Source organism: Ursus maritimus, unplaced genomic scaffold (genome assembly GCF_017311325.1).
Source record: "Ursus maritimus isolate PB19 unplaced genomic scaffold, ASM1731132v1 scaffold_11, whole genome shotgun sequence".
NCBI classification, from domain to species: domain Eukaryota; kingdom Metazoa; phylum Chordata; class Mammalia; order Carnivora; family Ursidae; genus Ursus; species Ursus maritimus.
Genome location: NW_024423453.1, coordinates 64,687,153 through 64,831,331, shown reverse-complemented (window position 1 = coordinate 64,831,331; position 144,179 = coordinate 64,687,153). Strand labels below are relative to the sequence as shown.

General features: G+C 41.8%; 3 protein-coding genes across 6 annotated transcripts in view; 1 reads left to right on the top strand and 2 right to left on the bottom strand.

Annotated features, from left to right (window-relative positions):
- Positions 1–31,384, bottom strand: part of ZNF395 (zinc finger protein 395) — a 41,540-nt gene extending 10,156 nt beyond the window's left edge. The window contains exons 1-3 of one of the 4 annotated variants that reach the window (XM_040626470.1): positions 31,293–31,384; positions 1,849–2,094; positions 257–489 (exon numbers count right to left, since the gene is read on the bottom strand). In XM_040626470.1, coding sequence (XP_040482404.1) covers positions 257–489; positions 1,849–2,082 — 467 coding nt within the window. In that variant the 5' untranslated portion in view covers positions 2,083–2,094; positions 31,293–31,384. Of the gene's footprint in view, positions 1–256; positions 490–1,848; positions 2,095–30,866; positions 31,009–31,029; positions 31,127–31,272 lie in introns of those variants that run through there. The other 3 variants (XM_040626471.1, XM_040626469.1, XM_040626468.1) reach the window with 3 other exon arrangements.
- A 28,194-nt stretch (positions 31,385–59,578) lies between these two features.
- FBXO16 (F-box protein 16) lies at positions 59,579–111,061 on the bottom strand. The gene is made up of 9 exons (XM_040625706.1): positions 110,963–111,061; positions 103,447–103,482; positions 93,542–93,748; positions 89,856–90,020; positions 84,663–84,895; positions 78,214–78,316; positions 68,575–68,600; positions 65,618–65,859; positions 59,579–59,841 (listed from the first exon to the last, which is right to left on the bottom strand). The coding sequence occupies exons 1-9, from the start codon at positions 111,059–111,061 to the stop codon at positions 59,579–59,581; spliced, it is 1,374 nt and encodes a 457-aa protein (XP_040481640.1).
- Positions 111,062–127,136: 16,075 nt separating this feature from the next.
- The window catches only part of FZD3 (frizzled class receptor 3), a 77,245-nt gene continuing 60,202 nt past the window's right edge, over positions 127,137–144,179 (top strand). The window contains exon 1 of the mRNA XM_008705096.2: positions 127,137–127,808. Within this exon, the coding sequence (XP_008703318.1) occupies positions 127,620–127,808 (189 nt within the window). The 5' untranslated portion in view covers positions 127,137–127,619. The remainder of the gene's footprint in view (positions 127,809–144,179) is intronic.

Genomic DNA, 144,179 nt, shown 5'->3' with positions numbered 1-144,179 from the left:
AATGAAGGAGGGAAATAGTCCTTAGCCACACCAAAGATACACCACCATAACAGAGTTACAGGGAAGAAAAATGCCATTCTGGGGTTTTGGTTTTTTTCAGAGGATGCCCCCTCTCTGTATTCTATTTGTCCAATATCTTGACAACTAGACACCGAGGACTTTCACATTCCTTCTCCATCACAAGCCATCCCACAACCCCACACCTCACCACCCACATGACTTTCAGAGCCCAGAGCCCAGGTGCTCCCATACAAACCTCTTTGGGACATCAATGTTCCTGGAGACAGGCCTATAGCCTGGTGCCTGAGTTCCCTGCTCCGGAGGTGGTGCCTGGGGCACGGGGCCCTGCAGCTCAGCCAGCCACACTTCCTCTGCTTTACAGCAGATTTGTAACTTCTGATCCAAAAGCCAGACAGTCACCTTATCCTCTGCCCAGCTATGCTGCTCCACCAGTCCTGTGCACTCTTGGCCCCCATACCACACAAAAACCTGAGGGGGAGAAAAAGAGCAACGAGTGGTCAGACGTGGTAGCTCTTACACCATATGCCCCCAGTTCTGAAAGCCGGGATCCACCAGCCACAGACAGCGTCCCTAACTCGTTTTTCATTCAAGCAGATGTTCCCAGGTGCCCACTTTCCTCCTGAGCACCCAAATTAGCCACAGTGGATCAGTTCTTCCCCAAACAGATCCTTATAAACTCTCTAGATAGAGCAAAAGTGCCAGTTTCTGGAACTTTTTTCTTATCTTGAAATCCGTGTACAATTTAAGTTGGTAATATCTTGAAATAGACTGTTATAAGCATAAGATGTTTTCTGTAAGCTTCATGGTAACTAGAGAGAGAAAACCTCTAGTAGATACACAAAAGATAAAGAGAAAAGAATCAAAGCATTTGACTAAAAAAAAAAAAATCAACAACTCACAAGGGAAGACAGCAAGAGAGGAAGAGAGGAAGAAAGGAACTATAAAACAGTGAGAAAACAATTAACAAAACAGGAAGTCTTACTTATCAATAATTACTTTAAATGTAAATGGATTAAATTCTCTAACCAAATGAATTTGGAATCTGTATCCATCCTCCCAGTGTCTTGCTCTGTCTTGCCTTTGAAGTCCTATATATCTGCTGCCTGTATATATCTTCAACTATGACCTTGAATTGATCAACCCTGCATTTCTCCCTTCAGAAAATTCTAAGTCTACCTTGGGACAGATGGTAGGCATGGAGAAGTAGGCTGACCACTCTCAAGGGGTGCCTAGCAGTTGGCAGGTCACCTTATATCATGGGAAGAGGCCTGGACAACACAAGCCTCAGCAGGAAACAGAAGGCAGAGTCTCTATTTATGGGCCCTTGAGAAGGCAATACACTTGGACCTAGTGATTGTATCAGGTACAGGGGATGACTGGGCCCTCCCCACCAGGGGAGGGAACACTGGAAAAGGAAATCCAAATGTCATTCTGACTAAACACCTTTGCCTCTTGAAAATGTCTACAGGTAATTCAAAGATGCAATATTTTCTGTCTCTTACAAGCCTAAGATTCTTGTTTGGTCAAGTTGGAAATGGAGGCAGATTGAGAAACTGAGCCCCTGCCACTCTTTGAACTGAGGCTAAGTAGGCCTGCGTCTGAAATAACAGATGCCAGACAGCACTGTCATGGAGGAGCCCTGGGTCTGCTAATGATGGCCCATTCTCTAGGGAAGCCTGCTGCCCAAGGGCCCACACAGCTACAAGTAAAAGGTCTGTGCACAAACTGGTGCCCAGAGAGTTTCTGGTCTGCCACTCAGGGCACTGCTGGCCAGCCAGCCCCAAGCCTGGGGAGATCAGACACCTGTCCACACGGGGATCAACCTACCTTCTGCCCAGGCTGAAAGGCCACTTGCTGGAGGCCAGAGGTGCCAGGAGCCTTGAGGATTTCCTTGGGCTGCTCCTGGCAGGAAGTGTCCTTGGAAGCGAGGAAGGGCTGGGGAGCCACCCCTTCCAGCAGCTCAGTCTGAGGCTCTGAGGGTGGGGCAGCCCCAGGGGGCCCCAACACCCGGGCTCCTAGGAGAGACCGCTTCCCAAGGCGCCGAGACAGTACGCTGGCCATGCTTCTGCTTTCCTGGGGAGGCAAAGGGACAGAGAGTCCTTTATTCATTATCTGGAGGAATCAGGAAGCTTTTAGAACAACGCCCTGCGTGCAGCAGGAGTCTGTAAGTATCCATTAAAGTAGATGAAACCGTTTTAAAGTAACTTCTACAACTCCTTTTCTTTTTACACAAGTAACAGCCACTCCTAGTAGGACATTTAGAAAATACTGATAAGCACTAAGAAAAACAAATCACTCAAGATGCTGCCTCCCAGAGATACCCAATCTTCCTACAGAACATTTCATGCTTTCTTCAGTGTGTGTGTGTGTGTGCACACACACACACACACACATATACCTTCTATAGCTGCAAAAATGGGATTATAGTTAGGTAAACTGAATTCTCGCTTAATAGCTTGCATAGGTTTTACTCTATCACTAAACGTTATTCAATAAAAACAATAAAAACACTTTTAGAAACCACACAGTATTTTCTTAGGCAGATGCATCACTGCTAACTTAACAAATCCTTTATTATTGTACCTGAGAGCTATGTCCCTCGTGGTGCTGTTTAATCTGCTCTGCCTGCAGGGAGCATCCTCTGAGCTCAACCCCTGCACACACATACCAAGGATGCTTCCTGGGGTCAGGTTCCTATACATGACATCACTAAGTCAGAGCATGAGGACATTTGTCAGAGACTTGCAGATTCTCCAGCTGAGCCAGCTTCAAAGGTGCAAAGAGCCACAGAAGTGAGCTAACTCTTCTCTCTTCATTTTACACTCGAAGAAACTAACGCTGAGAGCTTAAGTGACTTGTTCGCAGCAAGAAAAGTGGTCAGTGCCAGAGCCTGAAGGAGATCTGGTTTCTCGACTCCAGATCTGGTTCTCCTCACTGAATCAGAGTGGCCTGCACACTCTCTCCAACAGTACCTGGTGTCAGGCTACTCATGCACTAAGGGGTGACGGAACCACAGGACCACAGCCCTGACAGGACCGACGAAGACTATTCCAGGCCTAGGCGGGTTCATCCCACGATAAATAGGAGCTGTTGTGAGAAATGGTGTGTGTTATTTCAGAATACTCTAAGGCATCCCTGTACCCCCATTTATCATACTGCACAAAGCAGGGAACTGGGTAGCACTGGCCTTCCACACTTTAGAGAGGGAAAAGCAGGAAGGAGATTGAAACTGATGTTTCACAAGTCAAAATCCTGTGTGAGAGGAAGGGTTCTAAACACCCTGGCACTCAGCGAGCCCCAGGGCTGGGTGGGACCCTCAGGAGTTCTTTGGGCCCCTCCTTGACCATTCCAGAAAACAACAACTCTCTCTTCCAGACCCCTCAGCGATCTGAATCAGTCAACAAACTGACGGGAAATCCTTCCCCTGACCTGCAGCCTCCCTGCCAAGTGAGATGCAGGGAAAACACAGCGCTGGCCTCAGGCCACATGGGCAGTACCCACTCAGAGCCTGTTTCCTCATCTACAAATCACACCGCTAATACCCCCTCTCCAGCATCTTGGAGGAGCACAGGAGAACATGTCCATAGAAGCTCTTCACGGCCTGCGAAGCGTGACAGAAGTACAAACGGCACTGTTCGGATGAAGTCCACTCCAGTTCCAGATTCAGGGAAATGAACATTGTGGACACAGACTTCTACATAATTCTGTAACAGACTGAACTTTCTTATTCTTAAAAAGATGACGAGTGCTCCCTTTTTTCCCCATTGGGTAACAAGCCCTAACACCCGGGTGATCTGGACAGCTCAGCTCTGAACACCTCCAGTATATACATAGACGTTATGCTCGTACCTAATGCTTAGGAGCACTTCCTACATGCCGGACCCTATTCCAGAGGCTGTGCCGCCGTTCTCTTTCCTGCAGGTACCGTTTGCGTCATCCTTGTTCTCCTCTCAAAAAACCCCAAAGGCTCAGAGAGATTGAGACTTGACCAAGGTCAAAGCTGGTGAAAGACCACGTCAGGGACCCCGGAATCTGACTTCAAAGTCTGTGTTTCTTAGGCGTACACCATGCTCGCCCACTCCTGTTTCCAAATACGCTTTGCGTAGAACCCATGACCTACAGCTTCTACCTCCCTACTCCTCATCTCCTTTGACTCCACTGACCTCCATCTCCACCACCTACGTCATGAACTGGCTTCATAAGGTACTGCCCAAATCCAAAGGGGCAAGCTTTGTGCTCACAAACCCCAACTACTCCCTCCTTCTTGGTTCCCCCAGCCTACTAGCTGCCCTTCTCACCAACTCCTGAGAACTAACTGCCATTGGCGACCTAACGACATGGCAGACCTCTGCAGTCCCTTCATCTCCACAAATATGAATCCTTTGCTCCTGCGCAGGGCTCGAGGGGCAGGTGCCTACCAGGGGGCCTGGCAACTCTCAGGCCTCTGTCTCTTGGCAGAAGAGGAGGACTCAGACCCAGCACTTCGCAAACTCAGGTGCCCTCCTTGTCTACAGCACTCATGACTCTTCAGCCATCCTGCGGTTCATTTCCTTGGGAGCCCTAGCACGTCCCTAATCTCCCCTGTTCCAGGTCCTCTCTTCCTTCCTACTCATTTATTCAGTTAATGTCTAGTTGAGGGATTGAAATGTGCAAAAGCACATTCCCCACTGCTGTGGTAAGTATAAAATACAAGGATTTTCATGGACCTCTACACCAATGTTATTTCTCTACCTGGAATGCCCCCCCCCACAGGCTAACTCCACCCGTCTACAAAGTTTGGCATTTCAAGAGACTGTTCCAGTTTCATTTCTCCTGCCTCCCACCTCTTTTCCCCAGGCCACCCTCACACCAGAGGAAAACCATCACCACAGCTATGAATTCAGACCTGTTTTGAACAGTTCCACAAACCTTCTCTGCTTTTCACCCTTGTCCCAAAGTGCCTCAGGGCTTTGTTTGAGTCCCATGCTATCTCCACATCTCTCAGTCCTGGCCTCTTTCCAACCATTCCAGCAAATTATGCTAAGCAAACATCTCTACAGTAACAAAATACGAACAGGGAAAATAAGTTTAAAAGATAATAATAAAGCTGCAAATATTGAGGGGCGCCTGGGTGGCTCAATCGGTTGAACATCCGATTCTTAATTTTGGCTCAGTTTGTGATCTCAGGGTCGTGGGATAGAGACCCAGCTCAGCAGAGTCCGCTTCGGATTCTCTCTCCCTCTGCCCCTCCCCGCACTGTGCTCTAAATAAATAAATAAATAAATAAATAAATAAATAAATAAATAAATAAGTAAAATCTTCAAAGTTGCAAATATTGAGAGAGAGTGTTTGGCTAGTATTTATAAATATTTTTTACTCCAAGCTTCAGACAGCACGGTATCAGAATCAGATGGAATCAGATAGCATGGTATCCTCACCACAATTTCCTTAGAAAGCAAAGAGCAGATAAGAAAAGGTGGGAGTCACAGCAGCCTATAGAGTTCCTGTTTAGCTGTCTGGTGACTTTACATTCAGTAACACTATTGGGAAGCTGTAACACTAAAAAGGAAGAAACATGTAAGGAGTAAATTCTTTACCACTAAAAAAAAAAAAAAGTATATTCAAGCTAATTCCCTTTTAGAAACTCAGTCACCCCCACCTTCATCCTTGAAGCCTCTGGGCAGAAACAAGAGCCTGTGACTTTCAGGTTAATTTCAGGGGGCTCCAAAGAGCTAAAGGTAAAGCCGCAATGCCACTTGGAGACATCAGATGGCAGCACCCATCCATAGAAGAAAAAAAGAAAAAAACCAACGCTTTTCCTGACCAAAAAAACACAGTGGCCACCCCCACTTTCCACACCAGGAAGTTTGAGGTTTCTACCACTGAAAATGAAGAAAGGACAGTATTTCCAAAATTCCTGGGCTTCCAGTCTTCAGATGGGGCCTGAAATATTTGGCTAACAGCCTCTGACGATGTTTTCATAAGCCTTTTTTCTTTTTAAATGTAAAGAACACTTTGCCCCTGGTTTGTGAACCCCATGCTTTCCAAAGCCTACTGCACTCGTGCAAAGCTGGTGAACCTGTGCGCTCCCAGCTTGCCCCCGTGTGCATTTGCTTTCATTCTCTGGCCTTTCTCCTTTAACTGGCTCAATTCCACTGAAATGCATTTTAGTATCTGATTTATTTATAGGATGCCCACATCTTAATTTTTAAAAGCAGAAGAGAAAAAAGGAAGGGAAACTGCCTTTATTAAGTACCGAGTAGGCACTAGCTTTCACAGATTGTACTTAATTAAATCCTCAGAAATGACTTGAGAGTGACGACAGTCTTCTATTTCTGATGAGGAAACTGAGCCCCAGGGAGGTTAGCTTGTGGAGGCTACATAAATAGGAACGAGCACTCTAGTAGGTGTGGGGTGTCTCAAAATACAACAATTAAGAGGCTTTTTATCTACATGGTATTTTTTTTCCTATGTAATGAACCTCAAGAGAAAAAACTAGCTCCCAATCCTACAAGTCTCTTCCATTTCCTTGTGCACTTTCCTTCCTTGAAAATATCTTCTCCACTTAGCCTGCTACCTACAAAATAAAGGTCAAGGTTTAGTGTGACCCTGTTAACAGTCCAAGCCACTGTTAATCATTTAGTGGTTCAGGAAGACCTTTACACATATCCTGCCTCTCAGAGGGCACAAAGAGATAATGTGACGATCCCAAAAGTTAAGGAAAATTTTAGCTAAGTTCATACTGGGGATTGATAGCATGGAAGCGAAGAATACCAATCTAGACTAAATACAGACTGGGTAGCATTGCCAGGGGTGAGTCGATGCCTTTCGTGTGTTTGCCAGTATACTCATTATTTTATGGACATGGCTTTATGCACAACAGGACCAACGGAGTCCTTCAGTGACTCAGAAATGAACCTAGCACCTACAGAGGTCTGTCACGCAGGTGGCTGAAGGGCCCAGAGTAACTCCAGACCTAGAGTGACTTGCCAGGATCACCTGTTACTTTACATCTCCGGTGGAGCGTCCACCCTCCCTCCTAGCACGCTTCTATCAGTCTAACAATAGCCTCCTTCAAACCCCTCTTTCCTCATCTCTACTTCTATTCATTCTCCATTTGGTTTCTTTCTTGGGAGCTATCAGTGGTCCCTATAAACAGCTATCCCCTAATTTGCTATAGGGTTCTAGTGTAGCAAAGAGAAATCAAGAAACCTCTCTTTCAAAGTAACAATAACAGTGTTTCAACATGTAGCCCAACCCCCCCTTTATGAAGTTACTTATGGAATTCCTTGACCGAGGCATAAACATATGCTTAAAAAGCCTTCCCAGCTGACAGTTTTAAGGGGATCCTGAACCTTCTTGTGCTTCTCACCCATGCTGTTGTCACTAAAAGGTTAGAGTGGCCACCCTTGTATTTTGGTCAGTGTCCAAAAGGGGTTAACCTCAGCAAACATCTTCTGATGTACTAATAGCCCGTAATGAGGACATCTGCCATCAGTTAGATAACTGGAACAGACAAAATAGGAAAACAACCCCTTTCTGTGGTTCTGAGTTGCAAATTGCTATGGGACATGTGACTGTGGCTGGACAAACACCTGTCTCAGCACACGTGCGTGCGTGTGTGTTCACGTGCTCATGCACAATGGCCGCTCTCCCCTCCCACCCAAGGACACTGCAGCAAGCCAGGGCCTCACCTAGTGGCACCTCCAGGAGGCAGGTCATAAGTCAACATGATTCGACATACACCTAATGGGGTGTCTTGGGGGATGGTGGCGTTGTTGAAAGAGAGTGAAGTTTGGAATAAGACTCCCATTTGTTAAATCTTGGTACTTGCTGCCCCTCTAATGAACAATTTATGGACATGGGGAGGGACACCAACCCTCTGCCACGAGTTTCAGGTTCCCTACTGAACCTCAGCTTTCTATTTTGTGATCTCCACTAGGTAACTACTACACAGAACAACAGCTGGAGTTTTTAGTTCTTTGGCTAATATTTTGCATATGATTCTTAGCCTCTTATCAGAAAGCTAATTTTTTTCCTTTAAAAGCTATAAAGTTTAAACGTAAAAATTTTTTTCAGTGTGATTGTCTAAGCTCATCCAAAGGTCAAAATGTTGTAGCGAACCACAGCTACTATTCTATAACAGATCTCGTCGGGGTACAGGCTTCCCAGACAGTTCATTCTTCCGCAATGCCAGGGTGACCTCTGTGGGGAGATGCCTTGTGCATTTACAGCATACTTATGATCGTGTGCGAATATGTCCGTGGTCCTCTTAGTTTGCAGGTCACCATTTGAACCCTGGCAGAAGCAAGTGGCCATACCCATGTCACCACCCAAACACCACCTGGCGGTTTTCAAGCTTTATTTATTTATTTATTTATTTATTTATTTATTTATTTATTTATTTATTTATCTGGGATGTCTGCCCCAGAAAAAGTAAAGAAATACTCACTTCACTGGGCATACATTGACCTTTCTTCCCAGAAGCCTCTGCCCAGCCTGGCTTTTGACAGAACCCCCTCCAAGAGTGGCCAAGGGCCTAAGCTAAAACTTTTAGACCCCTCAAGTTATTTATCAGGCCCTATGACACCATTCCAAAATGTGGTGTGTGCATTTTAGATTTTCACAATACAAGCTTAAGATATACAGCACCGAGCATGTTAGTGATTGACTCGATATCAACATTTCTAAATCAGCTGTTCGAAAAATGACTATTTGGATTCTCAGGGCATTCTAATTATCATCTTTTTCTGTAGGTTTTTAAAAGCTGGATCACACTGCATCCGTGTATAATGGTTCAGACTATCAGTAAAACTAAAATTACAGACTATCAAGATTGACAGGGACCTTAAAGGTTGCCCACCCCCATCCAGGGCTGGAATCCTCGCCACAGCATCCCCTATAAGTGAGTACCCAGCCTTCCCATTATTGTGAGTAATAGATGTAATAGGATAATGGAAGGAAAAAATAAAGGTCCCAAATAGCAGTGCTATTTTCATATTCCAGCAGATGGGCCATAGAAATAGGTCATCTGATCTGGTTACACTGAATTTTCTCCAGCAAATACTAAATGACCCTGATCAGTCAACACTTTTGTCGGTCTGACTGCACAACCAACAGTCAGTCAAGTAAAAGAGACCATTCTGTCTGCACTGCCAGCAGGGAAGGAAAGCTGTTTTCACAGTTCTACCCAGGAACAAGCGCACTTCCCCTTCCTTCACACCCAGCTCCCCATTCGCTTTCAAAACCACCGCGGTGCCCTCGGTGCATTGCCCTTCCCTGCATACACTGCTCTGCATTAAACAAGACAATTCTTAGGCCAGTGCTTGGCACATGGGTAGGCTCAGTAATCTGTTTCTACTTGTTCCAGTAGGACTGCATCTCCCTTAGGCGGTAAGCACCTTGAGGACACAGACCAAATCTTGCTTATCCCATCAGATTGAAGACTGACTGACTGATTGACTGATTGATTTCAGACTTAGGATTTTAAATGGATGATATACCTATGGGTGAGGAGAGCCCCAGATCCCAAAAAAAAAATTGTGTTTTAAGGAATAATACGTGCTGCTTGCCCTAAAATGAAGACAGGTTATCAAAAGCAAAGGTAGAGTTTTAGTGTTCAAACTCAGTTCTGAGACTGCAGTGGTTTCTTGAAAACAGGCAGAGAATTCTATATAAGGAAGCAGGCAGAGGTAAAACATGCTTACAAATGTGCCGTGTGAGGTAGAGAGTTGCTGTAGCACCGGGTTTGTGCATGCATGGGAGGAAGGGAGAGCACGCACACACACATGTGTACGTGTGTGCATGCACTGTGGTTAAACCTGATCTGAACTGTGCTAAAACTATGTGAGCGTTCCAGAAGGAGGCGGGGAGATGAGCGATTGCTGACTTGGCATTTTACCCAGAGCCCAGCAGGAGGGAGGAAACCAGGAGCTGAGTATCTCCTGGAGAATGAGCCCAGAGAACTAAGAGTTCTCCCCAGCAGTTTTTAAAGGAAGCATACAACAGACCTGCTCATTGACTCAAACCACCAAGGACTGTTTGAATGGCTCTTGGGTTTCCACTCACTTTAACACACACATTTGGCACACTCCCGACAACTCAAGAAAATATGGAGGGACAATCCCCATTTTACACCTCAGAAAACTGAGGTTCCTCAAGGTCGTTTATTTGCCCAAGCTAACAAGCTGTGGTGTCTGCAGCTTTCCCGGATCTTCCCTGATGTAGTTCTGTCTTCTCCACAAGTGGAGACCCAGCAGCAGGACAGGGGCTCAGGGCGGAGGGCTCTGGAGTTCACAGGCCCCCATACCTTCCCACAACCTTGTCTGGTCCTCCTAGGACTGTGAGGAAGAAAGTGTGAGTTTCACTGGGAAGAAGGGATCTATTAGAAGCACTTATGGTAATGAAAAGCATGAGCTGCAAGAAAACCACCACCCCCAAAAATATAAAACATGGAGGTGAGAATTTAAAAAGCCTAACAATCCATTAGCATAAGGCCCTGAGTAGCACACCTGCCAGAAAGGGAAGTTTGTGCACTAATGATGCCCAAGGTGCCAATCCCGAGACAAAAAAAAAAAGGCTTTCTGATGTTCTTGCTTAGGAAGGCAGAGAAATACACTCCCTCTATATTTTTTTTCCATTTAAGTGGTTAAAGTAGAAACTATTTGGAATTCAACAGTCAGTTGAATGAATAATCACATTCCCTAAAGACAATCTACAGAACAAGGAAAAAAAGTATTTGCAAACCATATATCTGATAAGGGGTTAATAACCAAAACATATAAAGAACTCATACAACTCAAGAGCGAGCAAACAGACAAAATCCTCAAACTACCCAATTAAAAATGGGCAATGGACCCAAATAGACATTTCTCCAAAGAAGATACACGGAAGGCCAATGGGCACATGAAAAGATGGTCAGCATCGCTCCTCATCAGGGAAACGCAAAGTAAAACCACGGTGAGATATCACCTCACACCTGTCAGAAGAGCCATCCTCAAAAAGACAAGAGGTAACAAATGCCGGCAAGGATGGGAAGGAAGGGGAGCCCTCGTGCACTGCTGGTGGGAACGCAAACTGGTGCAGCCGCTGCGGAAGACAGGGTGGAGGTTCCTCACCAATTAGAAACAGAACTACCCTATGATCCAGGAATTCCACTTCTAGCAATTCATCCAAAGGTAAAGAAAACATTAACTCAAACAGATATCTGCACCCGCACGGTCACGGCGGCATTATTTTATAATAGCTAAGAAACAACCTAAGTGTCCATCGACGGATGAATAAAAAAGATGTATGTATATACCACGGAATATTATTCGGCTGTGAAAAATGAGGAAATCCCACCATTTACAACAACACAGACAGACCCTGAAGGCATTTTGGTAAGTGAAATAAGTCAGAGAGAGAAAGACAAATACTGTATGATCTCACTTACATGTGGAATCTAAAAAAACCAAAGCAAAACAAACAAACAAGCGAACAAAAACTCATAGAAAAAGAGATCAGACCTGTGGTTACCAGAGGCAGGGGGACGGTGGGGCGGGGAATCTGAGGAAGGTAGTCAAGAGACACAAAGTTCCAGTGATAAGACACAAAGTACACGGGATATGGTGTCCAACACTATGACTGGAGCTACCACTGCTGTGTGATCTATAGCAAAGGTGTCAGGAGAAAAATCCTGAGAGCACTCATCCCAAGAACACTTTTCTCCCTTTCTTCTTTCTTTTCTTTTTATTGAATCGGAATGAGTAGATGTTAGCTGAACCTGTTGTGATAATCATTTCACAAAATACGTAAATCACCCCATCATGCTGTATGCTTTAAACTTACGCAGTGATATATATCCGTTGTTTCTCAATAAAACTGGAAAAATCATAATCACAGTTCTTGGCAATGCTAAATAAACAGACAGTGGGGCTCATAAGGAGGTTGAGAGCCCTGCTGACTTGCCTGGCCGGAATGCGCAGGTTAATAAAGGGCAGGAGCCCTTTCCTGCCATGGATCATCAGAGCACACAGGGCTTCAGGTGCCCAAGAAAGGTGCCACCTGGTCTGGGGGTGGGCCAGCAGTGTGAGACCCCAAATTAAAGATAAGAAACCACGCACATGCAGACAAGATTGGTCAACTTAGAGACACCTAACCCAGAAATCAAACAAGTGAGGACAGGGACCAGGGTGCTACCCAAATACCCCTCAGGAATCCATAGTTCATCTGGGAGGCACCCGTCTAATATGTACGTTAATGGGAAGTAAGCTGTGACCTTGGAAATAATAAATCACAAGAACCATGTGATGCTGGCATGCCAGAATACTGTCGTGGCTGAAAGCATTTAAATCTTTAAATAGGAGCTGGACACCAGAATTTGCTCTAAGACCAGAGTGGCTGACTGGCCAGAAGGGGGGAGCCAGACCTCTACAGGCCAACTTTTAATCCAACTTTTCCCTTTATTCCCCCTCCCCAATTCATGTTTTCTGTTTCCGGATGGGGGGCAGCCCCTCGCCCTGTCCCTCTATCGTCTTCTCCTGGGAGACTCTGCTCCGAGAGGGGAGCATTCCTCCAATACCAGTGGGAGTGCTTCCAATCCCCCGAGAATGCCATGGCTGAGAGGGGGAAAGGCTGGACGATGCCGACGGGGCTGAACCTGGCTCATCAAAATGGACAGCCAGCCTGTGCAGGAGAAGCCAAGCCAAGGCACACACTGCAGGGGCACTTCTCTAGGGAAAGAACGGACCGTAGACAGGGATGTGAGCCGGTCACCTCCACCTGTGTGACTTGGGACACTCAGCCACCATCTTGGAGGCTCAATTTCCTGCCTCACCTGGGAAAAATGAGAAACATACCCAGCATCTGGAAGGCACTCGACAGATGTGTTCCCTTGCCCTAGTCCCTTACTCTAGACGGGTGCTAGGTAGCTACGTAATGTCAACAGGCCACACTGAATGCTCAGCTGCCACTGTCACGCTGGCAGCTGGGAATCGCAGTTAGCAAAGGACAGTCAACAAGAACCAGTAATACAACTACTGACTCCAAAGTAAACCACGGGTGAGCCACTAATTAATGGAAATCACAACAAAACTGATTTCAGCAGGATTGGGGGAACTGAGAAGTCCTCCATATTCCATTTGGAGGCCTATTGGCCACAATGAATCAACCCCATCGATCAGTGCTTTGAGTTCAACACCCAGCCAGACAGCTTCGCCCCTGCAGTTCAAAGTCAGGACCCGGGCCACTGCCCATCTCCCACGTGACCTGGCCCCTGCTCTGCTCCCCCAAGCCAACTCTCTTTTGGTGCCCTGCCCAGGGTGGTTCGAGGCCTGCTGCCAAAGCTCCCTGAGGCGGAACCCGACCAGCCTCTCTGAGCAACCTCCAGTGGCGGCCTCCCAAATCTGTACCCCGCCCACAGACACTTCAGTCTCGGGTTCCAGCTGTCCCAGATCTGGACCAGGCCCACACCATGCAGCCCCGCGCGGGACTCACCGGAGACCCAGGGAGAGGGGCACCCAGAACAAAACCTGCTGATGTTCAACACAGGGGCCCGGCTCCTACCGACGAATGGAGCGGAATAATGAAGAAGCCTAAGCTTCAGCCCCCGCCTTTAAAGACCATTAGGCCGCATGGAGCGCCCACCTGGATCACGCATCCAGCACTTGTTTCTAAAAGCACTTAAGATCCTCCAGGGCTACATTCATATATCTATGCTGTATAATTAGATGAATGAATCAGAATTTGCTTCTTTCAGGAAAAGGCAAAAACCATCCAGCACTCTGACACTGAAGCGTGATGAAAAGACGGTTTTCAGGATGAAGCTCATAAAGTTCAATGAATGTGCATGTTAAAATTTTAAGTGTTTGACATAAGTTAATTAAGCTGAGATAAAGTATGTTATAAATCTAAAAAAAAAAAAATCATCTGCTGGGTGACTGGAGGGTGAGAGAGACAGACGCATTTCCCCAGAAAACAGAAAGTCAGCCTAAGTGAAGGGACGAGAGACACCATAAAGGAAGACTGTTTAAATACACAGTGAAAAATGAACACCATGGGGGAGGGGCTGACCCAAAGCACAACCACTAAGGGGGTACCATTCCCTGGAGAGGGCCGTTTCGGGAATCTTCACGCCCCAACAACTACAGGGCTGAGGCTGAGTTCAAAGACAAAACAGAGGCAGAGAAACTGGCTGAATGAGTGGTCACCCCAGTCTTGGCCCGGGATCTTGGGGTGTCCACTCTTGAATGCGCTCTCTGAAATGGACAGGCTAACGGCATTGGGCAGAGTGTGCTCACTGGTGAGGAGGTTCTAAGCCAAAGTGACAAATAAATGTGGAACAATCACAGAGACCAGATGGCTCACGCTCCTGAGTTTTGAGAGAAGTGAAGGATGAAATCAGAGCTCAGTGGGCCAAGACACACAGGCCGTGGTTACACGAGGCCGGGGAGCTCCTGCCTGCCTCAAGGACAATCAAGGAGGCCACCCCCTATCAGGCTGGCAGGTAGACTATACTTAGTTCGGGGCCAACAGAAGACTAGAACCTTTTGAGGGAAAAGGCACTGCCGTGTGCACCAGAAACAAAACTGCATCTACTTCATTTGAACTGTTACAGAATAAACCAGCAAGAGAAAAAGAGGGGATCTTCTCTGTAATAAACAGCCTTTCAAAGACTGATGTTGCTTCAGGAAGGTTCCAATAGCTGTTATTTGCCAAAGCCTTAGGTGCCAGCCACTTGCTAAGCATTTCATGTACTGTATCACATTTCATCCCTCACAATAATCCAACGGGAGAAGGACCATCATCTCCTCCATTTTACAGATGAAGACACTGAGGCTCACAGAGGAGCAGTCATATGCCCGAGGCCACAGAGCCAGGAAGCGAGGGAACGGAGATATGAGCTCAGCTATGTCTGATTCCAGAAGCTATGCTCTTTCTACTGTATTATGCAGGAAACCTATGCATCGAGGAAGAGGAGGAAGAGGCTAGACTCAGTGACCTCTTACAGAGGCTCCTTGTTAGTAAAAACTCGAGTCACTGAGAGGTTAATGTGGTGGTGGTGGTTTGGGCACGGAAGAGGAAATGAAATGGGCATTGTGAGAGCAAAGTATCAAGTGTGGGGCTCACCCAGGGTTAGGACTAAAATTATCCTTATTTAACACTTTTATAAATACCCCCAAGAGAATGCAGAATGAAAGAGTCAGGGCTGCAAACGAACTCTTAACCTCCCAATGTGTGACCTTGGGCAAATCGCCTCGCCATTCTGTGCCTCAGCTTCCTCACCTACGAGGAAAACTGGCTCCTACTCAAAGGACAAACTGGGGCTTTAAGGAAGCAATGCAGCTTTGTTTTCAATAGTCTCTTGGTTTTAAAGGATCCCCAAGCTCCTCTTCCTGGAGATTCTTATTTGCTGGGTCTGACAGAGAAGCCTAGGGAAAAAATGAAAAAAATGCACCTCAGGTACTAATAAGCACCATCCCTTCCTTGCAGAGTAACTGCTACACGACAGCCAGGAAAAACAGAACAGAAAAAAGGCACTAGGGGCACCTGGGTGGCTCAGTCGGTTAAGCGTCTGCCTTCGGCTCAGGTCCTGATCCCAGATCCTGGGATCAAGCCCCATGTCCAGCTGGGCTCTCTGCTCAGCAGGGAGTCTGCTTCTCCCTCTCCCTCTGCCCCTCCCCCTGCTCATGCTCGCTCTCTCTCAAATAAATAAAACTCCCTAAAAAAAAAAAAAGAAAAAGAAAAGAAAAAAGGCACTAAACTGAGTAGTGATAAGCCAAACTTACGGGACGATTACAAGGGAAACTTTGAACAAATAGGAGGAAAAGCAGCCAGTAAATTCCAACAATGACAAGGGCAATATAACACATTTAAGGAAAAAACAATCAAGACCATGTGAAAGCTCTGGGGCAACAGTCAGAACCCCATAAAAGGACTTCGATGTCACTGTAGATCAGACTGTCATAGTACTGTGGTCACCAAGGGCAAAAGACAGACGGACAAACTGTCTTGTCCAGCACCACTGCGAGAGTACTAAAAACAAACACACTGACCACCTACAACCCCCCTGAATAAAACTAGAGATTCGTCCACACTGAGAGCACTGGCTGCCACCCACCAAGAGAGACAATTTGTAAAACCAGAGGGCAGTTACCTAAATGGGCTGTGCGATGGAGCAGGCATGCTAAGAAGGCCAGAAAGACCAAGGCCAGCAAGGCCCTGAGATAAGGTAGGGTGCCAACTTTGTCACCGAATCCTGAAATGACAGAAGAGGTACCTTCTGTTGACACTCAAGGGAGACCAGAGGAGGAGATGCCTCAACACCCCCAAAAGAAGGCTATGTAAATGCATCACTGAGTTTGGACAAGAGATTTAATGCAACAGGGGGGACCCCCCTGGGCTCAGAACCAGAACCGTTTGCTTAACGTCTGCGTAAGGGATCTGAAGGCAAATACATGTGTAATAATTATGGCTGCAAAGTGCCCTGCCTCTCACCAGTGAGGTGAACAGCAGCACCAGCATGTGCCTTCAAGAAAGACACAGCCAAATCCTCCCTCACCACACTGGCTCCTAAAAGCATGGATCTGGCCTGACACGACGAATTTTCATGATTTCCAGGAGTTCTCGGAAATCCAGAGATGATGGCAAGAAGTGTAAATACAGAGAGACACACATCACCCTTCTCCAAATAAAATGAAACTGTTAATAAAAGTAACATGACAGAGCTCTAGATTTTTTTTTTTTTTAAGAACACTAAAATGCTTCCAAATGTGCCTCACCCTTGGCTTGAGCATTTAAGCCACACTTGGAATTCTAAAGATGTCACAGAGAAGAATTACAGATGCACTGAAGGTCTCCAGTTTGGAAATGAACTGGATTTAAAACTCACCATCCAGAGTCCTCAACGTGCTACTCAACCATCCTGGCATTCCTCTCCACACAACCGTGACCAACATGCAGACCAAAGTCCTTGGGGAGACCAGACAGAATGAACAATGGGGCTCAGAGGGGCTCTTCCCAACACCAACCGTGTAGCCCATGAGCCCTGACTCATGGCGGGGGGGCACACACCTAGCAAAACGTAAACCCTGCCCTAGTCTTAGAAAACAATTACTTCATCCGAGCCACAGCAATCAGACATGAGAGGGGGAAAAGGCACCCATATTGGTAAGGAAGAGATTACACTGTCACTATTTGCAGATGACATAAAACTATACATAGAAAACCCTTAGAACTCCACCAAAAAACTATTAGAAGTTATAAATGAATTCAGTATAGCTGCAGGATACAAAATTAATACCCAGAAATCAGGTGTATTTCTACACACTAATAATGAAGTAGCAGAGAGAAAAATTAAGAAAATGATTCCATTTACATCCACATCAAAAAGAGTAAAAAACCTAAGTATAAACTTAACCAAGGACGTGAAAGACCTGTACACTGAAAACTATTAAACCTCAATGAAAGAAACTGAAGATGACACAAACAAATGGAAAGATATTCCATGCTGATAGACTGGAAGAATTAATATTGTTAAAATGCCCATACTACCCATCCAAAGCAATCTGCAGATTTGATGCAAACCCTATCAAAATACCAGCAGCATTTTTCACAGAACTAAAACAAACAATACTAAAATTTGTATGGAACCATAAAAGGCCGTGAACACCAAAGCAATCCTGAGAAAGAACAAAGTTGGATCTGTTATAATCCCAGATTTCAAGATATGCTACAAAGCTGCAGTAAACAAAACAGTATGATACTGACACAAAAACAGACACATAGATCAATAGAACAGAAGAGAGTCCAGAAATAAACCCACGCTTATATGGTCAATTAACCTACGACAAAAGAGGCAAGAATACACAATAGGGAAAAGACAGTCTCTCAATTAATGGTGCTGGGAAGAAGGGACAGCTACATGTGAAAGAATGACCATTTGCTTACACCAAACACAAAAAGAAATTCAAAATGCATTAAAGACCTAAATGTGAGACCTGAAGCCATAAAAATCCTAGAAGAGAACATGGCTAGTAATTTCTTTGACACTGGCCTTAGCAACATTTTTCTAGATTTGTCTCCTAAGGCAAGGGAAACAAAAGCAAAACTATTGGGACTGCATCAAGATAAATGTTTTTGCACAATAAAGGAAACCAAGGACAAAATAAAAAGGCAACTCTACTGAATGGGAGAAGATATTTGCAAATGACATAGCCAATAAGGTGCCAGTATCCAAAATATATGGAGAATCTATACAACTCAACACCCCCAAAATAAATAATCTGATTAAAACTAGGTAGAGAAACTGCATAGATATTTCTCCAAGAAGACATACAACTGGCCCACAGACACATGAAAGATGCTCAACATCACTCATCATCAGGGAAATGCAAATCAAAACACAATGAGATATCACCTCACACCTGTCAGAATGGCTAAAATCAAAAAGAAATTTTAGAAATTAAAAAAAATTAAAATACGAATCACAAGTGTTGGTGAGGATGTGGAGAAAAAGGAACCCTCATGCACTGTTGGCAGGAATGCGAACTGTGCTGCCACTGTGAAAACAGTGTGGAGTTTCCTCAAGAAATTAAAAATAGAAATACCATCTGATTCCACTACTGGGTATTTACCCAAAGAAAATGAAAACACTACTTTGAAAAGATACATGCATCCCTATGTTTACTGCAGCAATATTTACAGTAGTTAACATATGGAAGCAACCCAAGTGTCCACAGACAGGTAAAGACGACACAGGGTACACATACAATGGAATATTACTCAGCCATAAAAAAAAATGAGATCTTGCCATTTGCGACAACATGGACAGACCTAGAGGGTATTACGCTATGTGAAACAAGTCAGAGAAAGACAAATACCATATTGATTTCACTCCTCTGTGGAATCTAAGAAACAAAGCAAATAAACAAAAAGCAGAATCAGACTCATAAAAACATAGAACTGATGGTTTCCAGAGGGGATGGGGGGGCAGGCAAAATGAGTGAAGGGGAGTGAGAGATACAGGCTTTCAGCTATGGAATGAATAAGTCATGGGGATGAAAGGTACGGCAAAGGGAATATAGTTGATGTTATTGTAATGGCATAGTATGGTGACACGGTAGCCACACTTGTCGTATAGAGTTGTTGAATCACAATGTTGTATACCTCAAACTAATACAGCATTGTGTGTCAACAAGAAGGGAAGAGAAGGAGAGGAGGAGCAAGGGAGGGACAGGGAGGGAGGGACGGAGAGAGGGAGGGAGAGAGGGAGGGAAGGAACAAACGAACAACTGCTTCATGTCTGAGCACACTTCAAGTATGCCCTGGCCAACATCAGGTCTAAACTAGGAACTGACCTTGTAATGTATCTTCCTTAAGATTTCAAATCAGAGAAGCCTATTACCCAGCAATTGCTTCTTCTCAGTATCTACCCTAGAGAAACACAAGCATTGCAAAGAGGCATGTGCAGCCAAGTTCACTGTAACAGCTTTTGTAACAGTAGAGGATTTACAACCAACATAAATGTCCATCAATTAGGGGAAGGTTCTCAGGAAGGCCAAGCAGGAGTTAGACAAAATCAAGAAGTCCTAGATAGCCGGACAGGAAGCAATCACCAAGTCGTCCCGTTGTGGGGGACAGGCGAGCAACAGCACAGTGCTTTCAGCGCAACGCACTGAACTCCTTTTAAGATCTACAGGTATAGGGGCGCCTGGGTGGCACAGCGGTTAAGCGTCTGCCTTCGGCTCAGGGCGTGATCCCGGCGTTATGGGATCGAGCCCCACATCAGGCTCCTCCGCAATGAGCCTGCTTCTTCCTCTCCCACTCCCCCTGCTTGTGTTCCCTCTCTCGCTGGCTGTCTCTCTCTCTGTCGAATAAATAAATAAAATCTTTAAAAAAAAAAAAAAAGATCTACAGGTATAAACACAAGTATGTAAGGCATCTGAATACCCACAAACTCCTAACAGAGGTTAACCTCTGGAGAAGGACTGGGATTAGGAGTGGTTGTCAAGGAAGATTTTGTTTCCTCTGGAAAGTTTGCGTTTGGGTGGGTTTTTGGGTTTTTTTTTTTTCCTACAGAGAATGTATTCATGCACTACTTTAGTAATGAAAATTTCATTTAACGTTTGAAGTTTTTTAAAAAGAAAGAAAGGGTAAAAAAAGAAAAAAGAAACTGACACAGTTTAATACATTTCAATAATGTGTTGGGGGCAATTTCTATCTGCATCTGACACATGCTTTCCAGGAGGCTGAGAGCTCAGCAGCGCAGCGAGCAGGCTTTGCAACACAGATCTTGTTACAATATTACAAGCCCAACAGGGTAACTCTCTGGATCATTAAATTTATATGCTAGTTCAAGGAAGAGGCAGGAAAAGAGAGAAAGTATGTCAGGGGGCTTTCTGGGAAATCCACCGGGACGTGCTAGGAGCAACTGCAGTTCTCCTAGTTGAGCATTCTAGCTCTCCAACACAACCAGCTAACACACACTTGCCAATAATGGCAGTTTTGCCCAACCACACATACTCCATCTTAGGCCTCGTGTCTGTGCCTCAGACTCTTCTTTTCAGAATTCCTAACATTAATCTGGATCCCATGGACTAATGAGAAGGAAGACTCTGTAGGTACGAGCAGACAAGCACCAAAAATGATTTACTTACCAGGGCCACCTAACCATATAGAATACTGACTTTTAAACACACACTCTTCCGGCTCTTCAAAGTACTACTCAGAAACACAGCATTTTCATATTAAGAAACTAGGAGGCAAAACTAACCTGGGGTGGTAGAAATCAGAGCTATAGTACTTCTGGTTGGGGGTGGGGGGAGGATAATCTGGAAATGGTCACAAGGAACATGTCTGGGGTGATACAAATGTTCTGTCTCAAAACACATTTGTCAAACTGATTAAACAGCATACTTAAGATCTAAGCATTCCACTGTATGCAAATTATACCTCAATTAAAAAAAAAAAAGCTTCTCAAACACTGTTTCTCTGCTGGCTGCAGCAGAACTTTGAGCTGTCCTATCAGACATCTGAAATTCTGTTGTGCTATGTAAAGAGCTCAAGTACCATGGCGACAGTCACCATAAAAATAGATAACAAGATTAAAATGGATAGAGGACACATGAATTTAAGAACGGCACACCAAGAGCAATTCATTTCCAGCAGAAGAAAAATAGAAAGAGGAGAGGGAGTTTTTCATTCCGCCAGCACTGAAAAAAACAGCCCCTGAAAGTGGTTGTTTTTACTAAAAGAGTTTTATGGCTTCCCTATACTCAAACGACAAAAAAGGCTGTGAACGGTTATTTCTTATCATACTCTGCTTTATAAAAATTAAGAAAAAAAAAAGCGTATGATAGTCTAAGTGTTTCCCATACCTCTGGTATGGGGCCCAAGGAACCAGTTCAGAGCAATTCAAGAAACCCAGCTAGCTGATGGGCCATACTCTGCAAGGCCCCAGATGATACTGAGCTAAAGGACACTCGGGCCCTTCATCATTGAGGGCACAAACATTTCCAACTTTAGTTCTAAATAACTAAGTTCTGCCTCTGTGTTTTCCATACATCTAAACTGTCCTTCCCTACTTCCTGCACCCCCAAATTGCTTTACTCCACGTAAAGAGAGCACTTTCTTGCCAAAGACTGATTTTTCAAGTGCCAAAATGTGAGACGAGATCACGGGGACACAGAAATCATCTTGTGATATTCTCCAAAGATGAGATAAGCCTCTGCCCTCTCTGCAGAGCTCTCTAAGAAACTTTGGCTATAGGATTTAACCCTAGCATTGCACAACCCCCCCCCCAATCAAACAACAAAAAGTAATCCAAAAATATCAGGAAGAAAATCTAAAAATTTTAAATAATCTCAGTAGATTCTAAATAGGCCCTATATTTAAGTAAAATTTAGGCAAAACTAAACTAAATCAAATTTTATAGAAATAGAAATTTTATTTTCTGGGGCGCCTGGGTGGCACAGCGGTTAAGCGTCTGCCTTCGGCTCAGGGCGTGATCCCGGCGATCTGGGATCGAGCCCCACATCAGGCTCTTCCGCTGTGAGCCTGCTTCTAAAAAAAAGAAATTTTATTTTCTATGTGTAAGCTATTAATAAATTTAAAAAGTAAACATTTTTAACTCAAACCACAAACGTATTGTCTGATATAAACCAAATATGTGCATGCCTGGGAAACCCCACTCCAAAGTTTCTTTAAATTTGTGCCTTGTTCTCTTTGTCCCTGGACCTAGAGAGCCATCATGAGGCTCAGTCTTATCCCTGGTGTCAAGATAGTTTTTAATGTGCTATAGCTGGGGATATAAATCTATGGTGTGGGAGATGAAGGAGGAAGGAGATGAGCAAGGGTACTCCCAGGTCCTCCACAGCCCAGAGGACGATCCATCATTCAAGTAAAGGACCCCACCTTCATTCACTCATTATACTGAATAAAACTGGCCAATAAACACACTTCGACGTGTTCATTAATTTTATTATTGCCACTTCCACCCCGCCCCCACTTTCTTGCTTTTCTGAAAGACCAAATTCAGTTTTCAGCAGCCCTGGGGCCACAGCCCTACCAACCATGAAATAGCCTCTAAAATGACCCCAGAAGGGTCTCTCAAAATGTGGGGACTCACATATTAAACATTTTTTAAAAGAGCTTCCGTGATGACGCTGACTCAAATACCACGCAACTAGAGCTATGTCCCCTATTGCACATTATCTTTCAGCGTTGACAAGTCACATAATAACCCTAGGACCTGGAAAGGACTCTGGAGGTCAGCCTAATTCCTGTCCTCTTCTACAGCAGCCCTAATCAATAGCTTTCGGCCCAAACAGAGTACCTCTGACAGTGGGAAGCTCACTACTCCATGGGCAGACATCTCTGTTGCTGGACAGCTCTGCCAGATACAAACCCCGTTTTCATAGTGAACCGAAGTCTGTTCTCCACGTATTTAGGGGAGACTTAAGGAAACTTAAGGAAATTTAAAGTTATCAACTTCAGTGCAATCATTGTACAGGGAAGGAATCCTGTAATGTATAATCATTCTACAGATGAGAGATGGGAAACTAGAGAGGATAGAGCAATTGTTCTATCCACTGATCATATTCCAAACACCAGGAGTAAAAATGAGTAAATGTACTCTTTCCTATGCCTGATAACCATGAAAGTACATGAAAGCACTATCGTGCACCCACCCCATGAGTGTACTCACTCCAGTCATTCCTGATCCTACATCATCCTAGTGTCCCTCCCAAGGATAAAGTCTTGCTTGCTTGTGTTTCCCTTAAATCCTGCCTCCCCGACCCCCTCATAGCCCAAAGGTCAAATGACCAGAAGAAGTCATTAAAAATAGATCCCGTGATTGGATCGATGAATTTCTGATTCTGTTATGAACTAGATTCAATTTTCTAAAAGCTTCACCCCACTCAGGGCTCACATTAAACCATGAACCACAGAACAATCTCAAAACTTTTTTCCCCACATGATTTGCCCCTCCTCCACATGCCTGGAGTACAAGAAGGCTATAGTGTGCTTGTCTATTCACCTGTCGAGCTCCCTCTTTCAATTAGATCACCAATTCCAGGTCCGGGGTTGAGTCTTATTTTGTGACTCCAGTGCCTAAACCAGGGCTTGACATATAGTAGGGAGGAACTCAAGATCAGTCCGAATAAACCATCTACCTTTACCCTATCCTGTCCTTGAACCATAAAATGTTTTTTTTTTTAATAGCAGTGATCAAGAGAATGAAAAGACAAACCACAGACTAGGAAAAAAAAAATATTTGCAAAAGACACATCTGATAAAGGACTGTTATCCATAATATACAAAGAACTCGTAAAACTCAACAATAAGAAAACCAATAATTCGATTAAGAAATGGGCCAAAGATCTTAACAGATACCTTACAAAAGAAGATACACAGATGGCAAAAAAAGCACATGAAAAGATGTCGTCACATATCACTAGGTAAATGCAAATTAAAACAAGATACCACTGCACACCTATGAGAATGGCCAAAATCCAGAGCCATGACACCACCAAATGCTGGTGAGGATGTGGAGCAACAGGAACTCTCCTTCATTGCTGGTGGGATTGCAAAATGGTACTGACACTTTGGAAGACAGTTTGGAAGTGCCTTACAAAACTAAACATTCCCTTATCATTATGATCTGGCAATCACACTCCTTGGTATTTATCCAAAGGAGTTCAAAACTTATGTCCACACGAAAACCTACAGCAGCTGTCGATGTTTACAACAGCTTTATTCATAAAAAGTCCTGAAACTTGGAAGCAACCAAGATGCCCTTCAGGAGGTGAATGGATACATAAACCGCGGCACATCCAGACAATGGAGTATTCTTCAGTGCTATAAAGAAATGAGCTCTCAAACCATTAAAAGACATGGAGGAAGTTTAATTGCATATTACTAAGCAAAAGTAGCCAATCTGAAAAGACTATATGCTGTATGATTTCAACTATATGACAACCTGGAAAAAGTGAAACTGTCCACAGTAAGAAGTAAATGTGGTTGCTGAGGGTTGGGGGAGATACATATATATAGGCAAAGCACAGAGGACTTTAGGGCATAAAAGTACTCTGTATGATACTTAATGATGGATACGTGTCATTATACATTTGTCCAAACTCATAGAATGTACAACACCAACAGTAAACCCTAATGTGAACTATGGTCTTTGGGTGATTAGACATGTCAATATGGGTTCACCAATTGCAACAAACGTACTACTCCGGTGGGATGTCGATAGTGCGGGAGGCTGTGCATGGGGCGGGGGGCAGGGAGTAAACAGGAAATCTCTATACCTTTTCAATTTTGCTTTAAACTCAAAACTGCTCTAAAAAAATACATTAAAAAATATATAGCAGTGCTTTTCCCATTATGTTATAAAATACACATTATAGAAAATACAAATAAATTTAAAATGTAAAAAAAAGTCACTCAACTCCATCCACCCTTCCAGTATCTGTAACTTAGTATTAGAATTACTAGTATATTTACTTCCAGCCACTTTCTATGCACTTTGTTTCTTTAAGATTTGAAATCATATTGTAGAGGCACCTTAAGTTTTAGCAGAAACATTTGTCCGTGTTATTTTAAAGCTACTCCTAAACATGATTTTTTTAAAGATTTATTTATCTTGGGCAGACAGTGACAGAGACAGTGTGTCAGTGGGAGGGGCAGAAGGAGAGGGAATCTCAAGAAGACTTTGCACTGAACGTGGGGCTCGATCTCACAACCCTGAGATCCCGACCTGAAGCCAAAACCAAGAATTGGGCACTTAACCAACTGAGCCACCCATCACCCAGCTGCCCCCTAAACGTTGTTTTAATGGCTTCATTATATTCTATCTTAAAGACATATCCATCAGAATCACTTGTAGGTGACTTTCAGTCCAGTCACACTATGGGATATTTAGGCTGTTTCTAATTTTTCACTAGAGTTTAAAAAAAAAAAAAAAACCTTCAAATAATCTCTGTGCATAAACACCATCTACATTTTGGATATGGTCTTTGCTGTACTTCTAGAAGTGGAATTAACTTACCAGAACGTGTGAACAATTCAAGTTTTACAAACTAAATCAGACTTTATATTTATCCCTTACCGAATTTTTTTTAATTTGGGCCTTCATCCTGGATGAGTGTGAGCCTTCATCTATCTACTCAATCAGCAATCCCTCCCACCTCAGAGCCATCACCAACTCTGACAAACCCACCTCTGTGCGGCCATCCACCACACTGGGAAAATGCTGAACACTCAAGGCCAAGAATAGAACCCTGTGCCACTCATCTTCAGACCCCCTTCCAGGCTGACTCAGTGCCACTAATTAACAGTTTTTGCATATGACTGTCAAATTAATAACACCATCCAGCCCACATTCTACCGCTTATTTAATATGGACCATCATATCTGAAGAAACTGTTAAATACTTTACGAAAGCCAGAGCGCGTCACAGCTGGTCCCTCATTCCTCTGTTCTAGTAACTGAACCACCCTGTAAAACAGGAAATGGGTTCAATTTGATACCAGTAGGATGTCAGGATAACCAGAAGTCAGCCTGAAGCAGAGAGCGCTTCACCTTCGACTTCTGTTAATGTCACAACAGCAATAGTTTAAGTCATCAGATTGTCAAGCTGCATAAAGCAGGGCGACGACTGCTCCGTCCCTCTCACCTGTAGCTCACCTGGGGAAATGCTCGGACTCACTGGTGGTTATGGACCTGCAGGATAAACCAAACTGTCTCTAGACCACAGAGACCTGAATTTACTCACTTTGGCTGGTCCCAAAATAAGCCTAGTTTTCAGGGGTCATTGGCACTAACACCAAGGTTTGAACCAATAATTCTGTGGTCATTTTGAATCCTGGATTACGAATCTCTGGACCCTAGAGGCCTACCCCCTAGGAGTATCCTAGGAATAGGGAAATAAGAAATGACACAGCCCCTCTCTTCGCTGTTCCTTTATTACTGACTCACATAACCAAAGATCCTGAGAATCTAATGTCATATGGCATTTGACAGTGGTGACTCACATCTCACCAAATTATTACCCCAACATCATTCTCAGAAGATACGTGCCAGGAGCCACCATCTACCCATGCCAGCCAGAAGTAGCAAAAGCGAAGGCTTAAGAGATCTTGGGGTCACTAGAAATTGGCCTCACAATACAGAATACAGCCCAAAGCCCTCTCTAACTAGTACCACTCCAATTGCCAGAAAAATATTCCAAAGTTCTAGCCAGCAGCAACTCAGAAAGTGCTGCTGACTTGCCTAAAACAAATCACTTGTACACAAATATCTCCGATTCCATCATGTCACACTCCCACCCAAATCCCCCAGTGGTCACCCAAAGCCAGGACAACCATCTCAAGTTCCCTAGGTTGGCATTTAGGTCTCTCGAAAGATCAGATCACAAACCCAAAGGCCTGCAGGACTAAAGAGGGAATGTAAAGCGACCACACTCACGCAAAAGGAGTACTGGGACTATGATAACTGGGAACCACCGGGCCTGGCTCCCGTCCACAGGGGGCCACCACTATTCACTGCCTAATCTGATTCTTTGAGTCCCCAGTCCAGCAGTGTACTGGATTTTTCCCAATTTCTTAAAACCTTTGTGTATTCCAAATCGTAACACTTCTGTAGGCAGAATACATTCTTTGGGTCACTAGTTTACAACCCCTACACTTTGATCCTAACCCACCTTTCCAGGCTGGCTTCTCCCCATTCTCTAATAAGAACCCTCTTTTATCCACTCTTACACACACTGTGCACATCCTAACTCCAAGCCTTGTTCATGTCACACACACCCCCACCTGTGCGGCACCATGTGACACCCCAATGAGTTCATCCCAGACTTCCTTCCCTATCCCCAAAAGTGTTCCCAAGCCACTCCAGCACAAGCTGCTTGCCTCCCCCACCCTACCCGCCAAGAACCCTACAGGGACTTATTTTTCGCTTTGGCATTTAATCATCGGTATACCTTCTCTCTTCAACTAGCCTGTAAATGTTCAGTCTTTTCCTCATGCTTCCTTCCACTTACAGCACTAGTAAGGGGAGCCCTGCACACGAGCAGTTAATAAACACTTTCTAGATGTGAAAACTCTCTATAACTGTGTTTTCCAAACCGGGGGTTACGTCCATGACAGAGTGGCTAAGTCAACTTAGCAGGAGGCAGTAAGCATTTTTAAATGAAAAAGAAAAGAATGGAAAATAAAAGTACCAAAGGAGATTGCACCAAGCAAAGGAAAGGAGTACTTCAGGAACTTAAATTAGATTTTTACATACATGATTTAGTGTACATTGGTCGTGATGTAAATTTTACTTCTTAATGTATGTCACAGACAAAAACAGTGCAAAAAAACACTACTTTTTAAAGAGTAAATTAGCTCAACCACTGCTCCATGCAACTTTTTTGACAGTCATCTATCACCCATAAAGGAAAAATAGCTGATGGACGCCTCCGCCCACGCAAGCAGCTTTCCCTGCTAGTTCACTGATCCTGCATCTCAGAGAAACAAGGAGGCTCCAGAACTGTAAGTACATTCTCCCCGGCGTTCTGCAACTTTTTGCAATCATCCTCCAAATTCGCCAGCCCTCAGATGTTGCAAGTTGAGGCTTGGGGAATTTGCTCAGCAAATCATCCTAAGTCACCCTTGCAACAAGAAAGCGGAATTCAGAGCTCAGAAAAAACCGGCACCAGCTCCCCGCTGCAGGTCGCTTCGTGGTTCCTGGGAACTGGCAATGGCACAGGTTAGGACAGACCTGGCCCTGGGACAAGCAGTCTCCCTAGGCCCCAAATTCCCTCCTTGCTCCTTGCTGGTCACCTTGCTCCTCCCCCATCTTGTGGCTTCCCCCACACACACCTACGAAGGGACACCAGGACTAGCCTGAAGGTCTCAGTGGACAGCAGTATTCAACTTGCTTCAAAGCCCAACAATTTCTGTGTTTAGCAAATTCCATTCTTCCCTTCCATCTCCAATCTCAAGTTGCTTTGCCAACTTCAGGTTCAGGACCTGGCAATGTCATCTGAATGGCAATACAGAACAGAGTCTTCCAATTCAGACCCTCAGTCCCACACACTAGCATCTTCTACTGCTAGGACCTACAACCTATGACCAAGACAACATCCCACTCAGAGTGCCTTCCCTCTCCCAGCTTTGGCAGTCCGGTTTCCCACCAATCTCAGAGCCTCAGTTGCTTGCAAGACACCTATGTTTGGACGTCTTGGCAAATACGACAAACCTCTGCAGCCTGTCAATTGCTTCTCTCCAAAACACACATTTCTGATTTCTCGAGTTACCAGCTACAGCAGTTCCAAGGCCCTGGCGTGTAATCAATTTCCACAAAGAATTAATTTCCATTCATCTCCTTCCTTCACCCTGCCCCTGTCAACAGATTATTTCAACAGTAATGCTTCTAAAACCCACCCTCTTTTCCATTTCCAGTTATCCCAGTCCAAACTCTGAGCACTCCACAACTATAACAGTCTACTGATTTGTCTCCGAACATTACTTCTACAAACCTTTCCAAACACCCTTTCGTTACGTCACTCTCTGGCTCAAAAACCTTTCATGTCTCCCCAGTACACACAGGGTAAAGTGCAATTCCCCAGTCTGGCTTTCTAGGACTTTCACAATCTTAACCATTGTTGCTCTCCATCTTTATCTCCTGCTCAGGAAACGTTCCCTCGTCTGGCCAAGCCCATCTCCTGTCTCTCAGGAAAGCCATGTTCAATGGCACCTCATGACCCATCTCAAGGGTCCCATCCTCCTGGAATACAGTGCGGTTGTATACAGAATTTTAATACAGTTCCTGCCCATAGCCCTCTTCTTGAGCTCCAATAGCACCTCTTCTACTCCTCGCATTTTGACAGTTAATTGTGCCTTATCTTGCGGTCTTATTTCACATGCTCAAGCCTTTCTGTCTCCTCCAAGAGATTATAAACCCTGGAAGGAATCATCTCACGTATCTTTTGCATCCTCCCTCACCAAGATAAACTGTTTGAACCTATTCTCCTCTGGCACCTGTTACTTCTCCCTCTCTTGCCTTTGGGTCTTGGCCAGTGAGTTACTCTCCAAGTGCCTAACTTATTTCATAACTTAGTACCCTAAATCCATTCCCCAACTCTAACCTTTCCTTTGATATTAGTCCTCCCACCCACCACCCACCCCTAGCATTTACAGTAATTTCAGCAGCCACAGCACATTAATTTGAACTTGAGCTCTCAAATCACTCCCACCTGGTCAGTAGGATTTCTGAGGCCTTAGATTTCTTGTGTGCCTCTTATCATCTCTCCCTGAGAGCCTGGCAGGGTGCTGAGAACACAGCAGCCCCTCAAAAGTACCTGTGGAGTTGAACTTAATTGCTGTTTCCCTATGTTTCAAGTTCCTTGAGACCCGGAACCTCTGTTTACACAACACCTCAGGAGGGTGTCAAAAAAGCCTTCAATACCTGTTGATCACTCACTTTCAAGCAAACTGCACCAGAGCCACTTTTCTAGAAAGAGGAGTGTAAAGAAGATAGCGGTGGCCTGTAGGCAACCCTGCGCCTGGAGGCCTGACATCAGGAGAACGCCTGCCTGGTGGAAATGTTCCAAAGCCACCGAGAACTGCCCAGGACTGCCTGAAATCAAGGAGGCAGTGCCACCCCCACCGCCTGGCAGGTGGGATTCTTTACATTTCGGAGTCAATCCTCAAGTGAAGGCGCTGAGCCCTTAACTCCCAGGCAAGGAAGAAAATTCTGCCTTTGAAATTGTTTGCACATGACAAACTCCCTGTCCAGGCCCCCACCCGAGCACCCTACATGCCCACAGTGCCATTTCCAAGGAGGGCCAGGAGCCACCGGTGAGGAGAGGCAGGGTTTAACCGCCTGGAAGGAAGTGCGGGTGGACAAAAGGGGACAGAAAGGGTGGGGGGCAGCCCCCGAGGTGGAGGGTGTGTCGCGCCGCGCGTCCCGGAGCCCGGCACTCGCTCGCTCGCTCGCTCGTTCGGTGGAGTGGGCAGGAACGCGCGGGGCGCCGGGAGGGCTGGGCTGGCGGCCCAGCCGGAAAGGGTCAGGGAGGGGGCAGGTCAGTCTCCGTCGGACAGGCGACTCCGGACAAGCGCTCAAAGTTGGGGAGGGGGTTCCTCTGCGAGCGCCCGCGGCGGGCAAAATAAACAAGGCGGCGCACGGGAGAGCGGGCGGCCACCCCCCACCCAGCCAGCGCGGGCACTGGCACTGCCGCAGCGCCCCCGCGCCCCGACCGGCCGCTAACCCGGCGGCGCCCGCCTCCCGGGCCCTCAGGCCAACGGCCCGGCCCCCGCGGGCGTGCGGAGCGTGGGAAGTTCCCGGGCCGCCCCCGTCCCCGGGCTGCAGCGCCGCGAGGTCCCCGCGCAGCTCACCTCGCCCAGCCACGAGCAGCAGCGCGGGCCGGGCAGCTCCCGCTCGGACAGCTCGGCTTGGCTCGGGGCTGCAGCTGCCGCGGCCCCTGCCCGCCCACCCGGCGCGGCCCACCGCCCCGCTCCGCTCCGGCCGCCCGCCCGCCGAGGCTCCGTTCGCGCCCACCTGGCCGGCCTGCCCTCCCTCTCCGGGACAGTGCGCTCACGTACGCGGCCGCGGCCACAACCCGGCCCGGATTCCCCGCCCGGGAAGGGAGCGGAGGAGCGCGCCAGCCAGCGAGCGAACGAGCGAGCCTCGGGGACACACCCCCCCCCGCCCGCCCCCTTCCCCAGCCACAGGCGCCGCGCGCGCACGCGGCCTGCGCGCCCCCGCCCGCCACGCGCGCCCGCGCCATCCCCACACACCCACCGCGCGCCGGGGATACACACCCCCGGCCGCCCGTAGACAGTGGGCGCTCAATAAGTGCCCGAGCGACTCCTCGCGCACATGCGCACTTGAACCTGACCGAGTTGTGACACCCCCGCCCCCACCCCCAAATCGGAACCGGCGCCTGCAGCCCCAAACCAAACTTGAGTGTTTGCCTTTTTTCACTGAACCGCAAACCGAGCCAAAGTTTCTTGCTGTTGTTTTTCCAGGCCTGGCTCTGGGATGGGCTTCTCCGAAAGAGGCCGAGCTCGCCCCAGGGCGGGAAAGGAAGCCAGAGAGCTCTGGGCGCCAAGGACGGGATTTGGCGGGGGCGATAGAGACCCAGGCCGCGCAGCCGGCACCCGCTCCGAGCGCAAGCGAAAGCGCGAGACGGAGGGAGCGTTGGAATCAACCTTTCCCATTTTCTTTCTGGGTTAAGGGTTTTTTTCTCCATTTTATGACATTTTACGCGATTTTTACCCGTTCGTAGTTGTAAAGTGAGGTGTTATTTACTCTTTCTGGAATTAAATGAAAGAAAGTTAACTATTAGCTTTCAGCCCTTATGTAAACGATACCAGTTGCTTTTGGCACCGTTAGGCTCTGGCTTTTGTATAATTTGTAACAAGGAGAATTGAAGCTGTTCCATTGTGTTGCTCTATGTTTTTCAGAGATAAGACCAGAGTCACAACGGTAGTGAGGGGCCACAGTGTCTATAGGTATGGGTAATATATGTTTATATCCAAGTAAATGGGAAGAATAGAAGAAATAATTCCCCTCCCCCCAAAAGTTTTAAATAGTTTTGGACATACTTGTTGCACTTCTCCAACTTGAGGTATGCTGTTTTTCTTGCAGAGAGGCAGTGGGGTGTGTGCTGGGAAGGACTAAACTTTGCAGTCAGACAAGCCTGGTTTGCAATCCTGATTTTACTGCCTTATCTTTATGATCTTTAGCAGATTTTTATCTCTCTGAACCTCAACTTCTTTATCTGTAAGATGAAATGGAAAGCACAGGTATAGTGCCTAGCTCATACCAAATAAGCAATAAATGTTTCTTTTTCCCCCTTCTTCCACCATTAGTTACTCTAAATAGAACCAAATTCTTATAGGACATATGTTTGCAACTGGGGGCGATTTTGCCCCTAGAAGACATTAGCAATGTCTGGACACCACTGGGGGGTGGGGGGCACAGAGGAGGGGAGGAGTGCTACTAACATCTAATAGGTACTGGCCAACTACGTGGCACCGCACAGGACAGCCCCACACTCAAAGTATTACCTGGTCTAAAATGTCGTAGTGCCACTATTGAGAAATCCTGCTCTACGATAGTTCTGCTCTCAAATAGTTCTCCAAAGACTGAATCTATCTTTCAACTCTCATCCTCAAAGAAACATTGTTGTTTTGCATTTAAAAGAAGGAGAATGAAGCCACGGTGGGGATCACAGCAATTCTATTCATGCACAAAACCTTTCCTTAACATGAAAATGCAGATTCAAATTTTACATTTTATTATTGAAAGAGTATTTTAGTTAATTAACAATAATGTATGCTCCCTTATTCTTAAGGTATTTTATATATTATGTATTACTATGGTTTATAAATAGTTTAATGTTCTTTTTTTTTTTTTTTTTTACTTTTTCCTCAAACAGTGGGTGTTTACTCACTGTATATCACCTCTCTGCTAAGTTCCTCGCCTAACCTAATGTTTGTAATACAGTCCCTGCCCCCAAGGAACATACAGCCCAGTTGAAATTGGATTCGTGCACATGCAACAATTAAGGAACAATACAAGATATCATATAATTAAGCTTTAATTGCAGCACCCAGACTAAGGTGGCTCAGAGGAAAGGGAAGTGAGTTCCACAGCAACAGCCCAGCACTGCCGATGTGGCTGAGGTGTTCGGTAAATGTTTATTGAATAATATGAGATAGTGAAAGCTTTTTACACGAGGTAGGACTCCAACTATAAACTAACTCCATTACAGTGCTTAAACTGCTAGATTTTGTGAAGGGATGTTGGTGCTGGGCTGAGTTTATTTTTCTTAAAACATCTAGTTCAAACTTCTAACCAAACCTCTGTATTTCCCCCAAATGATTGAACTTTAATAAAACGGAAACAATCATTCATTTGACAAATATGTGAGTTCCTGCTGTGTGCAAAGTGCACCAAAAGAATCTCCAAGTTTGAACAGAACCCGTTGCTTATGCTGTTTGAGACCATCTTGTGAACCCAGGCCAGGAGAAGGCATGCGCCCTCTCGCAGTGTGTACTGCACGCATACCCCTTTCCTCTGCAGGTGCGTACTTGCACAGTATGCATTCCAGAGTTTTGCACATTAACGCAGACTTGGAGAGAACTTCCCATCACGAACAGCCATTACCAAACACACACCCAGCACTTCGCGCCCTCACAAAGAATCCAGGCCCTGTCCTAAAGACACACTGAATAGCACACACATTACACAAAGCAAATAGTAGAAAGACTAACTTGTTGGTTTGCAGTCTTGGCTCCCCCATGACCAGAGTTTGCCCTTCCTGGAGGCTGTCCCATCCTACAACTGCCCTTCTTCACCTTGCTTCCTCCCATACCCTAGCCCCCTATTACAATGCAGGCATCTTGTACCTCTTTCCCATCAAAGTCATTAGCTTCTTGGGAAGCATCTCCCATTAGCTGAGGTTAAGCAAAGCAGACCCAGGCTTTGCCTCTCACTATATGGACATATTTATAGGTGATTTTTAGGGCAGTATGAGTCTGAGATTGCCACTATCCCCAATCCCCTGATGTAACCACTTCCAGCCTCGCCCCCCTCCAGTTCATTCTTTACTATGGCCTCTTTCCTCTGCTTGAAACTCTTCAAAGGCTTCCCATAGCTTTTATAATAAAGTCCCAGCAATAAAATGCTCATTCAGATGCTTCATAATGTGGCTTCTAATTAATTCTCCAGCCACTACCTGCCTCTCTGCTTCTACCCCCTTCACTCTGTACTCCAAACATGCTACACAGAACTTTGTTCTCTGCCTGAACAGACTTCTTCTTTACTTGATACATGCTCTTTTCTCGGCCTAGAACACTCTCCACCCTTCTCTGTCACCTCTTTACCTATCGCTACCCATTCTTCAGGAATCCGCTTAGATAGCACTTTCTTGAGCTGCCAAGACTGAATCAGGTGCCTCTCCTTTGTGTCCAACAGTACCCTACACTTTCCCCCATTGCACTCTACTGAGATCTCCTTTCTCTTGTCCTAATCCCCTATAAGACTCAACATTCTATGAGGCCAAGGAGCAGGTCTTGTTCTCCATCGAATACTCAACATTTGGCACAGAGCCTAGCACGTAGTAGGCACTTGCTAAACATTGATTAATAATGAATTGCTAGTTGGACTGGGGGACTGACGGGAGCTACTCCACCCATGGTCTGGGCAACCCCTGGTTCAAAGCATGCCTCAGATGCTCAGTAGATTCCAGGGCTGGTGAAGACTTTCTAACCATTTGTTTAGAACAGGATGAGGTCTATGGAATGAACTGAGTCCTCAGGTTCCACTCCCACCAGAGCCTAATTTTATACCTAACCTGGCCTCCTGAGCTCCAGACTCTTGTCACCAATTACCTACTTGACATCTACACTTGGGTGTCTAATCAGATCTCAAATGTACCATGTCCAAAACCAGCCTTCTGATTTCCCTCCAAAATCTCCTTCTCCCCAGCTCAGTAAATGCCAATTCCATTTTTGTCCGTCGCTCAGGAAACAAACAGACAAAAACTTAGAGTCATCCTTAACTCCCTACATTTTCTCATGCTCCACGTCCAATCCACCAGAAAATCCTGTTGGTTCCGTCTGTGATATATACCCAGAATCTGGTTCTGTCCCCCCATTTCCAGCACTACTCCCCCAGCCTGATCACCACCTCCCTGACCTGGACTTCCACAAGAGGCTCCTAACTGGTTTCCCTGCTTTTTCTCTTGCCTCCCTCTTCAACACCATGGCAGCCAGAGTGATCCTTTTAAAACCTAAGTCAGATTATATCACTATTCTGCTCAAAACCTTCAGTGGTTCCCCACCTCCCTCACTACAAGATCCTGCCTAGTCTTGCCCCCAGTCAAGTCTCTGGCCCCACTGCCCACCATGCTTCGCTGGCTCACTCGGTGCCAGCCACATGGGCTCCCTTGCTGTTTTCAGACCCGCTTCCAAATCAACCTTTCCAAGGCTGTTCATTTAGGTTGGATTCATCTTCCTCCAGATACCCATATGACCTGCTCCATCACTTGATTCAGGTCCCTGCTCAAATGCACCCATGTGAGAAAGACAGTCTCTGGCTAACCTATCTACCTATCTAAAATAGCACCACCCACCCATCCCTTGGCTCTGTTTTAGTTTTCTTCCCAGCACTTGTCATCACCTGACAGCCTGTCTCCATCCACTCGACTAGAGGTTTAAGGATAGTAGAGACTATTTTTTGCGTACTGCTATATCCCCAGCTTCTAGAATAGTGTCTAGCATATAATCGACATTCAAGAAATAATCATGGGGGTGCCTGGGTGGCTCAGTCGGTTAAGTGGCTGCCTTTGGGTCAAGTCATGATCCCAGGACTCTGGGATCAAGCATCGAGCATGGGGCTCCCTGCTCAGCGGGGGGCCTGCTTCTCCCTCTCCCTCTGCCCGCTGTTCCCCCTACTTGTGTTCTCTCTGTCAAATAAATAAATAAAATCTTTTAAAAAAAGAGAAAAGAAATAATCATGAAAAAATTTTTAATTTAAAAAATTTTTTTAAAAAAGAAAGAAAGAATCATGAATTCGGGGTCTGGTTAGACTACCAAAAAGTTACCTCTGAACCAGGCCCCCATCCACTGCTTTGGTCCCAATGAATCCCTACAGAACTTAGCTGTCCTACAGTAGGGCATCAAGATCCCAACTGCCCAATTGTTTGCCACCGCTTCTCATCCACTTACACTAGAGACTTCTATTACCTCTACGATACACAGCTCTAACCGCAGCTTCCATATCACAACCTCAAACCAGGCTATGGGTTCAAATGAATGGAATAATACTGCTAATTCTGCATTTGTAACATACTTTATGCTTTTCTTTTGATTGAGAAAAAGGCACAATATATCCCAGTGGACAAAAACAGGTCCAGCACCTATTTTAAACACTTTCATTCAAAAATGCCCAAGACTCGGAAACTCCAGAAAGTAGTGTTTGGGTATGCCTGAGGCAAATGGTGTCTTCTCTCTGATCTACTCAATCTGTAAGGCTTTCCCGGAAAAGGTGGGCTTTGCATTTCATTAAAGAGAAGGGATTGATAGGTTGCAAGTAGGTTGTTCAAAGCTTAAGAGTATCCCTGGAACAGCTTGCTTAGATCTGCTTAGCCACACTTGCAAGCAAGCAAGTCCTCACACGTGTGAACCCACAGATACACCCCACTGCATAAACACCCAGATCCGTGCCTACTTCCTCCCAGCTCTGAAACTCTGAATATGAGCAAGAGTACATAATCAAAAGGGGGAAAAAATGAGCTGGCTTTGGGAACATGGACCATAAAGCCCTATGACTCTGGGTTTGAAAGAATGTGTAAGTCCAGGCCGGCTCTCTGTGCACATCTGGTTTTTCCTTTTATGCTTCTGTGATTTCTATGACACAGGAAATCCATTCTGGAACAACCCTGTCTGCTTTCTAGTGAGTGCATTAAAAATGAGGATTAAAAGTATGTTTATCTCACTGTTCAGAGCAGGAAGATAAAATCCAGAACAGTACCATTTTGAGGGTGGACCGACTCCAGCTTTATCCTACACTGCGCCCCGGGGGAGGTGCTAGTAACTGAGACCAGAGGCGTGCAAGTCCGAGGAAAAAAAATTTCTGTACAGGCTTAAGACTATCTAGACGTGGGTCTCGCTCTGAAGCATACCAGGTACAGGAAAATACCACGTGGTGAAAATATCAATTCAGCTCAACTCAACGAATGCTATTAAATACTAAATTCTCAGACTCCTTCTCCGTTAGGCTTCCACACTATAAACCCTCTGTAATAATAGTCTTCTCGGAGAAAGCCCTTAAAATGGGCTGAAGCAGCCAGCTTTTCCCACCCATAGGAGAGATAACAGAGCTATTTAAGAGATAAACAACATTAGATAAGGTGGGAAAGGACAAGACACGTTAGACTGCCAAAGTCAAGAGGACTGGGTTATGCTTGGGGTTGCGGGGAGCCCGAAGTCACCTCGACCCCTAGATTACACATGTTACTAGAAAAACAGATTGGGGACTGTCCAAAGAGAGAGAGGAGAGATCAAGCAAAGGCAAGACAACCAGTCAGAAGCAAAGAAGTGCCAGAAAATTATACACTGTGAATGCCCACCCATGCCGGCCTTTATTTCATTTTCTTGGGTTCCAATCAACAATAATAATTACTTTCCTGCCCCATGTTTTTGTCATGTAACTTTGCCCTTATGGCTTCCATTCTTACTTTCCCTGTCATGGCAGTAGGACCCCCCAGGGCCCTAGAGAAGGGGCTGCTGGCCTTTACTCTAGTGAACTTACCAGAGTTTCGTTTTTGTCGAGCTGTTAACTTCATCCCCTCAAATATTTTCCATTTTGTTCACTAGCCTCACATAAGGATTCTGCCATTCTTCCTTATTCCTCTATAGGACCAAACTCCTGCCCAAGGCAGATGTGCCTGCCGAAATCCAGACCACCCAGACCATCAAGAATGGCTCAGACCCTGTCTAATTCCCATATGGAGGAATGATCATGCAGGAATACCATAGTTCTTGACAAGTGAAACACGGTGGGTACGGGATGATTTGCACCCACTCTGTATACCATGAAATGGCAGCACCATAAACACTGGGAAATACTAACAATTTCCATAGGGCCACACCAGTGATGAGCTAACTAACCACCGCCAAGGATTTGGAGTCGATCAACTGAATGGCTTTTTTTTTTTTTTTAAGATTTTATGTATTTATGTGACAGACAGAGAGCACAAGTAGGGAAGCAGCAGGCAGAGGAAGAGGGAGAAGCAAGCTCCCTGCTCAGCCCTATGACTCTGGGTTTGAAAGAATGTGTAAGCCCAGGCTCGATCTCGGGGCTCAATCCCAGGACCCCGGGATCATGACCTCAGCCTAAGGTGGATGCTTAACCGACTGAGCCACCCAGGAGCCCCCTGAATGACTTTTTGATAAAATGAAAAGATTTTTTAAAACTGCATAAACCCATAAGCCAATCAGACAAAAGCTCAAAAGCATGTTTCTAAAGGCATTTTAAATGCTGCCAATTACTTTATGACAATTTCTGGCTCTTGTGATTTGAACATCAGGCACTGTTCCCTATTTGTACCAAACATCTTACTGTATTTGCAGTCAGCACAATTTCTTACATCTATTATAGGTTGGCCTCCGTCAACATCCAGTGGAATATTCAACTTCACGAGACCAGTTTGTAAGACACCAGAAGCAAAAAGGGATTGATAAGCATCAGTTAATTCCCTCTTGTGTTTCAGTAGAGATAGCAGGTTCTGAAACTTAGATTCTCCTTCAACTTGAATTTTTCCAAGTTCAAAGCATTTACTGACAAAACTTGCTCTTTTCATAGACCAGCCTAAATTAATTTAGATGGAAAGAATGGGGCTTCCTGATCTTTGGTTTTCTGGAGAAAGTCAATCAAACACTTGCTCATGATGTTACTTTGATAATGTACCCAGTTCCACACAGATTTTCTTAGCCTACAATTCAGCTAGCTTTAGGCCACATCCTGCGTTAATAATCTTTATAATACGTTGGAGTAGAAATCATGTGAATTAATAAAATGCTGTTCAACTAGCTTTTTGCATTATCCACCTGGTAACACTCTGATTTTCTCATACTTGTTCTATTCTTTTTAAAAACATCTATTTATTTATTTATTTATTTATTTATTTATTTATTTAAGAAGGAGAGCAGGGGGAGGGGCAAAGGGAGAGGGATTCTCAAACAGACTCTGCACTGAGCGTGGAGGCTGACGCAGGGTTCAATACCACCACCTGAGCCAAAACCATAAGTGGGACACTCGACCAACTGAGCCACCCAGGTGCCCCTCTCATACTTTAGACATGACCAGTCCCATAATCTTCTCAAACTGTTAAATCACCAAATCTCAAACTTCTCCTTCTGGCAGTATAATTGGTCGCGTCTCAATGATTCCTAAGGGCAAGAGGGTTTCCAGTCATTTAGCAACTGGGTTTTCAGTCATTTAGCACCGAAACAGGGGAGTGAAATCTGCCATGTACAAAAACCAGATTTCTATCTATGCCCAGGCCACTCTGGGTTGTTATTTCGTGACATTTCTACTCTTCCTTCATGGCTTACCTCCGGATCTAAACTAGTCAAGAGAATCTCTGAAATACACTAGCCAATAATCTGCCAGGCTTCTTTGACATGACTACTAAGAGCCAAAATGGCTGGAGATCATTACCATCATGTCCTTTAGCAACCACTGGCACCACTGCCGGTATGCTAACCCGCCAGGTGATAAATGGAGGTTATTATTGTCACTCTGATTTCTTCTATGTTTTGGGAAAAGGTGCAGGAGGGGTGATGCTATGACACCTTCAGTTAGCTGGAGGAGTTACGAAATGCTGATGGCAGACCTGTGAAATTGGGTGACAGACCCAGGAAAAAAACAAATTCAATTCAAAAATGCCTTGAAGATAATGTAAGTCTTCATTGAGATTCTCTTGAGGCAGAATCCAAGGAAGAATTTCATCTCGCCACACACAACAAAGCTTCCAGAAATCTTCTTTTCGAATTTCTGTCCCCTACCTCCCACCAACAGCTGTTTCTCTCCCCTTCTCTTCCTCTCTTCCACTGTCCTCAACTTTGTTCTCTTTGCTTCCTTATTACCACTTCCCCTGTCTCTCCTCCCTCCTCATGTGGAGAAATAAGCCTGCTCCTGACTTCTGTCTCTTAACTTTGTCAAAGACCTAGCAGCTGACTGAGGCAGCCAAGAATCCTTCCCCTGAAAGTCAAGGACTAGCAAGGGATTGATGTTGTATACATTTAAATTTTAATTTTTTTTCTTTTTCTTTTTCTTCTCATGACAGCAGTATCAGACCAGATCCAGTCTCCCTGCTGAGTTCCCAAGGAATGCACACAGGGCCTCTACAGTTTTATCCCAGGCCCTTAGAATAGCTGACAAAGGATGGGAAGGACCATTCTTTCCTGTTCTCCTTGGACGACTGACCACCTTTTGCTTGGTGACCTAGCTAGCTGTCCATCACAAGAATTGTTCCGGAGGAAGAAGAACGATCTGTCAGGAACTCCTTCTGTCTCTAAGATTCTGTGATTCTTAATGCCCCTGTTCCTTGCAGTTCAATGTCCTGTCCCCATAACCTCTTTAAAACTGACTGCTCACCTTCCTATCCTTTAACTTTAACCAATAGAGGACAGTTGGCCCTTAAACAATATGGGTTTGAACTGCATGGGTCCATTTATGAGCAGATTTTTTCCATAAATATATGTACAGTATCATAAATGCATTTTCTCTTCCTTATGATTTTCTTAATAATATTTTCCTTTCTCTAGCTTACTTTATTGTAAGAATACACTATATAATACATATAACATACAAAATATGTGTTAGCTGTTATCGGTAAAGCTCCTAGGCCATTAGTTTTCAGGAAGTCAAAAGTTATACAAGGATTTTTTTACTTTGAGGGGCACCAGGTGGGGGTGAGAGGGTGGGCGGGGGGTTGGCACCCTTAACCTTCATGTTTTTCCGAGTCAACTGTAGTTGTTATTGGTCCCTCTTTATTTACCATTTCACTAAAAGCCTTCTAATAATCTCATCTCAAAAATCTGTCTTATCCTCTTCATGATTCAGACCTTCACAATAACCCAAAGTTAAATGTTATCTGTCCAAGTTCTAATTTGGCTTTGTTGAATTGTGTCCTGTTTATCATACAATAATATTGAGGAAGAATTCTATTTTCTTCTGTCTACCCACACTCACATTTGGTATGACTCATGGGAACTAGAACACTTAAGAAGTGATAGTTGTGGCAAGCACCCAACTTCCATTATTTTCTAAGGGATAAATAAATAATACTGTGCCAAACTTATTAGACAGGCCTCTCTTTGGAGACAAGTGACAGGAACTCAATTCATGCTAGCTTAAGCAAAAAAATGAATTTGTTGGCTCACTTAACTGGGAAATCCCTGAGTTTGTACTGACCACAGACACAGCTAGGCCCCAGGTTGAAACGAAGTTTGGGCTCTGAGCCTCTCATTTCTGGTTGCCCCTTCTTATTAGTCCCAGTCTTTCCTATTTCAAAAGAGCTCCCCACCGCACACACACACACACACACACACCCCTCACAAAAGATCTTCTTTCATAGGCTTGGGAAGACTGTTGCTGGCAGCTACCAACTATGACTTCCCAATTTAGCAACACCAGCAGAACACAACATTTCTGCCTTGGTATTCACATACTAGTTCCAGGGAAAGACTAATTGATTCTTAGTTAAAATGCCCACCCTTTGGACCACTGTTGCCAGAGGAATAGGATACTATGGTTTTGAGCCTAAACAAAACCATAGGAAATAGATGACTTATGTCCCAAAGGAATGAATGCTGGACAGAGAAAATGACATCTGTCCACTACGGGAATGGAGGGAGGGAAGGACACCATTCGGAAGTGAAAGGATTTGTGTTACTATGTTCTTTCACTAGTTGTGATCGCTGACAAGCCACTTCGTCTTTTTGAGCCTCAGTTCCTCACGTATAAAATGGTTACATGGTAGTTACCAGTACAAAATTAAATTACATGTTTACAGTAGCTCTATGCTGGTTCCAACTGAATTTTCAGATAATGAAAAATTGAGTTAGTTGAAGAAGGCATTGCACCAGCGCCGGCCCCCTCTCCTCTATTTTTATGCGAGTACATTTATGGAGCACTTTACATTTTACGAAAAGCTCTTTCATCTACCACACAAATTGGTAGAAGTCCAAGAAGCTGGAATGCTTAGAATACAGACTAAAATTAACTTATTTGTGTAACTGTAGCCACACGCAGACACGCAAAATACATGACGATACTGCAACTGAATCATTTCCTGGATTAAGAAAAGTATCAGAGACTCACTCAGGGACAACACGCACGCAGGCATGCACCTCATGAGGCAGGGCTCCCTACGAGCACGTAGGCACAGCCCTCTCCTCTGGGGAGTCCACTCTAGGGTTAAGGAATTTCAGGGCCAAAGGATTGCAGGCGAGCACCCTTTCCCAACATGTGTGTGCGAGAGACAGAGACAGAGAGAGTGAGAGAGAAGGGTGGAGGCAGGAGGTGGGAGGAGGAGGGAGCACTGAGCAGGCTAGGAAATTTTAAAAACACACCAAACAACAAGCAAAAACTGTCCAGAGCGTCTGTAGCTGCACCGTTCCAAGAACGCACCGGCCTTGGCACCTTCGCGGCGGATTCCTCCTTCCGCCCACTCCTGCGCCAGCCGCTTGAAGATCCGGCTCCGGGTTTTCCCTCTCTCCCTCCCGCCCTTCGGGTTAAAGCTCCCCCGCCAGGAGTAAACAAGCAGCCCAAACTGGCAGCCAGTAGGACCGGCCCCTTCTCCTCGTTTCCTGCGCCAGCCCCAGCAACAGGCCCCGCCCTTCACGACAGGCCCCGCCCCCCGCCCTCGAGCCTCCCGCCTTCCCCCTCGCGGCGGCCGCTCGCCCCGGCAGTGTCCCGGCTCTGTGCCGAGGCTTCGGCCGGGTGCCCAGTACCCTGGCCCGCCCCCGGAGCTTCCTCCCTTGGGACCTCGCGGGCAGGCCGCGCGCCCCCGGCCAGCGCCGAGGGAGGGTGCGTGGCGCACACGTGATATGTGTTGTGGGCGGAGCCTGCGCGGGCCTAGACGGCGGTGGCGGCCCGGGGAAGGGCGGGCGCGGGCCTCGGCTAGCTCCCTCCCCGGAGCCCGCGAAGGCCTCGGCCCGCCTGCCCCGCCCCTCCTCCGGGCCGGCTGGGGCCCAACTCTGGCCCCTCACCCGCCGAGGGCTGCGCTAGGCCTCCCGTTGACTGAGCCGCTGTTGCGGCTCCTCTTCACGCAACCTCCACGCGCAGCCCGGCCTCAGGGCTTGCCCTCAACTCCTCTCCCCCCAAGTCCCCAGCCGGCGGAGCCTCTTTCCTTAAGTTTCATGCCTGGGTCCACAGACCCTGCGTATTCACACCCCCCTCCCCGCTGCATAAACACGCCTCCTTCCTGCCTCCACCCACAGAGACGTCCTTCTGCACACACAGACCTATATTGTACGGTCTTCCCACACCTCTCCATTACCACTCCATAACTGGAATGTCGCAGGGACCCGGGAGCTCACCTGGCGCCACTCCCTTCCCTTTCTCTCGCTTTTAAGGTTGGGAAACTTCAGGTTCAGAAAGGTCGAAATATCTTCTAGATTAGAACTAAGACCAGAACTCAGACCTCCTTTTACTAGGGCCTTCTCTGTAGCCTGATCCTTTCCTGCAATTCGGGGGCAGACCAACCACCCTGAAACCGGTAACTCCAGTCTTGGTTATCTAGTTTACACCTTCCAGATCTCCCCACCACACACCAGGGAAAATGGATCTGCCTGTTACATTCCGTCTGTCTCAGGGTAGCTCCAGGAAATAACCAGAGCTGACAGAAAAGAAAACCTTTACCGAGGGCTGCAGAAGAGGCGGGTTTTTCTAGAGGTTGAGAGAGTGGACTGTGGTGCCAGACAGCCTGAATTCCAGCCGTAGCTTCTCCACTGCTATCTGAGCAGTTATTTGACCTTTCTCTGCCTTGGGTTCCTCATCTGTAAATTGAAGATAAAGATAGTAACTACCTCACAGAGCTGTTGCGAGGACTGAATGAGTTAATCTAGGTGAAGTGTTGAGGACAGCACTTGGCATATAACAAAGCCATCAAAGAAATCACTCCAGGCTGCCCAGTGTGCTGGGTTTCTTAATGTTCTTCCTGATGCCCGATGTTCTTCCTCTTCCCTGGAGCCTCCCACTCTATATTGCAGCCAGATTAATCTATCAGGTCAGGCCCAGCTTTAGAGGACTGCCTTCAGGTTCCAGCAGATAGTTATGTAAGAGCAGAGGGCAGGATAGCCGTGTTGACTGGGGCATCCCCAAGTGGAGAGCAGCACAGCTGACTTTAGAGCCAAGGGGAACTGGATGTGTGGCACAGTGAGGACAGAAGCAGGGAGCTTCTGAGCTCTGCTTCTGTAAGGTGAGCATGGTGGGGTGCTGGAACAGGAAGAAACATGGCATTCAGAGAATGAGGCCAGCCAGGGAGGCAGACAGTGGAGATGGGGGACAAAGGCAACTACCAGGCATAATGTCAGATGATCAACCAGTTCCTGATCTTTTAGCTGCAGACCCTCATTCAGCCAGTTCCACAAGTGAGTATGTGTATCTAGTTCTCCCTTATAAGTTCCTTGAGAGCAAGCCCTTTATTGTTCACCTTTTATTCACCCTTTAGCCCGTGCTTTGGGAATATGTTTGAGTGTTTTTCAAATGAAATTATATATACATGTCACTGAGCTGGGCGCTGTGGAGAGGGTCCTAATTTTAGAAAAGAAATCTTAGAGTTTCCCTATTCAACCCCCTCACTTCTGAGTTAAAGGAAGCTGTTTGCCTGGGGTTATACAGCAAGTTAAGAACAGAAGCCAAGTCTCTGTTTCGGTCTCATGTTATTTCCATGACACTGCATTGAACTTACAATGCAGTTGGAAGGAAAAACAAACTCCCTAAAAGCGGTAGAACAAAATCAGGCGGTGTGCAGTTAAGATCTGAATGCAGGGGGGCACCTGGGTGGCACAGCGGTTAAGCGTCTGCCTTCGGCTCAGGGCGTGATCCCGGTGTTATGGGATCGAGCCCCACATCAGGCTCCTCAGCTAGGAGCCTGCTTCTTCCTCTCCCACTCCCCCTGCTTGTGTTCCCTCTCTCGCTGGCTGTCTCTATCTCTGTCGAATAAATAAATAAAATCTTTTAAAAAAAAAAAAAGATCTGAATGCAGGGCACAAATGGGAGGAGCAGTAAGAGCTGACGGGACTGGAATCCCCAAGGGCTGGGATCAGTCAGAATCACCGCCAGAGATGGAACTGGTCTCAAAGGATGGGTAGAATTCAGGACTGTGGAAAAGAGAGAGAATTCCTGATAGGGGAAGTGGCTTTCTGCTGAGGCCATGGTGGGTATTGAAAGGTCATTGAGGAAGCCAGTTGGGTTAGAAGAGGGGTTTGGGTTGGATCATAGTGGGAGAGATTTTGGAATCTGAGTCCAGATTTTGGAAATTTTCAGATACCAGAATAAGGAGATTTGACCTTAGTGTGTGGTTAACGGGGAACCCCTGAAAGTAGACACTGAGCTAGGCACTGAACCAAGACAAGGCAAGTATCTGCCAACTTGGTCTAATTTGCATCTTTTGTAGACAGTTGCTTGCCATATACGTGCATTTACTTAATTTACCCACACACGAAGGAAACTCTACCAGCTAGCTTGTGTATATTTATTTTGTCTCCAAATACATATGATATCTGTGTGGGAGCAGAGGAAGGAGTGGGAGATGAACAGAGTTTGTGTGCCTGCCGTAGACCAGGCACTGTCGTCTGTGATAGCTCATTTAATCCTCACAATCTGGTGGGGTGTGGGTACTGCTGCTCCAGGAACACCCAGAGATGGTAAGTAACTTTCCCAGATCACAGAGCTTGCAAGCCACGGGGCCAGAGTTCAAACCCAGCTTTGACACCAAAGCCCTTTCCAGTCTGTCTCAACTTTCCAATAAGAGGATACAGGAACTGTGTTCCCACTCAGCTTCCTTCTTGGGGAGGAGGGGGTGTCACGTGTGGAGATAACCCAGCTAGGCTTTCATTTCTAGGAGTATTTTCACATCCCTGGCTTTCTATTCTTATCTTTAGGNNNAAAGAAAATTCCTATTTTGTGTCTTTAGAGGCAGATAAAGCAGGGTTTGAATTCCATTTCCACCACTTCCCAGCTGGCGGCCAAGTGGACTTGCTGTGAAGCCAATGAACCTTAAGCTTTAGGACCTTTCACTTCCATCGGCCCCTGACAAGCCCTCTACCCAGATTTGAAACTAATTGTGCATTATTGTTCTTAAAGAGGACAAGTGAAAAGCTCCAACAATTGTATAAGCTTCAGGCCCATAAAGCCTGGATCTGGGGGTGCCTGGCTGGTTCAGTTGGTTAGGGGACGGATTCTTGATTTCGGCTTTGGTGGCTTGGGTCATGGCGTCAGGGTCCTGAGATCAAGCCCCAGTGCAGCGCAGCAAGCTGCTCACCCTCCGCGCCCTGCAAGAGATTCTTTCCCTCTCCCTTGCCCTCTGCCCCTCCCCTTGCTTGTGCGCTGGCACTCTCTCTCTCTCTCTCTCTAATAAACAAATAAATCTTTAAAAAAAAAATTGAATCTACCCTACCTGGATGATCTCCATCAATATGCTTTCTGGGACTTAGTTTCGTTATCTGAGTAAAATCATCCTAGGCTCTGGGTCTACCAGCTGACCATCGACTTGGCCCACGGTACTAAAGTACTTAAAGAAGCTGATCTCGCCCAGCCTTATGCCTAAGGCAAAGGTCCACTGAGACCCTCAGCCAAAGGAAATACCTACTGAATGGGTCCATTTATCAGGTAGTTAGTTCCAAACAATTTAGTGGTTGTTTGCAAAAATAAATGGAAAGAAGTAGATATTTTTTATTCTTAAATAACTACAATTACTTTCTAATGAAATTTGTGCACCTGTGGAGCACTGTACAGCTTCTCAAACCCTGGAATCGGATTTCACACAACCATCCTCATTTCCTTTTCCCCCACAATTTTCCTTTTAACACAGCATCCACCAAAACCCAATTCCCTAAAGGTAGAATGTTGTCAAAGAAATGTGTGCAATCTAATGTTGAAACTGTGGATTTCCTTTAAGTAATAGTTTATGCAGTTTGTGACAGATGTCACATATCACCCTGTTTCCTTCAAAAATGTAAACTATCCAGAGGCACCCCTTGAATTTTCTGCATCCCTGGGGGTGCCTCTGCTCACAATTTGAATAGCGTGGGACTCAGGACCCTGTTAGAGACTATTCCAGGCAGCAACCAGGGGGCAGCAGAGTTCTCTCTGGCAAAGTGGAAGCGGGGGAACCACCTGTATACCCTCCACTGTGGCTGGCCACAGTGTTATGACTCAGTTTTCCACAGGAAATCTTCCCAAAGTCTCTCTTCCTGGTACCTCTCTACTCTCAGTGGTGGCTATTTACACAATATTAACAAGGCAAGGAAAGTCGTAGAGAGGCCTGGGCTCCAGTTTCTGATTTGCCCCTTGAGAGGTCCACCACCTTGACTCCCAACTCCCTCTTTCCAAAGTCTCTCGAAGCTTTAACTGTGTATGAATCTATGAATCCACCCTCAAGTGTTCTCCTACGATGCCAGAGTTTTTAATGAACTTGACTTTAAATTGGCCTCAGAAGAGTGGGAAGGAAAGAAATACTTCTTCAACTGTAGACATTCTGCAGGCTAGGAAGCTGGGAAACGTGCCATCTTTAAATCAAATAAAAATCCATTTGCACATCAGGCAAATTTCTGAAAGGAGAGAAGAAAGAACAATAACAAAAAGTTCTGCACAGGGGGGCTTCGGGGATAGCAGGAATGTTGTTTCTTGATCTGAATGCAAGTAACTGCTCAGTTTGGGGAAATTCATCACTTCTGATATCTGCATCTCTCTGTATCCATCCAAAGAGGGAGGAAAGCCAATTGCAGAAGTGAAACAATATATCAATTACATAAAAATATAACACAAACAATACTATTTTAAAAACCTGACAATGAATTATAAAGGTGTGAGTATACAGTATGTTTATGGTATATGGTAATGTTTTAAAATAAACTTTAAATCGTTTGGGAAAAAAAATAAAGCTCTTTCTAGCTTGTAGGAAGCTGTAAGAGTTGGGCCAGAAGGAGGGAGGATTGTTCCTGCTGTGGGATATAGCAGGAGTTTTTAACGGTTTTCCTTTATACTCACTCTTCTGCCTGTTACACTACTGAGGGTCAGATGCTTAGCTGAGGCAGAGCCATAAAGGACAGTTTATCAGGATGTTTTGCAGTGTTAACATAAGCAAAATCCACATTGCTCAATAACTCAGGATTGGCTAAGCAACCATGCTAAGTAGCCAAGAGACAGAGACCGCTGCTCTAAGGGCACTGGCGGGTTACCTGCTCTTATCTGTGATGCTGGAAACAGCCAGCGACCAGAGACTGCAGGAAAGAGCGCTGGACCCCTGTGATCTGAGCACCTCCTCTGTAAAATGATAACTAGACAATGGAGAAAGTCCCTTCTAGATTGAATATTTGATCATTTTGTGATTTAGTGATACTAAGGGAATGGTTAGTAGTCTTCAGGAAACCGGAAAGTAGATGTAAACAAGCCCACCCTGGAAAGAAGAGTTACAGTCATCTTCAAGAACATCACAAGGCCAGCGGCCCAGATGGGAGATGCCAGGCAAACACATGAACAGTACTGACTTCAAAGATAAGGGTAAAACAGGAGGCTCCGGGTGCAGCCCCGGGAGCAAGCTGAATTTATGGGGCTGGGGAAGCAGGCCAGCTTAATGGATAGAACATGGTAAAACCACGTGATGACACATTTGCAGCCAAATAGAAGTAAACATGAAAAGTGGTTGCTGCTACTATGTTTTGATCCCATCAGGGCTGTGCTATAATTGCGTGGACATAGTACTCAAGGGTTTAAAATATAAGTGTAGGTCTTATTCAGGTCACGCTCTCTCTCTGCAGGTGCAAAGGCGGTGGTGGGGAGTGCGGGGGGAGCAACATGTGTTAGAACATGTGTTACTAGTTACAGGGTATCAAGGAATCAGACAAACCGCTCTGAGCTGCAGTTTCCTCATCTATAGAATGAGCCACCCTCCCTCACAGGGTGGCCCTGACCTGTTACAACACTGAGAGCAAGCTAGGGCTCAATAGAGTGGCTATTAGTACCCATTCTTATAATGCAATGCCACAGCTCCAGAGAGCTTCACAGTCCCTTCGCCCACTGACTGGGGAATAAGTCTTCCAGGATCGTGACTTGCCACAGCGTCCCGAGCGGGTCGGCAGTCAGGTTTCCAGTGGATTCTTCCCCTCCCCCCTGGCATTTTGCGTTTACCTTCATTACAGCACTTGTCCATTTAAATTTTAATTTTGTGGGATAAGGCTGAGTGAGGTCATTTGTATGCAGAATGTTGCTTCTTTACTCTCCAGTTTATTTTATTCTCTAAGGCCCAAGCTATATGGGACTTTTTTTGTATTGACATATATTTGACATATAATGTTGTATAAATTTAAACTGTACGTGTTGGGGCGCCTGGGTGGCACAGCGGTTAAGCGTCTGCCTTCGGCTCAGGGCGTGATCCCGGCGTTATGGGATCGAGCCCCACATCAGGCTCTTCCGCTATGAGCCTGCTTCTTCCTCTCCCACTCCCCCTGCTTGTGTTCCCTCTCTCACTGGCTGTCTCTCTGTCGAATAAATAAATAAAATATTAAAAAAAAAATAAAGTGTACGTGTTGATTTGATACGTCTGTATATTACAATATGGTTACTATTGTAGCATTAGCTAACACCTCTAACATGTCACCAAATGATCATTTCTTTTTGTGGTAGGAATAATTAAGATCTAGTAGCTTAGCAAGTTTGATGTCTATAATACAGTATTATTGTCTATAATTACTACGTTGAGCATTAGCTCTCCAGGACTTATGTATCTACCAGTTTGTACTCTTTTTTAAAAAGATTTATTTTATTTATTTGAGAGAGAGAGTGCAAGTGTGTGTGGGGGGGGGTAGAGGGAGAAAGAGAGAGAGTCCCAAGCAGACTCTGCACCGAGCCTGGAGCCTGCCGCAGGGCTCAGTCCCACGACCCTGAGATCATGACCTGAGCAGAAATCAGGAGTCGGACTCTCAACCACTGCACCACCCAGGCGCCTTCTACTAGTTTGTGCTCTTAAACAACATCTCTCCTGCTCCCTTGACCCCATCCCAGCCCTTTGTAAATGCCATTTCACTCCCCCCACCCCTTTTTTATGAGTTTGACTTTTTTTTTAGATTCCACAGTAAGTGATACCATACAATATTTGTCGTCTCTGACTTATCTCACTTAGTTTAATGTCCTCAAGTTTCATCCATTATTGCAAACAGCAGGATTTCCTTCTTTCTCATGGCCAAATAATATTCCATGCCGTGTTTGTGTGTGTGTGTGTGTGTGTGTGTGTGTGTGTACACATATACCAATCTTCTTTCTCCATTTATCCTTGATGGACATTTAGTTTGTTTCTCCAGGGAATTATTTTCTTTTTTCTTTTTTTTCAGAGAGAGAGAGAGAGAGAGAGGCAGAGGGAGAGAAACGTAAGCAAGCTCCATGCCCCGCACAGAGCCCGATGCAAGGACTCGATCTCATGACCCTAAGATCATGACTTGAGCTGAAATCAAGAGTCAGAAGCTTTTTTTTTTTTCCCCGAAAGATTTTATTTATTTACTTGACAGAGAGACAGCCAGGGAGAGGGGGAACACAAGGAGGGGGAGTGGGAGAGGAAGAAGCAGGCTCTCAGCAGGGAGCCCGATGCGGGTGCTATCTCAGGACCCCAGGATCACGCCCTGAGCCGAAGGCAGATGCTTAACAACTGAGCCACCCAGGCGTCCCTCAAGTGGATTCTTAATAGTAATAATTATTTAGCACCTGAGCTTTGACTTACTGATCCGACCCCATGGGAGCCACAGCACCTATTAGCAGGCTAAAGCTCCTGAGGAAACATACAGAAGGAGCCTCACTTGGAGTCAGGGGAGGCCAGGGTTCTAGAGGAGAGATTTCTGACTGATTCCTCCTCCATCTCTAAGACACTGACTGACTGGGTGCTATTGTTCTTAAGCTTTAGGGGAATAGAAAATGATGGGGAAACTGAAAAACAAGAACTGGCCAAAGTCTCCAATAGTTTGAATGTCTGAATCCCAAATGCTCTGAATTTTTCTTTTACATTTTTAATGAAAGGAAGAAGGTAGTGCAGAGGTTTCATGCCCAGAAGGAGAGATGAGGATACCTTTTCAAGGCCTGGTGTCTTTCTCTGATTGATATTCATAGGTGTTGTAAGACAGGCCATTCATTCAGTGAGACTGGAAACAGAAATTAGTTGAGAAAATTTAATATGAAGAATAAGAATTTTAAAAAATATTTGTATCCTTTGTACCTTTAAAGACTGAAAATGGTTACATTTTGGTACAGTTATACAATTTAGTATAGAAGCATTAAAAAAAAACAACGTGCTCAACGAAATAAGAAATGTTTATATTAAGCATAAAAAAGAAGATACTAAATAACTTACACAGAATTGGCAATTCTGTAAAAAATATATATATACATAGCAAATGTGAAGAACTATCCCAATATGTAAAGTGTTTCCTTATGGGTAGTGGAATTGTGGGTACTTTTTTTTTTTTTTTTTGGTCTAATTATTTACTTCTCTGTATTTGCCACAATTTAGACAGTAAGCACAGACTACTTTGATTCTATGGTGGTAGATGGAGATTGAAATCGACCTCAAATCTCCTCAGTTTCCTTCCCAATTCTTTGAATCAGGTTAATTTCCTCCAAGCCCCCTCCTAAAAGTTTTGAAAGCTACGCAGGGCCCTCGGGGGCCGCGGAGAAGCGGGAGGCCGCTGGCAGGAAGATTCCAGAGGCCGAGGCCGAAGCGGCTGGGGAGGGTTGCGTCTGGCTCGGGCGGGTTTCCGCGAGCTCCTTCCCCCACCGCGAGCGCAGACGGAGCTGCTGCGACTCCTCCGTCCGCGGAGGTGCCGAGCCCGGGACGCCGCCTGCAGCACAGGGCGATTAGCCGAGCGGCGGCGTGTGGGCTCGCGCGCCCTCCACCCCTGCCCCGGAGCGGAGGCCACGCGCGTCCCCAGCTCCGTCCTCGCCCCGGGCCCAGCGCCTCACCCTGGCCGCGGCCGGCGGAAGCGCCCGAGCCGGGGAGGGAGAGCGAGGCCCCTCCCCGCCAGCTCAGCCTCCGGGCGCGCGAGGCTGGGAGGGCGGCGGCGCGGACGTGCCCGGGCCCACGGAGGCCTCCGGGCGCCACCCCCGGGAGCGCGGCCTGCGGGCTGGGAGGGCGGCGGGCCCACTCGCGCCGGCCCCAGCCCTGCGGAGGGCACGAAGGGAGGGAGGAAGGAGGAGGAGGAGGGCGGGACCCGGGCCGCTGCTCCGACGCGCGGCCTCCGCGGCTCGTTCGGCCCCTTTGTGCCAGAGTGGTGCTGGGCCCGCGGGTCGGAATCGCGTCCCGAGCCGAACGCGCGTTACCCCCGGGCCGAGTAGCCCTGGAGGCTGCCCAGCCAGTGCCCGCGCGCGCCCTCCGTGCGGTGGTGCAGGCTCGCCACCCACACAGGACGAGGTTTCCCGTTGGCGCTTGGCTTGCCCTCAGCCTGCTGGCGCACCTTCTTCGCGTGGGCTGTCTTTCTTACCACTTAGTTTCCTCCAGTTCCGCTGCCTTTCCAGGCCCAAGTCTGACGCACCAAGGGCCTTGCACCTATCTCTCTCCTCTTCTGTAAATCCACCCTCCCTCACCGGCTTGGGTAATCCCCTCACTACCATCCACTCCCCGCTCCATCCGCTACCCCCCGCCAACACAGGCGCCCAAGGCTTAATGAAATTTTACCTCTGCTTTGCCATTGAGACACAAGATAGTGCCCTCTCACTGTCATCAACAAGTATTTCCAAAGGAAAAAGTAATTTACACTGGCTCCCTCACCCAGGACCGGCTCTGAAATTTGCAGAGGCTAGGGCAAAATGAAAACGCAGGGCTTCCTGCTCAAATATTAACTTCAAGAGCGTTAACCAAGCCAGGAACTATTCTTATAATCACGGGACTCTGTGCGTGATGGTACACCCAGGAAGCTCGCCTTGCCAGCGCCATTTCCATCCTCAAGCCTATGCCCTAACCTACAGCCGCCAATGTCCGTTGTTAAAAGCGCAAATGAATAATCTCTTCATCGTGGCTATTAGAACCGGGGATCTTTTTCTCTTGGTCAGCCACCTCCTTTAACTTCTTCACAGCACTGACATGGCTGACTACCCTTTTCCTTGTAAAACCCCCTTTCCTTTGGTTTCTGTACCAGGGCACTAGTGCATTTCCCTCTCTCTGATGCATTCCAAAGGAAGTCCTTTGCTGACTTCCCTTCCTCCGAGTCTGCATCTGTGTGTGTTCCCAAAGGTTAGGTCCTCGGTTCCTCATTTTCTTCCTAATGCCCTTGGAGAGACTGTCGTCCCCATGTAGCCACCACCTTTGGGCTGGTAAAGCTCCAGGCATTATCTCTAGCCCAGATTTCCCTCCCAAGCCCTAGTCTCACTTTTCTAACTCCTAGGTGTCCTGGCCACTCCAATGTAACAAGTCAAAAATTGCATGTATGCTTCTTTGCCCTTTCCTTCCTTTCTTCTTTGGGTACTGAGCAAAAAGAACCTAAGCCTGGGACCCTACTAAGTGCAGGACCCCATACGACTATACAGGTGGTTCTGCCATGAAGCCAGCCTTGCCACCACCTCACAACGTATTTTAGCAATCGGATAGGGAGGTGGCAAGTAACTTTACCATGGAAAAAACTGTCTGGTACCATCTTAATCCAGTCATGAAAGTTAACACCACAAGTCATGAGATAAATCAGACCTGTGTGATGATGCAATGAGCATTCGGTCACTTCTGCGGTTTTCTGCCAGAAGATGCATAACCTGGTGTAATCAGGAGGAAACACTGGACAAACCCAAATTGAGGGACAGCCTACAAAATGGGCTGTAATATTCAAAACAGCCAAGGCCGGGAAAGGAAAGGAAAGTCGAGGAACTTCTCTGGAATGAAGGAGATTTGTAAGGCGGGACAATAGGGTGCAATGTATGATCCTGTGTTGGACCCTTTTGCTCTAAAGGAGGCTGCTGAGATGACAGGCAAAAGTTGAATGAGTCTCTGAGCAAAGGGAATACAAAACTTATTTTGTACTATTCCTTTAGTATAACTTTTCTCAAAGTTTGAAATTATTTCAGGCACCTGGCTGGCTCAGTCGGAGGAGTATGCGACTCTTGATCTCGGAGTCATGAGTTCAAACCCCATGTTGGGTATAGAGGTTACTTAAATACATTTTTTTTTAAGTTTGAAATTATTTCAAAACAAAAAGAAAAAAGAAAATTTACCCCCCTCCTCCAAATTAGCTTTTCGTCTAGGCTTCTGTTAATAACATTCTCCTCACTTGTCCAAGTTCAAAAACTTTGGGATCAGCTTTGATTTCTCTCTCCCCCGCCCCCAACTCCTTTCCCACCACTCCACCACTCAGTAAGTCCTGCCAGTTATTTTTTTAATATCTCCTACATAGACACCTTTTAAATGAAACGTCCAGCTTTTTTTTTTTAATACTTCCTACCTCACATAATCGCTTTAAGGCGTGTTTGTGAAAAGAATTTGTATAACAAAGTACTGGGTAAGTATAAAAGTCCTATCATTCCATCTCAAGCCTGGATTACTGCTGCTTGCTGCTATAATTTTCTAGCTGGTCTTCCTGTCTTTGGTTGTTCCCTTCAACAACGCATCCTGTATACAGTTACCGGAGTAATCTGCCTAAAAGCACACATTCCTCCTTTTGGGGCCTTGCTTCCCACGGTGCACAGTGGGGCTTAATCCATACTCCCTGGGAAGATTGATGTTCTGTGAGCTGCACCAAGGTGGTCTGCCCTCATATCAAATAACCATGACCTTTGCCTGATTCATAGAGAAAAGAAAATTTAATGGATAGAATTTCCTCAACTTGTAAGGTTTTTTTTACCCCTATACTTTTTTTCCGTAATAGTAAGGGTCCCAACTTTTATCTGCTAGCATCAGCAAATGACAAGCTGAATGAAAAGGCAGCAAATAAATAATTAACACAGATTTGGCAACAACAGATCACGTTTACTTCAACAGCTTGGTTTTCCCACAGCCACATGTGTGGTAGCTGTGATTTTTATAATGCAGGTCAATTGTATAGTCATTTCTTTTCTTAAAAATTGTGTTCCTTTTTATGACAAAATGAAAACTATTTAAAATTTCATCATAAATAAGTTAGAGAAAACACTGCACTCCCAAATAAATACCTTGACCTATCATTATTACTCTCCTTCATGAATTCTTGACTTCAGACAGTTGTCTAATCTCTGTTCGCTTTTGCTTTTTTTTTTTTTTTTTTTTTTTTGCTATGCACAAACCATTCCATCTCCCTGGAACTCTGTCCTGGCTCACACCTGTCCGAACAAACCCTATAAAGCTTTAGAAGATCAAATCAACTCTCTACTTGGTGAAAACTTCTAAAATCATGATTATCTCTCCTTCTAACTCACTATGTTATATGGAAAATGCACGGGAAAGAACAGAATGGTACGCAGCCATGTTCTTCAAACATCGAAGGGCATAAACCTGGCAATGTCTTTACAATGCAGAGGTTTGGTTTGTTCCTGTGTGAACATTTGAAGTTCTATTCTCTTAGCAAATTTCAACTATCAACTATAATCACAATGTCTTATATAAGATTCCCAGACCTATTTCATCTTACAGCTGAAAGTTTGCATCTTTTTACCAACCTCTCCCTATTTCCTCTACCCCCCCAGCCCCTGGCAACCGCTTTTCTACTCTCTGTTTCTATGAGTCTGACCCTGGTTGTTTTTGTTGGTTGGTTGGTTGATTGGTCGTTTTTAAGACCCCACATTCTTATTCTTTGTTTTCCTTATTTCACTTAGCATAATGCTTTCAAGCGCCATGCATGTGCTCACAAATGTCAGGATCTCCTTCTCTCTTACGGCTCAATAACATCTTCTTTACCCATCCATCTGTTGGATGGACACTCAGCTTGTACCCATATCTCTGCTATTGTCAATAATATTCCAGCTAATATGTGAGTGCAGATGTCTCTTCCATACCTGTTTCACTTTCTTTCAATGTGGGATTCTTGGATCATAAGGTAGTTTTATTTTAAATTTTCTGAGGAACCTCCATGCTGTTTACCTTAGTGGCTGCACCAGCTTGCCTTCCCACCAACGGTGCGCGAGGGTGCCCTTTTCTCCACATACTGCTTTTCGCTTGTCTTTTTGAGGATAGCCAGGTGTAAGGTGGTATCTCATTGTGGCTTTGATTTGCATTTCCCTGACGATCATGAGTTAAGTACCTTTCATGGACCTATTGGCCATTTGTATGTCTTCTTTGGAAGAATGTCTCTTCAGTTCTGCCCAATTTAAGTTCAGATTTTTTTAGTTTCCTCCTTTTGAATTGTAGGAGTTCTTTATGTATTTTGGATATTAACCCCTTATCAGACAGATGATTTGTAAATATTTTCTCCATTCTGTAGGTTACTTTTTCATTTTGTTGATGCTTTCCTTTGCTGAGCAGAAGCTGTTTAGTTTGATGTAGTCCCAGTTGTTTATTTTTGCTTTTGTTACCTTTGTTTTTGGTGTCAGATCTAACCCATCATTCCCAAGACCAATGTCAAGGGACCCCTATGTTTTCTTCTAGGGGTTTTATGGTTTTACGTCTTACATTCAAGCTTTTAATCCATTTTGAGGTGATTTGTGTGCACGGTGTAACGTAAAGGTCCAGTCTCATCTGTTTGCATCTGGCTGTCCAGTTTTCCCAACACCATTTATTGAAGAGACGATCCTTTTTCCATTGTACGTTTTTAGCTCCTCTGTCATAAATTAATTTACCACATACACATGAGTTTATTTTTGGATTTTATTCTATTTCAGTGAAACCTGTGTTTATTTTGTGCCGATACCATACTGTTTTAGCTACTGTAGCTTTGCAATATACTTTGAAATCAGAAAGCATAATGTCCCCGTCTTTGTTCTTTCTCAGGATTGCTTCAGCTATTGGGGGTCTTGTGTGGTTCTACAGAAATGTTAGGATTGGGGTGCCTGGGTGGCTCAGTCAGTTAAGCATCTGCCTTGGCTCAGGTCATAATCCCAGGGTCCTGGGACTGAGCCCTGCTTTGGGCTCCCTGCTCAGTGGGGAGTCTGCTTCTTCCTCTGCCCCTCCCCCACAGCTCGTGCTCTCTCTCTCTCTAGCTCTCACTCTGTCTGAAATAAATAAATAAATAAAATATTCAAAAAATAAATAAAACCTTCTTTAAAAAAAAGAAAATTTAGATTGTTCTTTTTCTGTGAAAAGTGCTATTGGAATTTTGATAGGGATTGCATTGAATCTGTAGACTGCTTTGGGTTTTATGGACATTTCAGCAATTCTTCCTACCCATGAGCACAGAGTACCTTCCCATTTATTTGTGTCTCCTTTAATTTCTTTCATCAGTGTCTTGTAGTTTTCAGTGTACAGATCGTTCACCTCCTTATTTCTAGGTATTTTATTCTTTTTGGTGTAATTGTTCATGGGATTTTCTTAATTTCTCTTTCCGATGGTTTATGAGTGTATAGAAACACAACAGATTTTTGTATATTGGTTTTGTATCCTGCACCCTTACTGATTTCATTTATTATTTCTAATAGTTTTTTGGTGAGGTTTTTAGTTTTTCATTTATTATTTCTAATAGCTTTTTGGTGAGGTTTTCAGGGGTTTCTACATATAATATAATATCATCTGCAAATCGAGATGGTTTTACTTCTTCCTTTCTGATTTGGATGCCTTTTATTTATTTTTCTCGCCTAGTTGCTCTGGCTAGGGCCTCCAATACTGTGTTGAATGAAAGTGGCAAGAGTGGGGCATCCTCGTCTTCCTTCTGATCTTAGCAAAAAGTTTTCAGCTTTTCATCACTGAATGTGATGGCATCTGAGGGCTCGTCATATATGGCCTTTATTATGACAAGGTGCATCCCCTCTCCATCCAGTACACTGAGTTTTTATCACGAATGGATTGAATTTTGTTAAATGCTTTTTCTTCATCTACCGATACGATCATATGATTTTTCTCCTTCATTTTGCTAATGTGGTGAATCATGTTGCTTGAATCGTGGATATTGAGAAGGGGCTATCATTTTAATCCATCCATTTCTTTTAATCATTAGGGCCACTCTCCCTAATCCGGTCCTTCATCTTACACCTGAATTCTTGCCGCAGTGGTCAATTCACCCACCTATCATCTTTTACCTCTCAAATCCATCCTGTTTCTCACCAATCTTCTGGAAATGGTTTCATCATATTATTTCTCTGTGCAGCAACCCACAAAGCTCTTTACTACATCCTGTTCAGGTGTTGTCTGCCCTTAGCCTTGCCCCCTCCACCTGCCCTTCCAGCTCTGCCCTCACAGGACACAGGTCAAGCCTGGACTTCTCTCCTAGCAGCAAACCGTTTCCTACATGTCTTCTTGCTCCTACTGTTACCTCTTTGTCTCGGTCTCTCCAAGCCTCACCCTTCCTCTAGGGCTTAGGTCACCTGCACAACTGCTTTTCAATCACCCTCGCCACTGCTGACTTTGTTCTTTGAACTACAACTATGCCTAACATCTTTAGAACGCAATTGTTTCTTGTTTACGAGACTTACCTTCCTGCTGCACTGTAGTTTTCTTCATTACAGGGGTCCTATCTTGGCTTTAGAATCTTTTAAGGGGTCTGGAAAAGAAACACCTTTTTTATTGAGTACAAAGGATGGTATCTTTGTTAAATATACTGATTACCAAGTGGGAGGCGGCTCAGTTATTCAGTTTTAACAATATTAACAAGGGAATATTTATTGATACAAGAAGTATTTATTAATTCAGCCTTTTCTGTAAGATTGTCTTGTAACAGAGCTGTGATTCTAGGGGCACCTGGGTGGCTCAGTCATTGAGCGTCTGCCTTCGGCTCGGGGCGTGATCCCAGAGACCTGGGATCCCGGGATCGAGCCCCACATCAGGCTCCTCTGCTGGGAGCCTGCTTCTTCCTCTCCCACACCCCCTGTTTGTGTTCCCTCTCTCTCTGGCTGTCTCTCTCTGTCAAATAAATAAATAAATAAATAAAATCTTAAAAAAAAAAAACAGAGCTGTGATTCTCAACTCAGTTCTCTTGAGTTTGGTATCTCATTACCCACCCTGGTATCTATGTAATCCCCCAGAATCATCACCGCAGAGAGCTACTAATTCTAATTACTAATAAAAGAGTCAGTTCCCTCAGGTGTATTGAGGTTGAGATCCCACCATGAGAAAAAATGGAAACTCTTGGTGGTATTTATTAAAATAAGATTTTTTCTGGGCACCTGGCTGGCTCAGTCAGTAAAGCACGTGACTCTTGATCTCAGGGTCATGAATTGGAACCCCACATTGGGTGTGGAGCCTACTTAAAATAAATTGAAAATTTCTTTCACCTTTCTATCACACTGGGTTAGAATAGGACCTTTCTCGGAGTATATATGAGTTCTTAGTTCTCCGAGCGTTAATGAGTAAGAGCGTCTGCTTGGCAGAGTGGGGTACGATATGCCACGTGCAGGAATCACATGCACTTCGGCTCCGGCAGGTGGGGGCAGACCAGCTGACAATCACCGGCTCTGGCACCAACGTCTCTAGATTACCTTTGATTCCGTTGGTGGGGGATGGTGCTCTCCCGAGGAGGCAGCTGTCCCCGACATGGGGACAGACTTCAAAAAAGAAAAGAATACTCATCTAGATCAAATGCTACAGAGATCCAGTAGGATGAAGATGGAGAAACGGCTACTTGATTTGGCAGTTAGGAGGGTCCTGTTTGTGTCACCCCAAAATTCACATATTGAAATCCTAACCCCCAAGGTGATGGTATTGGGAGGCAGGGCCTTTGAAAGGTGATTAGGTCATGAGGGTAGAACCCCCCATTAATGGGATTAGTGCCCCTATCAAAGAGACCCCAGAGAAGCTCCCTTACTCCTTCTACTATGTGAGGACACAGGGAGAATGCGTGACCCATAAACCAGAGAGGAGGCCCTTGCCAGACGCCAAATATATCAGCAATTTGATCTTGGACTTCCCAGTCTCCAGAACCATGAGAAGTAAATTTCGGTTGTTTATAAGCCACCCAGTCTATGATATTTTGTTGCAGCAATCCAAACAGACCAAGACACCATGAGAATGCAATTGCCGTGAGGTTAAGGCTGAGACCAGATTTCCTGTTTTAAGGAGAGTAGATACTGAACTGAGGAAGATACACATGTAACTTGCAGAAGAGTGTTTAACGAAATGAAGGAGAGGAACAAAGCTGGGTCAAATCATGACTTTTTTTTTTTAAGGATTTTATTTATTTACTAGAGAGAGCATAAGCAGGGATTGGGGGGTGGAGGGGCAGAGGGAGAGGGAGAAACCAGCTCCCCACTGAGCAGGGAGCCCAATGTGGGGCTCGATCCCACGACCTTGACATCATGACCCGAAGGCAGACACTTAACCCACTGAACTACCCAGGCGCCCCCAGGTGATTTATTTCTAAAATAAGTAAAACCTAGGAAGAATTGGGGATATTTATCAGCTGAAATCCTAAGAGTGGTGAGGGTGTGAGATGTAAGGAGGAAGGACAGAAATGCAAATTGAGAGGACAGAAGGAAGCCTGCTGACAGAAAAGCCACAGGAAGAAAGCCCAAGGTCAGAGTGCGGCTGCTGACAGTAGCTGACCCCGGGGTGGATGCAGAGGCTAGGGAGGCCACAGGGTACTTAGAACCAGTGCCTGGGAAAGGAGGTACAGATCTAGCTCCTGCGCTGGTCTGTATTAACCGTCCAGGTCCACTAATATTTGTGAATCTTGGAGCCTTCATCTGTAGTTTGGTGATAGTAGTGTCTTCCATGTTTGTCTCGTGAGATTGTTAAAGGTTTAAATGTGTTAATAGTGGAGGAGAAAGGGCACTGTAATCTATCAAGTACTATAAAAAAAATCTGGATTCTGATAAAACCAGGACAGGGGCAAGGGAACCTAAGTTATGGGAAGTAAACAAAATAAAGAAAAAAAGAAGCAGCTTGGGGAGAATCTAGGGTGTAGGAGAGACCACTGTAGCGTAAAAGCTATAATCTAGGGCATCAAGAAGAGCCTAAGAACTTATCTTGCTTTATCCACTATACATCCTCTAAGACCCAGATCACTGTTATCCCTGATTATAATTTTTCCCAGCCTCTCCCCCACGTAGCATAAGCTGCTCCATTTTCAGTATTTGCCTCTATTTTCGTACTGTTAACTATACATTTTGGGTGTTTTCCCCTTTATTCTTCTTGGTGTGGTAAAATATACATAACATAAAATTTACTATTCTAACCATTTTTTTTCAATTTTAACCATTTTTTAAAAAGATTTTTATTTTATTTGCCAGAGAGGGAGCGCACAAGCAGGGGGAGTAGCAGGCAGAGGGAGAAGCAGACTCCATGCTGAGCAAGGAGCCTGACAACTCGATCCCAGGACCCTGAGATCATGGCCTGAGCTGAAGGCAGATGCTTAAATGACTGAGACACCCAGGCACCCGCAGTTTTAACCATTTGTAAGTGTACAATTCAGGGGCATTAAGTACATTCGCGCTGTTGTGCAACCAGCACCATCACCCATCTTCCTAAATGGAAACTCAGTACCCACTAAATACTGTAACTCCCCATTTTTCCTCTTCCACAGCCCCTGGAAACCTTTATTCTATTTCTAGCTCTTTGAATTTGACTACTCTAGGTACCTCATATAAGTGGGATCATCTAGTATTTATCTTTTGAGACTGGCCTTTTTTTTTTTTTTTAAGTAATCTCCACACCCAACATGGGGCTCAAACTCACAATCCCAAGATCAAAAGAGGCATGCTCTACCAACTGAGTCAGCCAGGCTGGCTTCTTTCATTTAGCATCATGTCCTCAAGGTTCACCCATGTTGTAGCCTGTGTCAGAATTTCCTTCCTTTCTAAGACTGAAGAACATTCCAGACTTTGTTTATCCATTCATCTGTCAATGGAGACTCGTGTTGCTTCTACCTTCCGGCTATTATAAATAATACTGCTGTGAACATGGATAGACTAATATCTCTTCGAGTCCTTGTTCTCAGTTCTTTGGGGTTTACACATGAATTGCTGGATCATAGGTAATTCGAGGCTTAATTTTTTCATAGCATCTGTCATTTGAGAACCCCACCAACAAATGCACAAAGCTTCCAATTTCTCCACACCCTTGCCAGCACTTGTTATTGATGTTTTCAACAATAGCCATCCCAGTGGGTGTAAAGTGGTAGGTTACTTTTTAAAACATATGTTTCTTCCTTAGACGTTAAGTTCTTCAAAAACTGAATTTGTGGTCATTTGTTTGATTCGAATGAAATCAAAGACCTGAGCTGAATACATAGTTCCCTAACGGTGTCTGTATAAATATTCAAAATTGCCCCAAACCTCTCCCCAATAGTAGTACAAATATGTTTGCACCGATGTCAGTCCTGTCTGAACCGGGCAGAAAAGGAGCGGCTCCCTGGACTGAGATAGAGGGGAAGGAGCGCCCTCTTGTGTCCACTCTCTGTCACTGTCAGTGGTTAAAGACCCAGGAGAGAAATGAACATTTCAGACCTTCTGATGACATTACAGTGACAATGGTCAAACTCCAGTTATGCCTCTCCTGCATAAAAAAAAAAAAAAAAATGTGGAAATACAGAGTGAGTGAAACTGGGATCCTCTGAAGAATTTCCAATCCAGAAGGGGGGTGGGGGGGCGGGTGGGGAGAGTAAAATATACAGAAATAACAATAGAAGACTAGAAGCAAAATGGATAGATTACTACATGAACACAGAAAGATTAAGACCTCGAAGGAGATAAGCCAAGATTCATATCAAATGTAAACCTCGCTGGTTAAGAAGGAGCTGGGGTTGGCCCTGGAGTTTCTCTTAACAGCTCCAGGATCAGGGTGTCCCGGACCTGGGAGGGCAGCCTCCATGTAGGGGCCACAGAGGTCCAGCTGCTAGGTTTCCAGAGGCCCTTGTAAGGTTTAGACACACTCACCTATCTTTTGGAGGGAGGCCCTGGAAACTCATCACGCGTTCCTTTCTTAACTTTGTCCTCCCCCGGATCCCTAGCTCTTAACTTTCATCTCCCGACACTTCCTCCTTCCTTGAATTGACTGTGGACTGGGATGCTGTCTCCAGCTTCCCCTGCCCTGCTGCTCACAAAGATAATGACGTCGGTCCCTTGGCTTTAGGGTTTTTGCGTGGATAACAAGTGTGGGGCCAGTTACAAAGGATTAAGAAGCTCTCTCGCCGTCCTTGCTCCTGGAAGCAATCTTCCGCTGGCCTCTTAGAGTGGACAGAGTCCTTCCCTTGGTCTTCACCCTTCAGTGCTGAATGAAGATGGAGGCAGGGGGCACGGCAGTAGAGGTGCAGAATATCCAGTCAGGTAGAAACGAGGGCTCATTAGGGAAACAGCGTGGTGTAAAAAAAAACCCAAAAACCAAAAAACCACAACAAAAAAAATGCTGTTCTATATGGTTAAAAACGTCTGGATTTAAAGCCCAGCTCTGCCTGCTTGTGGCTGTGGCCACCGGCAGCACATTACTTTGTCCCCAATTCTGCAGCTATGAAATGAGGATAAAAACCTGCCTACCTCTAAGGATTCTTGCAAAACTTAAATAAGATAGAGGACAGAAATCGTTTCGGAAGTACCGAGTGTAATAAATGCCCATCTTCTTCCCTCTCTTGCCCCCAGCCTCCTTCTGTTCCTGTAAGTCTAGTGGCTGTGGCTGAGACTTCTGGGTCAGTGGTGCAAGACCTAAGAATTTCTAGGTCAACAAGAGCTGTCTGGGAGGTAGAAGAATAGCTGCTTTGTTGATGTTCTCGTGTAGGGTGCTGTGGGGAAGGTCTTTCCAGACCATCCGAATTACTTCCCAAGACTTTTTGCAGTTGCCCAAGCTAGAAACCGGGGGGGGGGTCATTCTTGAATTCTCCTGGTCTCTTACCCCCCTTATCTATATTTCCTAGTTCTGTGACTTCTACTTAAGCTCTTCTAAATCCTAGGGTTCTCTCCATCCCCCTGCCTTATTTTAAGTCACCATTGTCTTGTCCCCGGAAGTCTGCCATGGCTTTCCGACTGGCCTGCAGAACTGTCCCTCTTCTTAATTATCCAGCAGATAGAACTCTTCCTACATCCAAGTCTAAGCCAGTCACTCCCCTGGGTAAGTTAGATCACTTATTGATCGCTCAACTTCTTTCAAGATAAAGTCTTAACTCTTTAAGCGTGGCTTGGTTCCTGTTCGGACTCCTGCCCACGTTCTCAGCTTTCTCACGCACCCTGCTGCCCCCCACCCCACCTCCTGTGTGTGCGGCTGTGCTAAACTATGGGTAAGGCACCGTGACTGAGGTGTTCCTGGATGCAGGACTTCAGTGCTAAGAGCAGGCCAGCCCTGGGCAAACCAGGGTGGCGGTCACCCTAGTTTTGCCTTGGGTCTTGGCAGGGGCTACTCCTTTCTGCCAGACACTTCCGCTCATCTGTGCTGCCTCCTGTTTCCTACTCAATACACTCACCCTCCCTTTCTGCTTGGATGCCGCCCGCTTGGACAGCTCCGAGCGCAGAGTGGTTTAGTTGTCCCCTCCCGAAGCTGTCACAGCCTGTGCTCCTGTGGCTCCCGCTCTATTTTAACGGTTGCTTTGTCTCCCCCATGGTTAAAAACCCATGAAAGGCAGGAAGTTTTTTCCCTCCTACCTATATTCCCCGAGCCTAGCAGAGAGTCTGGCACCAGGATGGAATTCGATCAAGTTTTCTTGAATTCATGAATATCAATATAAATTTATCTTTCTCAATTGTCATCTAATTTGTATCAGTACGGGGGACATTATGGGTTGAATGCTTGCGTCCCCACGCAAATTCATATGTTGAACCCCTAGAGTGACTATTTGGAGATGAGGCCACTAAGGAAGGAAGGAAGGTTAAATTGGGCCATAAGGGTGGTGTCCTGATCTGATAGGATTGCTGTCCTTGTAAGAAGAGACACCAGGGAAATCCCCCCCCCCCCACAGGACCAAGGAGAGGCCATGTGAGCACACAAAGAAAAGGCAACCCCAAAAAAGAGGTCTCACCAGATGCCAACCCTCCCAACACCTTGATCTCGGACTTCTAGCCTCCAGAGCGGGGACACGTGAACGTCTGTCATGTAAGCCCCAGCCCGCGTGTTTGTCACAGCAGCCCAAGCTGACTAATACAGGGGATGTGCCTACTTCATGTAACTAGGCTGGGACCAATGATGAGGAAGGGCCACACAGGGGACCGTCCTGAGACTGTCTATTTCAAAGTGGTCACCAGCATATTGCCCATCCCACATGTTCTTCCAGAACCTTGCAACGCTCCCGAGTCAGTGCCTGCTCTGCCTGAAACTGGATAAGCCTCTGTGGTCATCAGGGGACAATGGAGTGACACTATGAGACTTGCAAGGCTAGGACAAGAGAGGCGATTCAGAGTCTACCTGCCTCTCTCTTGGGCTGCTCATCCTTAGAACCCAGGCCTGTGCTACGAGAACCCCAGCCCACATGGAGAGGAACAGGGGCCCCTGCCCTCAGCCCTGGCTGAATGCCCAGTGTAAGGCTCGCATGCGCTTCCCTAGCCATGTCCCTGCACCATCTTGGAATTGGATCTGCCAGCCCTCTATTGGGAGGGCCAGCGGCTGTTGTGTGGATCAGAGACAAGCTTCCCCAGACCCCTCCCAAACTGCAGATTTATGAGGAAAATAACAGACTGTTGTTGTAAGCAACCAAGTCTGGGGCTGGTTTGTTTTATAGGAATAGATAACCCAAAGGTAGCTTAAGACCAAATGTAGCCGCTTGTACTAGACGAGCCCTTCTTTCTCTTGGTAGGTCCTTGCCCCAGAAGATGCTGGTTTATTTCAGAAGTGATGGGGACATATTCCAGACTGGCCCATTCAAATATAGGCCCACGATGTGACTGGATCCTGAGGTAATCCAGGGGGGCAAAGCAGGGCAGAATCCTGGAGCCATAGGCCATACCAGCTGCTCAACTGCCCCTGGCTCCTGAGGGCTGACCATGAGGGCTCCCCCTGCAGGAAGAGGAAATCTTAACTGATAGCCATCTGCTCTGTCCATGGAAAGAACTGTAGGTCTTATCCTGGGTGTGTTGTTTTGTCTTCTTCTCTGCCTCAGAGTCATGTGTTAGTATCACCTTGGGTGGTGCAAAGTAATCAGTTGTAAGCTGGTCGTGTTTGTCCCACATCAAACATTTGGGCGTGCAAACCACCGTATCCTGCGCCAGCCTTCCAGGCCACCATTTTGAACCATTCAAAAACAAGTATGTATATCTTTGCTACAGTATGGAATACAAGAACGTGAGCACTCAACATGACATGATTGACAAACATGTGGTTTTCTATCATTCTGCTTTACTTAGGTAAGTAAGTATCCTAGAATGGTAACTTCTGGGACCTTGAAATGGTTCCATGAGTAGATGGTTTAGTTTAGAATGTATGACTAATATTTTTGCAGCCAAGTAACATTTTCTGCTTTCCAGTGACTCTTTGAAGCCCATTTACATTGCTTGAATAACAATTATAATTCCTTCTTTGGAAATTTTTACATTGTCCCCCTTGTGCTGGTTATTCGTCACTGTCCCACTCATATAATACCTCTCCCACCCACTCCTGGCCACATTTCTCCCCAATCTTCTTTGTTCTCTGACTTCTGGATGGGTTTGACTATAGGCAAGTGCTGTTGGAGTATGGAGGGGTGGGGAGAGAGAGGGCTTGGGTCTTCTCCCTCTTCCTTCCCCGCTGGTCTTGTTATCTACAGTGACTGTGTTCCTCTCCCATAGTGCATACATCCTGTTGGGCGGCCCCTCTCCTGTGGCTACAGCTCTCACTGGGTTCTAGAAAAACAGGCCCTTTCCCTTCTGCCTCTTCAGGCCACAGGCTGACAAAGCCTTCCACCATCGCTAGTTCCTACATGCTTCGCATCTCATCTTGGTTCTCTTAACCCTCCCTACAGTGTTATTGTGGGCTGAGTTATGTCCCACCCTCTAAAATCCCCCACCCAAATTCCTATATTGAAGTCTTAACCCCCAGGACCTCAGAATGTGACTGTCTTTGGAGAAAGGGTCTTCGAAGAGGTAATTAAGTTTAAATGAGGTCAGATGGATGGGCCCTAATCTAATCTGACTTGTATCCCTATAATAAGAGGAGATTAGGACACAGACCTGCCCAGAAAGGAGACCACATGAAGACATAAGGAGAGAGAGCCCTCAGAAGTAACCAACCCTGCCAACATCTTAGAGTTCCCAGCCTCCAGAGCGTGAGAAAATAGATGTCCATTGTTTATAAGCCACCCGTCTATGGTATTTTTGTTATAGCAACTGGAAGAGACGAAGACAGTGGTCCTTTGTCATGGTAGCTCTAGCCAACAAGACGCTGTGGTAAACAGCCCCATCCCTGAACTACTCAAGTAGCCTTGGGAGTGTGCCGTCTGCATCTTTCTGGGGGCCTGCCCTATCCACCCAATATTACCACTGTTGCTATCCCATGTCCCTTCATTGACCCCATGGTATCTATCCTCACATTTGTATCTAGGTTTGTAACTCCAGCAGCACTTATACCACGAATACCTTTTACTGAAATACTGTAGAGCTCCCTTTCCCAAGTAGGCCCCTAAGCTGAAAGTTCCTAACAGAGGACCCAAGTAACACCCAGCTCTCCAATGTGTAGAGCACCTCGTCATTTCTATCACAATCCTTTCACATGTTTAAATTAACTTCGGGTCTGGAGCCTGGATGGGTAATGCCTGAAGCCCAGAGTGCCTCTGAAGATGCTGCATGAGGATTTTTGTGGCTGCTTCGGTGGCTGGAAGCCCTGCCCACGGATGAGGAGACCAGGCGAGATGAGCGGGAACTTGGAGAGGGGCGCTGGGTTCCACACTTAGGGACATCTAGGGAGGAAAAAGACACCATTACAGTGACAGCCACTAAAATAGCAGAGAGGAAGCTATATAATTAAGCTTATTTTAATAATGCAAAACAGCTTTCTCAAATTGTAGGGCTGGATGGGGATTTATTGAGACTTCCCAACGTCACCACCCCTAACCCCCATGCAATCTTCACCTTGAGCTAAGAATCAGTCTGTTAGTCTCCAAAGTGCTCTCACAACCATACTTTCATTTGAACCTCAAGAAAAATCCACAAGGTAGGTAGGGAAGTATTAGCATCTCTGTTTTACAAATCAACGAATCTGAAGAACAGGCCATTTATAGGCCAGCCTGGGTTCACAGAGCAAAAAGGTGTCAGAGCCAGGTCGGAAGACTTGAGGCTCTCAGGCCAGGTGAACACTGGTAGAGTCCCCGTGTTTTACACTCACTACTAATCTGTGCATGCACATTCGCTCTAAAAAGGCAAATGTCACAGGTTGACATTCCAACCAAAACTCACAGTGAGAAGGGATTTCTCCTGGACATCTGGCCGTGAGCAGGAAAGGGAGAGGGAAAGATGGAGAGAACAAGAGAAAGAAAGAACAGGAGCTGAGCTTGCAAGGAGCACAAGCGACGGACTCTGTTAAGTTCCCTCTTATGCTGGCCCCTACGGTGCAGAGAGATAGAAGGGGACAGGGCAGATACGCAGACCCTGACACCTTCCCTGAACACAGTCCCAGTCCCACAACTCCACATTCAGCCGGCACGTCCCAGGCGTCAGATCGGTACATCCCTCTCATGCTCTGCCGGATATGTTTACCACATGCAGCTTTCTATTAATCTGGGAAAATCCTACTTGAGACTTCCATTGAATCAGAAACTGCTTCGGCCAATGGCTGCTGTCTCCTGTCCTCTCGTCCAGGGAACCGGGTCCCTCATTATTCCACAAAGATGCCCCACACCAGCTGGTCTTGCCTCACACCCTACACCAGCCTCACGTACTCTATTTCTTCTCTTAAATCTAACCTGTCCTTCAAGGTCCATCTTCTCCAAGAAGCTTGGGCGTCTTGACCCTCGAGGATTTTTTTTTTTTAATTTTTAAAAAGGATTTTATTTATTTATTTGAGAGACCACACAAGCCGGGGGAGGGGTGGAGAGAGAGGGAGGAGCAGCTCCCCACTGAGCAGGGAGTCACATGTGGAACTCCATCCCAGGACCCTGGGATCATGACCTGAGCTGAAGGCAGATGCTTAACCCACTGAGCCACCCAGGCACCCCAACCCTCAGGGATTTCTGCTTCAGCTGGATTCTTTTTTTTTTTTTTTTAAGATTTTATTTATTTATTTGACAGAGAGACAGCCAGCGAGAGAGGGAACACAAGCAGGGGGAGTGGGAGAGGAAGAAGCAGGCTCCCAGCAGAGCAGGGAGCCCGATGCGGGGCTAGATCCCACGACCCCAGGATCAGGCCCGAGCTGAAGGCCGACGCTTAACGACTGAGCCAACCAGTCGCCACCAGCTGGATTCTTGAAGCCATTACTGTCGAGCCCTCTGACTTCACATTGAACATATGTTCTAGGACGTTAGTATTAGCGCCTGACCGTAATTATTTGTCCCCTGACAAGACCGCAAACTCCCTGAGAGCAAAGTTGGAATCTTACAGTTCAATGAATCTATGGTGTACCCACCTACACATGTTTGTTGATGATTTTTCTGGGAAAAAGGAGGCAAAGCTGGGATTAAATGTAGCAAGATGTGAGAATTGGAGAGGAAAAGGAGGAAGAAATGGGAGCAAATAATCTTCCCTCCTTTGAAGCTTCCAGTGTAGTTTTAAGATCAGCGTAGAGAGGCATTTTTGCTGTTGTTCTAAGATCAACATAAGGTAAGAGAACAAATAGAAGTGTTCCTTTGTGCTATTTTAGTAACAGTGAAAATAGAATAATACCTGTTGAGCGAAGGGAAGGCCTAGCTCTCTGGGATACAAGAACAGGCTAGTCACACCTCACCTGTAACAGTTTCGAATTTAATCCTATTACTCTGCAAAGCTGATTTATCACTGCATTTGAGGAACCCCGTTCTCCTGAGTCCCCCTGGGTGGTTGGGGGGGAAGTTCACAGGCCGAGGCAGGGTCCTCTCAAGCTCTCCTTTTTTAGCCAAGGCAGGTTGCAGGGATTCGCCCCCCACCCCCACCCCCTGGTAATTGTCATCCCCTGTCCGGACTGTTGGGTTTCTCTTCCCTCCAATATCGGCTCTGGGAAGATGGTCTCCTTACATCACCCTTTCTTTCTGTCTCTGAAAACAACTGCGCAGACCCTCTTCATTTGAAGGCTTTAATGTCCATCATTACAAGAGAAAAGATAAGATTTAAGGGGGAAACATGGGGAAGTTATATAAAGGGCATAAATCTGACAGTCTTGGGTCTTGATCTAAAGCATTTGATGATCTGGTTGAAATAACCGGGAATTTCTTTTATACGGACACCGGGTATGAGATCATAGAAAAGCACCTATTGGTCTCGGTCACATGTTCCTGGCACACAGCTCAAACCCTCGTAATTTCCTAAGTGATGAGAGCACCTAGGAGCATCTTTTCTTCTATGGAGGTGACTGGATGGGCTCCTGGATGGGGGCTGGTTACCGGAAAGAGTATTGGAAGAGTTCCCATATTCCCATATTGCCAAGTCCCTGATTAGAAGCTTAGAATTTTTGGCCCCACTCACCGTCCTCCGGAGAGGGGGGAGGGGCTAGAAATCGACTTAATAATTTTCATGCCTCCATAACGGAGCCTCCATAAGAATCCCAATAGGATGGGGTCGCTCTCACAAACACTGTTGTTATAAATGATCTTTACTTATGTGCCGGTCCATCTGCGTAGCCTGTCCTCAGTCTGTTCCCATGGAGAGGCATGGGATCAGCTACCGATATTCCTCAACTCACGATGGGGGTATGTCCCGGTAAACACATCACAAATGGAAAATACTGGAAGTCAAAAACTGCATTTAATACACCTAACCCACCTCCGCCTAGCCTCCCTTAAACATGCTCAGAACACTTACATCGGCCTACAGCTGGGCAAAGTCATCAAACACAAAGCCTATTTTATGACAAACTGTGGAATAGCTCAGGTAACGTAGTGAATGCTGTACTGAAAGCGAGAAACAGTTGGTTGTTAAGTGTATCGGCTGTTTATCCTCGTGACTGCGTGGCTGACTGGCTGCCCCCGACCTGGTCACGACAGAGTGTCACACTGCATATCGTTAGCCTGGGTAAAGATAAAATCCAAAACTCAAAGTATGGTTTTGACTGAATGTGTATGGCTTTTGCACCACCATAAAGTTGAAAAAAATCGTAAGTTAAGCCACTGGAAGTCAGGGACCTTCTATAATTTAAATATATTTTTCTTGGGACGCCTGGGTGGCTCAGTCGGTTAAGCATCCAACTTTTGATTTCAGCTAAGGTCCTATCTCAGGGTTGTGGGATCGAGCTCCGTATCAGGCTCCATGCTCAGCACAGAGTCTGTGCAGGGAGCCCGATGTGGGGTCCAGCTGTGAGCTGTGGAGGAAGGCTAAGCAACCCTAGGCAGGGTTTTGAAATTTAAATCTAAGACCATGGGGTGCCTGGGTGGCTCAGTCTGTTAAGCTTAAACGACTGCCTTCAGCTCAGGTCATGATCCTGAGTCTGGGGATGAGTCCCACATCGGGCTCCCTGCTCAGCAGGGAGTCTACTTTTCCCTCTGCCCCTCACTCCACTCTCGTGCTCTCTCTCACTCTCTCTCGCAAAGAAATAAATGAAATCTTTAAAAAAATAAAATAAAACAAAAATAAATCCAGGACTATGTGATGGCACCATTCAGGCTGCCAAGTGAAGTGAGGTAGGGATATGTCGCAAAATGTGCATAGGCCATATAATTCGAATGGTTATTTGTTAGCAATGATAGTGAATTTGAATCGCAAAACAGCCATGCCTTAGAAAATTGGCTTCTACTGTAGTTTGTGGTGAAATACTATATTACTAAATGTTGTATACACTCCCGTATATATATATACACACACACACTATATAAATACCATATATAGAGTACATACCACATATATATATATATATTTTAAGCAAGCCGTAGGCCCAAAGCAGGACTTGAACTCACAACCCTGAGATCAAGAATCACATGTTCTACTGACTGAGCCAGCCAGGCAGCCCACAAACATGTATTTTTAAAACCCCAGTAGTAGCAGTGATTAAGTATCTGTCATAACTAATATGTATATAACTAATAATATTACATAACTCACAAACACAGTTCTTCTCTTCTGGAAGATCCCAAAGAGAAGCCAATTTGTGTCAAATATTTTGTATGTAACTCTTAAGAACAGGTAGCCATTATATGCTGCTGTCTAAATATTCAGCAGAAGAGAAGCAGGTAGAGTCACTCCTGTTGGAAACGCCAGGGTAATTTATTATGCATAGCATCGTAAAACCAGAGATAACAAGACGGAACAAGAAAACTATGCTCTCTTAAAGGCAAAGGATAAATGCAAAGACTCTAAGTAGTGGTCCTGCCTGGGAGTTCATTTTGCCCCCAGGATTCTCAGCAAGTAGGCCCTTTCTTCTCTTACGTATCAAAAAGTAACAGCAACCAATACCGTAATTAGCAAGCAGTGGAGTGCGTGCCGCACGGAATTCACAGCACTGAGTTCAATACACATGCCCCGCTCAGCCCGAGTGTGGAATTAAAAAAACCTAACTTTGATGAGGAATGAATGCATGAACGTATGTGCAGGCACAAGACTGTGCAGAGACCACACAGGAAAAAAAAAAATGTGGCTCACATTTCAATATACAGGTACGAATGTGACCATTTTTCATATAGTAGACACCATGAGAGAAAGAAAAGACAAAGAAAGATAAAGAAAACTGAGGGGAAGCAAAAGTAAAAGCAAGAAAGAGAAGCTTACTCCATAGGTTGGGGCCTCCTGCCAAGGCCCCCAGGCTGTCTGGTTGACCCCTCCTTCTGCAGCTTCTTATAGGCTCGGGATCTCTCCTGCAGCCTCAGGTGCTGATCTGCTGGGATTTTGATCTTGCTTATTGGTATTACCCATACTTGCTACTATTTACCGAAGGCTTCTTTGAGCCAGGCACTAACCTAAATGCTTTACATCCCCCCTCCCAGCCCTGTGAGGTTTGTGGCATTCCTAACTCCATTTTACAGACGAGGAGACAGAACCTCCCAGGGGTTAATAAATGGCCCAAATCACAATCCTGCAAGGCAGTTATCATGATTCCCATTTTACAGATGGAGAAATGGAGGCTCGGGAAGGTTTAGTAACTTATCCAAAGTCACTCCATTTAGTTAAAAGAGCTCAAGTCTGTCTGGCTGCAAAGCCCATGTTCTTTCTTACTCTGCATTCCAAATGGAATTCTCAGGATTTCACTGCTTGAGCTAAATGATTAAAAATCTCTCCTGTAGAGATTTCTCGTTCTGCACATCCCAACCAAATAGATGTTAGAAAACAAATACCTGGGGAAGTGATCAGGATTTGAAAGAAATCTATTGCAGACTGCCCATAGGAAACCATGGCATACATTTGTTTCATAAACACTTCTGTTAGAATCAACTGTAGTTTCTAAAGCCCCAAGAAGAAGACAGGAGACAGAAACCAGCTTTGATTGGTTGATCTTCGGAGCTCAGGAGGGTGATGGATTCCTTCTGGAATTCTATGTAAAGTCACTTTGGCCACAGCTGTGTCCCTCAGGTAGAAGAGAGCGGGGAGAGGACCTGTAGGGGACTGTGGGGTCCCACAGCTCCAGTCTGTAGCCTGGAATGGACTTTAAAGATGTTGGAATCTAAACTCTGATTTTCTAAATGGGAAAATGAAAACTCACAGGCTGAGTGACTGCTGGTTAACTGTAGAGCAGGGGACAGAACTCTGGGTTTCCTGATTCTTAAACCATTGTTCTTTCCATGACAAGAATCAGGGATTGCTTTAGAGCATATCCTTTTTTCCTCTGCTTCTGACTCAGAGAGGGAAAAAAGAAAAAGGTGAGAAGGCTTGCAGAAGCATTTTAAAACACAGAACACTAAGAATCAAGTTATCTTGGAAAATGTTGAAGAAGTTAAGCGCAGAGGCTGGAATCAGAGCACAGAAAAAGAAAGTCATATGTGAAGCAATTATGGTAAGCAGGCAATTCGAGGCTTTTTTTACTTGTATTTAGGTGAATGCTCTGAAACCGTAAGCTTTTTGAAATCCGTGGCCAAATCAGAACCTAGAAAGTGATATGACTTCTAGTTTCTAAGTAAAAGTTAAATGTGAGATTAAGGGTATTTCCAATTTTTATACTTAATTTGGTAGGAAAAAGAAGAAAGGAAAAATGACAGGACACAAGACGTCAGCTGGGGTCCTCTGAGTCTACCTCTATGTCCCCGGGAAGTCCAAAGACCACCCTTGGGTTTTTGTGAAGGGGGGGGCTTTTGTTTTTCTGGTCTTCTAGACTTCTGAGATCTTGCTTTCATGTGTAAATTGAGAATTTATTGCAGAGATGGAAGGCGTGGTTGACATCCCGGTAAGAGCAAATAAATTCAATTGGACTGGATCCTGGCCCTGCTCCCCTGCCTGTCTGAGCTTCTCTCCACCTGGCTGGCTCTCTCTCCGCAACTTCTGTCTCCCTCCCCTCTCCCTGCACACCCCCCTTCCCACGGAGGAGCAGAAACAACAAACTTCCTCTAATCTCCTGCAAAGCAGGTTTTCCGCCCTCTGAAGTCCAGGTGCTTGTAGCATCCAAGCCCTCAAGATGGCAGCCCTCCTCACAAGCTCCTCAAGGCTTTCCCCCAAGGAGACAGCTCCCTCCTTCCCTTTCCCCAACAGGCACTGCGTGTCTGGTTGTTAAGATTAAAAAAAAAAAAAGATTTTTTTTCCATGTCTTTATACATGATGGGAAAATTTCTGAAGTTTAAGATAGTAGTACTTGCTATACTGTGGTAGTGTTTCTATTTTTTGTTTGTTCTGTATGGAATTTTATTATCATAACTAAGTGTAATGGACATTTCTTGATATGTATCTAATTTTAATAAACGGTCTTCAAAATCGGAAAGCGTTAGTGATCAGATCTAGGCTTTATTCGCATCTTCTCTCAGTGACTCCCCACCACAGGTGGTTGAAGGAAGGAGCTGTAAAGAGGCAGCTTTAGAACTGAAAGCCTTGAGAGGAAATCAGGTACCCTTTTAAGGGGTGGGTCTTGAAAACTCAAGCCTATTAAAGAACAGAAAACATCACAAGCTCACTGTTTGGCTTCGAAACTATTTCCCTCAAGCAGGTTTCTGTTTGGGAGGCATCTTTCATATTTGGAAGCGGTAAGTCATGGTAAGCACAAAGTGAAGAAGGTGGGTCTCAGTGGCCTCATAGCCACCGTCCTGGAGAGACAGCTTAAGGGATATTCTCTGTACTCTTTCACGCTCCCGTGCTTTTTCCTGTTCCAACCTTTCCACTTCACGAAGCTCTACCTTCTCTGACTATCCAGGTATTTTCTGCTTACAGGGAGAAGGAATATTTAGTGTTCAGGTCTCAGGTACCTTCTGGGCGGCTTTGTCCATCTGTCCCTCTCATCCTCACCTCTGTAATGTGTTCCCCTGAGTTCTGCCTGCTCACCTGTTTCCCTAGTTCCTCCTGAAATCTCCCTGCATACACCTATCTAAATGAGGTCGGAACTTTCCATCGAACAGCACAGGGTTCTCTCCATGGCAACTGCACTGGGCTGTGTCCACCACCCTTTCTCTACAGCAGCAGTTCTCAGAGTTTTACTCCCTTCTCTCCTTCGGTCCCCTCATTGCATTTCCTCAAAACCCATTTCTTCTCTCTCGGGTCCCACATCCAGCATTTCCTAATTTTCACCAGCGCCTTACAACACTGAGGAGGCTGCTTCTTTCCTCTGAGCTCCGTGGCCCACGGGGAGGGCCAACTGCCACCGCGTGGAGATTGGGCCTGAGCCACTCGCAGCCTCGCGGCCCACCACAGCCCGGCTTGTCACAGGCGTCATTACCAACAGAAAGATCCTAGCACGCTTCTGGAGGGTTCAAAGATGCCTTATGCTCCTTATCAAAACCGCTAAGCCTAAATCGTGGCGATAATTAGTATATTTACACCAACAGTACAAGGAGATCAATCCGGGCGCACACTTCATTTTATTCATGGCTTCGTTGTTCTCCATCGTTGTTTAATTTGTCCTGGTTTCCCCTCCAGCCTTCATGAGCACAACTTTTAAAGTTTAGAAATATAATGAATTTTTTAACTTAAGCAAGCCCTCCTAAGTGTGTGACAGATGGCTAATGGCAAAAGCCGCTGGGGAAGGTTTCTGTGTAGCCTTTGATTTTGTTGTTTTGACTGTGCTGATAATTTGTAAGCAAACATCAACCATAAACTTTTATCATCCTTTGAATTCCCGGCTCTCCCCCCGGATTTCTCTGCTACTCCTGGCCTAGAAGAGGCCGGGGAAGCCAGGCAGAAGCGTGCCTAAATGGCCTGTGTGATAAGCCTCATAAAGTTATTCTTCTCCATTAATGGTTTTCACTGACAATTTTACTGCTCGGCTTTAAGCCTCCCCATTTCCTTGGGCATCTGTACGTATGTCTGTGATAAGCCTCACCCAGTCCAACAAAACTGGCCCCGCAGAATACATACAGTCTTATTTTTTAAAAAAGCTCATTTTAAAAAAGCTCTCTCTTTTTTTGAAACATAACACTTGAACATACATTGAAGCAGAAAGGAATAGAGCTTTAAAGCAGAGCTATAAACGTGATTTATTCATGAGTACATACTTACTCCACTCCCAACTGACATCCATTTTATATTAATTTTCCTTGAGTGTGTAACCTCAGCTACTTTCTAGATCTTTCCTACGAAAACGAACTTTTTATCCCACCCTTATTCCCTTCTACTTTGCTCCAAAGACTCTCATATGGGCTAAGAGGGATCCACTGGGGGTACAGAACCACAATTTGGGCAACTCCGCTATGAAATAATAATGCTCCCTAGTCACAATCACTGACTCTATTAGGTAGTCAATTAGCTATTTTTTAATTAGGGAAAGAAAAGGTCCTCATTCATTTTCTCTGAAGTTACTTGAAATGCACTTTTATAATCATACTCCACTGGCAGCAGGAAAGCTATGGAAAGTACACCTTTTTCTTAGGTGAGTGCAACCTTCACTCTACAGGTAAGTAATTTTTTTTTTTTTTTAAGATGTTATTTAGGGACCCCTGGGTGGCTCAGTCGGTTAAGTGGTTAAGCGGCTGCCTTCAGCTCAGGTCAGGATCCCAGGGTCCTGGGATCAGCAGGGAGCCTGCTTCTTCTACTACCTGCCACTCCCACTGCTTGTGTGCTCTCTCTCTCTCTCTCTGACAAATAAATAAATAAATAAAATCTTAAAAAAAAAGATTTTTTAAATTTATTTATTTGAGAGCGAGAGTGAGTGAGAGAGAGCAGGGGGAGGAAGAGGGAGAAGCAGACTCCCCCGTGAGCAGGGAGCCAGGACCCCAGGGATCATGACCTGAGCAAAAGACAGACACTCAAACAACTGAGCCACCCAGGCGCCCCTCTAGGTAAGTAATTCCTATAGAGAAATTTCTATAGCCCATCCTCTCCCCACCGCAAAGGACTCACAGCAGAAGAAAGAACCAATGATAGCAATGTTCCCTTTATATTGTATACTTTTCAACCTCAGATTCATACACTTTAGTTCATCCAGTTTTGGGTTTTTTTTTTTAACAGATGAGAAAATAGAGACTTAGAGTCTCATGGGAATAAAAGGTAGAACATAGGGAACACAGTCACTGATACTATGATAGTGCTGTGTGGTGACAGATGGCAGCCACACTTGCGGTGAGCACAGCATAACGTCTAGAGACGCGGAATCACAATGTTGTACACCTGAAACTAATGCAACACTGTATGTCAACTACACTCAAATAACAATTTTTTTAAAATAGAGGCTTAGAGAAATTAAATAAAGGATGCCTTCAAGGTCACATAGCTTGTCAGTCAGAGACCAGAATTTAAAGCCCCACTTGAGGATTCTGATTTAAAAAAACCCAAAATTCATTTCACAAATAGGATTAGAGACCCAGCAATTTTCATAAATGTTACGGTGCAGAAGCTTTTATAAGCAATACTTACCAGTGACTGTGCTTTTCTTAGCTTAGATCTGTCCTGCAATTTATTTTTCTTATCATGTGATTGTCGGCTGAAATCTGGGTTCATTTCGTGTCTTTTCCTCCTTCTGTAAATTAGAAATCATTGGAACATTACAAACAATCATTTTAAATTTGCATAGCTATTTGTCTGCTGGACTTTGTTGTTCCTGTGATTTAAGCGATTGTTTTCACTCAACTGGAAACGAGCCAAATGTAGATCACTAGAGGACTGGCTGAATCAGCTCCAGCACTCCCGCACACCCGCACAGTGGAGCGCTACGAGCTGTAAAAAGGAAAGCAGGGTATTTCTACATCCAACTGTGCGGTGATCTCCAGGGTATATTGTTATATGAAAAAGGAAAGGTGAATAAAATGGTATGTGTTGTGGGCTACCATTTATTTCAGAAACGGATGTGTGTTATTTTGCTTTTAACTTCCACTTAACAAAATTTTAATTTTGTTAAGTGGAAGGACTATCCCACAACATCTTGGAAAATGGTGACCTATCAGTAGGCTTGCCCTTGTGATCCAATCAAGAACAAAGAACAGTAGGGAGGGGTAGGAACAGAAGCTAGACTTCTCCAAATATACTTTGTTTTATATATTTGACTTTGGAACCTTCTCTATTTTCTCAAAATTATAATACAAAGGAAGAAAGCCCCTAAAATCTAAGCACAAAATGGAAGAAACAATCTTGTCTCTGGAGTTGGTGGCATTACTGCACACGGAGGGATTACTTGATGGGACATTAGCATAGTAATTTGTCTGAATATTCTTAGTAGAATATATCCTAAGGACAAAAACACAGGCAAAGAAACCTTAAACCATTTTTAGTAATCCTATTGTTTGAATTAATATTAGTATTGGTTTTCTAAAACTATCACATATATTTGGATAAAGTAGGGATCAGCAAACTATAGCCCAGAGGCCAACTTGGCCGAGTGCCTATTTTTGTAGATAAAGCTAAACTGGGACATCTTCATGCTTATTGTTTGTTTCTTGTCTTGGGCTATTTTCAGGCTACAATGGCAGAGTTGAGCAGTTGTGACAGAGACATGTCCTGTAAAAGCCTAACATATTTTTGTCTGGCGCTCTCCAAAAGAGTTTGCCTATAGTAATGTATCCAGGCGGTGGTCCTCAATAGCCGCTAACATCACAAAGAAGGGAGACAAGCAGAAATTATGTACATGCTCTTATATACTCAAGCCTCTAGATTTGACTACCAGTATGGCCAAGGACAGGAGACAGAGGAACCTCCAGGGTAAATGACCCGATTTCTATAACAAACAAATTGCAAGGAGGGGAAAAAAAGGACAGAGGGTAAGCCTATAGATCCAAAAAGGATTTTTTAAAAAAGATTTTATTTATTTATTTGATAGAGAGAAAGCACAAGCAGGAGGGAGAGGGAGAAGCAGGCTCCCCGCTGAGCAGGGAGCTGAATGTGGGACTCGATCCAGGACCCTAGGATCATGACTTGAGCTAAAGGCAGACACTCAACCGACTGAGCCACCCAGGCGCCCTAGATCCAAAAAAGATTTAAGGTGATGTATGGACTAAATACAACCTGCAGACTTTGTTGGAACTTGATTAAACAAACCAACTGTTTAAAAATACCATTTATGAGATGTTCAAAGATACCTCAAAACTGACTTGATATTTGATTGATTGTATTGTGAAATCATCCTTTGATTTAGATGTGATATGTATAATATCATATTTTTAGAAAAAGTTTATCTTTTAAGGATAGGCATTGATTGAAATATATGTGAATGAAATAATACGACACTTAGATTTGTCTCCAAAGTGAACTGGGGGAAGGGCAGAGTGGGTGAGGGATAAGTTCATGAGTTCAAAACCATTAATGCTAGCTGATGGTTACAAGAAGTTGTATTTTCTCTACTCTTATATATTTGAATTTCCAGTATAAAAATTTTTATTTGTTTAAAGATTTTATTTTTATTTACTTATATTATTTATTTATTATTTATTTATTTATTTTGAGAGAGAAAGAAAGCAAGAGAGTGAGCGAGAGCAGGGGGAGAGAGAGATCCTCAAGCAGACTCAGTGCTGAGCTCAGAGCCTGATGCGGGGCTCAATCCCACAGTCCTGAGATCACGACCCAAGCCGAAATCAAGAGTTGGATTGCTTAACCGACTCACCCAGGCACCCCATAAAAAATTTTATTTAAAAAGATCAGCTTTCCCAAATATTTCTTATTGCTTAATTTGCAAAAATTTCCCCCAACTTTTAATTAAGAAGTTTCAAACATACAGAATAGTTGAAAGAATAACACAGTGATTACCCAGGAACTCTCCAACTAGATTCAACAATTAGTAACATTTTGCTACGTCTGCTTTCTCTCTATATATACATAGATACATATATATACACGTACATGCCACATATATATGTATGTATGTATTTTTGCCGTACCATAGGAAAATAAATTGCAGACACTTCACCCCTAAATACTTCAACACTCATCTCCTAATATAAAGACATTTGCCTCCCTAACCACAGTAGTATCATCATACTTTGGAAAATGAATGGTAGTTCTTTAATATCACTTAATATTCAGTTCGTATTCAAATTTCTGCAATTGTCCCAAGAATGCCTTCTATAGTCTTTTTTTAAAAAATCAGAATCCTATCTAAATTCAAATTGCAGGGCGCCTGGGTGTCTCTGTCATTAAGCATCTGCTTTCGACTCAGGTCATGATCCCAGGTACTGGGATCGAGCACCACATTGGGCTCCCCACTTGGCGGGGAGCCTGCTTCTCCTTCTCCCTCTGCCTGCTGCTCTCCCTACTTGAGCTCACTCTCTCTCTGTCAAATAAATAAATAAAATCCTTAAAAAAAATAAATTCAAACTGCATTTGGTTGTTATGTCTCTTATGTCTACAATATTTTCCCCACTTCTTTTTTCCCCCATGGCACTGACTCTTTGAAGAGTCCAAGTATCTGGTCTATCTTGGTGAATGTAGCACATGCATTTAAAAGAAATGTATTTGTGGAATTGTCTACTTATCTCTTTAAAGCTGTCAATTTTTGTCTTATGTACTCTGAGGCTTTGTAATTAAGTACATATGTATTTGTAGCAGTTATATCTTTCGGCTTAATCCCTGTATCATTATGAAGTATCCCTCTTTATCTTTAGTAGAACTCTTTGTCTTGATGTCTATTTTACTTGAAATTAATTAAAAGTCATTCTAGCCTTCTTATGCTTACTTTTTGCATGGTACATCTTTTTCCATCACTTCATTTTTAAACCTATTTTTGTCTTTAAATTTAAGGTGTGTCTCATATAAAGTATACAGTTGGTTCTTGCCTTCTTACCCATTCTGATAATCTCTACCTTTTAATTGGGTGTTCAGTACATTAACATTTAAAGTAATTATTGCCTTTCACAAACAGTACTTGAGTTTCACAGAAAACCCATGACATTATCACTTTATCTCACGTTAATGTACCATTCATATGCCTGGGTAGCTAAGTTCGCCTCTCTCTTATTTGCCACCATAGTTCAGACTAAGGGCCACATACGAATTCTTAAATACTATCTTCAGGGATACATAGTCAATACATTCACAATGATTCAATTCGAGAGTTTAAAAGGATGTACAATTAAATTCGTCCTATCTATCCTTGTCTCCAAATTACCATTCTCCTCCTTGAAGGGAAATGATACATATCAGTTTCTTGTGTATATTCCAGAGATATTTTATGTATAGATATCTTATAAATATATATATATTCTTTCTTTCCCACCTATTTTAATATAAATGGTAGTATTTCTTTTAAGCTCTGTTTTGTACATTGTTTGTTTTTCTGCCCAGTATTTTCTAAATTATCAGCAAACTAATTGACTTTTTCTGATACAACTAGATGAATTTTCAGTTCATGATTTGAAAGGCTACACTTCTCTCCAAATCAGCTAATGAGTATTGCAAAGGTGGACAGTTGTGATATAAAAATGAGTAAGGCACGGTCTGCATCCTCCAAGAGCTCGAGTCTTGTCTAATGAGGGATACCACTCTCTTCTCACCTCCAAAGGGACTCCAATAGTCCCAAAGATACACATGTAATCTGAATGTCCCCAAGTCATCAAACTCTCTGGGGTTACTCTTTCATTTATTAGCCAAATAATATAATTTTAGAAACCATCCTACAAAAGAAATGCTTATTTACTATGTGTCAGGTCCTATCATAAACATGTCACCTGCATGAGGATTACCTCACAGGGATCCTGTGAGTTAGGTATTACCATTTTTTTTTACAGGCACAGAAACCAAGGCACAGAGAAGTTAAGGAACTCCACAGCATCACAAAGCTACAAGCGTGGGAGTCTGGATTTGAACCCACGCAGTATGGCTCCAGTTCTTAGGCTGCCTTGATGTTCCTCTGTTGAAATACATTCTGAAAACATGGCAGATACATTAAAACATTCTAAAACCCTTCAAAATTTGTTTCCTTTATTACTTGTTTACCCTGTGTACGTGCACATACATGTACATACAGGTACATACGTGTATACAGATGGAGATCTATATTTTGTTACTTTCTCTTCTTTCTGTACTATGGGTGGCATACTGTAGATGCTCCCTTGACATTTGCTTTTCTCACTTAACCAACATAGCTTTTCACTCCTTATCAGCTCATAGAGCTCCTCATTTTTACAGTTGCCTAATACTCCATTGTGTGAATAGACCATACATAGTTTACTGAACAGACATTCTCCATGTAGGAAAATTTAAGTTATTCCCAATAGTTTAAAGTCCTAAATGAGGGGTGCCTGGGTGGCTCCGTCAGTTAAGCATCTGCCTTCAGCTCAGATCATGATCCCAAAGTCCTGGGATCAAGCCCCGTGTTGGGCTCCCTCTCCCTCTTCCTCTGCCTGCCACTCCCCTTTCTTGTGTGCTCTTGTTCTGTCAAATAAATAAATAAAATCTTAAAAAAAAATAATAAAGTCGTAAATAATCCTACAATAAATACCCTTGCACAGATATACTTTTTATATTTTTAAGGTTGATTCCTAAAAGTGGTAATTTTGGGGTCAAAATGTAAACACATATTTTTTTTGCTAGATAACTGTCAAATCTCCGTCTATAAGGTTTGTGCCAATTTACATTCCCACCAGCAATGTATGAGCATACCTCTTTGCCCACAGCCTCACCAATAGAATGTACTGTCAAAGTTTAAAGTTTTTGCCAATCATATAGTTGAAAAATGGTAAAATAATGAGGTTTGTTAGTGGGAATAGGGTGGAAGAGTTGGGGGGGTCGTATTTCTCTGAGTATACTTTCATGCACTTTTTGTATACTTTTGTATAGTTTTAACTTTAGACCCATGTAACATACCCAAACCGAAGGAGATATTAAAAAAAAAGAACCCACATAACTTTGAACACCGTATTATGAATGTATGCTCTCACACTAAAGTCAAAAAGAACCATGAACAAATATTGAATTCTAGTTAGCAGATTTGGTTCTTTTTTTTTTTTTTTTAAGACTTTATTTAGGAGCGCCTGAGTGGCTCAGTCAGTTAAATATCTGCCTTTTGCTCAGGTCATGATCCCAGGGTCCTGGAATGGAGCCACATCAGGCTCCTTGCTCAGTGGGGAGTCTGCTTCTCCCTCTCCCTCTGCCCCCTCCTCTCTGCTGTGTTCTCTCTCTCTCAAATAAATAATAAATTAAATAAATAATCTTTTAAAAAAAAGATTTCATTTTTTGAGAGAGAGAGAGCACACGAGCACACAAGTAAGGGGAGGGGTAGAGGCAGGGGCAGAGGGAGAAGCAGACTCCCCGCTGAACGGGGAGCCCAACGCGGGGTTCAGTCCCAGGACTCTGAGATCAGGACCTGAGCCAAAGGCAGCCACTGAACCTACTGAGCCACCTGGGTGCCCCAGCAGATTTGTTTTAATAATGAAATGGGTTAGCAATTTTGAAATTACATTCAGAATTTGTAAGTAAATATATACTGTTTATGTATATGTGTATATATATATTATATAGTATACAATTTTTATGCAAGTTATATATGTACATATATAATTTTGATTATATATTATATGTACATATATAAATGTATAAATAAATATGAGAGCCAGGTTTCTCCTTGTCAGAGAAAGGAGGTGCAAATATGAAAAAGGAAAAGACCAGAATGAACTCTATGGTGCTAGATTGCAATCTGAAGTATTAAATATTAAAAGAAGCTGTAATGTTAAATCATTATAGCTACAAAATGCAAACAAATCCTGATGAACAGGGTAAATTTACCAATAATGATTCATTTACCTTTCAATGACTTTTTGCTTCTATGTATTGAAAAGCATTTGTATTTCACAGGAAATTCTATTTTCCTCTTTTCATATACTTAAGTGCCAGCAAATTGTTTCTAACAGCGAATAAGTAGAGAAGAGCGTGGAGCTTCTCACCCTTGCCAGATTTGCTCAGTGGGGTCACAGTTGTCCAGGTAATTGAAGCGAATGATATCAGTTGGATGCTTGTCAGAGGATCGCCAGGGTGGGAGTTCTTTCTCGCCTGGCTGAGTTTTCTTTCTCAAAGAGGAAGAGGACCGGAAAGCTGATGCAGGGGACTGCTTTTCCTCTGCAGAACAGCTTGTAAGTGGTTGAACATTGCCAACGGCAAACCCATCTTTTGGAGGTGTCTAGAGGAAGAAAATTAATTATTTCTGTGCTTAAAATATCGTAATAAGTACAACAATAAGGGGCGCCTGGGTGGCGCAGTCGTTAAGTGTCTGCCTCCAGCTCAGGGCGTGATCCCGGCGTTATGGAATCAAGCCTCACATCAGGCTCCTCCACTATGAGCCTGCTTCTTCCTCTTCCACTCCCCCTGCTTGTGTTCCCTCTCTCGCTGGCTGTCTCTATCTCTGTTAAATAAATAAATAAAATCTTTAAAAAAAACCCAATAAAACAAAACATCATCATCATCATCGCCAAGACTGCAACGATAATGGTGACAATAATAGCAGTCACCAACCCAGGAGTCCTCGTATGTCCCAGGTACTGTCTCAGGAAGTTTTCATGCATTCTTTTATTTAACCTTTATAATAACTCTAAAAGGTAATAGTTACTACTCCCATTTTACAGAAGAGGAAACTGAAGATGGGATAAGCCAATGAACTTGCCCACTATTATGTAAGTGGTAAGACAGAGGGTCAGAATGTGAATCTAGGACGGTCTTGCTTCAAGTCCTTGCACTAAACCTCCCTATCCTGGGCTGCCACCTCTGCTACCACATCATTGTGTAAGTTTTCCACAACTGCAGTTAATTGACTCATAAAAACGTACACATTCCAAAAAATAGTACTCCAGGCTTAATTATCTGAAACACGTAGGGACAACTTTGAGTTATACAGAGGTAGACTGTAGATTTTATCAGTTATCAAAACCTTAACTGCTCACAAAGAATACTTCTGCTTTAATTTCCCAAATGGAAAGTCTATTTTTGTGTGTGAAATTCATAAGGTTTTTATGTGGTTGTAACCTAAGGGAAGTGGTAATGGTATGTTGAGAAGCCATTAAAGGCTTAATTTTTGTTCTTTAAGAGATTAGGGAAACTTTGCGTGGTAAATTGGTTTGCTTGAATTGTTTGTGACAATTAAAAAATTCCCCAACCCCTTCAAGCAGAATCAGTTTCTTACCCTTGTTTCAACTGTTCTTTGTATATATTTCTGTTACAGGATAGCACTTAGTACTCAGTATTGTAATTATGTATTTGTCTATGTCCTAGGCCACTGGACTAGACTCCTCGAAAGCAGGGTTAGGATCATTATACTCAGCACCTAGCACCTAACAGTATTTAATAAATATTTACTAATTTAATGAATGATTGTAGTTTAGTAAATTAAGAAGACATTTTATATTTATATAATTGATAGCTCATTACTGGTTTGGTATTCAATATTTTGTTCAGGTCTCATTTAGAATGGACATTCATTTCATTTCTCTGAGCTTATATTAAACAAAAACTGTTTTTGCGAAGAAGGTCTAGCTTAATACTACTGGGAATAAATAATACACGATAATAAAAATTTTCAGAGGGAAAAATTTAGGCATAAGTGCTAGTAATTATGTACAAATAAACATTATTCATTCTGAAAAGTAACAAGACGTTTGACACTTTAACAAAATAGGATATAATGAAAGCTGATGACTTTTCTGTACTAAGTAAGCAGGTTTTTTATTCACTTCACCTAAAGTCTTTGAGAATTTTTAGAATCATGAATGATGTTGAACTTTTGTTAAATGCTTTTGTCTGTATATACTGAAATGACCATACATCTTTTCTCTTTTATTCTGTGAATTACATTGGTTACTTTTTAAATATTATGCCAGCCTTACTCCCCATGGTTATCTCCCACTTGGTCATCATGTATTATTTTTTCTTTGTATAGAACTTGATTTAATATGCTAATATTTTAAATAATTTTTATGTCCATGTTCATGAGGGATATTAGTCTGTGATTTTGTTTTATTCCCTTGCAAAGAGTCTATCTGGTTTTGGTATAAAGGTAATGAATTGGGAAGTGTTCCCTCATCTTCCATTTTATGAAAGAATTTATGTAAAATTGATATTTCTTCCTCAAGTGTGTGATAGAATTCACCAATGAAGCTATCTGGGTCTGGAGTTTTGTGGAAAATTATTAATTTGATTTTTAAATTAATAAAGATTTATTCATGTTTTCTATTTCCCAGTGAAACTGTTTTCCTAATCTTTCCTAATTCTCGAAAATTGTCGAGAATTGTCCATTTTTTTTAAAGATTTTATTTATTTATTTGACAGGGAGAGAGACAGCGAGAGAGAGGACACAAGCAGGGGGAGTGGGAGAGGGAGAAGCAGGCTTCCCGCTGAGCAGGGGCTCGATCCCAGGACCCTGGGATCATGACCTGAGCCAAAGGCAGATGCTAACAACTGAGGCCCCCAGGCCCCCTGAGAATTGTCCATTTCATCCAGGTGGTTGAATTTAGTGACGTGGACTTGTTCATAATATTCTCTCATTATCCTTCTCATGTTTACAGGATCTGTAGTGATGGCCCCTTTTTCATTCCTGTTACTAGTCTTTTATGTTTTCTCTCTTTTTTCCTTCATCAGCCTACCTAGAAACTTAGGAATTTTATTTATGTTTTCAAAGAAGCAGCTTTGGTTTCACTGATTTTCTCTATTGCTTGTTCTAATTTCATTGATCTTAGCTCTTTATTATTTCTTCCTTCTATCTACTTTGGGTTCAACTTACTCTTCTTTTTCTAGATGAAGTCTTTTTGAAATTATGCTGTTTGCAGTACATAGCATAGCCTGACAGACAGTTATAAAGATCATTCTAGTCCAGTCCTCTCGTTTTAAGCTTGGGGAAACCAATATTAACCACAACCATTTGCTCATAAAATGCTTTCAAAAGCTCTGCTGGAGCACATGCCAGGTATAGGGTATTGAGGGAAAGGGAGATAGGGCAGGTGCTTGAGTGAAGGTAAATTATGGTTTAATCCAGTGGCTGCCTATGTTCCCATCACTGGAGCAACCTCACACGGCATTAACCAAATTACTCAAGTATGTACAGTGCTGACAGCTGAGTTTTTAACTTTAGTCACATGACTTTTATTAACCTTAGTCACATGACTCTTTAGTCTTTCTGACTTAGGTCTATATTTATTTATTTATTTTTAAAGATTTTATTTATTTATATGAGAGAGAGAGAGCACAAGCAGAGGGAAGAGGCAGAGGGAGAAGCAGGCTCCCCGCTGAGCCGGGAGACCAATGTGGGGTTCAATTCCAGGACCCTGGGATCATGACCTAAACCAAAGGCAGATACTTTTTTTTTTTTTTAATATTTTATTTATTTATTTGACAGAGAGAGACAGTGAGAGAGGGAACACAAGCAAGGGGAGTGTGAGAGGGAGAAGCAGGCTTCCCGCCGAGCAGGAAGCCTGATGCGGGGCTCGATCCCAGGACCCTGGAATCATGACCTGAGCCAAAGGCAGACACTTAACAGCTGAGCCACCCAGAAGCCCCTTAGGTCTATATTTAAAACAGAAAAACTAAAGTTTAGTATAACAAAGTGTTCCTAAAGAAATTTAATACTAAGCAAAGAGGTGGCAATTTTCTTGCAACAGAACGATTCATCGTTTTTAAATATAGTTATACATATTTTATAGAAAAGAATTACAGCTGAAGACAAAGTTTTCAAGTCAGTTATATATATATAATACTCAAAACTTCTTTTCCTTCTACAAGTTGGTCCCTGTCCCAGAATGGCCCAAGCTTCAGCTAGTGAATGCCATTCCCTGTCCCTAACTGAAAATGAGAGTCAAGAAAAGCCTTATCAAATCTCAAAAAAAGAAATCATAGCTATGGTAATTTTTAAAATAACGTTTTCCATCACCGCAGTTTAAACATTTCTTTTTAAAAGAATTCCTCATGGAGTACACCAATTACTGAAATCTGAAAGGCTAGTTTTATCATTGCAATGGTAACAATATTAATTATGTATAGTTTATTACTATACTAAATGTAGATGGATTCTACTTTAAAACAATAAAACTAAACCTAAATGAACAAGTTAGGGATTGACTATTCATCTCTCAAAAGGATTCTTCAATTTTAAAAGGATTCACTGCAATTTTTTCATAGAATATGATACCCCTGTGGTTTTAAAAATCATTAAAAATTTTTAATTTACACATAATTTTTCAGGAACTCATCTATCGTACAAAACGACACACAGCTCTGCATGTGTATAGATCACACCATAAAGAAAAGGCTCATAAAATTTTCCCATGAGTTATCTCATTAACTGTGACTATAGGAATGAACATAAACATTGGTTATAATGCAGAGAAAACAACTAGAAAAATTATTCTTGCATTATTTACTTTTTATCATTATATGTAAATGCTTTACATTGCTAGTTTCTAGATGAAAAAGAACATTAGTGTACTCATTATTCCCTTCCAAAATTAAGGATTTATTGGAAGACTTTTCTTTATAAATGATATAGAAATAAACTTTAGCTCAGCAGGTAGAACCAGACAATTTGAATTAGTAAAGTAGAATTTGATGACCCACTGATAGCAACTACTGCACAGCATACACGGGGTCCCAGTGTCGGAATTGCCTGGCATGTGCGTCGGAGATATGGAAATCCAGGGCTCTGAACAGAAGGAGGAGCTCCAGTCCTCACCTGCTGGGGAACTGCTGGTTTAGGAGTGTCTGATGAGGGTTCTCGGCTAACATGGATGTCTTGAGAAAGGCTATCGTGTTCTCCGAAAAGGAGAATTTTGAAATAATCGTGTATTTCCTTTGCTTACACTGCCTAGTTTCTAGATTAAAAAGAACTTTAGTATACTCCTATTCCCCTTCCCAACTTCAAGTTTGATGGTTTAGTCTTAGTTCTAGAATTCCTATTTTTTAAAAAATTTTATTTAAATTCCAGTTAGCATACAGCATGATACTAGTTTCAGGTGTACAATTTAGTGATCCAACACTTCCTTACATCACCCGGTGCTCACCACAAGTGCCCTCCTTAGTCCCCATCACCTCTTTCCCCCATTCCCCTCCCCCCCATATTCCTAAATAGCTGATATCTGTATGTGCGTTGCTTTTTGATTTACCTTAGGCTTGGTAACATGAAGTTCTTTTACCATTTGAATGTAGTGCTTCTTCCATATTCCCTGCTCAAAGGGAGTTGGAGAGAAATTGATGTACCAGTTAAATCGTAAACATTTGAGCATCCAGAGCTGATCCAGCTCGGTTAAGCTCTTCCAGTGCCAGCTCACCTGCAAAAACAATTGGAAAGAAAAAAAAAAAAAAAAACAAAACAACCCTACTCAGTCTGCATGCCTATTTTCTCTAGGTCTTCAGCTGTCACCCTGGACGTGAGATAACTTTTTTGTTCTTTTCCTTCAAATCGAAGCTTAAAAAGTTACCTACCTGAAGTGTTCCCTACGCAGGCAGAAGGATTTTCTTTAAATGTCAAACCACACTTAGATTCCGAGTCAACTAATACGTATTAACCATCCCACCCTAGGGAGACACGTGTCATTATTACTCTCCTGTTGTAAATGGGGGGACTGAGGCTCAGATATACTTTGGAACTTCCTAGGCATTGATATGAAAGTTATATGAGGGTTATGGAAACTCAGATCTGCATACCGTTTACTCATTTTTTGGTATGCTTCCATTTTCCCTCCATTCTTATGATTTAACTACATAGAAATTTTATAAACAGAAAGCAATTACTGATATCACACGGTGTGTCCTAGATAGCCTTGAAGATTCCGAGAGCGTACACTATTTGCTCTGTACATCCCATTCCCACGGCATCATGGTCAATCTCACACATCCAGCAAATGATGGAGGTGACCCTACTATGTGCAGCAGTGTTTACAATAACTTACTCCAGATTATGAACAAGTCTTGCTGAAAACTAGGGTCAAGTTCCTATACAAAGCTCAGACTAGGGGTTCTGTGTCTTCGCTATAAGAGCTGCAAAGATGGCATCTAAACTTCCAACGCAAATTTCATCCTTGGAAAACTGGTTTCTTTTTCAACACTAATTAAATCATTAATAATATCTGAGCACACACACAAAAAAAAAAAGGAAAGAAGAAAGGGCAGAACACTGTAATATACATCCATTTATCTGGTCCTACCAAGTGCTGAGTTCCATTATGTTTTCTGTGCTGAAGAGGAGACGTACAGGAGAGGGAAGGGTACAATTACAAGAAAAAACAGGTTCAGGAGCTGGAAGGACGAAAAGGGGTAGAGAATCTGACAGAGCCCGGCAGGCAGGAACAGAAATCACATCTACTTTGTTCAACACAGAAATGAAACAACATCACCTTTAATCCCCATATGGTTAATTAACTCAGATTCAGTGGAGAGGTGAGGTTTCACACGGAGGGGATGAGGAGAAAAGTTTCTCAATTCTCCCTCTTTTCCTCATTTTCCTTACATCTTGTTTTGACCTGGGTATTAAGTTGTTTTGATTCCCCCAGGGTAGATAAGGTTTTTGTATGTTTTGTTTTTTGCTTTTTGGTGTTTTTTGTTTTAAGGTGGAGAGGAATGAGGACAGTTGAAGGGGAGGTAGGAGCTTTCAAAATTATCAGCACCCCCATCTTTTTAAACAGTTCAAAGCTCATTTTAGTGCAATGACATTATTGTTTAAATCTAGCTGAAGAACAAATGCCTGTGTCTTCCTCACAAGCAGGACTGGGAACAAATGTAAGGCTGAGATCTTGCAAGACTGACATATGATACACATATATGATAGGATTAGTGATTTCAAACAACATTTCCCTCCAATGATAACATTCTCGTTGTGCAAAACTTGGAAAATTCCAAGAAGTTTTAAGAAAAACAATACCCATAACCCCATCAATCAGAGATGACCTTTATTAACAACCTGACAGAGTTCTTTTCTATCTTTTTTGTAAGCATGTATGAAACAAAATTGGGAAATTATATACAATTTTAAATTGTGCTTTCTTCATTTCACACATTATAAGCTTCTTTGAAAACATGTTTTCTAATGGCCACACAATAATTTATCATATGGCTAAATGACAGTCTCTTATTATTGGACATTTAGAATGCTATGCTCTTTTAAGGAATGTTTCATTTTTGGAATAAGTAATATATGTACATTAGTACTAAACTTAAAGATCCAAAGGGACATGTGGTAAAAGAAAGTCTCTCTCTCATTCCCATCCCCTGGTCACTCCTTTCCCTCACTGGATATAACCACTGTTACAGCTCCTGTGTGTCATTCGAGGAACATTCTAGGCCTACATTAATAAATATGCATATATTATTTTTTCTTTCGAAAGTGGTAGGACAGTTCTGCACCTTTGCTTTTTTTCACTGATGATAGATCTTAAAGATTGTTGCAATTTATTTAACCAGTCCCCTAATGGGGGACATTTCCATTGCTTCCAAACTTTGGCTATTACAAACAATGTTGCAATATTCTTATACAGACTGTTTTTGCATATTGAAGCACTCCAAGAAGTGGGACTGCTGGATCAAAGGGAACCTTTCTTTCTTTCTTTCTTTCTTTCTTTCTTTCTTTCTTTCTTTCCTTCTTTCCTTCTTTCCTTCTTTCTTTCTTTTTTTTAAGATTTTATTTATTTATTTGAGAGAGAGAGAACTATCGGGGGAGGAGCAGAGGCAGAAGGAGAGGGAGAAGCAGACTCCCTGCTGAACAGGGAGCCCAATGTGGGGCTCGATCCCAGGGCCCTGAGATCATGACCTGAGCCAAAGGCAGATGCTTAAGCGACTGAGCCACCTAGGTGCCCCTAAATTGTATATTTTCTTTTAAGGCTTCTGGGTATTAAAGAATACTCAAAAAGGCTTCCTTTCCTGTTTTCTTTGAGTACTTTAATGGTTTCCTTTGATTTCATACCAATCTTTTATCTTACTAGAATTTTTTTTCAGACAGCTGCCCAATTGTCCCAACACCATTTATTAACTCTTCTTTCTTACTGCCTTCATTTTCTTAATTTTAAAGACTAAAATTCTGTTACACCACTGTGAACATGTGGTAACAAGTAATTTCCGGTGTTAACCAGACTCTACGAAAATTCTCAACAAAATGGCTACCAGCTTTATCTTGTAAGTAATGGAAGTATACTTTAATAGACCGTGGACTGACTTGTAGGAAAACAACAGTCAGCCCCTTTTCCAAGGCCACTGGAAGTGAGTCTACTCACTCTGAACTTTTAGTCTTTTTTTTTTTTTTTTAAGATTTTATTTATTTATTTGAGAGACACAGTAAGCGAAAGAGAGAGTATATGAACAGGGGCAGAGGGAGAGGGAGGCTCCCCTGTGGGGCTCCATCCCAGGACCTTGGGATCAGGACCTGAGCCGAAGGCAGACACTTAACCAACTGAGCCACCCAGGCACCCCCAGAACTCTTTTAGTCTTGTACTCTTTGTACATACCCCACTAGTACCTTATTTTGAGCTTTTCTGTTTATGAATAGCCTACACTATACAATTTAGAATTGTTTTCTAGTTGTATGCTATGCAGTATGAGACTGTTCTGCCGATGAACCATTTCATATATATGTTTGTCTCCCAACGAGCAAATACTATTCTGTGGACACTAATGATGTCCTACATCATTTTACATCTACTTTTGAGTAGTAAATACAGAGGCACAAAGAAGGCGGGGGTTAATTTAAACGATTTAAACATCTCATCTATTTCTTGGTTTTGCACATGTGCTTTTTTTTTCTCAGTTTAGCATTTTCTAGGCTATCACTACAAAATGTTGTGTACTGATTCTTTGCCTTTACCTGTGCACAACGACAAAGACTTCGGGGGTCCAGGAAAGAAAAGATGTATAAAGATAACACCCTTGGAAGCTTGGTAGTAAAATCCAGAGCTTCTGCTGGAATTTTTTCTTGAAGCTTTCGACAGCAGAACTTTTGCTGTGACAGGGAGCAACGTTCTAACAGGCCTGTCAAGATTCTTCTCCGTTGAGAGTCTGTCCATTTGTCAAACTGGAAAAAAAGAAAGGTGAAAAAAAAAAAAAACCCTGCAGGTTTAGCCTGTTACCAGAGATTTATTAGAGGAAGGGATAAGAATAGCATAGAATTGAGTTTAATATTTTATTTCTAATGAATAGCGTGTATATCTTCCCCTAATTAAAAAATTTTATGTTTTGCCACTTACCTGTCCTTTCTCACATTTATACATATGAGCATGTGCAAGACCTGAGTGTGTACATAACAGTGCATTTGACCTCAGAACTTGTAGTTACATAAGGACATTAAGTTGGGAACTGGCCATATTCATAAACTGAGACATTATATACTTAAGAATATAATTTCAGGGGTGCCTGGGTGGCTCAGTCGGTTAGGTGTCTGCCTTTGGCTCAGGTCATGATCCCAGGGTCCTGGGATTGAGTTCCGCGGTGGGCTCCCTGCTTGGCAGGGAGCCTGCTTCTCCCTCTCCTGCTGCTCCTCCTGCTTGTGCTCTCTCACTCTCTCTCTGTCAAACAAATCAATAAAATCTTTACAAATGTATATATATATACTTTGAAGAGAAGGCACCTGGGCAGCCCCTCTCTGGCCAGAGTTTCTGTATTAGCTCGTAAATGCCAAACTCCAGGACCAGAAACAAAGCTTTGCATTCACAACTGAAGATAAGGCATACTATGCAAATATCCCTGAGAAGGGCTAAAGTCCCACTAATGTGTAAATGATTGATTGGAGAGAAAATGTCAATAGGAAGACCTGAGGGAAAAAAAGAGCGCCAGAGACAGGAAGTAGATACCAGAGTAATCTGGGGCATGCCAAACAAAAGCTTTGGTTACTTCACTATTTTTCCCAGAGACAACCCTGAATCAGTCCCAAGATCAATGACTGATCAAAGATAAGAATTCGAGGGCTGGCCAAAACCAAAAGAAAGGCTCTTACAGGAACACCTGCCAATTGAATGAGCCACTCACCGGAGGTCTAAACCTCTCTTTTTTTCCTTAGCCCATTTTAGAGAAGAGAAATAGGAAAGTTTGGGGCGACATGTATTTTGTATACTATTGAATTTAACATATATAAATTTTCTATGGTTGTCATAAGCTGGTGAGAATTTTATAAGGAACTTTAGTTGTAATCATAAAATACACTGACTACCTAAAAAGGCATATAAAGCATGACGAGTCAACTTCGTTATAGTCATATGATGTATTTTTTTTTAATCGGCAAGAATACTTCTTGATCAGAACTATTATAGATCTATTTCATGACTCAGGAATCTCAGTTTGGAAACTATAATTCAAGAGGAAACATAGAGAGCAAGATGGAGTCACTCATGTCAAGTAGTGAGGTAAGCAGCCAAGGATGTTGCATCTAAGACCAGATACCACCCAAACCAGCACAGACTGGCAGTACTAAGGGCTGATAATCACTAAGGCCACGGGAACCTGGAAAGACCAAGTGCTGATAATCACTAGATACAGGAGAGGCCTGCAAAGGCACGAGACTGATACAACTCCTTTAAACAGAGGATTTCTGCAGCAAATTGTCAGACCGCAGATACTGACCCTTCCACTTCTGACCGTACCGACCAAAGGCCTTGCCTGGTTGACCTTAAACATCACACAGATTCCCCACTGCTTGAACATAATAAGTAGTATGAGCTGAGAGCTGACCTAGACTGGACCGAGGCCTCACCTCAACTGTGCACTCAGGGACTGACCTCACATTTGATTCTTTAACTTCTTGCCCCTTGTTATAGCTTCTCTGTTTTGTGTGACGTGTAATGCCCAGTGACGTGTCATTGAGTTTGGAATCCTGACATTGTGGAAAGACATAACAGGTAGGGGCCTTGATAGTGGGCTTGCAGCAGGGAAGAAAAAACCCCAAACTTTAACAAATAATTGAATAAAATCTATTCATGTGCAAGTATTCCCTGATTTCTCCTCTCTTATTTCTGCACAATTCATATTTCCAGCTTTCACAATGGGGGGTTTCTTTCCTTTTGGGATGGATTATTAGAATAAAGAGAGAAGCCAGACCAGAATGACTGGGACCAAGGAAAGAACCATGCCAGAGAAACCACACTGATTTATAAAATGAAGAGCCAAGCGGGAAGTGTCAAGAGAGAGAAAAGCAGTTAGGTTTTGGCTTGTTGGGAGCTTGGGGGTTCAGAATGTCATTGCCTCGACAGCAATTAGAGACTGTGAGAGAACTGAGGAATGAAGGAAGGTATTAAAAAGAAAACCACAGTACAAAATGGAGTCACTTATGTTAAGGGACCCATGTCAGCAAACCAAGATTTAATACTAACCTAATTGTAATATTATCTATCCCCCAGGAATATAACCTTTAGCCAGTCAACATGAAATTTCCTGGTCAGCACTAGGAAATTTACCAACAGACCACTTCCATTCCCCTTAGGAAAGCAATCTTACCTAAAACAATGCGTTCTTTGCTAATAATTTCCATTGTTAGGCTCCCTCTCTACCTTTCAAAACCTTTCCTTTTCTGTAGCTCAATGGAGCTCCTATTTGCTAGACAGGATGCTACCTGATTCACAAATTGCTCAATAGAGTCAATGTGATCTTTTAAATTACTCAGTTGAATTTCTGTGGTTTAACAAAGGGAGACCTGAGAAGTATTGTCAAGAGTTTTATTTATTTGTTTTTTAAGATTTTATTTATTTATTTGACAGAGAGAGACAGCAAGAGAGGTAACACAAGCAAGGGGAGTGGAAGAGGGAGAAGCAGGCTTCCCGTCAAGCAGGGAGCCCATGTAGGGCTCGATCCCAGGACCCCGGGATCATGACCTGAGCTGAAGGCAGACGCCCAACGGCTGAGTCACCCAGGCACCCCTTGTCAAGCGTTTTAAACTGGTTCTGCTGTGATTTTTCTTTGAAACGTGAAGTGAAAATTGGAATTCATTTTAAAATTACTTTTAGGCAGTGCTCTGTGGTTCTGTAGAAGCTGAGTTACATGAGACTCAGGACAATTATGGTTACAAAAAAAATTTTCATGTGATATTATTATCACTGCAAGAAATCAGAAATAACCAAAAATGCCTAACCACAGGGGATCAGCTATGCAAACTGTAATATCTCAACATGACAAGAGAAAGTATGGCATTACAGATTGATGGTGGGTTTGGGAATGATGCCATTGGAAGTCTCACTTACAGTATCCTATTATTTCTAATACTCCTTAGAAATAAATCACTACATTCCAGCTCCACTATTAACAACCTCTCAATTTCCTCATTTATACATTAAGAATAATTATATCTAAATTGTAGGGTTGCTGTGAGGATTAAATAAAATAATTTATGCATAAAATTCTTAACAAGGTGCACACCTCATTGTAGACATGGTAGCTATCATAAAATATCAAAGCGATGTTAAGAATAATAAGTATGTGGGTTAAATCAGTGTGAAAAGAATATATATGCAAACAATTAAATTAAAGAGCATAAGATTATCATGTCTGTGCGTTGGCAAGGATGGGAAGTACATTTAGAATGACTGAGGTTAGCTCATCTACTTTCATTGCTGCCCACAAAAAGAGAATGAGCTCAGGTTGAAGAACAGTGATTTAGAATGAATATAAAAGAACCCTAGGATTATAAAATGCTGAAGAAATCTATAAAAGAAAACATTAAAACATTTTCCTCTAGAGATTAAAAAGATAATTACATTGGTTTCTCATTTATTTCCCTGATTACCATGGTCAAAAGGTAATTTATATCTGGCTTTGATAGGTGTTCTTTGCCTCAAGGGATTTTTCCTTTCTAATTGTGTTTGTTTAGGCTAATAGAAAATGAATTTGCATTCCTTGAACTCCTATCAATTGAAGGTGGGTTGATGACTCAGAAGAATGCTTCACAGTTGGGGAAAATCCCTTTGGAATTTAAAAGGTGCTAGGAGTAATCCAAAAAGTCAATAATCCATGGAACAGTTAACTGTCCAGGAATTTGATAATCTACGTCTCTCCCATCACCTCTCAAATAAAAATACCCGTAACATAATAGCCAAGGGTCCAGTATGTGAGATTTAGGGAGTAGCTAGGACCATTCTCCCATCCTGGTATCTCCTACGGTACTTCCCTTTACAGTTAGTTCCTTTTTAAAAAAGTATTATGTTATATCAATTGTATTATGCTATGTTATATCACAATTATGATATGATTATATTTTATAATTATTTTAATGCCTTTTTACTGGGCTTTCTGGACCCAATAGAATTGTGAAAATCCTATGTTTGGAGTAGTTGTTCCAAGGATTCTTATTGCAGATGCGGGAAGTGAGGACAGTTGCTAGAGCCTTCGGGTTCCAGTCATTTCACACTGACTGGCAAGGAAAAGTTCACAGCGAGTGAGGGACAAGATGAAGAGGAAGGCTTGTTATTGTTTGCTTATTGGTTATTTATCTCAATCTGGTTGAGTTTCTTTTTTTTTTTAAAGATTTTATTTATTTATTTGAGAGAGAGAGAGAGAAAGAGAGAGAGAGATTGAGAGAATGAGTGGGGGGAGGGGCAGAACAGAGAGCCTGACATGGGGGATGGTGACCTGAGCCAAATGCAGACACTTAACCGACTGAGCCACCGGGTCCTCTCTGGTTGAATTTCTGAGTCCTATTATCAAAAACTGACTTTCACATTAAAGTGTGAACACATTATTATTTAAAAGTTTCAAAATGGTACATATACAATTAAACATGAAAATCCTTTGTAACTGTTCCTTCCCATCCAATCTCATTCCATTCTCCAGAAATAACCACACGCACAATTTAATGTTATGCATTTCCATGCGTTTGCATACACATAGAGCCATCAATAAGGAAACAGTTAAATAAATATACGCATCCTATACGATACAGTGCAGCAGTTTAAAAAACAAAATACAGCCATAAATGACCTAATATGTAATGAACCCAGAGCATATTGTTTTCTCATTCATTCACTGCATATTCATTTTCTCATTCATTCCTTCATTGTGGCTATACCGCAATATATTTACTCAATTTACTACTGACAGCATTTATAATACAAAAAAAAAAAGAACAGAAAAGAAAAAAAAAAAATCCCAACTGCAATATTCTGAAACATGCCTTTTCATGTCCTGTGTGAATATTTCTCTAGTACAGATAAATAGAAGTGGAGTTACAGGTTCAAAATCCTTACTTACATTGGATAGTGTTTAGCCCCTCAATTTTTGTCACATAGGCAAAAGGAGAAGTTGGGAATCTCATTGCTGTAATTTGTATTTCTCTAATTTTAGTGAAACAGATCATATTTTATATGTTTATTGGCCATTTATGTACTCTTGTATATTTCTCATTCTTCTATTAGCTCATTATTCCATGGGGGGTGTTTGTATTTTTCTGCTTGATTTGTAGGAACTCTTTATAATCCTAGATATTAATCTTTACCTATCATGCAACTTGCAAAATATTTTCTCTTCCTTCTCTTTTGAATTTTAGCTCTGATTATGGTTGTTGCCAGCAAATTAAAAGTAATGCCCCCTACTTTTTTCAAACTCTTTGTAACACTATTATTCTTATTTTTTTTTCCTTTTTATTTTTAAGTAATCTCTGTACCCAGTGTGGGGCTTGAACCCACAACCCTGAGGTCAAGAGTTGCATGCTCTACCAAGGGAGCCAGCCAGGTGCCCCCACTATTATTTCTGTTAACAACATAAAAGGTGAGAAAAAGTTTGAGATGCTTTCTTTTCAACTAAAATATTTCTTTTTTTTTTTTTTTAAAGATTTTATTTATTTATTTGACAGAGATAGAGACAGCCAGCGAGAGAGGGAACACAAGTAGGGGGAGTGGGAGAGGAAGAAGCAGGCTCATAGCGGAGGAGACTGATGTGGGGCTCGATCCCATAATGCCGGGATCACACCCTGAGTCGAAGGCAGACGCTTAACCACTGTGCCACCCAGGAGCCCCCAACTAAAATATTTTTGCCGTTACTTTCTGGGAGCTGTTTTTCTTAGGAGGTAATTGTCTTTTCTAACAAGTATTGAAGGGCAAAGAAGATTTAAGAGATAAGGGATTAACCAGTAGCGTGGAACAGGAAAGGAGAGGAGTTTTTCAGTTTCTCTTAATTATTTTGTTTGTTACTGTACAGACCATTATTAGATAAGACCACGTGCTAATGTATAAACAAAAATGACATTCTATGGCCAAATATCTTTTGGATTGTCTATCATTGGATAGGTTTCATCTTACATCTTATTCACAATGTCCAGATTATTTTAAAAATTGACTGTACTTCTAATACTAGATTGAGCTTTAAACTGATAATTGATCTCTACATTGAATAGTCCAAGCAATGCTAAGTAAAAAAAAAAAAAAATGTATATTTATTTTTCCTTTCTTTTCGTGGAAATGTATTTCTTATGTTATCAACCTCTTATGGTGTTCCTGAAACATAAACAAAAAAACCTAAAAACCAAAATGCCGGGACGCCTGGGTGGCTCAGTCAGTTGAGCGTCTGCCTTCAGTTTGGGTCATGATCCCAGAGGTCCTGGGATCCCAACCCCTGGTCCGGCTGTCTGCTCAGCTGGGAACCTGCTTCTTCCTCTCCCTCTGCCTGCCACTCCCCCTGCTTGTGCTCATGCGCTCTCTGTCAAATGAATAAATAAAATCTTTTAAAAAAACAAATAAAAAATAATAAAAACTAAAATGGAGAGAGGAAATTAAATAAGGCAAATTGGAAATATGCCCCTCAAACAATTCATGTGGCTAGTGTGCAGGTATATAGATAACCACACGATATAGTGAATTTGAGGATTAAGTTTATTGTGGGACAAAAGAGAAAAACCAGTATCATTTATTCATTTAGAAAGCATTTATTAAATGCCTGATAGTGTCGAGGACTGTGTAAGGAGCAAGATATAGAACCATGTCTTCCCCCTGTAAATTAATCTTTTGGAGAAGAGAGATAATTAGTGATCTTCGCAAATATATTTCTATTAGCTATGGTAAAAGAAAAGAATAAACAAGATCTTTTAAAAAGTGCGAAGACCTTGAATTTTGACAGGGTGATATCAAAAATACTTAACAACTGGTAATGCCACCAACGAATGAAAAGTTGGTCACACCAAATACTGGCTGAACACTAGCCTTGGCTACATTAATTAAGGGATTTCCACTGATAGTATGTGGAATAATTGTGTAAAAATAGTCGTTCTAAAAAAGTCTCATTTTAAGTTGTTGGTAACAGGTATAAAGTTAGTTTTAAAAATGTAAATAGGATATGAGAAAAACTCAGCTAGATTTTAAATTTTTAGTATTTTTCATTTCTTAATTTTTATCATACTTACTTTATAAAATTTTATTATTATTTTGAATAGGTAATATAGTCACATGATTAAAAAAGTCAAAAGGTACAAAAGGCTATTCAGCTAAAGGAGTCCCTTCCACCCTGTCCTAGAGTCACAGTTCTCCCTGGGGGAAACCCTTTTCTTGTGCATCCTTCCAGATATACTATGTATATAATTTTTAAAAAATTTACTTAGGTTAACAAATATCCTAGACTGGAGCTTGTAGACCAATACAAAAAAGAATCGGTGACCAACTAAGACAACCAAGAACATTAAGAAATAGTATTTTACGTTAATCTTAGTGCAATGGCCTGAACGTTTGTATCCCCCCAAAATTCATACGTTGAAACCTAACCCACAAGGTGATGGTACTGGGGGTTTTGGGAGAGGATTAGGTCACCAGGGCACCAGGGTAAAGCTTTCATGAATGAGATTAGTGTCCTTATAAAAGAGACCCCAGAGAGCTCCCTCTCCCCTCCTGCCACGTGAGGTAAAAAGTAAAAAGATGCCCATCTATAAGCCAGAAAGTGGGATCTTGCCAGACACCAAATCTGCCCTTGCCTTGATCTCGGACTTCCCAGCCTCTGGAACTATGAGAAATAATTTCTGTTGTTTATAAGCCACCCGGTCTGTGTATTTTGTTTACAGCAGCCCAAACTTCTCTAAGACACTCAGGAAATGAGTTTCAGTAACTCATAGGAAAGGGCGTCCCACCCACTGTTATCTTCCAGGTCAGAGATGTTCCCTTTAGGAAAAAGCGTTGACTGTATGCTTTAAAAATGGGATATTTCAAGTTGATTACACCTAACAAGAGTTAAGAAATCTAAGTATAGTTTTTTTTAAAGTAATCCTGATTTATTTTTTAAACTAAGATATAGTTCACATGCCATAAAATTTGGCATTTTAAGTGTACAATTCGGTGGTTTTTAAAATAATCACAAGGTTGTGTAGCCATCACTGCTATCTAATTCCAGAACATTTTTGTTATCCCCCAGAAGAAACCCTATACCCATTACCATCAATCCCCCAGCCCCTGGAAAGCACTAATCTATTTTGTGTCTCTATGGATTTGCCTATTCTGGACATTTCATATAAATGGGATCATATGATATGCAGCCTCAGTGTTTGGTTTCTTTCATTTAGCATATATATTTTTTAAGATTCTCTTTATTTTTTTGAGAGAGATGGAGAGAGAAAGCATACAAGCAGGGGGAGGGGCAGAGGCACAGGGAGAGGGAAAAGCAGACTCCCCGCAGAGCAGGGAGCCCAACGTGGGGCTCCATCCCAGGACCCTGAGACATTGACCTGAGCCACCTAGGCGCCCCTCACTTAGCATATTATTTTTAAGGTTCATCCATGTTATAGCATGTATCAGTACTTTATTTCTTTCTCTTTCCTTTTAAAATTTTCTTACCTTTAAAAAAATTTTAAAATATATATATAACATAAAATTTACCATTTTAACCATTTTTAAGCGTACAGTTCAAAGGCATTAAGTACATTCACACTGTTGTACAGCCATCACCCCCATCCACCTCCAGAACTTTCTCATCCTCCCAAACTGAAACTCTGTACATGTTAAATAATAATTCCACACCCCTTGGTAATTTCTATTCTACTTTCTGTCTCTATGAATTTGACTACTCTAGGTACCTCATATAAATGGAATCATACAATAGTTGTCCTTTTCTGTCTGGCTTATTTCACTTAGCATACTGCCTTCAGAGTTCATCCATACTGTATCTTGTATCAGAGCTTCCTTCTTTTTTGAGGCTGAATAATATTCCATTGTATGGATAGACCACATTGTGTTTATCCTTTTATCAGTTGATGGATATTTGGGTGTTTACACTTTTTGACTATTACGAATAATGCTGCTATTAACATTCATGTACATATTTTTGCAAGACTGTATGTCTTCAATTCTCTTGGGTGGTAGAGACAGGTGGGCCCATAGAGGAATTTGATGAGTAGCCAACATTGCTCAGAGACTGATCATGACCCAGGGAAGGACAACGATCACTGGGACTCTATGTCTCCTTTGAGAAAAGGGTGCGGATGTTTTCAGTTGTGTAGAGGATAGTTGTGTCTTGTTAAATAAAAGCATAAAGTTGTTACAGTTTTCCTTCGGAAATTTGAGCATAAGTAGAAGGGTGTAGATGGATGCTAAGTACCCAATGGATGAACTGTGCTGGCTACCAAGCTGTCGTCTCAGATCCAACTCGCCTTTATAAACCCTACTTTGTGAGTATACCACCCTAATGGGTACGTACAGAGAGTACCAGTCAAATTTCTCAGGCAATGAGTGATCACTTATTACTTTATGTTCAAACTGAATTCTTTGGGGTCTATGATAATGTGACATAACATAATAGAGAAGTAACTTTATTTTAAATGGTTACCCATTTTCCAAGCAGAGCTCTTCTTTCTTCAAATACCTACAATAAATAAAAAGAATGGAATGATTTTATATTTCATGGCTCAAAATACCCATTATAAGATATCATTAAAGTATCAATAAATAAAAATTGACAGTCTTTTCATATACCAACTGAGTAGAAAAAGACAGATTTCATTCCTGAGAGGGTACTTTACTTATTTTTAACTTGGAGACAGTTATCGTTTTTCTCAGTTTCTCCATGTGGAATAATTCATCTCAAAGAAAAAGTAATTTTTTTTAAAGGCAAGAAATAAGAAAAGAATGGAATTGTAGAGTGACGTCAATTTTAGAATTGGAAAGGAGATGAAAAAACGGACAAAGGAAAAACAGGAAAATGGAGATCCTCCCCCAAATATCAATAGTATGAGAACCTGTGAAATTCATGAATGAGTAGCTCTGTTTTTATATTTCGGCGTGGACATGCACTGATATGTTTGTAGGATTAGAAATTTGTGTACGTCTACCTCTGGGCTTACAACTCAGTGTTTAGCTGGATGGGTTTGTTATTATACACGAGTTACTCAGACACCATGTCTTATTCGTGTTTACATCTCTACTGCAGAGTACGCAGCATAGTACGCGTACTTGTGTTTGCTGGACTGAATGAATTGGTTGTGATAAGGAATAGCTTTATGGATGTATTGGTACGATGTGAGTGGATTTATATATCAGTGTAGAGGTGTTTTTGTGAGCACCAGTCATATGTGTATTTGAATGAATGAGGAAAGGAGACTGATGTGAGAATGTTTGGCGGAGGAGGGAGTTATGGAGAGAGGAAGCAAGGGAGAGTCATGAACAGATGTGAATGTCTCTCTCACTCCCACACTCAGCCCCGCTGTCAGCTTTCAAAATTGGGATTGATGTTTTTCCCTTCCTCTTAGCACTGCCTAAATTCTCCGGTGCTGTAAGAATGTTTCCACTTGGAGAGTAGCTAAGGCCCATTTCTTCCCTTTTAGTGGAGGCGGAGAAGGAGCTGGTTTTATGCTTCTAACAGATAATGCTTTCCTTCTTTTTTTAGACTCTCAAACTCTAGTTTGAAAGGGCGTACAAAATGGGGATTGAAATAATTGGTTCAACAACAGGTTCAAGGCCAGTGAAATGTCAGTTTTGTTCCTGGCCAGAGAATCTCTGACATTACAGGTAGACGTTTTTCTCACATTAGAGAAGAAGAAAAAGGATGCCCTTCTCCCCTGCCCCCTATTAACCCTCACCTGGGCTACTGGGACCCTCAAATAATGGCAACAGATAAACTTGGGATTTCTGGATGAAAATAGAAGAGAACCTATAGAAGATTTAAAAATGTGGATTCAGGGGCGCCTGGGTAGCATAGCAGTTAAGCGTCTGCCTTTGGCTCAGGGCGTGATCCCGGCGTTATGGGATCGAGCCCCACATCAGGCTCCTCCACTAGGAGCCTGCTTCTTCCTCTCCCACTCCCCCTAGTTGTGTTCCCTCTCTCGCTGGCTGTCTCTATCTCTGTCGAATAAATAAAATCTTTTTAAAAAAATGTGGATTCAGATATTTCTCAAACTCTTGCCCTCTATCTAACCAAAGCCTATCAATCATCTGTTGGTCCATTCAAGTCACCAGCACCAGCACTTCTCAGATGCCCAGGGGATCTAGCTCCTCCCAACTCATATTCCACTTATAACCCACACACCACATGGGCTTTATAGGGTTTGCTATGGCTCTCTCGTTGTCTCTGGTCATTACATCTTCCCATGTGGATTATAACCACTTTCTCTATAATCTGTCTAGGTTGCAAGGCAGGCCCTCAACAAACACCTACTGATTGAACAACAACAAAAAAGCTTCCAAAGTCATAGAATTTTAGAGCTAAAAGGAATTGCTGAGGTCTTTTCAATTTCCTTATTGGAAAGGACAAGCAGAGGCTCAAAGTCTTACATTTATAAATTTTTAAAAATCACTGGTTCTAGGCTGTCTGTTCAGCTCAACTCTGTACTGGGTTCCTCACTGGAACCGTGGTCTTCCCTATCCTGACTTGCAGCCCTACATTTGCAGTAACTGCTGGGGGGAGAAGAAAATGTTAGGTCCCAAGACCACAAGCTCTTTTCAAAAGGAGGATGAGATGACCATCATGGTTCCCAGTGACAATCTGGGGCACTGGAAACAAAGGGGCATTGACTTGAAGAGGGGAGGATGGTCAGCGAGAAGGAAGTGGGAAAGGAATAGGGTGGGAGGTGGGGAGTGTTACTCAGGAAACAGTAGTCTTTTTTTTTAGAGGGTGGGGAGGGGCAGAGGCAGAGGGAGAGAGAGAATCTTAAGCAGGCTTCGTGCCCAGTGCAGAGCCCAATGTGGGGCTCAATCTCACAGCTCTGAGACAATGACCTGAGCCAAAATCAAGAGTCAAACGCTTAACTGACTAAGCCACCAGGCATCCCTAAAATAATGGTCTTTCAAGGGCCAATGACCAAGTCTAAGCAGGTCCAAGCAAATCCAGTTCTTCCAAAGGCATCTAGACCCAAGTAGAAACTGGTGGGAGTGAGGGGGGAAGAGGAAAACCACTAGACAGCTCAGATCTGGTTCTGCCGCTACCCTGGCAAGAAAGAGAATTGGGGATGCATTATTTGTGAGGGCCTCAATCAATCTTATATTCTCTGGTTTGGAGCAAGTCTCCATTCCAAAGATTTGCAATTAGGTTTGTCATCTTAAAGAGCTGGAAAACAAAGTATTGATTCAAAATAGAAATATTAAAATGGATCTTCTTTCCTCACGGAGCACTGCAGTTTGTTTATATCACAGTTTACTTGGAGCCTGCTGTTGAGTCAGAATCCTACGGTTGTTATTTTAGTCTGTTGACAGCACAGTTACATTTCACCATGTGACATCATTACAGTGTAGGAGTGAGACATTTAGGGGCTCCTAAATTATGACTGATTAATGGCAACGAGGTGTTTTTTCTCAGAACACCTTTTAACATGTACTGTACTACATCTTTTTTTTTTTTAATAATGATTTTTTATTATATTATGTTAGTCACCATACAGTACATCCCCGGTTTTCGATGTAAGGCTCGATGATTCATTAGTTGTGTATAACACCCAGTGCACCATGCAATATGTGCCCTCCTTACTACCCATCACCGGTCTATCCCATTCCCCCACCCCCCTCCCCTCTGTAGCCCTCAGTTTGTTTCTCATAGTCCATAGTCTCTCATGTTTCATTCCCCCTTCTGATTACCCCCCCTTTCTTTATCCCTTTCTTCCCCTACTGATCATTCTAGTTCTTATGTTCCATAGATGAGAGAAATCATATGATAGTTGTCTTTCTCTGCTTGACTTATTTCACTAAGCATTATCTCCTCCAGTGCCGTCCATGTTGTAGCAAATGTTGAGAACTCATTCTTTCTGATTGCTGAGTAATATTCCATTGTATATATGGACCACAACTTCTTAATCCATGTACTACATCTTGAAAAAGAAATGCTGGTTACTTTCAATTAACACACTAGATGATGGGGGGCCTGGGTGGCTCAGTCGTTAAGTGTCTGGCTTCGGCTCAGGTCATGATCCCAGGGATCTGGGATCGAGCCCCGCATGGAGCCCCGCATCGGGCTCCCTGCTCAGTGGGAGGTCTGCTTCTCCCTCCCCCACTCCTCCTGCTTGTGTTCCCTCTCTCGCTGCCTCTCTCCGTCAAATAAATAAATTTTTTAAAAAATCTTAAAAAAAAACAAAAACAAAACAGGACCTCAAAATTACACCAATCTTTGGTGACACATGCCCTATTTAGAAGTAGAGAAAAACCCTTGAAATTATTGTGTGGACACCTTCTGACCAGCTGTATCTTTGGAGTCTATTTTTAATACCTTTTACAGTCAGAATGTTAGATCTGGAAGCAACCTCTGAGGTAATCTGATCCAACATACTCATTTTATAAAGGAGGATGGTAAGGCCCAGAGAAAGTAAGTGACTTCTTCAAGTCATACAGGTAGTCATCAGTGATCTGGAACCAGAATTTTCAATTCCCAGAGTTACTGTTCTCTCTTTACTTTTATTTATATTGTTTTTAGATTGTTTTAAAATTTGGAATTGTAGAAATTTTATGGCAGTATGTAAAGCAAAAAAATGAAAGCTTTCTTTTTACAGGACCACCTCCCCCAGTGCCATCCAACTCTTGGGGGGAAACCACTATTAATAGTTTCGTATTGGGGCGCCTGGCTGGCTCAGTCATCAGAGCATGTAAGTCTTGATCTCGGGGTTGTGAGTTTCAGCCTCACATTGGGTGAAGAGATTACTTAAAAAAAATAGTTTGATATACCCATATATAAATTTAATGTGTATCTATGTACATTATACATAGATACACATGCATATACACATGCACAGATTTAAAAAAATAATTTTACTCCAAACTGGAACCTAACTAAACCACAAAATAACTTTTGATAAAAAATGAGAGGTCTAGGAGCACCTGGGTGGCTCAGTCGGTTAAAAACATCTGACTCTGAATTTTTGGCTCCTGTCATGATCTTGGGGTTGTGGGATCACGCCCTGGGTGGGGCTTCCTTGCTCAGCAGGGAGCCTGCTTAAGATTCCCTCTCTCCCTCTCTCTCTGTCCCCACCCCCCCAAACAAATCAATCTTTTTAAAAAATGAGAGGTCTAAAGAACAAAATAAATATTATCTCTAGAACTTATCATTTCGAGACAAAAGCTATTAAAAAACCAAGAGAAGACAATGTAATTCTGGCTGTGATGCCCTGCCCAGGATTTATTCGCTTACCTGCTGGGTGCGCTGCTGGCCGTCAGCCATGAACTTCAGAGCACTGCTTTGCTCAAGGGCAGGCCCTTTATAGGGCAGCTAGGATCTACTGAATGGTCAATGTTGAAGTGTATTTTTAATGTATGTATGTATGCAATCTCTACACCCAATGTGGGGCTCAAACTCACGAGATCAAGAGTCAGATGCTTCACCAGCTAAGCCAGCCAAGCGCCCCGGTGTGGAAGAACAAAGGCTGATGGCTCCAGGGCCAGGCCTCCCTTCCCCTCCTCTTCTCCCCTCACCCGCCTCCCCTCCTTTCTCTTCCTTTCCCTGGTGCTGATCCAGAGGGCCCTCCACAATCAATACCCTACATGCTAATCTCAGAGTCTGCTTCTCTAGTAAACCAACCTGCAACGGGCAATCAGGCAATTAAGATACTTTTCTTCTCCATAGCTGCTAAATCGATCAAGACTTCTAATTTTTCAAAGAAGATCTCTGAAATCAAGGCATCCAACAAATATGCATTTCAATTCAAGTCACTTTTTCGCATATGTATAAAGCCTTCACAATTCTAGGAGAAAACAGATTTCAAAACTAAACCCCGAAGTTTTTTTAGGGGGTGGGGGGAAAGCAGAGAAGCTGTTATATAAACTGTTGGAGTGCCAAGAATATTTACAAACAGGTGCTCAATAAACAGTTGTTGAGCTGAATATAAAGGGCTTTCAATAGTCTGGCCTGTGTTCCGGGCCAGATGAAGGCCAGATTCCTGTCTCTCATTCTCTGCCTTGCCTTTTGTTTCTCCTGGTCCCTCCTCTTATTCTGTCTCATTCTTCTTTCCTCACTTCTTTTATCTTTTTCCTTTCAGTCTCTCTCCCTTTTATTTCTCACTATTGGATTGCTACACTGGCTGCTCTCTCTCTCTCCCCAGATCGCTCCTGTTTCACATCAGAGGAATAGAACAGGAAAGAACTGAACAGGAGGGGTCAGGACTGATGCTCTCTCTCTCTCTCTCTTTTTTTTTTGCCAGGGTGATTAGCATATCTGTTTGGTGTAGAGGCAAAGGGTCAAATCCAGACTAAGGTAGGAGGGATGTAGGGACTAGAAGAGGAGCATCAGTGAAGGAGGTCCCAGGGAGGATGGCTGAACTCTGACTCCAGCTTTTGTGCCTCAAGAACTCTATCAGGCACTGGAAATACAGAGAGCAAAGACAGAATCTCAACTTTTAACACATTACAGTCGAGTGGGAAAGTGGGTACACAGGAATGAGAGCAAAGAGAAGCAAGCAGGAAGAGGCTTTCCAGAGAAAACGACCTTTGAGTTAGCTCTTAGGGGAGGCAACAAGGGGAGCAAAGGAGCAGAGGCATGAGAGAGCATGGGTTGTCTGGAGGCCACTTAGGTGGGAGGAAGCAGTGACAGGCCTTGGAACTAAAAGGTTGGCTGAGGTCGACTTACAAAACGTCCCCAGTGCTAGGTGTAGGGGTTTGGAATTTACTCTTTGGAGCAGAGTCTGTTATCAGTTTCACATGAAAGGATTAGCTTGGTATTTTACTTTATTTTTTAATTCTATTTATTTTTCTTTTTTTAGTTTGGTATTTTAGAAAAATCACTCTGGGACCAGGATAGAAGATGGACTGGTAGGGATAGAGGCAGTGAAACCAGTTAGGGGTTATAGCAGTGCATCAGGCAAAGGGTGATGAGGGTGTGAATCAACAAAGTGAAGCTGGAGGCATATAGATGAATGAAGGAAAGGGGCCCAGATGAAGAGGAAGACTTCTAGAACTTGAAAATGAATTGGGTGTGGAAGTGACAGGGTGCTGGTAGACACATCTCCCAGGGCCTTCCTCTCCCACTCCTAAATGTCTTGGAATACTTAATGCCAGGTCTTCATTGCTCTTTCCTTGGGCCATTTCTCCAAGGTACGTTTGGAGCAAGACAACCTTGAGTAATGAGGTACTATCTCCCTTTGGGACCAAGAGCAGGCTCTTACTGCTTACTATAAAAGCTAAGGATTCCCTGGGCTCACTGTTCCTCAGTTGTGATGCAAACCTGTGGTGTGTGTAGTATTTTTCTAGGCCTTCTGGAGCACTCTTGTGGGACAAGGTGGGCAAAGAGAACCAGTGCAAACATGACGCTCCTGCTGCTTGCTGCACTGTGAGTAACGAAGATTTTTGTCTCTGACCCAAGAATCTTGTGTTTTCCTATGAAACGGTAGTGTCTTCTATGCCATAAGTAACAGGCTACATTATTAGCCTGTAAATTGGGGAAAACCAACCCAGAGCTGGCAGGAAGAAGGATGATTTCTGGCTTGAGTGACTTGGTGTAAAGTGATGCCTTTTACCAGGAGAAGGAACTGGTATGTAGGAGCAAGATAATGAAGTCAGTCTTACTGATGTTGATTGTTTTTCACTGGCAACTAGTGCGGTCCCTATAATAGGTATTGATAATCGGAGCTCACTGACCTGCTGGTATATTCTGCCCCCAGCTGAAGCAGGAATAGAAATCCCCCAAGGCTGGCCAATCACACCTGGCATGATACCCAGCTTGCCACCTCTACAGTCCCTTGGTGTGTTCTGTTAGTGCTTTCCCAGAATGCAGGTGGGAAATAAACTTCTCAGGAGAAGCTGAGTAACGCGAGCAATCAATGGAGATTTATTCATTTTATTTGGTTAAATATGCAGCATTATTCAGTAACTGCAACTCTAGCAAGAAAATCTTTTTCTGGGAACTCCTCACAGACTATACAATAGCTCTGGTCACTTACCCGGTCATTCAAAAGCTGATGGTTTAGAGGTGTCCAGGTACTCATCTTTGTCTGCATTTTGGGACCATCTATGCTTTTTGGAGGTGCAAATGCCATCATGAAATAACGGAATATCCTTCCAAAAGAAAAACCATACCTATCAGAAGAAATAAATCACATGATCTTCAGAATACTAAAAATACTAATACCATACTATCTTTTAGTACATTGAGAGAGAGAATTGGGGGGGGAAGAACATTTACTGGGAGCATTTTATAGGTCAGGCACTTTATAAACATGCTCAATTAAAGCTTACAACAATGTGGTGAGGTGGTAGGTTTTAGCTCATTTTATAGATGAAGAAAACGAGGCCCATTGATGTTGCACACCCTGCCTAAGTTTACACAGACAGTAGGTTGTGGAACTAGAAATCAGATCAGGTCTGTTTAAATCACTCCTAGCTAAGAACATACCCTACTGGCCAGAAAGAAGTATTTTAATTTATAAAATCATAGTGCAATATAAAGCACTCCATTCTGGTCTCTTGGGTCTTTCTTCCTCCCCTCTTTGTGATATCTAAGTAACAAGGGTTCTAGCTTGATACCATATTTAAGAAGTAGAATGGTGTAATGGACAAAGCCGAGCCTTTAGAGATGGGCAGATTTGGGTTTACTGGGGGAAATGTCCTGTTTTTAGGTGCCCAGTATAGGTCTACGTTCATTTGATTAAAACACTTTAATTTCCATGAAGAATTACTTTCCCTTCATTGTTTAGAATCTGCTGGGTTGGTTAATCAAGGTGGCCTGCCCTTCTCCAGCCAAGAACTGATCATGAGACCAAGCTAGGCCAGTTGGACCGACACTGGCTCATCCTAACTTGACAGCTGAGGTGGTTGTTCACAATAGCATTGATGATCTGTTAGGTTGCTCCTGCTGCCTTACCCCTCAGAAGACCCTTGTCCTTTCTTACCCATTTTTTGTGAGCCACCTCATAGCCTTGGGATAGATTTCTTCTTTCTGCTTATTTACTTATATTGCAAGTATTACATTTGCTTACATTTAAAAAATTACATAACTGTTCACATTACACAGGTTTGATCCTGGCTCTAAAACTTACTAACTGTATAACATTTTGCAAATTATTCGGTCTATCTGAGCATTTAATCTATCTGCATCTACCTTCAATCACTGTTTCAAAGATTGGAGAAAATGGGTCCAGCAGAGTGCCTGACAAATGGACAGTCTCAGTAACTAGTAACTTTCCTGCAACCTTTCTTAGAACTTTACAGAGTGCCTCAAAACCTATCAGAGGTGGGCGCCTGGGTGGCTCAGTTGGTTGAGCATCTGCCTTCGGCTCAGGTCATGATTTCAGGGTTCTGGGATCAAGCCCAGTGTCGGGCTCCCTGCTCAGTAGGGAGTCTGCTTCTCCCTCTCCCTCTACCCCTCTCTCCGCTCATGCTCTCTCTCTCTCAAATAATTAAATAAACTCTTAAAAAAAACCTATTAGAGGGCCATAGCAAAATATTTTAAGGTGGAAAATATTTAAAGCAGATTGACGATAGTTTCAATATTGCATCCTCAGAGTTTCTGCTTGCTTCTGCCTTCCTTCCTCTCTGAAAGTGGGTTTCATATCAGAAGGTGGTAGTGGTGACTGAGAGAGCCAGGCCTTGCTTGCCTGATCTATGAACTCCAAAAATTACTCTATAGCAGCAAAGATTGGACAATTAAAAAAAATTACTTTTGGCTGATATGGGATTCCCCAAAAAGCTAGATCTGAAATCTTTGAGGCTCTCCCTTGACAGGTAATATTCTCTCTCAGGTTTGAGTTATAGCTGAAGATAAAGCCAATGTTTGAAAACCACAGGGGCATCATTACACAATTCCTTCTTGGCAGTTGCCTACTGCCACCAAACCACTGGTATAAAGAGGACTCCCATCAGCACTCACTTTCTTCCCAACCTCTAACACCTAATTATCTGAGTCACACATGTTTAGCCAAATTGCAAAAAGGTATAAGAAATTATTTCATTACAGTATTATTAATTGGCAGCTATAAAAGTATGTATGAGTGGGCAAATTATAGATACAAAGCATGGTCTCTGAGCCTAGATCTGCTCAGTTAAAAATCACATATCTTTTTGTTTTGTATTGTTCTTATTTATGTTCGACCTTTCTTCTCTTTAAGCCAGTTGTTGTTTTTAATCTTTTTTTTTTTGAGGTCCATAAAACTCTTTGAGAACATGATGAAAGCTATGAATCCTTTCCCTAGAAAAATGCACATGAACATAAAATTTTGCTTACCCCAGGTGAGAAACTCCTGCTGTAAGCTGAGAACTTTCCAGTTTATAGAGAAAACAAGCTAGGCACAATTTCTGAATTCAGACAAAGTAGCCTCTCTTGGGCTTCCCTAAGGCCCTGCACTGGCTGTTTTCTTTTTCCTGACTCCTAACAGTTAGAAATTATTTGAATTAGCCTTTCTTCAATCAACTTGGTTTTCAGAAGATGGGGCTGGCCAGGAGAAACAGCCCTCTTGGTAATACAGTCCTGATGAAGCATTCAAATGGGGTTGTCCTGCCCTTGCTTTTGCCATTATCCTTTTGTGGTTTTTTTCCTCCTCCTTCCACTCCAGAAGATGGGCAGTGTACAGATAGATCTGCATGCACACACACGTTCACAGCATAAACACTCAGGACGATTACAAAGATAGACATTTTTATATAACATACACAAGAAATAACTGTCCCCACTCTGTCAACAAGACAAAGCAAGTTGTCTTCCTCTCCTTCCACATATAAGCTTGCTGTTTTTTGTGTGACCTCTTTCCACCTTAATGGCTGTCTTTGTATGTTGATTGTTAATTTTTCTTTGAATGAAAAGGAAGAAAGAGGGTCTTTGGTCCTAATGCTCAATGTATGGTTCTAGTTCCATGTTCAACAGCAAGGATGGGTCCTCTGGTAAAGTTTCAGTGGTCACAAATCTCCAATCCCATTTTCTGAGCCATTCTTCACACTGCAACCATTATTTGACTTTACTAAGGACCTATTAGTCCTGTGTTAGGGGTACAAAGATAAGAGTCTCTGCTTTAATAGAGCATGCAGTCTACTGTGAGAGAGGGTTTTTGATTTTACAAAAAAATGTATATATTTAAGGTGTACAACTTGATGTTTTGATGTATGTATACACCATGAAATGATTACAATCAAAGTATTTAACCCATCCATCACCTCCCATAGTTACCATTTGTGTGTGTGTGTTGAGAACACTTGAGAACTACTCTCTTAGTAGTTTTCAAGTATAAAACATATTATTATTAATTAAAGTCACCATGCTGGACATTAGATCTCCAGAACTTTTTCAACTTATAATTGAAAGTTTATACCCTTGGATCAATGTCTCCCCGTTTCCCCCACCCCCGAGCCTCTGGTAACCACCATTCTACTAAGGGAAATATTTTTTAAAAGACCGGTTGAGGGACACCTGGGTGGCTCAGTGGGTTAAGCCTCTGCCTTCGGCTGATTCCAGGGTCCTGGAATGGAGCCCCATGTTGGGCTCTCTGTGCAGCAAGGAGTCTGCTTCTCCCTTTCCCTCATCCTGCTGCTCTCCCTGCTTGTGCTCGCTTGCTTTCTCTCTCTCTTTAATAAATAAATAAAATCTTAAAAAAAAAAAAGACCAGTTGATTGTGTCACTTTTCAGCTCAAAAATCTTCAGAGGCTCTCTGATGGCTACAGCATAACCAGACTCCTTAGTATGGAAGTCTAGGTCCACTATGAATTTACCTCACTCTACCTTTTCAGCCTCCTCCTCCTCTCTCTCCCTTCATGCACTGTCTGCCCAGACACACTGAACTTTGGTACAAAACAACCAGTACAGAACTCCGATGCTTCCTTCCTCATGTGGTTTTCTTACATTGCTCACGTGAATCCTAATCCCAGTTCTACGTAATTGGTGCTCAAATATTTGTTAAATCAACTGAATTAATGAATACAATAGAGGAGAAGAAGCAGTTTAAAGATTAAAACTAACAGAAATGTAGGATAAAACTCAGAACATCATGAATTGAGCACTGCAGTTAAACTCAGGATTATCAGGTTTTTATTTGGAATTTACAGAGCAAAATAGGATTGAGTTTCTCTGCCAACACACATTGTGCATTGCAGTATTATCAGAGAAGGAAATGATATCAGGAAATTATCAGGAAACAAGGTATGGTTAGATTTAAATACGAATTCATCTTATACTCAACTAGTTAGAAACAAAGCAAAAACTAAACCAAAGACAAAGAGCTAGTTTTTCATAGGCTTAGAAATAACAAACTGTTGTTAATTTCCTAAGTATGAAGCATCTAGCACTTGAACTGCAGTTGATACGGAGCAAAATGTAATCCCCAGGAGGACTAACAAGGTTTTGAGAGGCCCACGAGGATCTCAGAGTGGAGCTCTGAAAAGACTCCCCATCCTTTTCATGCACTGCCCACTGCTCTCACCTCTTTCAGCTCACCTCCCTCTTCAAGCCTCAAGCGCTGGTGTTGCCATGGCAGCCTTTTCTTTGACCAGCCCCTACCCTTTCTTCCAGAATCCAATCACCACCTATAAATCCTTTCGCTGGCATCCGGGGTCTCTTAGGCAACAATGTGTGGTCTCTTGATTGGTCAAGAGATTCGCGAAGGCTGGCTCCAAAATTGGGCACACGGATAAAATTAAAAAGCCCGAGCACCAAGAGAGTAGGAGGGCTGCAATCTCCCAAAATAAGGCTGGGAGAAAGATGTGTCCAATCCTGACACAAGCAGCATTGATAGGCACTCAAGACATATTTGTGTTCCAACTGAGGGCAACCTACTGAGCATGCCCAATTATAGTTCTCTGGTCATTCCGGGGCTCCGAAATGTAAACTCCACTTTTCCGGGTTTTAGGAGTGGCCAACAGGTAAAAGAGGGTAGGAGGAAAAAGAACTCGCCGCTGGTTCAATGAAAGAATAGCACCTGCAGCAGGAAGTGGAAGGACGTGGGAAAATTGCCCAACACACAAACTCACAAATGCTTCGACATGAATTTCAACAGGATTTCAGGCTGACTGACAGATACACCAGGGAACCAGCAGATGGCATGGCTTAATAAGAATAACTCCAAATTTGGAAAATTTTACAGTCCAGTCTAATTTAATTAAATTTCTTAAGCACCCACCATGGAATAAGGGGCAGACCGAGAATACAAGGATAAAAAAGATCTAATGAGAAAGACTGGAAAATGCAATGTGTAAATAACTAATATAAAGCCCGCAGTGATAACTGTTGTGATAGAACTGTAAACACGTGGAGAACAACCAAAAATTCAAAATCCCAGACGGAGCTACTTTGGTAAATATAAAGCAGTTCCTATGGGCAGCAGGTAACAACAACAAAAAGACAAAACAACCCCCCCAAAACCTTCACTATTTTATGCTTCCTAAAATAGATAAGAATATGCTCTCCTCCAACTTAAATAAATGTAAACCTATGTTTGTATTGTTTCCTAGTTTGGAAATAGGCAGCATTTGTATACCTTCAACTTGAACAAGAAGAGTGAAGCTCATAGAGATTGTTGCTTTCCTTGAGTTAACACAGGATCTGTAAGTGGCCAAACTGAAATTAGAACCTAGGTTGTCTGAATTCCAGCCTAGTGGTTTTTCCACATGATCAAGTTGTGTGTAAATGAATAAACAAAGCTTTTCGTGGGGGGTAGGGGTCTGGGGGAGGTAGTCGATGCAATACTAAATTACCATGTACAATATTACCAGTTAACATTTATGGTTTCAAAACGGGTTCATCCAGAAAGAGACCAGTTTTAACAACATGCTGAGTCTCTCTGTGAAGTTCCCACTCATTAAAGACTTTCTATTGGTGGTTACAACATGGAATGAAAGAGAGATGGGATAAAAGAAACCATCTCACTTTATCCCTGTTGAATTTGCATAATTTTATGCCTGAAAATAAGATCCCTGTCGACTGTCCTCTCAACCAGCACCCTCTGGGCATCCACTTGCCCAGTACCACATCCGTCTAACTGCAGACGCTCCCTTCCCCTCTGATCTGAATGACACAAGTCAGGCTATGTTCATAGTGAGCACACCAGCTCACTGAAGTCTGAAATATTTCAACATTACTTCAAACATAAAGAAAAATTTAGAGACTACGTAAGAAACACCCCTGTATCCCCACCAAATTAAAAAAAAATATTAACATTTTTGTTTCATGTGTGTGATTGTCAAAGCCCCTTTTGTATACTTTCCAGATCTCATTCCCCTCCCTGTCCAGAGGTAACCACTATCTATGAAATTGGTATGTAGCCTACTTGTCCATTTTCATGTTTTTTGTAGATAAGCATAAACAATATAGCTAGGTGTTTTTAAAGAGATACCATGATTTACATATCTTGTAGTTTGCTTTTTTCAATGTTATATTTCTGAGATTTAATCATGTCGATACATGCAGTGATAATTTCTAAATCGCTCCCACCTTCCCATGTGAGCTATATGTCCTATGCCTGACAGTTTTCATGGGATGCTGTGTAAATTGCATAAAAATACATTAGCTACACATCTTCAGAGATTCTGCAGATACAAGGGATCTAGAAATACATAAAGCAAGCACACACAGATTTTCACATACACTATTTGCCTCCTCACTCACCCTCTGAAAAGGCAGTGTCGGCACAAGAGGACACACTGACTTGCTTAGAATCAGCAGAAGGATCGGTATTACTTTAAAAAAAAAAAGCTGTTACTGCTCAAGTATTTATTAAGAAAATTGAAATGTCACTTCAGATCTCATTTATTATGCTTTTTCCCCATGCTCACCATCTGATGTTAAACTATATTTATTACTAAGCTCGATACTCATTATTTATTTAACACTTATTGAGTACCTTTTAAAAATTGTGGTAAAATACACATAACATAAACCTTACCATCTTAACCATTGTTAGAGTGTACAGTTGAGTAGTGGCAAGTATATTCACATTGTTGTGCCGCAGGATCCGTATTACTTTGAGACCCATGTGCTATCAACAGAACAAAATGATGCCTGTGACGTCTAGCTTGCAAAGTGAGAAAAAGGAAGAGAAAGAAAGGTAGGTAAAACAGTGTAGTAGAAAAAAACAGCCTTGGCTTTGAATGACTACAGACTCCCATTAAAAAGCTGTGTGACTCTGGGTAAGTCATTTAACCTTTCTGAGCGTTCTTTTCCTCGTCTGAAAAATGAGAGATTGGGTTTAGATGATCTTTAAGAACTCTTTCAGCTCAGAACTGGTTTATGTGGAAGAAAAGAGGGGATACATTTTCTACGGAGAAAAAGATGTGGGAATCCACCTGTGCACTAAGGTGTTGGCCACACGGATATAAACTGTTCCCAGGCAGGTATCCAGTCTGCTCTGTTGTTTAAGCGTGAAGCTCTCAACAGGCCAGATGCCTACTCCTATCTGCACCCAGTGCCACCCTCAACATCTGTAACCCTACTCTTGACACCTCCAATCCCCGGGTCCCTAGGTCAGGACACTCGTTCTCAGAACAGGTTTTGGCGGTCTTCCAATAATAGCATCCCGGGCTTGGGTGATAAGAGTCGCCGCGCTTGCTCAGCAGGGCAGGGACGGCTTTGCAAAGAGGGCTGAGTGCATTTAAGAAAAACGTTTCCAGAGTTTGAAAGACCTCCGCCGGTGCAGGTCAACAAAAGGCGTCACCCAAGCCTGAGGTAGGGAGCCGGACGTCGCAGCTGGGCTCAAAATGGGAGCGTTCGGCCGAGTGTGCGCAGCGCGCCTGCGTCGTGCGTGCGCGCGCGGCCGCGCTCGCTCCCCGAGCCGCGCGCCCCGGCGCTCCCGAAAGCTCGCGTTCGTTCCGAGGCGGCGCGCGCTGTTGGTCCTCAGTGGCTCCGTTTACCTGAGGGACCCGCGGCCGCTCCGGGCCGGCGCTGCAGCCCCCTTGGAGCCCGGCCCCGAGGTGTGAGGTGAGCGACGAGGCGTGCGGCTCCCGGTCCGGCTTTGCTGGAAAAGGGCGCGGGCAGTGTGGGGAATGAGGAGGTGCCGCCGCGGCTGCCCGCTCCTTTGCCTAACCCTGTGCTGAGGAGCCACCAGCAGCTCCGGCACCTCCTCCTCAAGGATCGTTATTCTAGTCGCGGCCAAAACAAAAGCCTTCGGCGCCTGGCTGTGGCGGTGTGTCGGAGGGGGTTCCTTGGGCTCCACGGCGGGCCGAAGGGGTGCGGAGGAGCCGAGTTTGGGGTGCGGGCTGAGGTGAGCAGATGCCCGGGAGATTATTAACCCTCTGCATCCTAAGCCCGCGTTGGGCAACCTGTGCGAGTGTGGACCGCGGCTCCCTCTTCGCCACCCCCGGCCCAAACCCTAGGCGGTGGAGGGTGTCTGGGGTGGGCGCCCACTCCCTGGGTTGGCGCCGCGGGGACGCGTGGCGCTCCCCGCTTGCCGGAGCGTGGGTGGAGGACGCGGCGGCGGCGGCCGGGAGGGGGGAAGGGGGAGGACAATGCATCTAGAGCTCCGGCGCCCCGGGCCCTTGGGGCCGGCCCCGAGACCCACGTTAGAACTGCCCCTTGCCTAGATGTTGTTTTAGCATTTGGCCAACCTCTTATTTCCAGTGCCTAAAAGTTGTCCCCTCCATCCCATCAGTTTCCAAAGTCTGCACTCTCTCCCAAATGCTTGCCCCAGCTGCCCTCTTTTATGCTAATGTGTATTTGCCGTGAGGGTACTGCTGGGTAATTAATAGATGGCCTCTCAAATAAGGGTGCTGTAAAAACATTTCAAGACATTTTAATATCTTCCCAGAAAGCTCGTTAAATCTCAGGAGTCTTGGAGTTAGGTGCCGCCTCTGTAGGAGAAAGAGGGCTTTTTTTTTTTCTTCTTCTTCTTTTTAAGAACAAAAGCGCATGCCATTAATTTAGGTATGGGGTAAATTTGAAGTTGAAAAATATCTACCCAATAAAAGAGGTCCAATTTTTTGCCCAAAATTAAAATAAAGTTTTAAATTTTGATTCCCTTCTGAATTTGGGCAGATGTAGCAGCAGAGCAGACCAACAGCTATAAAAATGAGTGCCGTATAAAAGTATCCAAACAAAATCTTATCTTATAAAAGTAGTTTTGATAGACTGTAATGTTTATTTACGGGAATTGGGTTACTTTGCAAAGCCAGTACCGCAAGAGCAGGGAAACAAAGACCTGACTGACATGAGGGATGTTACCTCCCTCTTCAGCCTTCTTTGAGTCTTCATTGGTGTGCTGACAGTCTAAGGAATAGATAAATCCTTAGTTCTGTTATTAAGCAAGATAATGCTTCCCGTCCATACTTTTAAGCAAATCAATACTATCTTTTTCCTCCAGGAAAAAAAAATGGGGGGGGGGGCATTTACAGGAATTACCAAGCCACAGCATACGGATAAAAAGATTCAGAGTTAGGGAAAGTAGGAAAGAGGCGTGAAAGCTTAACGGGTGGGCTTGAAGGGATGGAGCTGAAAATAAAATATAAATTAAGACGCACCCCTTCTCTTACCCTCTTGCCTTTTATTTAGTGAAATAACATATTCCTCCTCTACCCCCCAAATGTTTTGAAACTATCAGGAGAATAAGTAAATAATAAAACCTACCATCCTACCTTCTCTTTCTTACAATTTTTAAAAAAATCTCATCCACTTACTACTCTCTGCCTCTCCTAAATCTTTAAGTGTCTCATTAATGTAGAAGAAATGACTGTTGGTCCCTTTCATTCTTTTCCCCATCTTAGCTACTATATTCTTTTGAGCTTTGTTTTGTGCTTTCAACATTGAGGTAGATTTTTCTTGGGAGTTCCATGATTGAGATATTTGTAGTAGGAAAGGTTGAGAGGAATTTAATAAAGTGCACATTCTTCCTTTGTATAGTACAGTGTGGAAGGCTTTGTCACTGGGGAAGAAGAAAGGAGTTTTTAACTCATAATAAGTCCTCTGTTTTCCACTTCAGGAAAAACTCTTCTATACCCATCTTAAATTTCATATTAGTTAGTGAAACTATAAGATTGTATACTCAAAAGTAATTCTGAGCATTTTAGTTTGTTGATGTTAGGCTTCTGTTGTCTTTATTTTCTTTAAGAAATGTGGTAGGAAACAGTTCTTACATCTTTACCTTTCACAGAGGAGAGTGATGTTGGCCTCATGTTTTTTTTTTTGTTTTTTTTTTTTTTAACTCCTAAAACTCTAGAACTATGGCTGTTTAAAGCTGTAGCTGCCCACAAAAGAGCAATAATGCAAATAAAAAGTGATTTGGAAAATGTCTGTTGAAGAAATTATTCAATATAGATTTGAGAAAAGAGTAACAACTTTTTACTGGCTAGGAAGGAGTTTTAACTGATGATTGCATCAAAATGCTTTTCACTTCATTATGCTGAGAACCATTGACACTTTTGGTGGATCTGAAGTATATAACTAGGCTAGTGAGCTTTAAAAAAAAAAAAAAAACCCAAAAACCAAAATCCTGGTTTCTAAATTTTATGTCACTGAAATAATTTTATAGTCAAATCATACAAACCATACAAACATGCTAAGGGAAAAAGTCGGGCTTGATATTAGGGGATTTTCTGATGAGTAGATCTGAATTGGAAGGGGAAGCTGGACTGGGATTTCAATCCAATTTCTTTCTTTCTTTCTTTCTTTCTTTCTTTCTTTCTTTCTTTCTTTCTTTCGATCGGAATCTGGCCATCTTTTAACTTTCCATTTTTTTTTTTTTTTTGAAGATTTTATTTTTTAAAGTAATCCCTACACCCAGCGTGGGGCTCGAACTCACAACCGCAAAATTAAGAGTCACATGCTCCGCCCACTGGGCCAGCCAGATGTCTTATTAACTTTCCATTTTTGTTTTCAGGTTAGTTTTAAAAGATCTTCTGCTCTCTTTAGTCTTAAAAGTAATTTTTAATTTGTAGGGGCGCCTGGGTAGCGCAGTCGTTAAAGCGTCTGCCTTCGGCTCAGGGCGTGATCCCAGCGTACCGGGATCGAGTCCCACATCGGGCTCCTCCGCTATGAGCCTGCTTCTTCCTCTCCCACTCCCCCTGCTGTGTTCCCTCTCTCGCTGGCTGTCTCTCTGTCACATAAATAAATAAAATCTTTAAAAAAAAAAAAAAAGTAATTTTTAATTTGTAAAATGGACTGTATTTTGATGCCTACCATTCATTTTAATTTTGAACCTAGATGTGTTGTTTTTCCTGTCTGTTTGGTTTTTTTAAGCCCTACCATCACTGAGCACATTGGATGATTAGGGTTATTTGTGGTAATATGTAGATGCCCAAATGGACTTTAAAAACTAGAGAGATGAAATAGAGCAGAAAAGAGATTCTCATTCAGAGATAAATAGGAATCTAGGCCCTATGAATTAAATATGAAGCTATATAAACTTAGCAACCAGGAAACAAAATTTTGAGAATGAATTTATTTTTTTAAATAATAAGATGTGCAAAACAGAAAGCCAGAGGACACATGGATTTTAGGAAAAGGAAAGTAACACTTAAAACAGTGAATATGCTCATATTTTGTCTCTCTTACAATACAGTACTTTCCCTTACAGGAGAAACTTCGTTATTTAGAGGTAGTCATTGCTAATCCTTGCAATACATTCTTGGAAAACTGAAAGAAGACAAAGAATATTGCCCCTAGGAGTTCCAACTGCAGCTACTGTGTGTGAGGCAGCCTTTGGATAGTATTTCTGAACTGGAAATGCAAAATGTTGTTTATATTTATAAGGTGTCAAGAAAATTAAATCTAAACCGAGAATGATGAAATGGATCATTTTCTGTACAAAAAGTATGAATTGGAATAGAATTCCTGAACCTGATCTTTTTCAGGACCCTCTTGACCTCAGGACTTACTTTGTCAGTATTTCTTCAGGATTCAGCCTGCTTTCCTCTTCACAGTTGCCACCTCCTGCATTTCCCACCTAAGTTCTTTGGGTCTGGTTTTGCAGCCATCATGGAAAGACAGCCTTCCAAGATTGAATCTCCTACCCCTTTATTGCTGTTGTTCAGGACAAATACTCAGATTATTTTATTTTGAGGGCTTTTACAATTTAACTGGTAATTAGGGAGTATCAGATTCCTAATATTACACATTTATAAAAATTAGATATATCTAGTCCTTTTGTTTTCTGATGGAATGATAATCAGGCAACTTAATCAGTTTTCCGTGTATCTTACATTGCTCTATGGAGAAGCAAGTGTGCCTCTTTTCCCACAAGTAGGGCATGAACAGCTGTTGCCATATCACTCACTTTTTGATAGAACCTGGCCCCTGAAGCTGTTTGCTTTGGTAATGTTAACTCAGCAGGCCCCTTTATTTGAGATACTGCAGATTACAATAGTGAACAATATAATATCAGTAAGAATGCCAAAATGACTGTTAACCTTTGTTTAATGAGTTGCCATTTTTTGGCAGGACCCCTTTGGGTCCAGGATCTTCTCTATTTCCTGCAGGTCTGGAACTTCAACAGCTTTTCCACAGATGACTCTTCCTTAGGAAAAATGACTTTTGCTACCCACACAATCCTGTTTAGAAGCGATGTCTCATTGTTATTGAAGAGCAATTTGGAGTATATATCAAAAGTTCTTTTAAAATGTGCATACGATTTGATTCAGCCGATCGGTGATCTGTTTTTTTCCAATATTGAAAATCAGTTTTTACTCAAACTAAATTGATCATCACTTTTTTGCTTTTCTTACTGCCTGCAGTAGAGCATTAGAGTGTCCCTTGGCTTGTTGCTTAATCAGCAGCCAATAAATCAGTGATTCAACTGGTATTTATTTTTGTTAGCTAGTCAGCACACATTGGAACGTTTAGCAGAGTTAATTATTCCATACGCAGAATAATGTACCACAGGTTCTTTTATAAAATCTCAGAGCATTTATAATATATTTAAGCAATTGAAATAGTTTTATTCTGTGCATATATTTTTTTGACAGAAATGGGATATGTATGCTGTTTAGAGAATTGTTTTATTTTTTACTTACTGTATATTTATTGGCTTACCACGAAAGTAAATCTTGCTCATCATTTTTAGTGACTATATAATATTCCAGCATGTGGTTATACCATAGGTTTTTTTTTTTTTTTTTAATGAATCCCTTAATGGTAGACTTTAAGGTTATTTCTAGTTTTTTATTTTATACCAGTGTTACTCTCACATATTTTGGTTATGCATCATGTGTATTTGTGTGTTTACTTAGAATAAAGTGTAGAATAGATTCGTTCCATCAAATTGTGCACATTTTAAGGGCTTTTGAGTAAGTAGCTGATTTTAAAATACCAACCAGTTTACAGTAGTATTTCTAATTGTTGGAATGTTGAAAATGTGCTTTTTTTCTTCATCCTCTCCCATACTGTGTTCTTTCATTGGTATTTCTGCCTGTCTGATTGGCAAAAATGTTTTCTCGTATTTGCATTTTTTTAAATTAGTAAAGTCAAATATCTTTTCGTGTGTTTGTTGGCTATTTGTCATTCATTCATAAATTTATGTCCTTTCCCTTTTTTTTAAGGTGTTATTCTTTATCTGCTTTTATTTTTTAAATTTGATTTAGGTATTACTTTTGCTAAGCATGTAATTATATTTAAATATACCTATACTCTTTAATTACTCTGTTTTAGGATAGCATTTCTCAAAACCTGACTTATGGACCATTTGTAACGGTACCTGAGGTGACTGTTAGAATGGAGTTTATTCTCCAGAGATTCAGATTTCTTAGACTTTTAAGGGGATCCATGAATCAGCTACACATTAGCTGACACATTAGAGAACATCTTTTTTGGAGGAAATATAAATTGTCTTAAGATTTTTACTGTCTTATTTTCTTTTTGTCTTTCTGAATTCATTTTTTATTTCAATAATCATAAACTGCAGTCTTTCTTAAAATATTAAGATTTTCATTCTACTCCAGCCTACCAATAGATTTTACAGAAGTGTTTTGATATATGGTAATTTGGGTGTTGTTGTACATAAAGGAAACTTTTGTAAGACAGTGGGAATCTTCATTTGTACATGAGGCTAAAGGAATAATTTAGAGGAAATCAGGTAAAATAAAGTAGGTAGAAATATAAGGGGGTGTCATCTAGTTTTAAAAACCCAATGAGATATTTCTTATTCCTTCTTTTATGTGCTGGTCTTCCTTGAACCATGAATTTGAAACACCTGTTTGAAAAATTAGTCTAGGGGCACCTGGGTAGCTTAGTTTGTTAAGCATCTGCTTTCGGCTCAGGGCCCTGGGATCAAGTCAGCTTCTCCCTCTCCCACTCCTGCTTGTGCGCTCTCTATCTCTGTCAAATAAATAAATCAAATCTTAAAAAAAAAATAGTCTAAATGAAATTTGAAAAATTCTTGGTATTACTATGTATATATTCAAAAAAGGAGCAATGTTCTCTTTAGGTTTTTGGGTTTTTTTAGTTGCAAGCAGATGAACATGCTGCATAAGCAACAAACTACAAAGACTGAACTTACATGGTTAGTTTAATATGGTAACCAAATAAAGCTGTCAGTAGTTATTTGACACGTATTTAATGATATGCATAATTGTTACTGTGTTGCACGTAATTAAGCTTAAATATAAACGACTGTGTTTACTACCAGTTTTCTATAGCCAGACCTCACATTTCTGGGGCCAGCTTGAAGGAGGAAAAAAATATGGCAGGCCAAAAAGCTGTCGCAAAGATCTCTGACTTAGAGATTTGCATAGAGAGAATAATCTTTTGGGGCAGGGATTGCTCATAACTTTAGTATTCCTAATTCTGATTCTTAGTATTCCTAATTCATAGGCTTTCCTTTTCCCTTCCACCACTCAATACCATGTACTAGAGGAAGAAGTTGGAAAGATCAGGGACTGCATTATTTTCTCCAAATAGTTTTTTCTGCTTAGTAACTAAAGCTTGGGATGCAGAGGTCCCAAGCATTGATAGTGAACAAAGAACAGTTTCTTTCCCTGCTTCAGTGAAAGAAGTCCAGGTCTCAAGGTCTAAGCTGTCATGGGCCTTAGTACTTAAGTTGTCCTAATAATTTGGATCTCCGAGACTTTCTGAACTTGAACTCATGTTTTTTGAACATAGGCTCTGCACAATAAACACAGAAATAACCAATGTATATTTAAAGAAATGAAATTAAATTTAACATCATTATTAAGCCAGTGAAAGTACTGCTTTTTCCTACCAGACCTGCCTTTCATTCTGCCCACACCCTCTCAGCCCCAAATAAGGTATGTATTCTTGCCCCTGCAAAATTAGGGGCAAGTCAAAAGAATCTAAAGCTTAGTGGAATCTGTAATTGGGAATCATTCCTATTCCTGCTNTGATTTTTTTTTTTTAAGGGATGTTTCTTATTCTCTGCAGCCTGGCTGTCCAATAAAACATTTGTTAGTCAAATATTTCTACATCTATGATACTGTTTTTGCACTATCTAAAAAGATGATGTGTAATGTTGGAAACATTTCTTGGTAGTACTTTTAGAACCTTCTGTTTGCCAATTCAATATTGGTTGATGGAGATAACCCTCGTATAACTGTAATTTAGTAATACAATTACCTAATGTTTGATGCTGCTTTGCCATTTTATGAAGTATTTTTACATATATTATCACATAATTCACTCACATATCATCCTTGTAAGAGAGAGTATTTTCAGGAAGAAAAATTCTGAGTTCAGAGAAGTTAAATGATATGTTTATATTTACACAGCTAGTAAGGGACTTGAATTCATATCTTTCAGTTTATTTATATTTCACTGTTTTCACAGATACCTTCTGCCAAGTCAATGTAAAAATGCACTTTTAATGATTAAAACACATATAATAAATTTTAAATTCAATAGTTTTGGTTATAAATATGACAGATACTTAAAGATTTTGGGTTTTTTTTTTTGTCTAAATATGGCAGATATTTAATTTTAGGACAACAGCATAAGAACTTTTCAAAATGGATTAATTATATCTTGTGACAAATGAAAACCACCTTTCTAGATAAGAAATTAAACCATAGGTTATATAAACAATTGAAGGAAGAAAATTTGCCTTTAAATTCTGGTTAAGGATTTTAGCATATCTATAGCATAAATGATAAAGTAGAGAAACTATATTATGTCTCTGAAATATCCATGTATTTTATCTATAAGGTCAGTATGATGTCTCTCATCAAAGATTGCTTTCTTTATTTCTCTTTCTCATAGTTCATTGTTGGTGTGCGGAAACACAACTGATTTTTGTATATTGACTTTGTATCCTGCAACTTTACTGAACTCATCAAAGACTTTAATATCAAGTCTACAATATTTTGAGAGGAAATCACTAATATCTCCCATTAAAAAAATACTTTTCAGATATTTCAATCAAAGGAAGAAATAGCTCTTCTCCTAAGATGGAATCTGTTGTTTGGGAATGTGGTTGATCAACTTGATATGTTGGCCAAATGTGCCCTATGTAATAAAATGAAAAGAAGAGACAAGATGATGTCATTTTCCCGTATTGTGAAACCAAAAACAAATGCCTTTTGTGAGACCAAGCTAACAAACCTCTGACGGTGCAAAGAGTATTTAACTGTTTGAAGAACTTAACAGTAAGATATAGAAGAAATATTTTCAAGCTGAGACCTGCAGGTGTATAAAGATCTAAAATACGTATTGAGTAGGCCTGATCATCCAAATCTCATTCAGATCCAGGAAGGATGGCTATGAGTTGGATTGTCTTCTACTTTTGGCCCTTGACTATGTTTGTGGGACATATAGGTGGGCACAGTTTGTTTTCTTGTGAACCCATTACCTTGAGGATGTGCCAAGATTTGCCTTATAATACTACCTTCATGCCTAATCTTCTGAATCACTATGACCAACAGACAGCAGCTTTAGCAATGGAGGTAAGACTTGATCTATTATTTGACATATCTTAGACGATGATTGTTATATTGTCTTACTAATCTAATGAATGTGTCTGATAAAAAAACAGAAGAATGTTATTTTTAACTATATCTTCTACATTAAGAAGTTATATATTTAGGTTCAAACTCTAATAGATTGAGGAATTCGTGTTTGAGGAGGGTTACTCTTGACCTATTTTTAGATATGCTTTTATAAAGAAATATGAAACACTGGAACATGGGAGATAGTAGCCATTCAGAAGTTTAAAATTGTCCAAGTTACGGTATGTTTATGTTTTTTCTGTTAGGCTGATAATAAAACCTCAGATATAGAATATAATAGTAGTCACAGTTCAGTCCTTAGGTATTGAAGGTAATGTGATCTTGTAAAATAAGTTCTTTGTTCAGCCTTTAGGTTGGTGGTTTATGGTATTTGAATTTTCTTAAAATTTTTAAAAATTTTTCTAGTTTTACCATCACATCAATTTAAGAATGATAACTCCTGATGAACAAAAAAGGTTTGGTTGTATAAATTATCTGTTCTCAACCTATCCAACTTTTATGAAAATGTGTTGCCTTACCTGAATTTTTCTAATGGTAATTCTTCAGGTAACTTTGTAATGATTTTACTTTAGAAGCTATGACAAATTAATGAATATAGTTAACCATAGCTTTAAATAAGTATGCATGCATTTCTGTAGAGGTTTTAGAATTGGGACAAGGACATTGTGGGCAAGGATAATATGTTTACCAGATAGGAACTAGGAGACAGCAGATGGTGGCAATAGGGAGCATAGGCTTTGGAATTATACAAACCTGGTTTAAATTCCAGCTCTCCCACTTTCTAGCTTTATTACTTTGGGTAAATTATGTGAACTTTCTTACCATAGTTTCTTTGCTTGTAAAATGGAGCTAATAATAATTATACAGAGAATATTTTGTAGTTTAGTCTGTAATCTGTTGTTATAGTGCTTTCAGCACATTGAAGCCTACATGTTTTGGAATGCTTCATTTTATGGTAAAACCCAAAGGTTCATTACTTCCAAGTAGACAGACATAAATGTGTCTGGGAAAATTTGTAGAAAGATTATTATTTATAGATTTTGAAATGTGGAGGGCATCTTACATATTCTAAATATATGAAAATATTATAGAGGTTGAACAAAACATTTTCTGCTCTTCTGACTATATAAGGTCTAACTGGTAATGAGAGATTTGGTATAGACTATCAAATTAGGATATGAAAATGGGTATTGGTTTAATACATTAATTTGGTTCTGAACATAGTAGTCCTTACTGTGTATTAAAACCATCGTCTTACCAAAAAAAATTGGAGTAGGAATACCTTAGTTTTTAGTATCATTATAAGTCAGTATAAGTCTTTTAGAAAGCAAATAGGGTAGTAAGAAGCAAGTCATCAAGATATTTGAACTGATTTGGGTTCAACTTCTGTCTCAGCTTTGTAGTAACTTTGGACTTTGAACAAGACACTTAACAAGTCCCTTAGCCTTGGTTCCTTCATTTGTGAAAAGGCAGTAATAACATAAAAAACCTCAAAGGGCTGTTAGGATTAAACTTATAAAATAGCTAGCAGTGTATGGCACACAGTAGGTTAACTTCAAATGTTAATTCTATTCCAAATTCATTTCTAAATGATCTTAAAGAGAAAGTACTAGAAAGATAATATATTTGTTCCTAGTGAACTTGCATTCCTAGATGTAGGCCCTTGGGACATTCATAATAATGGCATAGTAAGCTATCACTACCTACTTCTCAAATTTGCCTATGTAGTCTAGATATTTTATTGGCAATAAGGTTGCTTCTGCTTAAATTCCACATATTCTGGGGAGAGCATCAAAGAGGGCAATATTTTCTAAGAGAAAGCTCTAGTTCTTTGAAGTAAATAATGTTGCAGATAGTTGTTTGTTGCGTGGTTGTCATATCAAGACAATGATGCCACTGACAGAATTGTCAGACAGTTTGAGAGTATAAAGTTTCTGTAATAGCAAAGGACATGGAAACTCAGCAGTTTCCATCCTTCTAGATGGAAGTAAGCATTTTGGGGTCCTTACAAGCACTTGAATCTGCTGATGACACCCTCTATCTCTGATCTTAGAATGTATCTGTCAACTTTTACCAGGAGCAAGTAATTGGAACAAACAATTGAAGCACATTTTTGAGTGTTCACTGTGGGGCGGTGAATTGAAAGATAATTTCTTAGGGCTAGCATCTTTCTGCTGGCCTGTGCTTCACGTCTGCCTTGGGTTCATTCCTGTACTGATTTGGTGAATCACAATGAGTGCCTGGAATAGAATAGTATATGGCAGTGAGCTAGGATACCACAGATGAGAGAAAGTACAGAATCTGGGTTATTTCAAATATGATTACTCCCAGTCAGTCAGTTGGCTGTTCCTTCATTGTAGGTATAAGATTCTTAGTCTGTACCTTCATTGAAATTGGGACATGTTTAAATAAATGGGATAACATAAGTGTAAGTCATTAAGTTGGAAAAGATCTTTGCTGGTATGTTTATTATTTCTCTCTCTGTCCCCTCTAAAACATCTATACACAAACACACTAAATTTTTATGAGTTCTTAACTTGATATCTTTTCCCTTATCAGTGGCTTTTGATAGAAAAAAAAAAAAAATCTCATTCCTGAGTTTCCTAAAGCATTTTGAGCTGTCCAAATTGCTAAGTAAATTTTTGGGAGCTATCCAGCATGGACAACAAAATGTCAACAAATTGTTAGTAACTTCTTTACCAACCACACATTATCAGGTATTTATGACTGCAGTGGTAATAAGAGATCTGAACAGCCTTTCCCCCTGTACTGGATAATTAAATACAGTCGAATAAGAAGGAGACAGTTTAGTGAAAAAAGCATTGAAATGGGGATAGAAAATTTGTATTTTGCCACTAACTGATTTTGTAACTTCTTTATGTTGGTTTCCTCTAGGAAGTGAATTTTTTTCCTTGTCCATTTTACAAGGTTGTTAAGATTAAATGATGTGGGACACCTGGGCGGCTCAGTTGGTTAAGCATCTGCCTTTGGCTCAGGTCATGATCCCAGGGTCCTGGGATTGAGTCCCACATCAGGTTCCTTGCTCAGCGGGGAGTCTGCTTCTCCCTCTGCCTGTCCCTTCCCCTGCTTGTGCGCTCGCTCTCTCTCTCTCTCTCTGACAAATAAATAAGATCTTAAAAAAAAAAAAAAGGTCAAATGATGTAAGTGGTATGTATATTTAAAAACTTTGAAAAGTTAAAGTGCTGTGTGAATGCAAGGCAGTAGTCCTTGTTGCCTATCACCCTGCTTAACTTCAGTTAGTGTGTGGAACAAGCATCCATCTCTTTACGAGGTTGATCACTTGTCTACTCTTTTTTTTTTTTTTTTTTTGAGAATAAGAGAGAGGGAGCCCACGCACGTGAGTTAAACGTGGGGGTAGGCAGAGGGAGAGAGAGAGAATCTCAAGCAGCAGCCGCCACGCCCAATGTAGTGCCTAATGTGGGGCTCGATCCCATTACCCTGAGATCATGACCTGAGCCAAAATCAAGAGTTGGACACTTAACCGAGCCACCCAGTAGCCCCTACTCTTTTTTTTTTTTTTTTTTTTTAAGAAACTAGACCTCTATAGGATAATCAGAGGAAAAAACTCGGGATTGTTTGTATTTTCCTCCATTTCCTGTTTTCTTTTGTCATCCTCATTAAAGATTTTCTATAGCATGGAAAGCTTGCAGTGGAATACAACCTACAGGGAACACAGAACCTAAAAGCTCAAAATTCTGGTATCTTTGATGACTCATTAAGAACAAAGCATGTTTGAACCAGTCTTCATGTTATCCAAACTCAAACTAACTTAAAAAAAAAAACCTTTTTGTTATAGGTAATTTCAGTTATATAGAAATATAGATAAGATAGTATAATGGACACCATATACCCATTACCTATCATCCAGCTTCAAAAATTATCAACTCACAGCTAGTTTTGTTTCATTTATGATTGCACATCCGGCTGGGTTACTTTGAAGCAAGTCTCAAACACCGTAATTTCATCTGTAAATATTTCTGTATATATCTCTAAAAAGTAAGAACTATTTCAAAATATACAAACACCATATCTTTATCACTTCCTCCATATCATCAACTCTCCAGTTAATGTTCAGATTACTCTGATCATTTCACAGTTTTTTTTATAGTTGGCTTTTCAAATCAGGATTCATATATTGCATTCAATTGATATGTCTCTTAAGTTTCTTTTAATATAATTTCTCCTTCCCTTTCTTCTCTTTTTTCTTGTAATATGTTTACTCTATAGAGTTTCCCATAGTCTTTATTTTGCCGATTGCATCCCTGTTGTTTTATTTACCATGTTCCTCTGTCTCCTTTTTTGATTTTTTTTTTTAAAGAATACTTTATAGGCACATAATATCTGGTTGTCACTCTTTATAATTTTGGCAGCCATTCACGATCATCCCTTAGTTTGACAATTTCATTAAAGTTTTGTGAAATGGTGATATTCTAATTCTGTCATTCTTCCTTTCTCAGCTGGAATGTTTTATAAACAAATTTTTTCTCATTGACTATTGGGCTACAGAGTTACTCTTATGTACAGTTTATATAAGAAAGACAGGATAAATACCTGATCATTCTCCTATATTAATTATTTTTTTTAAAGATTTTATTTATTTATTTGACAGAGAGAGGTAGAGAGAGGGAACACAAGCAGGGGGAGTGGGTGAGGGAGAAGCAGGCTTCTCGCTGAGCAGGGAACCCAGTGCAGGGCTCGATCCCAGGACCTGGGATCATGACCTGAGCCGAAGGCAGATGCTTAACGGCTGAGCCACCCAGGCGCCCCCATATATTAATTAGTTTTCAAGATGAGTCGATTCCCAAACATCCTTCAAAGGTGACCAATGAAGTCTTTTTTTTTTTTTTCAAAGTATCATTATAAACTCATGGATTTAACTTATTTGATGTGTTTCAATCCATTTAACTTATTTGATGTGTTTCAATCCATTGCGTTATTATTCTTCCTCCTGGGGCACTGTCTTTTGTAGTGGGAGCCTCTTCAAGGTAGCTCCTGGTTTTTGACACTACCCTGGTAGTGTGTCATAGCTTCCTTGCTTTCTGGTATGATCCAAAGAAACTTTTTTCTTAAAATTCTTCCTCAAATTTTGAATCAGAGATTTCTCTAGAAAACACTGGTTCCTTTTAGTTGAAAATGATATTGAGAGACCACTATCTAGGTGCTAAGCCTACTGACACTAGGTTAGTCATTTTTAGGCCTATTTGTGGACAAATAAGCCTAATTTTTTTTTTTTTTAAAGAAAGTACATCATGAGTTTATACCGATACTTTCAATTCAAATAATATTGCAAGTTTTTAACATTTTAAGATCTTGTTTCTCTTTTTTCTTATACTAAAGCTTTATATACATGTACATTATATGATTTAAGAATAATAACATTACTACTAACAATATGATTACTGAAAGCAGTTTGATTTTTTTGTACTTCTTTTTGTCCTTAGGGATGTAACTGACCAAGGACATACAGTCAGATTATTGTATTTTAAAGTTAAATACTTCTGTGTGTGGTTAAACTCAATACACATTTAGATGCATATGTCTCATTTTTTGAGGAATGACTTAAAAATTTTTTTTTTGGTTTAAGTTTCTTTCTTTCTAATTTATTGTGTTTTAAAACTTTATATATATAACATAAGATACATTCAGAGAAGTCTAGTTTCTGGCCCTTTTCCCTCTACCTTGTTCTTTCCTTTCCTCTTAAACATAGTCATTTAAAGTTTTTTGTTTATTCTTCCATTAAAAAATTGTAAGTATAATTTATTTACATAAAATGTTTATAAAATATCTGTCCATGTATATCCTTTCACCTTTCTTTGATAATAGTGTTATACTATTTTTTTCTATCTTTTTTCATTTAACAATAGATGGTGGATATTCCATAGTAGTAATTATAGATATTGCTTATTAAAATTTTTTTTTTAGAAATGGCAAAATACATACAAACTTCACCATTCCGATCCTTTTAGGTGTATAGTTCAATGGCATTAAGTGTATTCATCTTGTTATGCAGTCATCACCACTATTTATCTCTAGCACTTTTTAATCTAACAGAACTGAAACTGTGTACCAAGTAAACAATACTCCCCATTCTCCCCTCCTCCAAGCCCCTGGCAAATTTCTCTCTGAATTTAACTACTCTTGGTACCAAATACAGGAGGAATCATACATATTTGTCCTTTTGTGACTGGCTTATTTCACTTATAATGTCTTCAAGGTTTATCCAAGTAGCATATGCCAGAATTTCCTTCCTGTTTAAAGCCAAATAATATTCCATTGTATGTGTATACCACACTTTGTCTATCCACTCATCCATCAAACACTTGAGTTGCTTCTACCTTTTGGCTATTATGAATAATGCTGCTATGAACATGGGTGTAAAATACCTATTTGAGTCTCTGCTTTCAATTTTTGGGGCTATATATACCCAGAAGGTATATATATTCCTTGGACATATGATAATTCTATGTTTAATTTTTTGGGGAACCACCATACTGTTTTCTGTAGCAGCTGCTCCATTTTACATTCCCATCAGCAGTGCCACAAATGTTCTAATTTCTCCACATCCTCATCAACACTTGTTATTATCTGGTTTTGTCTTTCTTTCTTTCTTTCTTTCTTTCTTTCTTTCTTTCTTTCTTTCTTTCTTTCTTTTTTAATAGTCATCCTAGTGGGTGTTCAGTTGCCCTCATTTTTTTCTTTCAATTCCTTTTGATGGGCATTTGGGTTGTTTACAGTCTTTTCCTTTTGAAATCAGGGCTTGTCATTTTTCACCTTCGTATGCCTAACACCCAAAACGGTGCCTCATACATAGGAACTGCTAAACAAACTGCTAAAAAATAAAATGTTTGAATTAATTAACAAACTTTATAAACTAAGTCCCTTAAAAGATGATAGTCTTCGTCATATTTATATTATACCTAAGCACTAAATCTCCTTCAGTTGTAAATAGAAGTGTGCTTGATGGGGATGGTAATCCCGATACCAAGGGTAACATATAACTATGAACACTAGTATTTTACTTTGCCTTTTGAGGGGTGGGGAGTAGCTAATCAAAGTGACTCAGAGCTTTGGGCATCGTGTGTTTGTACTTATATGTGGTGTAATAGGCAAAAGAACAGAGCAACCCGTCTTTCCCATCTCTAGGGCTTTAATGTTCCTTCTGCCTTAAATATTCTCTTCTTGATCTTTGTCAAAATTCTAATGGTTGTACCTGATACATTATTAAGTAGGAAAAAAAAGATAGGAGTGGATAACATGTATGGTATCATCCTGTTTTTTAAAAAAAATATATATGTGCGTGTTTATGCGGAGTAAGTGATCTGGAAGGATTTTCACCAAGGCCAACAGTGGTTTTCCTGAATTAGCACAATTTATTTGTGTTTTCTGTGTCTTATTTAATGTTCGTATTTTTTTATTTTTCTGTAAGAAACACATGCTTTTAAAATAGTAAAATTAGTGCAGAAACTTTATTTTTAATAATCCCAACTGTTCTTTTTGTTTAGTTCTCATAGTACCCAAGAGTTAGTTTTTATTAAATATATTTTGATTGAATTACTGAAACACAAGGAAGAACTTGATAAATGCCACAAAAAAAGGCATAAAGTGCTAAGGGGATTCAAAAGAGAGAAGGATCTTCTGTGAAAGGGATCAATTGTAGACAGTATTTGAATGGGCCTTGAAAGATTTTTCTTGTTGTCTTTTGTAAGAGAATAGTGTAGTATACTCCTATGTAGTAGTAATTATTAACATTTTGTGGGTAGGCTTTTTAGAAAATGAAATTTTGTTGCAATTCATGGTTTATATTGTCAGAATACATGCATTAGCAGATTTATTTCCCTTACTGTCTTTTGTTTGGGTTTACTATTAATAAGGTGGTTTTCCCGAAGAAGAAAACAACAATCTAGTGAAGTGGCTTGAGAAGTCTGTTGTGTGACAGGGAAAGCAGTCAGGAATTAAGAATCTTCTAAATTGAAAAATGTACATACAAGTAGTGGAGAATTAATAGCATTTAGTTATTTCTGACTTTAAGGAAAAAAATAGCTTTTAAATTTTTTCTTTGATTTTCTTGTATGACAAATTATTCCTTTAAAATACTTATTTTCAATTAAACTATGAAGTGTGGTAGAATTTTGTTTGTAAGGTTTTATCTTTTGAGAGAGATGATAGTTTAGAACTGTTCATATTTGAAATATTAAAACTTCCTTAAAAGTCAAATTTTATGGGCTCCTCTGGGAATTCCCCTTTGACTTAAGAAGATAAACGTGTTCCTCTCCTAATGGCAAATTTCTGTAAATCAACTTACTGAAATATTGTTGGAAAGTACTTAATACACTATCTCAAGACATTTTTTAAAACTAAGATTTGTAGAAGAAAAATCTGTAGGATTAAAGGTGTTTTTCAAACCTAGAATTTTTTAATACAAAATAATTCTTCAAGTTTTAGATCTTATTGAGAATTTATTTTTACATAAAAGGATTTTTTTAAAGATCTTATTTTAAATCACTTGAAATTATTCTAAAAAGTTGTTTTGAATAACTTCTTATTCTAATTTGGATCTGAAATAGAATGAATACCATTTTTTGAATTTCCAAGGCCATTCCACATTTAGTTTCACATTTAGTGAATTTAGTCATAATATTCCCAAACGCAATAGGATGCAGTTTCTATGGTTACCAGACCCTTTGTAGAGTGACAAAGATTGGAATTCTGATTCTCATGAGTCAAATTTTGGCCTTTGACTCTGTCCCCTTTTCATACCCCTTGCTAAGCTTGGGCTGTTGCTGTGCTTGAAGGCTTGTCAGCTAGCAGGTTCCTATGGTAACAGGAATGGAAATTTGAAAGAAGAAAGAGAATGGGAGCACAAAGGCTTGGTTGATTTGAATTTGAACAAAGAATGGAAGGTTCCATGTAGTGCACCTTTGTTGTAGAAACCAGAAATTTAATTTTAGAAAGTTACTTTTCAGTTTGTAAACTTCCTATACCCTGGTCTTGATTTAGTGAACAAAAAAGTATTACTGTTTAAGGAGGTACACAGTAGGACTCTTTAAAAAAATTAATCAGTTCAATTGTTTTTCTATTTGATAGAGCTTTAATAGTATTATCAGATATATTCTCAACTTTACGGTATTCAGGCTACTTCTTTTAGTTTTGATTTTGCTGAGGTTAAAAAATGTTAGCGTTAAAACCAAGGCAATTTGCTCATTTGAAAAATACTAATATTTTTGTTTTTATATAACTGCTCTATTGAGGTATAATTAGTGTACAACAAACTTGACCCATTTAAAATGTTCACTGTTCTGATAAATGTATATACCGTAAAACCATCAACACAGTCAAAATACAGCACATTTCCATTACCTCAGAAGCTTTCTTGTGTGCCTTTGTAGTCTACTCCCTTCTTCACTCCCAGCTCCAAGCAACCACTGATCTGTTTTCTGTCACTGTGGATTAGTTTTCATTTTTTAGAGTTTTATATAAATGTAATCATACAATATCTACTTTTTTATGTCTGGTTTCCTTCACCCAGCATAATATTCATCCATGCTTTGTTTTGCTTTTTAATAACATCATTCCAGTTGACTTTCACTTGTTGAGAACAGGGCATTCAAATTCAGCAGGGTTCCTTCCTTAGGCCCACCATATATGACTGCTATAGCTCTGTTAACTTGCAGCTCTTCTAATCCCCTTTAAAGCTTTTACTGGGTTCTCTATGGTAACTGTTTTATATACTATTATTTATATGTTATTAAGACCATTTTACAGAGGAGAAAACTGAAGTTTAGAGAGGTTATGTGGAACAAATTGGTTAACTTCAAGGGCTCTTGATAGGAATGCCAGGGTCTTGACTCATGGGTCTGTCTTTGTAGCTCTGTGATGTTGGGCAAGTTACTTAATTTTAATGTCTCATTTTCTTCATATGTAGTATAAAATGTGATTAATAATTATAGTACCTACCTTATGGGATAATCAGGAGGATTAAATGAGATGATGTGTATAAGGCACTTAACTGCTTACCCTTTAGTGTCAGTAAATCCTAGCTGAGCTACACAGCACAGGGTGCTTACAGCTAATAAGTGGCAAGAGCATAAACTTATAACTTTAGGCTCATTGCAGGCAGCACAAAATAATCACTCAAATCAATTTTATAATTCATCTATAATTCACAGATGGAGGTTTTACTAACATAGTAACATAACAATATCGGATTGGTTGCTATTTTATGTGTTGCTAAGTACCAAGCAAGTTTTGAGACTTAAGACATACATAAAAATAAAAACACATACATATGCATATACATATGATATATGTACATATGTCATCAATATGTGAATATAATAACATTTTTAACTTTTAATTTTAAAATAATGATAAACTCATGGGAAATTGCAAAGAGTACAGAGAAATTCTGTTACCCTACCTAGTCCCTGCCCCCTCCCCCAACTCCAGTCTTAGTATCTTATATAACTGTCATATAGCATAAAAACTAGGAAGTTAACCTTGGTATTATCATAGACTTTATCATATTTCACCAGTTTTTACATGTACTCATTTTTGTGTGTGCATATGCATGTGTCTGTGTGTGTAGTCTTTGCAATTTTTTTTTTAAAGTAAGCTCTATGCTCAACATGGGGCTTCAACTCACAACCCCTAGATCAAGAGTCTCATGCTCCACCGACTGAGCCAACTATGCGCTCCTAGTCTTCGCAATTTTATCACGTATATACATGTGTGTAGCCACTTCTACAGCTGAAGAACTGTTTTATCACCACTAAGGAACTCCTTTATGCTTCCATTCTCCCTCCTCCTTTTTCCCAATCCTGAGCAACCACTACTTTGTTCTCTTATCTATAATTTTGTCATTTCAAGAATGTTATATAAATGGAATCATACAGTGTGTAATCTTTTGAGATTTTTTTCATTTAGCATAATAATCATTTGAGATCCATACAAGTTCTATGTATCAATAGTTATTGTTTTTAATTTCTCAATATTTTGTTATACAGATATACCACAATTTGTTTAATCAGCCACCCACTGAAGAACATTTGGGTTGTTTTAGCTCTTTGCTTTTACAGATGAAGCTGTTATGACCATTGGTGTACAGGTTTTTGTACAGTCATGAATTTTTATTTTGGGGAGATAAATGCCCAGGAGTGTAATTGCTGGATCATATGAGAAGCATATGTTTGGAATTTTAAGAAACTGCTAAACTATTTTCCATAGTGGTTGTACCATTTTACATTCTCACTACCATTTGGTATTGTCATAATTTTTTATTTCAGTTCTAATATGTGTATTAGTGATATTTCATGTGGTTTTAATTTACATTTCCCTCATGGCTAACGATAATGAATGTCTTTTCATGTACTCATTTGCTATTTATATATCCTTTTTGGTAAAATGTCTGTTTATGTCTTTTGTTCATATTGCAATTGAATTGTTTATTTTTGAGTTTTGAGACTTGTGTATATAGTCTAGATACAAATCCATTGTTGAATATATGGTTCCAAATAGTTTATCCTAGTCTAGTATGTCTTTACATCCTTTTAACAAGGTCTTTAAGAGAACAGAAGTTTTAAATTTTAATTTAAGTCCAGTTTACCTTTTTTTCCCTTTCTTTTATGTATTATCCTTTTGGTGTAAGAACTCTTTACCTAACTCTTGGTCTGGAAGATTTTTTCTTGTTTGTTTGTTTTAAGTTTTATAGTGTTTATGTTTTACATTTAAATCCATGCATCACTTTTGAGTTAATCTGTATAAGGTATGGTTCATTTTCTTGTCTATAAATATCCACCACCTCCAGCACCACTTGTTGAAAAAACTATCCTTTCACCATTGAATTACTTTCACTCCTTTCTCAAAAATCAGTTGTCCATCCTTATGTGGGTTTGATTCTGGGTTCTCTATTATGTTCTTTTTTTTTTTCCTTTTTTTTTTTTTTTTTTTTGAGATTTTATATATTTATTTGGCAGAGAGAGAGCCCAAGCAGGGGGAGTAGGAGAGGGAGAAGCAGGCTCCTAGCAGAGGAGCCTGATGTGGGGCTCGATCCCACAATGCCGGGATCACGCCCTGAGCCGAAGGCAGACGCTTAACCGCTGTGCCACCCAGGTGCCCCCAAGGAGGTGTTCTTTGTAGATACCTTGGGATTTTCTATGTAGACAGTAATGTTAACTGCAAATAGGAACAGGTTTATTTCTTTTTCCAATCTCTACACCTTTTATTTCCTTTTCTTGCTTTATTGTGTTGGCAGGATTTCCAGTACCATGTTGAATAAGAGTGGTAAGAGCAGACATCCTTCCCTTATTTCCAATCTTAGGGGTAAGCATCCATGTTTCATCATTAATTATGAAAGCTGTAGGGTGTTTGTAGATGCTCTTTATCAAGTTGAGGAAGTTACCCTCTATTTCTAGTTTGTTGAAAACTTAAAATCATGAGTGCTTTCTCAGCATCATTTGGTATGATAATGTGATTTTTCTGTTAGCCTGTTAATATGGGATTACATTAATTCACTTTTGAATATTGAACCAGCCTTGAATTTCTGGAGCAAACCCTATTAGGTTGTGGTATATAATGCTTTTACTATATATTTGGATTTGCTTTGCTACTATTTTGTTAAGGACTTTACATTTATGTTCATGAGGACTATTGGTCTGTAGTTTTCTTCTTTTGTATTATTTTTGTTTGGTTTTAATATTAAGCACCCCTTGCTTCACAGAATTAGTTGGGATGTGTTCCCTTCTTTGCTGTTTTTTTTTTTTTTTAAGATTTTATTTTATTTATTTATTTATTTATTTGACAGAAAGAGACAGCAAGAGAGGGAACACAAGTGGGGGGAGCTGAAGAGGGAGAAGCAGGCTCCCTGCTCAGCAGGGAGCCGGTGTGGGGCTCCATCCCAGGACACTGGGATCATGACCTGAGCCAAGGGCAGACACCCAACGACTGAGCCACCCAGTCACCCCCCTTCTTTGCTATTTTCTTGAAGAGATTGTTTAGAATTGGTGTTAATTATTGTTTAAATATTGTTAGATTTTATCTATGAAACCATCTGACCTGGACATTTCTTTTTCTGGAGGTTTTTTTAACCACAAATTCAAATTCTTTAGTTGTTACAGGACTATTCAGAATATCAGTTTCATCTTGGGTGAGTTTTGGTAATGTGCCTTTGAGGAGTTGGTCTACTTCATCTAAGGCGTCTAGTTTATGCATAGAGTTGTTTGTAATATTCCCTTATTGTCTACGTAATGCCTGCAGAGCCTCAGTGACATCTTCTCTTTTATTCTTGATATTGGTAATTTGTGTTTTTCCTTTTTCTTTAATCTTGTCAGAAACTTATTAATTTTATTGGTAGTTTCAAAGAACCGGCTCTTATTTGAGAATTCTTCTTTATTGCTTTTCTGTTTTCAGGTTCATTGATTTTTTTCTTCTTTTATTTCCTTCCCTTTGCTTTATTTGCTCTCTAGGCTATTATGAATAATGCTGTTTTGCTGTGAAAATTCATATACAAGTTTTGATTTGAACATCATTTTTAATTATTTTGGCATATACGTAGGAGTGGAATTGCTGGATCATATGATAATCTATGTTTAACTTCTTAAGGAATTGCCAGATTGTTTTCTATCGTGGTTGCATGATTTTACATTCCCACAGCAACACATGAGGGTTCTGATTTCTCCGTGTCCTTGTCAACACTTGTTATTTTCTGTTTTTTAGATTAGCTATCTTAGTGGGTGTAATGTAGTATCTCATTGTGGTTTTGATTTGCATTTCCCTAATGACTAATGACATTGAATGTCTTTTCATGTATTTATTGGCCATTGCATAACTTCTTTGGAGAAATGTCTATTCAAGTTTTTTGCCCATTCAATAAATTGGTTGTCTTTTTGTTGAGTTGTGGGAGTTCTTTTTGTATTCTGTATGCTAGACCCTTACCAGATAGGTTTTATAAAATTTTTTTTCCATTTTTGTGGGTTGTCTATGTACTCTCCTGATAATGTCCTTAGATACGTGAAAGCATTCTATTTTGACGAAGTCTAATGTATCTTATTTTTTCCTTTGTGCTTGTGCACTTGTTATTGTCAAATCTAAGAAATCATTGCCAAATCCAAGGTCATGAAGATTTACCTCTTTACATTTGCACTGTGCAGCAACCACAACCAACAAGGAAGCCCTTTTGCCCTACAACACTCCTTATTGAGAAAGTTTAAACTCATGTTTACTGTAAAGGAGAATGGTGAAATGAATCCCATCAATTATCAGAGAACAGGTATTGAGGGGTGAATTTGGAACTGAGAGATAAAAGTTTGGTAACTGGAACACAAGTCACCTATGAATAATGATAGTTTCTTTCTTTCTGATTCATGTACCTTTAATTTTTATATTTCTTTCCTTCTAATTCTTTTACCTTTTATTTCTTTTTCTTTTCTTACTGCCCTGGTGAGGACTTTCAATACAGTGTTAAATGAGATGGTGATAACAGGTACTTTTGCCTCCTCCTCGATTTTGGGAAGCTTTCAGTAATTTACCACCAGCTATGAGGTTTGCTATGGTTTGATGCATGTACTTTCCAGAAGATTTGAGGAAATTTCTTCTTACTATGCAAAGAGTTTTCATAATAAATGGGTGTTGAATTTCATCTAATACTTTTACTACATCTATATTATTAATGAATCATGCGGTTTTCCCCCTTTTTCTGTTAATGCCATTAATTACATTAACTGGTTTTTCAGATTTTTTTTTTTAAAGATTTTATTTATTTATTTATTTGACAGAGAGCCAGCCAGCAAGAGAGGGAACACAAGCAGGGGGAGTGGGAGAGGAAGAAGCAGGCTTCCCGCTGAGCAGGGAGCCCAGTGCGGCTCCATCCCAGAACCCTGGGGTCAGGCCCTGAGCCTTTGACCCAAAGGCAGATGCTTAATGACTGAGCCACCCAGGCGCCCCCTGGTTTTTCAGATGTTAATCAGTGTTCTATCTTTAGGAAAAAAAGTTCATTTGGTGTGGTATATTACTCCTTTTTTACATATTCTGGATTAATTAACTGATATAATTTTTATATCCATGATCATGAGGAATAATTTTCCTCCTTAGATAGTTCTTGTTGGATTTTGTTATAAAATTTAGGCTGATTTCATTAGATGAATTGAGAAAGTTCCTTTTTCCCCCTTTTTAGGAAGAGATTGTGTGTGATTACTGCAGCTTCTTGCTTTGATGTTTGACAGATTTTTCTAGTGAAGCATCTTAGCCTAGGGTTTTCTTTGGGGGGAATCATAATAATGGATTAAATTTCTTTGTAGTTGGAAGGTAAACTTTTATGAGTTTTGGTAAATTGATTTTTTCCCCAAGGCATTTGTTCATTTCATCATGTCAAGTTTATTATTTATGGTATCTACATTATTTTTCTAGTAATGTTCTCTTCTTCATTCTTGATATTGATAATTCAAGTTGTTTCTTTTCTTGTTATTGCCTTATACATTCCCCAAGTTTGGCCATTCTTTTTCTAGCTCTTGAGATGGAGCTTAGATCATTGATTGTTTTCAGGCTTTCTTATTTTCTGATATGTGTATATCAGATTGTAAATTTTCTCTGACTACTGCTTTTGCTGATATTTTCTTTATTTACTTTTATATATAGATTATATAATCTATATAATTATATATACAACTTCCATTTCAGTTATGATTCCCCTTGTTGATTATGGGTTATTTAGAACTTTGTTGTCTAATTTCCAAATTTTCAAGCAGTTGGGGTTGTGCTCTTTCTGTAATTGATTTATACTTTAATTACATTTTAGTCATAGAACCTTCTGTGAATGATTTTAATTCTCTGAAGTTTGTTGTGGCGTGCTTTAGAATCTAGAACATGGCCAATTTTGATAAAGATTCCATGTGTCTGTTAAATTGGTTCCAGTCATTGTCAGACGTCATGATTATACATGTTATTTAGATTACATTTGTAATTGGCTTGTTTAGATTTTCTGTATTCTTAAAGAATTTTTGTATTACTCTTCTGTCAGTTACTGAGAGAAGTGTATAAATCTCTCACTCTGAGTGTGGCTTTGTACATTTTCCCTTTTAGTTTTGTCTGTTTTTGATTAAAATAATTTGAAGCTATGTTAAGCGGTACATATATGTTTAGATTTGCTTTTTAGTATTGGTGAATTGATTCTTTTGTCTTATGAAATGCCCTTTATCTCTGGGAACACTTCTTGTCATAAAATCTACTTTTTCTTTTGGTTAGTTCTTGCATTAACATTTACCTTTCTTTTACTTTTAACCTGTTTCTTTATATTGA

Coding starts and splice junctions, on each gene's coding strand:
- FBXO16 (XM_040625706.1), bottom strand. CDS start 111,061: ATGATGGCATTTGCACCTCCAAAAAGCATAGATGGTCCCAAAATGCAG. Junction 84,896..89,855: donor TTCATGTTACCAAGCCTAAG/GTAAATCAAAAA, acceptor TTCTTCCTCTAG/ACACCTCCAAAAGATGGGTT. Junction 59,842..65,617: donor GCAGCCCAAGAGAGAGGCAG/GTAGACTCTGAA, acceptor TCTTTTTTGAAG/TCTGTCCCCATGTCGGGGAC.